At 38.4% G+C, this 142,770-nt stretch overlaps 8 protein-coding genes across 18 annotated transcripts; 6 read left to right on the forward strand and 2 right to left on the reverse strand.

The window, feature by feature from the left end:
• Positions 1–11,341: 11,341 nt before the first annotated feature.
• LOC133725588 (organic cation/carnitine transporter 7) lies at positions 11,342–15,617 on the forward strand. 2 transcript variants are annotated; one of them, XM_062152890.1, is made up of 6 exons: positions 11,342–11,712; positions 12,349–12,644; positions 13,288–13,525; positions 14,084–14,609; positions 14,722–14,924; positions 15,153–15,617. In XM_062152890.1, the coding sequence occupies exons 2-6, from the start codon at positions 12,376–12,378 to the stop codon at positions 15,402–15,404; spliced, it is 1,488 nt and encodes a 495-aa protein (XP_062008874.1). In that variant the 5' UTR covers positions 11,342–11,712; positions 12,349–12,375; the 3' UTR covers positions 15,405–15,617. The 2 variants fall into 2 exon arrangements, with proteins under 2 accessions (XP_062008874.1, XP_062008875.1); XM_062152891.1 differs by having other exon boundaries at positions 12,353–12,644.
• A 1,044-nt stretch (positions 15,618–16,661) lies between these two features.
• LOC133725591 (YTH domain-containing protein ECT4) lies at positions 16,662–22,693 on the forward strand. 4 transcript variants are annotated; one of them, XM_062152892.1, is made up of 8 exons: positions 16,662–16,869; positions 17,955–18,031; positions 18,143–18,320; positions 18,708–18,784; positions 18,882–19,400; positions 20,294–20,827; positions 20,970–21,182; positions 21,791–22,693. In XM_062152892.1, the coding sequence occupies exons 1-8, from the start codon at positions 16,830–16,832 to the stop codon at positions 22,142–22,144; spliced, it is 1,992 nt and encodes a 663-aa protein (XP_062008876.1). In that variant the 5' UTR covers positions 16,662–16,829; the 3' UTR covers positions 22,145–22,693. The 4 variants fall into 4 exon arrangements, with proteins under 4 accessions (XP_062008876.1, XP_062008878.1, XP_062008877.1 ...); XM_062152894.1 differs by having other exon boundaries at positions 16,663–16,869; positions 18,191–18,320; XM_062152893.1 differs by having other exon boundaries at positions 16,665–16,869; positions 17,994–18,031.
• Positions 22,694–23,587: 894 nt separating this feature from the next.
• On the forward strand, positions 23,588–27,014 carry LOC133725593 (uncharacterized). The gene is made up of 6 exons (XM_062152901.1): positions 23,588–24,025; positions 24,343–24,487; positions 24,776–25,036; positions 25,215–25,296; positions 25,553–25,749; positions 26,264–27,014. The coding sequence occupies exons 1-6, from the start codon at positions 23,784–23,786 to the stop codon at positions 26,531–26,533; spliced, it is 1,197 nt and encodes a 398-aa protein (XP_062008885.1). The 5' UTR covers positions 23,588–23,783; the 3' UTR covers positions 26,534–27,014.
• Positions 26,983–32,728, forward strand: LOC133725592 (protein STRUBBELIG-RECEPTOR FAMILY 5-like). 5 transcript variants are annotated; one of them, XM_062152897.1, is made up of 17 exons: positions 26,989–27,124; positions 28,146–28,234; positions 28,667–28,799; positions 28,893–28,964; positions 29,065–29,130; positions 29,239–29,310; positions 29,391–29,462; positions 29,569–29,640; positions 29,723–29,788; positions 30,036–30,098; positions 30,179–30,483; positions 30,710–30,951; positions 31,201–31,472; positions 31,563–31,683; positions 31,784–31,920; positions 32,017–32,173; positions 32,453–32,728. In XM_062152897.1, the coding sequence occupies exons 2-17, from the start codon at positions 28,150–28,152 to the stop codon at positions 32,615–32,617; spliced, it is 2,100 nt and encodes a 699-aa protein (XP_062008881.1). In that variant the 5' UTR covers positions 26,989–27,124; positions 28,146–28,149; the 3' UTR covers positions 32,618–32,728. The 5 variants fall into 5 exon arrangements, with proteins under 5 accessions (XP_062008882.1, XP_062008881.1, XP_062008880.1 ...); XM_062152898.1 differs by lacking the exon at positions 28,146–28,234 and having other exon boundaries at positions 26,983–27,124; XM_062152896.1 differs by lacking the exon at positions 26,989–27,124 and having other exon boundaries at positions 27,919–28,234.
• Positions 32,729–59,657: 26,929 nt separating this feature from the next.
• Positions 59,658–64,521, forward strand: LOC133742255 (beta-amyrin synthase-like). 2 transcript variants are annotated; one of them, XM_062169928.1, is made up of 16 exons: positions 59,658–59,895; positions 60,080–60,265; positions 60,747–60,836; positions 60,957–61,157; positions 61,395–61,479; positions 61,595–61,761; positions 61,854–62,045; positions 62,153–62,266; positions 62,351–62,470; positions 62,584–62,706; positions 62,907–63,005; positions 63,196–63,252; positions 63,350–63,540; positions 63,677–63,854; positions 63,941–64,105; positions 64,235–64,521. In XM_062169928.1, exons 1-16 carry the CDS (start codon positions 59,689–59,691, stop codon positions 64,373–64,375), a joined length of 2,316 nt encoding a protein of 771 aa, XP_062025912.1. In that variant the 5' UTR covers positions 59,658–59,688; the 3' UTR covers positions 64,376–64,521. The 2 variants fall into 2 exon arrangements, with proteins under 2 accessions (XP_062025912.1, XP_062025919.1); XM_062169935.1 differs by lacking the exons at positions 59,658–59,895; positions 60,080–60,265 and having other exon boundaries at positions 60,744–60,836; positions 60,991–61,157.
• Positions 64,522–80,763: 16,242 nt separating this feature from the next.
• LOC133725595 (beta-amyrin synthase) lies at positions 80,764–86,115 on the forward strand. 2 transcript variants are annotated; one of them, XM_062152903.1, is made up of 16 exons: positions 80,764–80,983; positions 81,864–82,049; positions 82,499–82,588; positions 82,683–82,883; positions 83,100–83,184; positions 83,331–83,497; positions 83,592–83,783; positions 83,898–84,011; positions 84,121–84,240; positions 84,317–84,439; positions 84,527–84,625; positions 84,844–84,900; positions 84,998–85,188; positions 85,292–85,469; positions 85,551–85,715; positions 85,830–86,115. In XM_062152903.1, the coding sequence occupies exons 1-16, from the start codon at positions 80,780–80,782 to the stop codon at positions 85,941–85,943; spliced, it is 2,286 nt and encodes a 761-aa protein (XP_062008887.1). In that variant the 5' UTR covers positions 80,764–80,779; the 3' UTR covers positions 85,944–86,115. The 2 variants fall into 2 exon arrangements, with proteins under 2 accessions (XP_062008887.1, XP_062008888.1); XM_062152904.1 differs by having other exon boundaries at positions 85,292–85,397.
• A 513-nt stretch (positions 86,116–86,628) lies between these two features.
• Positions 86,629–93,206, reverse strand: LOC133725594 (cycloartenol synthase). The gene is made up of 18 exons (XM_062152902.1): positions 92,757–93,206; positions 91,945–92,130; positions 91,742–91,831; positions 91,337–91,531; positions 91,163–91,247; positions 90,747–90,913; positions 90,436–90,624; positions 89,557–89,670; positions 89,264–89,386; positions 89,061–89,183; positions 88,891–88,989; positions 88,683–88,739; positions 88,492–88,538; positions 88,248–88,391; positions 87,905–88,082; positions 87,639–87,719; positions 87,164–87,247; positions 86,629–86,977 (listed from the first exon to the last, which is right to left on the reverse strand). The coding sequence occupies exons 1-18, from the start codon at positions 92,970–92,972 to the stop codon at positions 86,864–86,866; spliced, it is 2,292 nt and encodes a 763-aa protein (XP_062008886.1). The 5' UTR covers positions 92,973–93,206; the 3' UTR covers positions 86,629–86,863.
• An 8,584-nt stretch (positions 93,207–101,790) lies between these two features.
• LOC133731059 (uncharacterized) lies at positions 101,791–103,576 on the reverse strand. The gene is made up of 3 exons (XM_062158528.1): positions 103,345–103,576; positions 102,286–103,281; positions 101,791–102,137 (listed from the first exon to the last, which is right to left on the reverse strand). The coding sequence occupies exons 1-3, from the start codon at positions 103,574–103,576 to the stop codon at positions 101,791–101,793; spliced, it is 1,575 nt and encodes a 524-aa protein (XP_062014512.1).
• Between the last annotated feature and the right edge of the window lie 39,194 nt (positions 103,577–142,770).

Below are 142,770 nucleotides of genomic sequence, written 5' to 3' on the forward strand. Positions count from 1 at the left end.
AAGTACATCAACGTACAAATTTATTAATAAAATCCTCTACTCTGTATGGTTTGAATCAGAGTCGAAATGGTGGTGTATCAGCTTGGAAGCCAACAGGTATGGAAATATGGAAAATCTTATATTTGTAGAGAGTTATATATAACTATGAATTATATATGTGTAAAGTTTTATCATATTCAAAACATCCATCATGTTCCCCTGGTCAGCAGCTGACCAGGGATTTTATGGTCAATCACCGTCCGATTTCAATCGGACGGTTGACAACTCTCTAACTTTTTAAAAGATGAAAGCTGTCAACCGTCCGATTTCAATCGGACGGTGATTGACCATGAAATCCCTGGTCAGCAGCTGACGAGGGGAACATGACTCTTCAAAACATTCAGTTAATTGTTTTCAATGATTCATGGCATTGACATATGTTCGGTATCCCTGTTTAATTAAGTGGCTCAATCCGGTAGAATTTCTTGAGGGCATTGATGCATTGTCATTGAATACGAGTAATTAAAGTTCTCAATTCCAATTAAGCATTTATTTTATTCATGGTAGTTTTTTATGCTGTAGATTTGCTACATTAATTCCTAGCCGCCATAAGGACTAAAGTACGAGTCATGCATGCAGTGATGCAGGTACATCGAGATCACGTCCTCCTCAATCCAGGCATTGGCTTTGTTTACAAAGTTATACCCTGGCTATAGAAAGGAACAGTACAAATAGATAATTTCATCACTAGTGCTGCAGATTACCTTGAACATACGTACATAGAGGCCTGATGGCTCGTGGTTTGTCCATGCATATATGTATATATATTTGGCTTGGCAATTAAACAAGCATTTTCACAGGTATGCATACTGGGGATTCTGCTTCATCTATGGAATATGGTCTGCATTTGAAGGGTTAGATGCTGGGGTGGCAAGACTTACTACAATTCCGAGGAGACTCCAACCGGACAAGCCACAGCGACAAACCTTTTTTTTTGGGTTTTTTACTTCGTCAACAGTGTCTGAATTCTTCGAAAACTTTTGAAATGATACCTGAACTTTCAGAGTTATCAATGTGATACCTGGACTCATTTTTTCGTATCAACGTCGTACCTACGGTCGATTTCCATCACAAAACCGTTAACTATGACCACGTGCCCAGCACGTGAGGCACAAAATAAGGGTAAAAATGACATTTCCCACTTCCTTTAGTTCTTCACGGGGTTTTTTACTTCAACAGTGTTTGAACTCTTCGAAGACTTTTGAAATGATACCTGAACTTTCAAAGTTATCAATGTGATACCTGGACTCATTTTTTCGTATCAACGTCGTACCTGCGGTCGATTTCCTTCACAGAACCGTTAACTATGACCACGTGCCCAGCAAGTGAGGCACTTAATGAGGTTAAAAGACTAATTTACCCTCAAAAGTATTGTTTTTTATTTTTTTTGCTTTCTTTCTTTCTTGTTTTTCTTTTTCGACGTCTTCTTCCCTCTGATTGGAAGCCATGGCTGCAAATCAGATCTCACCTTCTCTCTCAACCACCCAACCCTTTCCAAGCACTACCTGACAACAACCACATAGAACACAGCTAGATCGATATGACTACCTTGCAAAAATTCAAGCTCCTCGCCACTCAATGCCCCGTCGTCGCCTGAAGCCCCACGCGCAGCCCATCCGCCAGCCCCGTAATCCACCTCTGCCGCTGTAAAACCCTCAGATTGTTCCTCACCGGCCCCGACCGCCACCAATTGCCTCGCCGGAGTACCTCGTCCGAGGCTCCCACTAAGTACTGATATTACAGCCGCGAATAACCAAAGGCCGATTCTTTTTTGGACAAATTGATTAGAAGCTGGAATCAGTGAAATGATCATTGCCCCATTGTTCGATAAATCATATACATCTGATATAGTTATACACAGACACGCAGTCGCGGAAAAATCATTTTTGGGTGTTCTCCCATCATCACCATCCTTCGTCTTTTCGCCGCTGTTGAGAGAGAGAAAGAGAGTTGCAGAGAGAGACTCTCAGTCTCCTTCACTTTTGCAGATTTTGATTCAATTACAAAGACACGGACTATTTTTGAATTTCATGAACTTATGCTGTGATGTTAGTTGCGGTGAGGAAGCCGAGTGCCACGACGGCGTGGCCCGCCTCCGTCATATCTCCGGCAAGCTGCACAAGAAGGTCTGGATTGCCGCCAGCCATATTCTCTCTCTCTCTCTCTCTCTGATCCCTCTGTCTGAAATCTCAGGTAAATTCCAAGTCTCAGATCTGGAGGCCAAGAGTCGTGAAACCGTCTACACCGCTCCGGCCTGCAATAAATTCAGAGAAGCAAAGTCGTCGAGCAAGTTGTGCTTGGAGAACTCCGACGAGATGGAGTCCCCGGCGGTGTCCGTCCATCAGAGAATTGGATTCAAGTTTTGCTTTGGGTTTTGCATTTTGCTAGGAAATGTCATCATCCCATCTGATTGCATTTTGCATATGAAAAAGGAAATAGAAATGGAGAAGAAGAACTGAAGGTACGACGGGACACGTGAAGAACTAAAGGAAGTGGGAAAGATCATTTTTACCCTTATTTTGTGCCTCACGTGCTGGGCACGTGGTCATAGTTAACGGTTCTGTGACGGAAATCGACCGCAGGTATGACGTTGATACGAAAAAATGAGTTTAGGGGTATCACATTGATAACTTTTTGAAAGTTCAGGTATCATTTCAAAATTCCTCGAAGAGTTCAGACACTGTTGAAGTATATACTTTTGAGGGTAAATTAGTCTTTTAACCTCATTAAGTGCCTCACGTGCTGGGCACGTGGTCATAGTTAACGGTTCTGTGACTGAAATCGACCGCAGGTATGACGTTGATACGAAAAAATGAGTTCAGGTATCACATTGATAACTTTGAAAGTTCAGGTATCATTTCAAAAGTCCTCGAAGAGTTCAGACACTGTTGAAGTAAAAAACCCTTTTTTTTTCCAAACCTAGGTTTTCCTCTGAGATTGTATATTTTCTTCATTTAAGCAGTTCTATCTTTAATTTTGAAAATGACAATAGGCATCTTTGTTAGAGGTCCTTGACCAATTGCTCAACACAAACACAAAATATTTTAATACAAATCTATATTCTCAATACAATTACCAGTCTTAATCAACCTTATTTAATCGCTTTCATTACCGGTATTCATCTATTTTTACTTGCAATATTTTACGTTCTCTATTTTTATTTTCTTGCAATTTATAACGGTATTTTTTACATTCCTCACTTATTTCTTTGTTGCTCTTATTTATTTTCCATGCACTTTACTTTATAGTTCTTCACATATCTGCACTTTCTTTATTTGCATCTTTTTTTTTTTTTTTTTTTCCCTTAATTGGAGCTAAGGTATCAAGCCATATCAGTTACGTTAGCGAGTTAGTGACACACCCACCAAATCAGTATTTGGACCGAGGTCTACAAGGGTATCCCATGCATTAAAGCTAGACTATTTCCCGCCACAAGTGCACACCACCTCGGTTACATTAGCGAGTTAGTAATGTTACCATTGAAGCTGCACCCTCAAGTATAAGGGCCAAGTTATAGTGTAGTGGAGGTTTAGAGTCTTGGATATCGTACCCAAGGGATTGGTAAATCCCACTCTAGCTAGGGAAGACCTAGAGGAAAACTAGAAAAAAATATGCAAATGTACAATCACAAACAAAGGCTCACAAGTGAACCAAAGCACTAGGCCAATAACCTTAACACACGACACTTTTTACACAACGAAAAAAAAAAATTTGTTGTGTGATGAAGGAAAGTGAATCATACAACACGTTTAAAAAACTTACGTCGTATAAGGCTATTAAAATTCAGAAGTTTTTAGCTAGAAGGTCATTACACAACGCTTATAAGAATAGTTTGTTGTGTGAATAAAAAAAATGAGCGGGAGATTTCCCTCCTACCTCGACTCAAATGTGGCTCCAAATTTATACTATGTTGTACAATAGTATAGTTATATATATATTTTTTTTTTTGAAAAGATAGTATAGTTATATATGTTGTGTGAGTGTAGCTTTGCAAAATGTCTTACAACAGTTTTTATTTTTGTGTTGTATGATTAAGGAATATATATTGGGAGGTTTGGATGTCCCTCCAAATGCCCTCAAAACCTACAAATTTTGATTAACATATATGTGCTGATTTTAAGCTCCAACAACATAAACTACTTATTTGTGTTGTCTCAATGAGAAATTTCTATCCTAGCGCCAAAACTGAAAGTTTGATTGCACAAAGCGGGAACTTCCCCTCCTTATAGTCTCAGCTCAAATTTAATGTGTGTAGAATCAGACAACGTAGCTTTATTTATGTGTTGTCTGATTCATGAATACAAAATAAAAAGACTCAAATGCCAAAGCGTTTGACAACTTAACTAGGTTACGGCTAGCAACTTTTGTCTCCCACTTCATTTATTTCCAATACTCGGACAAAACACCAGGAAAACACAATTACTTCATCAGTCGTATTCTCTCCCCGAAACACAAGTCATCACCCAAAAGCCATCCCTTCTCGACTTGAGATTAGTGTCCTACTATCTCGACTCAGCCATCACTCAATTCCATTTGTGAAGGAGGATTCTGCAAATTGGGAAGAAGGATGAGGTTCTTCAATCTGTTTAAGATTAAGGTTTACAACGTCGATTTGGGGATTTGTGGGCTACTCGATTTAAGGGTTTCAGAGCCACTCGATTTGGGGTTTCACGGCCACTCGATTTGGAGATTTGTGGGCTACTTGATTTAAGGGTTTCACGGCTGCTCGGTTTGGGGGTTTTGCTAAGTTTTCTCTCCTTCTCTGCGCTTTGATTCGACGCAACCTAGAAGAAGAAGCAAGCATTGTTCATGTTCATACTTGCTCATCCGAGTATGGGTTTTGGGATCAACAACCTAGAAGGAGAAGCAACTGTGAACCCTTTCGATCTGTTAGGCGATGACGACAACGACGACTTAAGTCAACTTGCTGCTATGGTGGTGGTTCCTACTGCCGCCCAGCCCAAGGTGTTTTCAGCGTGATATGTCTGCCAAGTTCCCCTCCAAGCCTCTCCCTCCTGCTCAAGCTGGTAATTATTCATTCATTTCTTGGCTTTTCTTGTTATGGAATACACTTTTGACTATTAGATAGCTTTGGTAACTCCATTAGAATGCTTAGAACTGAAATAGATTAAGGTTCAAATACTGCACACCATGTGTTTGATAGTATGCCTCAAAGACAACCACCAAGCTGAACCAATGGGCTATTCTGTTGTTTTTGAAAAAGCTATACTTCTTCTTTTAATCTCAGTTTTTGATACCTTAAAATATATTCTTCAATGATAGCTTTAAACTTGGTTTCATGCAAAATGAAGTTGAAATGAGATACTTATGCTATTTTGAAGTTAGCAGAGTGTTTCAGGATTTCTGCAGAAATCAGCATTTTCTATCAATTTGGATCTCTGTTTGACCATTCATTTGAACTCCGAATAACTTGAAATTTTGCGAAATTGCAGCTTTATATGTCTAGTTGAAATCTGGAGAGTCGTGATTGAAATCACTAAAAGGATGATTGTTGGTGAATTTTTCTTTCTTGCTACCAGCTTTCTGAAAATTTCTGAAACTTGCAGCAATCTTGTTACAAAACAAATGATTTTAGAAACTTTTAAAATTTTGTCAATTCTTAGTCTTTAGCATGTTAAATTATACATGTAAAGCATGCTTTTAAAGTTAATCTTTAATCCAAGAAGCTTACTCAACCTTATTGAAAAGTGACAGCAAACTGTTTTTCTTGCAATCTTTGCATTGTGTGCAGCATTTGATAAGTGTTTTCTTTTGAATTAAGCCCACACATGGTGAAGCTCTAGCTACTGCTTACATGAATTTGAGGACTTTTTATATCTATAATAATAGGTAAAATTAATGATTTTGATGTTTTCCGATACTATGTTTAGTTGGTTATCGAATTTAACCTGATTTGCAAGGCGCGTCACCTTTAGCCATATTATGATGTTCTAACTTGGTTTTTTCAATGCAGGTTGTTTACCAACTTTGGCCACAATACCAGTCTGGATAGGTCTACACCAAGCTCTTTCGAATGTGGTAAATGAGGTAACTAATGAGTCTCATATTAAATTCTGTACTCAATATTGGTGATATACTGATGCTTACTTGCCTTTGACAGATGGGAGACTCAGTGCAAGAGTGAAGTATGACTTGAGTGACAATTTCAATTTGAAGGCTAATGCTCAGGTAAAGTTTTGTTGGTTTCATTTTTAGACTACTCTTCCTTTTTGTGTGTGTGTGTATTTTTAGAAATGTGTAAGTAATGACCTAACTGACATTCTTTTCCCTTTCCAGCTTACAAATGAGCAACATATGCTCATGGCATTGTCAATGTTGATTACAAGGCCAGATCACCCATAGCATACTTATATATTATGTGTGTTTGTATTCTGGCATTATAGTTTTTTTCTGATCCTTATATAAACTAAAGAATTGCAAGTGCCTACGTCTATTTTAAATAGATTCCAACCGTGGAATGTATCCAAATGAATTAGGAGTGGTAATGATACTTGCATATCTGCATGTTCTCTAGGAATACTTCCATTGACTATATCAGTACCATAAAAACTAGTACTAAAATTGGCACCTTTTCATTGGCATGTACACTAATTTGTGGCAACTGTGATTCTGGAATTTGGCTAGTCCATGTGTTTATGTGTGGGGTATTTTGCTGCTGAATTATGTTATGTTGTCGTTATTCAGGGTCTTCTTCAAGTGAAAAAGACTTTGCAGAAAGATTTGGGGAGAGAACCAAATAAGGGTGAACTAGCTGAGGCAACAAGTATGAGTGTGGTTCAAGTGAAAAAACACTTGGAGGTCGGTCGAGCTGCAATAAACAAAGTCGTCAAGGTATGTATTTACTTACATATTAGTTTTACTAATTTGGCTTCAAATGTGAAGAAGAGAAACTAACCGGTGATTGTTATTTTCACCTATTGCAGCATACGTTCCATGACACTATCAAGCTTTACTCGTGTCGCCTTTGGCATTGAGTCGGTAAGCTTTCTTGCCCCCAAGACCCTAAGCTAGGTTACTGACATTTTTGTTCATTGTAGAATAATGGTTAATATGAGTCCCTTGATAGTAATTGTAATGAGAAATATGTAGTAACATGCTTGGAACATCATCTTTAGATCAATGGAGTTCTATAATTGCTTAGTTGATCATTTGTAGTTTCATGTCCTATTTCCTAAGGGTCATATTTTGTTACAAGGGCCAGGAACTTAGTAGCGTGCATATTTGGGGCCTAAAGCTCACTGCATTGAACTATTAGATTGTTTGCATGAAAATGAAATTCTGGACATATGCATATTAAGAGTTCATTTATTTAGGTTGCAAGTTACAAGGGCCAAGGAAGGATTGCAAGTTACAAGGGCCAAGAAAGCTAAGATGCTAAAGAATTTGTTCAAGAAATTTGCTAACCATCAATGAAGACTTCATAAGAGGCATGTTTTGGAACAATGTGTATCAACTTTTGAGTTCCCAAGTTCGTAGGGCATGTACACTAGAATTCTTTTCTTGTTATAATGTTGGCTTGGATCATTGGGAAATGCTCCCTTTAAACATTTGAGGTTTATAGTATGGGTTTGATTACTCATTTGAAGTTTTCTTTACAATTAATCACTGTTCAACAGGTCAAATGGAGCATTATTATTAATGCACAAAATTCAGGAAATGAAAATGATCATACAACCGATTTTAATAAATGGCAATCCAACGTTGTCTCAATACACATAATTTGGGTATCTACATAACGCATTTTTATATATCACACAATGGTTATACAAAAACCATGTATTCTCATTTACAATCACACAACTGTAAAAATTGAACTATGTTGTCCAAAACTAAGTCACACAACGATCATACTCTACAACTGAAGTGTGAGTAGAAATCAGACGACAGTGAAATTAAAAAAAATGTTGTCTGACTAAGCTTTCCAACAACAGTTTGGAAACAAGTTTTGTTGTATGAATGATGCACCTGCCATGCGCAGCATGGTTGCACGACAGCTGTGCCTGGCATCCGCCGAGTGAAGGCACAACGCTGATAACAAAAAAATGTTGAGTGTTTGTAAGTCATACAACGGTGCATAACCGTTGTGCCATTTTTCATCACACATCGCGCCGATACACAACGGACATTGTCCATATCCCACAACGAAAAATGTCCGTCATCTGTTTCGTTTTTTGGCCTAGTGAAGTTCATGGTGAGTATATATATGCAAGATGATGTGTAAAGATTTGATTTTGATTTTAAAAATGGTTTCGATTCAAATTGAAACAACGAAAGCAAATAGTGTAAACTAAGCTAAGCTAAACAAGTTGTTATCAAATGGATGAGAGTTAGGGCATCGGGTTTCACCTTTTGCCTCCCTCGCAAGCATTAAAGCAATTGAATATGAATTGCAAAGCTAATTGTCCAACTACTCTCTTAGCATCTAGATAGGACTATTAAGGTTTAAACCCCTTTCATTTTATTAACTCTAACCGGATAAGTCTAGAGCTAACTACCTAGAGATAAATTCAATTATCGAATAGGTCTCAATCCTTTGCCCCTAAATGCAAAAAGTTTAGAGTTTAGGTAACCAAGCAAGCAAACCAATCCTATCTCTAAGTGATTTTAGCTCACTACTCTCACATGCACACATAGTACGCTTTCATGCTCCTTTTTGACCAGAGGTAATCAATCTCTAAGCAAAACTTCATGTCATGGCAAGCTTATAACTCAAATTGATTAGGTCTAATTAATGCATTCAACTATTGAATTAGCATGTGAGAATGACAACATGAATTTGCATCAATTTATAAACAAAAGCATCAATACAAGCAAGTTTGGCTAGGGTTTTTAACCTTAGCTCTAACTAGTTCACTACTCATACATAGCTAGATACACAAGCTTCAACATTCTATTAAACATCAAATACATAAACAGATAGGGAGTAAAGGGTGACTATTGATGATGCCGGAAGAGGTGGTGGGGATGGGTCTCCAAGAACATGATGTGGTGGTAGTCACCTCATTCTCCTTGCTCCAAGCTCTTGATATTTGTGAGAATGGTGAAATTTGGAATCTCTAAGGTGAGTAGTGGTGGAAATGGGGGTTGTAGTGGTGGAAATGGTGGTGTGTTCTCTACAGAGAAAAGTGGGTCTTGGCTAGGATGAAGATGATGGAATGGAGTCAAGAATGATGAAGATTAGGTCTTTGGCATCTTTTGATCAGCTATGTCCCTTTGGTCCCAATATGTGTAAAAGATGCTCTTATACTATTGTCCCCAAATGGTCCCAAATTTGCAAGGTGACAAAATGACATGGTGTGGGAGATGTTTAAATTTCAAATGGTGGGAGATTCTCACAACCATAGTACGTCCTCCTTAGCCAGAGAAAGGATCCTCCATGAGTGGCGGCTCGCCGGAAAAGTCGATTTGCAATTTTCTTCCAATCTCCATGTCTTCTTTTGCTATCTTCAAATCTCCGCATTTCAAGCCTCAAATGGTCATTTTATTCTCAATGCATGGTTTCCTACAAATAAAAGGAAATAGATTAAAAAGGGTAAAATAACATGGAAGACAAATCAATTTTCATAGTTATGGAGCACAATTGCATAAGTAATTTGTGACTCAACAAGTGACACACCCACCAAGTCAGTATTTGGACCGAGGTCTACAAGGATATCCCATTAAAGCTAGACTAATTTCTCACCACAGGCGCACGAGCCTGAAGACTCTAAAATCTATTGGTCACGATCGAACTCGTGAGAGTTGGGACTCGAACGCTAGACTTGGAGGTTCCATGTTAGGGCGTTCGACCAACCTGCATCAAATTTTATGTTATTTATTTTATGTCATTTACTTTCTACAATATAAGAAAATCATAAAAAGTAATTGTCATCACCTGCACTTTCACATTCACTCATTGAATTACACAACACGAAGTATGGCCAACTCGAGTAAAATCCTTGCATCCAAGGCTGAGATATCGCAGCGTTCGAGATCGATCATTTCTCGGCCTACAGTCAATTAATTTAAAGTCAGATTAGATCAACGCTAAATCAATAACTCAGAACGAAACCTCACTTAGTGTCTCGACTGCTAGTTGCCACACTATGGCGCACATCACGAAGTCAGAAAGACATGTGTAAGCCAAGAAGCTTTTAGTTACATGACATGTAGCAAGATGATTTTTGAGCAAACAACATGTCACGCTATATCATATAGAACCCTCTTGAAACTTTTACACCCGATTATGTTAGAAAGAAAAAAAATTATTGACTTTGCTTTGCTTAACTACGAAACTACACCCTCTATTATTATTATAATTTTTTATTTTTCGTAGCTAATTTTCTCATTGATAAAATGAACCATTCATTCCCTTAAACAAAAATGAATCATTTATTCCATCTTTCTCATTAAAATGAGTTAATTATGCAAAGCCTAAAAAGAAAGTCCTCATGGACTCTTTTTTAAAATGATGAGTCATTTCAAATCAGCGGTTGGATAAGTATCTTCAACCTACAAATTATCTAACAAGTGATTTAAAATGACAAGAAACTGAAATTCTTAGGTAGGGCAGGCGTGCCATGTGTCTAATACGCCCGGCCAATCATGTTTCTCAGTCTTTTAATTATATTTCAAAACTATTCATGTTTTATAAAAGAAAATACCCAAAACACCCCCGCTACTCCCTTGCATGAACACTGATTGGCTGAGTGTACTGGTCACGTGACACGCCTACCCTACCTAAGACTCTCTCTAAAATGATTCTTAACTAAAAAGGTTAGTGACACTGTGCTATTTCCAACTTTCACTTTTTTTTGTTTGGAGAAGTTTCTAACTTTTACCTTAAAATAAAATAAAAGGGAGAATATCACAAATGATCACTTAACTTTTACATATTCGACACTTTGGTCACTCACCTTATAAATAGATCACTTTGGTCACTCAACTTTAACTCTGTTATTCACTTTAGTCACTTCGTTAATTTTTTTCATTAAAAAAAAATTATTTGCCACAATATTAATGATATTTTCATCCAATTAATTGTGAAAAATTGAGAAATCTGTATTAGAATGATTGGGAGAAGTGATTAAAGTGAGATAAAATGCCCATTGAGTGACTAAAATGATTGATAGAATAATAGTTAAGTGACCAAAATGATATATTTGAAAATTGAGTGACTAAAGTATTGAATGAGTCATATAGTTGAGTGATTATTAGTGAAATTCTCTCTAAAATAAAATAGAATGAAGGCTCAACCTAGGATGGTAAAAAACCGAGTGTGTAGTGAAGAAAAGTCAAAAGACCGATCAAGAGAGAGTTGGGTTAACAAGGAAGCGGGAAGCCGAAGAAGCCGTCAAACCCCACAACAGAAGACAATTCATCACCTAACATGCTTCAGTCTTTGATCGATTGATTAAAAGATTCAATCTTTTTTGATTTTGTAAGCCAACCTGCCTAATTCTTTGATTAAAAGATTCATCTTTTTTGATTTGGTACGCAAACCACTCCTTACTCTGAATCAGACAAAAAAAAAATCAAATCCATCTTCAATTATTTAGCTCATTCAGAACAGGAGCCACTCCCCCTCAAGATTTTGACTTTCATTACTTTCTCATTTCCAAATCTTCTTCCCAACAACAAGGAGAAGAAGATCTTTCTTATTCTGAACTGCAGGTTAGTTTTTCATTTCAATGGCGATTTGTCCATCTGGTTTTGTTCAATGTTTGTTCCAGCAATTTGGGATTGATCGGTTCTGTTTATATGATCGTTTGGTGTATTGGGATTTCATTTATTGTCTTTTGGATTTACTTGTTAATATACCCACATTGCAAATAATCATTCTTTTTCAAATTTTTTCATATGAAGGAAATATAAACTATCAACTGTGGGAAGCTGCAATTGAAATTCAGAAACCTGTTTAGGAAAAAATCAGAGTGATTGCCTTATATTTCGATTCACAAACTTTGATATTGAGGAATGAATAGGGTGTCTTTTTCCAAAGTTATGGCAATATGATCAAATAGGCAATTTAGCTCAAAACCTTATTATTGGTATCAGAAATACTAATTCTCAGTATCTAGTTAGTATATAGTTATCTTTTTAGTTGTTTTGTCCATGCGGATACTATCTAGTTGTTTTGTCACTACTATCAGGGTTTGGATGTTTGTAGTGGCTATAAGCCTACAAGTTCACATGGCCCTTGAATAAGTGACTAAGAAGACGTAATGTAAATTTCTTGTTAGTGTTTCATGAGAAAATATCATTTATGATATGATTATATGGCACTAAGAATTTTCTGTGTGATTCTAGTTAGGTGAAATAGTCTTGTTGTCGTAGATGGGAGATGGAACCCAGGAATACACTGTCGATGACGCTCTTGTCTCCATGGGGTTTGGAAAGTTCCAACTTCTTGTGCTTGTTTATGCCGGCATGGGTTGGATCTCAGAAGCAATGGAGATGATGCTACTCTCGTTTGTAGGACCAGCGGTTCAGTCTGCTTGGGGTCTTTCTTCTAAACAAGAAAGTTTCATAACCAGTGTGGTGTTTTCTGGAATGCTGGTTGGAGCATACACATGGGGCATCGTCTCAGATAACTACGGACGCAGGTGTGCACTTTTATTTTTTTCATACATGTTTTCTGTTTTGTTTGCTCAAACAGTGTTGAATAATTTTTGGATCCCTTTGTGATGTGTCGCGGGGGGGGGGGGGGGGGGGAAGAGTTGCCTTTACAATACCTAATATGATTCTATAAACAAGTTTCAATTGACTATATGTCCTTGTGCAACATGGTTCCAACTATAGTTTGAACGCCTTGCATGTTTCTCTTTACCACCAAGTTTTGATTACATAAAAGTACAAATCTAGATTAATCATGAATAATGATAAAAGGGCTTTCTTTGGAGGTTGGTGGGTGTGGTATATTTTTTTGTTATGGTTCTTCACTTAAAGTTGTAGAATTTTTTTGAAAAATCTAAAATAAAATTTAAAGTTTGATGCTTAATTACATGCTGAGATCTTCAGTAATACAACTATAAATCTCTTAAAAATTTCTCAGAACTGTTGATATTTTGCAAGTACTGATCAATTCTCCTAACCTTTGATATATGTAGTGTTTCCGTGGCACTTCTGCTTTTCCAGTGTTGCTGTCCTGCATCTGAACTCTTTCCATTTTATAGAGTTTACTGTGATTTTGAATGCACCGAGTTTTCTACTTAACAAATCCTCTGGTTCTTTTGTCTGTTCCTTCAGGAAAGGATTCCTTATTACAGCCATGATTACTTCCGGTGCTGGTTTTCTGAGTGCTTTTTCCCCTAATTATACATCCTTGCTTATTTTCCGTTGTTTGGTCGGTGTTGGCTTGGGAGGTGGTCCGGTACTGTCATCCTGGTTTCTGGAGTTCATTCCTGCTCCTAGCAGAGGCACCTGGATGGTTATCTTTTCAGCTTTTTGGACTGTTGGAACAATTCTTGAGGCTTCACTTGCATGGGTATGCTTTTGACTACGTTATTTGATAGTTGATTGCATTTACACCAATTCTACTACATTCTGTTCTAAAGTCTTATTAATTTAGAATCTGATAATTTCTTGCGCAAGGGATCCAATCATAAAAACTTTTGGAATCTGTCTCTCTTAGGACAATATTTTGCTTTTCCTAATTAATCATTATATAGCCAGCAGAAAGTTGTTACTCTATATGAATATTTTGGCATGAAAAAGAAAATTTCATTTGAATGTGTCAAAATCGTCACTGCAAGAAAAGGAATGATGAGAAAAAACATTGGAAGAAGTTATAATATAAATGTAAGTAGTTGTGCATTCTGTGGTCATTCCACAAACTTTGGATAGCTTTCATCGGGTAGTATGTTCATTTTTCTTTTTGGTGAATAGCTTTTTGAGTAAAAAGTTGTTAAGTAGATCCTTTCCTTAGATTCAGATAAATAGTTAGAATGCAGATAATTCTAGTGTTCTTTTTTCGGTTGTAATGCTGGCATGTGTGACAAGAATATAACATTGATTTCTTCACATCTTGTTCTGTTCTTTGCAGTTTGTCATGCCAACACTGGGTTGGAGGTGGCTACTTGCACTCTCTGCACTCCCTTCTTCACTTCTTCTTATATTCTATTGGGTAGCACCTGAATCACCAAGGTATTTATGCTTAAAAGGTAGAACAACTGAGGCAATCACTATTTTGGAGAAAGTAGCAAGACTGAATGGAACAAAACTCCCTTCTGGAATTCTTGTTTCAGATTCAACAGTAGAGTTATCTGAAAAGAGTACTCCTTCGGAAGATACAAGTTTGATCTCACCAAAGACAGATGAAGATGCGACTCCCAAGGAGATGGATTCTAATATGGGGGGCATCTCTTCACTGTTAACGCTCCTCTCCCCAAATTTAATCAGGTCTACCTTGCTTTTATGGGTAGTATTCTTTGGGAATGCCTTTTCATATTATGGCCTGGTGCTTCTGACGTCTGAGTTGAATGGACATAGCCAATGTGGGCCAACTAAAGTACAGTCAGTCGCGTCTCAGGATATCAACTACAAAAATATTTTCATCGCTAGTTTTGCAGGTAAATCTATCTATTAATTTTAGTATTGAAAATTATTTGATTATGCAAAGAGAAATGGTTTCTCACTGCTAAAAGATGGTTGAGTGACATTTAAATATGGGTTGGAATGAAGAGTTACCTGGGCTCATCATATCTGCTGCCACGGTGGATAGACTGGGTCGTAAGCTTTCGATGTCAGGGATGTTCTTCCTGTGCTGCATCTTTCTACTACCATTGGTAGTCCATCAGCCTGAGGGCTTGACCACTGCCCTTCTGTTTGGAGCTCGTATATGCATCACGGCAACCTTCACCATAGTCTATATATATGCTCCCGAGGTAAATTGTGAATGCATTTGTCATCTTTTTATTTTTTTAATTTATTTTTTTATGAGGCAATGAACACACAAATGTTAAAAAGCATCTGAAAAAACCCTGCATCCAAGAAAATGGGTTTGTGAAGAACCTTGTTTGAAGCATGGAGTTGTGTGCTTATCCATGAAAATGGTTTAGCATTGCTACCAACTACCAAGTATTTAATCACCATATCTTTTGTTTGAACTGTAGATATACCCAACGTCAGTACGAACAACTGGTGTTGGAGTTGCAAGCGCAATGGGAAGAATCGGTGGAATGGTATGTCCTCTTGTGGCTATAGCTTTGGTACATGGGTGTCATCAAACAGCATCCATTCTGCTGTTCGAGGCTGTAATTTTTCTTTCAGGAATATGTGTAGTGCTTTTCCCATTTGAAACCAAGGGACGAGAATTGAGCGATAGTGTATCATCTAGCTCAAAGCCGATGGATGCTTTTGTATGATACACATAATACAGGACACCATTCATTTGCTAAACTTGAAAGGCAGAAACAATTAGGCAGGGAGTCCTGTTTCCATTGTAAAAAGCATTGCACGGTACAGATTTCCCTGACATACAATAGAACATTGAACATATCTGTTCAGAACTGTTACTGTATCCACTGGACTGCAGAAAAGTTGTTTCAGATTTTCTATAAACCTTCCCTATTAGTGCATGTGTATGGTAGAAGTAGTTTTGCTCAATGATGATTTTGATAGAAGCGGTTTTGTGTGAAGTACATAGAAATTTACATTATAAAAGCTTGGGAGAGTTTTCGAAGGCCAATTTGTCAAGAAACTGTGAAGCGCAGACCTATGGGGCTTTGGCTCAAACCTAGTATTGGGTCTTGGCAATTATGTGCCTATGCCAAGAAGAAAGGTTTTGGTCCCCCCTCAAGGTCCGGCAATTTTGGTGCTTAATGTTAAACAGCTGGAATTGGTTTCTGGCTTATTAAGGTTAGGAGAGGTTGTTAATGGGTTGTTGACTTGGGTGCCATGGTTTTTAATGTAGATCAATGCCTGCTTTTTGGGCTCCTTTGGTTTACACGGAGGCGGCATTGTTCATAGACTTGGAGTAGGGTCTTTCTTCCGGTTTCACTTCACTTATTGAGGCGAACCATGATGTTAATGTTCGAAACAATTGTGACATTTCCTGCACTATAAATTAAACGTTAAAGCTCTATGATGTGCTAATGCATCGGTACATATATTAGTTCTCCTTAGTTCTATGTGTATTTAGTGATACACCAAGTTTCATTTTTTTTTTTTTTTCCTCTCTCCTTAGTTGACCAGTTTGATCTGTGGATCTTGATCTGAAAAACTGAACTCTGAAGTCTGAACCAAAAAAAAAGTCCTTGATCCACACGTGCACACTGCAGCAGCAGGTACTGAAAGTAGTGTTGCAGACCCAAAAAGTAACCCAGAAGACCCAAAACAAATTTACTATTGTCAATTTGTAACACGACCAAACCACCCCCAAAGAGGTAGATGTCACTCTCAGTAGTCAAGTAACATGTGCATATTTCTCTTTCTGGGTACCTCCTGCTCTCTTGGCGTTCACTGCAATTTTTACCATTTTAGTGGCTCCCCTGCCCAATCTTCGGAAAATCAAGTACCAAATAGAAAACCAAAATGTAATAAAAAAAAAAAAATATAGAAAACCAAAATTTGCTTTTATCATTGTTTTACAGGTTACAAAAGGCAGAGCAAAACAAATTAAGAAACTTCTGGTATTATTTATTTATAAATATTGTTATAAAAGAGTGAGATATATATATATAAATATAAGCTTAGGCAAAAATACATATATAGGTAGATACTGTGTGTGTGCTTGCTTAGATTCTTGTGTGGGTGCCTCTTTGAAAATTGAAGATCTTTACTTCAGATTCATGGCGGCAAACCAACCGCAGGGTCCAGATCGTACATCTGGTACGTCAATACCCACAAACCCCCCATATCATACATCATCACCATGTTTATTTTTTTTTCTCATTCTGTCTTTGCTTTTTTTGGCCTTTTGGGTGCCTTGAATTTTTACCCATAAGGGTTTTGTTTTTGTTCTGATGTGATTTGTTGGTCAAGTCGGTGAATTGGATTCGATAAAGTTTTGGGTTTTGTTGTGTGATGAGAATAGATGACCAAGTTTGTATCTTTATTGGAGAATTGGGCTTTGTGACTTTATCTTGATCTGGGTTGCTGGTGGAGTGAGGTGACTGTAATATATTGGAGATCTAGAATCTGGGTATTGTTGCAAGCTTATATATTTTTTTATGTTTTCTATGTATGTGTTTATGAGGAAGACTTAAGTTTCAATGGTTATGTGTGACTATAGTTTCGATGGTTATGTGTGATTGTAGGAATCATTTCAGTAGTCTAGACTGGACTGATAGATTCTAGAGTATGGAATTGTTGGAAATGCCGTGTGTTCGTTACTTGCAGATTCTGGTTGTGCATTTTAAGTTGCGCTTATTAGATATTGCACCCACTAAGTGTCAAATTTTGTGAATGCAAATTATAGGGTGATAGAGCATAAGGCTTTTGCTAAGCATATTGCATCCGTTGATTTCTCATTGTTGCGAACTTTGCAATTAAGGGTTATAGCTAGAAGCTTTCTACCTGATTTGTAGAAATGGACAGCATAGTCCATTGTGTATCCAGGAATTGTTCTCGTTCTGATGACTGTCATTGTTCATAGTTTGAGAGGTCAACGTTATATCAGTGGCAGGTTCGCCAAGTTGAGATCTTTATGTCTATCAGGCCCTTTTGGAAACAAATCTTATTGCTAATTAGTAGCTAGCTAACAGTTTCTGTGTGCCTTCAAAAGTGTTTTTTAAAATCTGTTTAGTAACCAATTGTTGTAGACATGACTATAAATATATTCATGTACTTCTATTTATCATGGGTGCATAGGTGTGCATGCGTGGATATGTGCGCACATATTCATAGCTTCAAGTTTTCCTATCCCCGAATTTTGCTTTGGTTGGTCAATAATTTGTACTCCCTGTGTTTCTAAGACTCTTCTAAGTCACTGAATGTACTGATCATGGATGCAGAAGAGAAACCTGCTGAACCTGATAGCATGAAGGAGCAGGTAGTTCTGACGCCACTAAAATGCTCTTCTGATCCATTGCAGTAAATTTTAAAGTCTTGTTTCTTTTCTCCTCTTTTGCATGACAACTTTTCTCAATTTATATGTTATCAGACTCTTGTAGCAAAAAATGAGAGGTCAATTTCTCCTAATCCTTCTCAGGATGGTGGCTCAATAGGTCATCCAAGGGAAGCAGCAGCTCAACCGGGTTCTTTTGGCGTAGGTGGAGATCACACCGTTTTCCCTCCTAATGTGTATTCCCCTCAGGCGCAGCAGACCTTCTACTATAGAGGTCAGTCTTATATCTCTCTGGGTCCTGACTGAAGTCATTAAAGTAAACCATTCACAGCTGGATCAATTCTAAATTTGTAGGTCTTAACATACAGTGACTCAGCTCCGTCAGGGAGGATCTATTTTCCTTAGTGTTTAATGTAGTCCAATCAGAATCTGATTTGTATTTCATTTGGGAGGTTGGAATATAAATTTCAGATTTGAAAATTTGTAGCAAACCTGGTATTGTTTAGTGGCTATGTTAACTAAAGTTGTTGAAAGAGGCAGTGATAATTTATGACATGGGTCTTATAAGATGATAAATTCTTATTGCAGTCCTTTTTAGTTGTTGTTATTGTCACTTATAGAAAGTGACTATACATACGTTGTTCTCTCATGTGTGATATAGGTTATGAAAATGGAACTGGTGAGTGGGACGAGTATCCTCCATACCTGAATTCTGAAGGATTGGAGATTGCGTCTCCTGTGAGTGCATTTACATTCTGGATTCCCTTTCACATTTTAAATGTTTTGATTTCTTTGGTTTACTTGGTAATGTTCTTCAATACTTGATCTGGATTAGGGTGTCTACAATGAGAATCATCCATCTCTTGTCTATCATTCTGGTTATAGCTACAATCCGCAAATGCCATATGGGCCCTACTCTCCGGTCACAACACCTATGCCTTCTGGAGGGGGAGATGGACAGTTATATTCCCCCCAGCAATTTCCATTTTCAGGGCCACCTTATTATCAGCAGCTAGGACCTCCTAGCATGCCATACATTACTTCACCGACTCCAGTTTCACAGCCAGACCTCACCACCTTAGTTAGTATTGATCAACAAGGTGACAGCATGCTTTTTGGGCCAAGGCCTGGTTATTCTCCTGTGGGATCTTATGGTAGGGGCAGTTTTCCTGGAAATCCAGGTAGTTTTGGTTATCATGATATGCAGCAAGGATTTGATGGGTTGAGATCTGGAGGACTCTGGTCAGACTGGTCAAAACCCTCGGACAGGCAGAGGTCTTATACTCCCTTGTCGCCAGCAGTATCTCCACAGCCAATTGGCCCACTTGGCTCATTTGGGCAGAATGTTGGAATGGTTTGTTCTCATACTTGTGCATATCATCTAATGACTTAGTTTAAAATCTCATTGGTCTGTTCTTCTTGTTTGCTAAAGTACTCTTGGAATGTAGAACTTGTATAGCACAAATTGATACCATAGGTACTTTTATCAAAAAACTTACATGGATTTTAACATTTACATAACTTTTGGGGTTTCATATGAGATTATGGAAGTTGAATGTATCCTTATACTTAATCACCAAAAGCAAACCGGCATGTTGGATAAAGTGTGTATAGAATTAGGAAACTCTGGTAACATAAATTAACTTATGGTGCCATTATTTTCAAGGTATCATGACTAGAATTTTCCATTTTTGGGTAGTTCTATTTTGTTTGCGTAGTCTGGTTTCTGTTTTCTTATTGATGTGCCCAGATTTTAGATATGCATCTACTCATTGTGATATTATTCTGAAGGCACCATAATCTGAGACTTTGATTTGTGGTGTTTCTATCTCAAGGGAACTTTTTACAATAGCAATATTACACTATTTACTAGTAAAATATTATGCCATGACTTAAAAGCCAGTTATGGGAGAAATTTTTTTTTCTTCCTTTCTTGGTCCTAATGACATCCTAATCAGGACCTGAAATATGTATAATTTGTATTGAAGACCTGTGTATAACTGTTGATCGAGCCAAAACTCAGTAGCAAGTGAATTGCTGGAGTAGAATAACTATGGGTATTACCAATGTTAGAGGTCAGGTGTATGGTTCCTTTAGGTCACTGTCATCTTCCATGCAAGTATTCAACTTTGGCTTATCTTTTATTATTGCACTACCCAACGATTGTAATTGAAGTCATATCTGAAACTTGCTGAAATTAATTACTCATGGACTTTAGTATTAATGCTGATCATTTAATCATCTCAGGGTTCTCAACACCAAAGGTCTTTGTATGGATATGGATCTGGTTCAAACTCTTATAACAGAGGCTACATTCCCAGTGGTTTTAATCAGGGCTCCAGCCTTGGAAGTGCATCCTTTTCCAGTTTTGGAGCTAACAACAGAGGCTTTCTATCATTAGAAAATAGCAAGAGGCATGTGAGAGGCACCGGTCCAATATGCAGTTGCAATGCTCCCCTTGATATTCTTTGTGAGCAGAACCGAGGACCAAGGGCGTCAAAGCCAAAGGCACAACTCATTGCTGATAGCGCTGTGGAGAACACTAAACTTAATACACCTACAACCAAGGTTCATGACGAAACATACAACCGGCCAGATTTTGTGACAGAGTACAAAGATGCTAAGTTCTTTATCATCAAATCTTACAGTGAAGATAATGTTCACAAGAGTATCAAATACGGTGTCTGGGCAAGCACACCAAATGGCAACAGAAAGTTAGATGCTGCATATCATGAAGCTACGGAGAAGCATGATAGCTGCCCAATTTTTCTCTTGTTTTCGGTAAATTTATGATCTTTTCAAGAATATATGTTCGTTCACAAGATAATTTATCCTATATTATTTCTTATTTTCCTCATTTCTTTTTCCTCTTAATTTTTTACCTTCATTGCCCACTTTGGCCTTATATGATTATAATTCTCAGGTGAATGCTAGTGCTCAGTTCTGTGGGGTGGCTGAAATGGTTGGACCTGTTGATTTTGACAAGAGTGTGGATTACTGGCAGCAAGACAAATGGAGCGGGCAGTTCCCTGTCAAGTGGCATGTTATTAAGGATGTCCCAAATAGTCAGTTTCGTCATATTGTTCTTGAAAATAATGATAACAAGCCAGTAACTAACAGTCGAGATACTCAAGAGGTGACAATTTGTGAAAAATCCCGTTTTTATGAATTGAATTGGTATCTTAATTATTTTGCTTGTAGTTTTATTTTTCAACAATAGCCATAACCCAGTTAAAATTTAGATACATTGTTTGTTTACTGAACACTTGGAGTGCTTCACTGAGCTGCCTATTGAACCAATTGAAATGTTGCTAAATTGCGGATCTTTGTGTCGTTGGTCATTTATGGCTACTAAGTTTAGTCAATTCGGTAGATGTCTGTACACGTCTATCAAAAGGCAAATCACCCTGAAATTCTTACTTAGATGTATTGGAGATGCTTTTCATTAAGTGTCTAAGGTTCTGGAAGCTGAATTTTCATTTTGTTTGTTACATTTCTTCTTTATTCTTATAGATTCTCCAGTTTTCTGAACCCTAAACCTGTGCTTTTGATTAGCCTTTGTCCTTTTTTTTTTTCCCCTGGTTCTCCTCTGCCCAAGGAGGTATATTACCATGTGATCCATTTTAATCATTATGAATTTGATGAAAAGTTGCTTAAAGTTCTATATTAGAAATCTTTAAGCAGAGTATTTTGTTGGCATGTCAAGCTTTGCTTACAACCCTGATTTTGCTCCTATATGTGCAGGTAAAACTAGAGCAGGGAATTGAGATGTTGATTATTTTCAAGAATTATGAAACGGATATGTCGATTCTAGATGATTTTGATTTTTATGAAGATCGTCAGAAGGCAATGCAAGAGCGGAAGGCCAGACAGCAAACCAGCCTGATTGCTGTAGGTGTAGTCGGAGAAAATGAGCACAGAAGTCCTGTTCAAATTCCCACTGATTTCATCAAGCACATGTCGAAGAGTTTTGCTCAAGTGGTCCGCTTGGATGAGGGTACTAAAGAAGCTACTGCTGCTTCTGATGGCCCCATTGGCACTAGGGTGAAACTTGAAGATGCAATTCCGGTGTCCGTCTCTTCTGCTCAGATCAGTTAGGAAGATGAGAATGCTCGGAATGTATGTGACACAAACTTCAATACTATCAGTTTTTGATTAACTTATTATTAGGTTGCTGATGTCTCTGTATTCATAAAAAGTGCATCAGTATCTGAAAGAAGGGCTTTTACCAGTTTCACGAAGCTGATGATGGGCTTCATGTATCATATGCGTCCTGGGTGCTTTCGCTTTCAACTGTAGTCAGTAGCTTCATAAGATTTGCATTTTGAGTGGAAGTAGTTTTCTTGGAAGATATTGGCTCATGGTTTGGCTATGTAAAGCTTTACCATCTTTGCAGGCAGTTTAATAATATGCAGCAAAAAGACCTTATAAAGGAAAAAAAGACCTCCAAATGTTATGGTTTGTTCTTGATGCTTAATCAATTCTATGCTGACTTCTCATTGGGAGGAGAACAGTTCTTCCCTATATTATTGCACTTGTGTATTAGTAGAGAAGGGACGATGTTCTTCTGTCATAACTGAAGATACATTTCTCCGACCTATTTTTGGTCTATGTAGTGAACCTATCAGCTTATTCTCTTGTCTCAAATTACATTGCATTATACATATGTGGTTGGAAGTGGACCAGGCGTGAGGTTTAATGTGGCAGTGTCTCGGTCTGTGCTGTTGGGTCCATAAGAAATTTGTTCATGCTTATCTTCCTATCTTATCCATGACATTTTGCGGTTTCTCTAGAGAGCTGACAATTTGGGTTGTCACATCAAGGCTTGAGGTCTTTCTGTGCACATGGATTGATCTTGAGAACTAGTCAGCTTCATGTATAGACATGTATATGTAAGCCAAGGGTTGGGGTTGGCCAAGTGTGCTTGGACTACAGCCTCATCTCTCTATCATTTTGTGTGTCACATAACATAATGAGATTAGAACAACGTTTATGTCCCTCTTATGCTGTTGGTATCATCGTAAACCTTGAATTTGGAGTCTCCGTTTCTGAAGGGGGGGGGGGGGGGGCGTCAAGATCGGCGTGAGTAGCTAAACCCCGAAATTAATCTTGAGTAATACAATTCATCATGAACCAGAACACTATCGCTGGTTATTTGATGAGCTACTTTATTTACATCTGAACGTCACCACACACATCAAAGCTTAGGCTTAGCTACTTTTATAAAATGATTTGACCATAAATTACAAGGAAGAAGGGTAGATGATTACCTTTCTGACTTTCAGTTCATCACTTTGCAGTATACCCCAATTGAACGACGCCACGTATCAGACCAGATTGTGAAGTGTGAACCCATTTCACCAAAAAAATTCAAATTATAATGTTCGTCTACTCAATCATCATATTGGATGTAAATTTAACGATGGAAAACAAAATCGCTCAATTTAAAAATAATTATTTACATCATTAAATTTATTTCCTACCATGATTGAGCCTAATTTTCTTGATCGGTGAACACTACTAAAGATTCAAAAAGACCGTATTATCCGAAAACCTCTTGCTTCCCCACAGTAACAGAAACCTATGGGCGATCGCAGAGGATGTTTCCTCCCCCATCGGTGACTTTCGATACCTTGAGCTGTTCGCAAAGCACAAACCAAAAGCGGAGCCAGCCTCAGAGAGGGCTTGTGAATAACAGAGAATCAGGGTCGACTACTTCAGAAAACCAAAAACAGAGATGGTGAAAATGGCGGACTTGGGCCGATTCCACGCCCTATTTCAAGGCTCGTCGGAGGAGTTTTGGCGGGAAAACGTTTATGGGGGATGGGCTACTCTTGTGGCTGTGCTTATTATCTTGGCTTGGCAGTGTTTCAAGGGTTTTTTGTATAAGAAAACGTCTTCTTCCTCTGCTTCTTCATCTACAGTTGGTGTCTCTGATTCAAATCCCATTGCTTCTGGCTCTGGGGGTTCACAGACTAGGTAAAGTTTTGTTCGTTTTCAATTGGGTTTGTTTTCTTCTTGTCAAGTTTCGTGCTTTATGGGGTTTGAATCTGGGATTGAAATTGGGTTTCCATTGTTTTTCCCAAAACATGGTATCTGGGTTCAATGAAGTTTTGGATATTTGATAATTGAGAGTTGGTTAGATTCATTGTGTTCTTGTTGATTTCTGCAAAAAGTTGGGATTTTGGGCTTGATTGGTAATTGGGTATTTGGAACTAAGTTTTGTTAAAGTTGAATATGGAGGGATTAACTGTGATCTTGTATTGATTGAGTGATGGCTGTTTCTGCTTCTGCAGAGTCTCGGAAATGGTAACAGATGCAGATTTGAAGTTTCTGATTGAAAATTTGGACGAGAAGATCGGTCAGAATAAGAAATGGGACAATGTCATAGAGAAAGGAAATGATCTTCTATACTACAGTGCTAAGTGCTGCAAGCCTAAGGTCATTCATCCTGTGCTTGATTTATTTGGGTTTTAGATTCTTTGAGTTCATTCTCTGCTTGCTTTTAAATTGTAAACAATTTGACTTTGTTAGATGCTTGTCATAGCTGTGTAAAGTTAAATCCGATTCTCGTGTATTGTTGTTGCCCGAGTTCATTATCCCAAATTTGCCCCAAGGCATCTAATCTTGGATTGAACCCATTGGTCAGACAAATGACTAGTTTTGCTTAATTACTCCACTGGTTTTAGCAAATGAAGGTTATCTAACTGAGTTAATACTTGCTTTCAGGTTGGTCCTGTGAAGTACTTGAGTGTGACAATATTTGAGGACTGCACACCTGAGATGCTTAGAGACTTCTACATGGACAATGAATACAGAAAGCAATGGGATAAAATGCTGATTGAGCATGAACAGTTACATGTGGACAAAAACAATGGGGTTGAAGTTGGCCGGACAATAAAGAAGTTTCCACTGTTGACACCTAGAGAGTATGTATTAGCTTGGAGACTGTGGGAGGGAAAAGATAAAACATTCTACTGTTTTGTCAAGGTAATTGATGTTAAAATATTCTTTCTTTTAGATTTCTATGAAAACAGTCCTGGGCAGATTTTATTTTGCATGTGGTGGTACTCCATGCTTGCCTTTTGATTCTCTTGATCATATTAGGACTTACCTACCTCTGAAACCAATTACCTCATATTTTCTTTTTCAATTTTTGTGATGACAGGAATGTGAACATTCTTTGGCACCACGGCAGAAGAAGTATGTGCGTGTTAGTACTTTCAGATCTGGTTGGCGAATCAGAAAAGGTAAGTTCCTGACATGCATCTTCATCATTTTTCTTTGTCTTTACTAACGCAGTTTTTCGATATGAGACTGTAAGCAAGGCACTATAGTTGTGCTTCATGTACTGGTGGTGGATATAGGAATGATTTCCTTAACACACTTAAAGGCTTGTTTGGTTGACATGTTGGCAGTCTGCATTACACTCTGAAACATGGGTTTTTATGTCTTAGTTTAAAGCAAAATGTGTGTATAGTTTTGTGATTTAATTATCTTCTACAGTACCTGGTAGAAATGCCTGCGAGATCAAAATGTATCACCAAGAAGATGCTGGTTTAAACGTGGAGATGGCAAAACTGGCCTTCGCGAAGGGCATATGGAGTTACGTATGTAAGATGGATAGTGCACTACGTAAATATTCTACAATCAGCAATGATCAATCAAGTTCTGCTGCCACTGCAGTCACTTTGATAAAAAAGGTCAGGACCGTTATGTACATATTAATATTGTTAAATACTTGTATACCTTGGTATCATCTGAAGCACTTCCTGGTAGAGCTTGATCCAACTTACTACAGTACTTGGCTATGTATATAACCATGCATTAACTTTACCAGAGAGATCATTGTGGTATTGGATTATTTTATTATTATTATTAATTCTTTTGGGTAGTGAACATGTTCCATGTCAGTTTTAGTTGTCTTGGCAAATCTCTGTGAGCAGCATGGCTTCTAAATCTTGCCAGTATTGTCCTATTGTAAGGATGTCATATTTTTAGACGTAATGACCTAACTGATTTTTTGAGTGCTGAACAAACATGGATTTTGGTTGAATCATTTGATACTTTAAAGGAAACATCTGAATCTATAGTTAAGTAGTATTCATCGGCGGTTTCCTTTACTTCATATAACAACAAATGCAATCTTATACAAATTTCACATCACAATGTTATTAAGCCTATTTGTGTCATTGATTGGTATTCTTCTCCACATAGGTCCCCCCTGGATTACAGGCCATGGATAGCAATGGAGCAAACTCTGCAGAACCTATTGTTCACAGACCAGTTACTGGTGGGGAGAGGAAATTGTCAAGAAGACCATCAAAAAAATTGCTAGCCAATGGCTTGCTGCTTGTCGGTGGTCTGGTCTGCCTATCTCGTGGTCGCTCAAGCCTGGGTGCAAAGGTTGCCATGGCATATATCTTGACCAAACTGAACAAGCGTGGTGTTTCATCAAGTCAAAATGGGGATATTGCAGGCATATGACGTTGGCATCACAACTAATTTTGGAGGGCCGAGTAAAGGTTGTATAAATTATCGACAGGGTCATCAACTACTCGAAAACTAAACCCAGGACGGCACATGTCAAAGGCAATCAGCTCAAAATGCGTTGGACCTCAGAAGTGTTGTTCTTACCTCACCAATCCTTAATAAGTTGAATAATACTTGCACCCTGTTCAACTGTGCCTGTTTGCTGGCAGCACATTTGGTGTCCTACCATGAGAATGATCTAGCAGCCTGAATGTGAAGTTGTGAACAAAGCAACAGATGTCTCTTCTGGTTAAACTTTCTTTTTCCTGTTAAAAGCTCTCATGGCATTGAAAAAGAGAAGGAATGTACATATTATTTATTTATTTTTATTTGGAGAGTATTAGAAAATTTTTACTTTCTCTAACTTTTGTAAAATTTCACATTCTGTAGTTACGCTGGAAAATTAATGATGAAAGTATATTTCCTTGTCATACAACGAACGCCACATAATGTACTGTCCTCAAGCTTATCGCGAGTGAAGTAGAGAACTAATTGCAATTCGAGCTAGAAGTCTGCACCTCAAGCATGCTCTTTCAAACACCAATGGTAGGTGCAACTTTGCTTTTATCAAAAACTGAGAAACAGTCATGATATGCATGTACTGTGATAGCAGTTTCTGCATATGGATGTGGGTGAGAAAGTAATATTTTTATTTTAAAACCTAGTATTGGAATTATCCACGTGTGATTAAATTATTTTATATATAATATAAAAAACTGTCATTTTTATGTTTTACTGTGGTTGTTGGAGAATTATATGTAAGACAAACGACAGGACTGTGGGAGCTTATGTTCTAGTAGTTATAGAGCATGAATTCGTTTATGATATATTAATGTATTGATACATCAAGTAAACCAATCTTCTATAGATATTTAGAAGAGACTAGTTCCATGCACTGGTAAATTAGCTTAGCCTGATTGGTGTACGACTATATGGAGTTAGTCTATTGCATGCTCTAAGGAGCTGGTATTCATTTGATGTACGTAAATGATTATTCAAACGCTCATGAGTGAATAGCCTATTACAAGTTTACAACAGGTATATACCTAAAAACGATTGATCATGGGCTCCCATTTTTCTTCATTTTGCCAAATCCTAGGTGGCTATATTATTGTAATTACTGTCAAGTTTTAACAAACAGAGATATAATGGAATTCCAAAAGGGAAGTCCTGCGCGGCCTCGTTTAAAAAACTGTTGAAAGAGGCGGGTAATCTAAGCTGCTAAAAGGTTGGGGGTTTGGGAGGCTCTCATTTTGTCCTAACCTTTCGGCCTCAGACTGTTAAAATTGCTGTTTTTTATCTCTACATTTTTGTAATGCTTAGCTCTTCTTTCTTGCATCTAATTTTAACCAACTCAAATTTTCTGTCACAAATCAACGCAAGAAGCCCCCACTAACAACAACATTTCTCCAAAAAAGAATTCAATGAGACAAAATATAAAGTGTGCGATTCTTCTTCTGTTTCGTGGCTTAATAACGATTTCTTCATCACCAATCAAAACCCCATCTTAATTTCTTCTTCTTCTTCTCACTTTCTGGGTTTTGCTGATCTCTTTATTTTATGCCAGAAGGATGTTCCACAACCTTCTTGTGTTGTGGGGTGTTCTGTTTGGATTCTTCACCGTCTGCGTATATTCGAACACCAATTCCCAAGATGGTATGTTTGCATGTTCTAGCATTTCTAGTTTCTTGCATTTTTGAATGCAGGTTCCATTTTCTCCTGTACAATTAGTTGATCGTCTCTTTTAAAAGTATATGTAATTTTGTCTATGAGTATATATATAAGATTACCAATATTCCATGCAATGAGAATTTCCTTTTCAAATTAAAACCATTAAAATCTATTGAAGCCACAAGGTAATTCTGCTTTCATAGTAGACGATTGCAATTACAATGTTATGGGCAACAAGAGGCTTGAATTGAAATGGTTTGAAGCATTTTCATTGCAGAATGTTCACTTGAATGCTTGTTATTTGTCTCTATTACTGTGTCATCTATATCATTGGTGTTTTTACTTCCCTCCATGAAATAATTCAGGTAGGTATACATACTACATATTGATATGCTAATCTTTTTCTCTATCTTGCAGTTACTGCCCTTAATGTGATGTATAACAGCTTAACCTCTAAGTCAAAACTAAGTGGTTGGAAATCAAGTGGCGGTGACCCTTGTGGTGATTCTTGGAAAGGGATCAAATGCTCAGGCTCATCTGTAACTGAAATGTATTTCTCATTTCTTACATTCTTCTATTTAATACTAGAATTATCCAAATCTCTGATGAAATTTACAAGTTTCGCTTATTTAAACTTTTGCAGAAAGTTGTCTGACCTTGATCTCAGTGGATCAATGGGGTACCAGCTTGCAAGCTTAACATCCGTCACCTCCTTGTAAGGCCCAGTTCATTAGAGTAGGTATTTTTAATGTTCATTTTATTTTCTTCTCAAAGAACATAACCTGAATGCTGTGCATTTGTTCGTCATAGTACAGTGACGTAAGCAACAACAAATTCAGCGGTGATATACCATATCAACTGCCTCCTAACGCAAAGCAAATGTAAGATCTTGTACAAACATTTTGTAGAATATAACATATATGCTATCATCGGAGTTTCAATTTAATTCATGTCATTGTCAATACTAATTTCATGACCTGGATGTGCAGAGATCTTTCCAACAATGGCTTCACAAATACCGTACCATATTCAGTATCTCAGATGTCCAACCTTGAAACTCTGTAAGTAGAACCTGTTTCTGTGAAACCATAATCCTTTAAGAAGTCACTCCAATGTCTAATTTTATTTTTTCGGCATGCAGAAATCTTGGTCATAACAAGCTCAGTGGACAGTTGACTGATATGTTTAATAAACTTACTAAACTTAAGAAGCTGTAAGTTCTACCGACTTAGTTTTGAGTTTATTGAAAAAATGTACATTTCCGTTTAAACTAGCTTATGCCTATTGACTAAAGCATGATATCATGGAATGATGTATAGGGATCTATCTCACAACTCACTGACTGGCAACTTGCCTCAGAGTTTTGCAAAGCTCTCAGGCCTCAGGACATTGTAAGAAGCATGCAATTAGATATTTAAAGCTAAACTATATATTCAAGGTGCCTGTTGCTAAGTCCTCTGTGTCTCCATGCAGGTATCTGCAGAACAATCAATTTACCGGGACGATAAATGTCCTACTGTACACTCCCATTGATGATTTGTAAGTATATTTGGTGATAAGGCATATGATGGATCATATCTATGTTTTTTTGTTTTTTTTGTTTTTTTGTTAGACCAGTTTTCATGAACTTAAGTTTGTCAAGTTCTACAAGTTCCTGCTAGAGTTGAGTTGGTAATATGTTTTCACACAATGTATACAGGTTCTTGCTGGATTCTAATAATAATATAGGCCTATCATCTTTTTTTCTGTCATTAAGGTGGAGAACTGAACATTACTATGCTTGCAGGAATGTTGAAAACAACCACTTTACTGGCTGGATCCCTAATGATTTGAAGAGCATAAACATAAAGTGAGTATCCTTTTCAAAATTCAATCTGAGAATACAGTGGTTACAATTTACTCCTGACTTGTTTGATCATGCATGTAAAGGTCTGGAGGAAACAATTGGTCATCTGGGCCATCTCCACCTTCTCCCCCTGGTGTATACCGTAATAGGGGGTCAGGCAGCAGTAGCAGTGGTGGTGGGGAGAAGTCTTCAGTAGCCAAAGGATTGACAATAGCTGGGATAGCTTTCGCCGTGTTGTTTCTGCTTGGAATTCTAATTTTCTGCTGTTCAAGAAAGAAACGTTCTAAAAATCCCCATCTCCTTGAGGATGATAGGTTTGACAAGCGGAAATCCTTCTCTATGTTTTCATCTAGAGACTTGACTAAAGACATGCGTTCTGACTATGATGGTAATTTAATTTTTGCTTGTTTTTGGTCAAAACTATAGCAAAAATTGTATTCCGAATGTCTGTCTGTAATTTTCTGATTGACTTTGCTATGTTCTTATTTTGGTTTTTCTTTGCTAATTTATTTTTATTTGAAATAGTTCTAGTTGTCTAACTGCAATTATTTTCATAGTCTTATATACGAAATTTGCGACTGCTCTCGAGTAACTAGATGATATCCTTGTAACAGGCTTGAAGTCTACGGATTCTCCAGCCATTATTGACATAAAGCCTGTTCAAAAATCTCCATCAACTGGTTTTAAGTCCCTTTCTGGCCGGTTGCAATCCTTTGCCAGAAGAAGCACCTCTGTGAAAGCTGTATCTTACGCTTTAGCAGACTTGCAGGTTGCGACAGGTAATTTTGCACCAGCTCGCCTTCTTGGGCAGGGCTCAATTGGACGTGTTTATAAGGCCAAATTTGAAAGTGGGAAGGTATACATCTTTTCTTAACTACTGGATAATTGCTAGCTACTTTCCTGTTGCCACTTAAATCTTGTATATTGGTTCATGTTAAGTGAACTTTTAATGTGCTTTTCACTCTTGTGATTGGTTATCAGTAATTACTGATATTAGGATCTGTGTGTACTCCATTCTGATTAACCGGTGCTAAAGACAGTACTATCTTGTTAAAGGCCAGGTGTCTGAAATTTTACTGATAATTCAATGTAATATGCATGTCAGATTTTGGCTGTGAAAAAAATTGACTCCTCACTGTTCCAAGGAGCACCACCACAAGAATTTTCTGACATCGTTGTGAGCATTTCCAAGATTCGTCATGCCAACATTGCCGAACTTGTTGGTTACTGTGCAGAACTAGGGCACCACATGTTAATTTACGAGTATTTCAGGAATGGCTCACTTAATGAGTTCTTACACATGTCAGATGACTACAGCAATCCTCTAACTTGGAACACAAGAGTCAAGATTGCTTTGGGCACTGCGCGTGCTATTGAGTAAGTGAACTATATATCCTGCTCTTGAAATTGCTGATACATTATGACGGGCCAATAATTGTAAACAAATTTTTCATGAACTGTTTTCAGGTACCTCCATGAGGTTTGCTCTCCATCCGTAATTCACAAGAACATCAAATCATCTAATATTTTTCTCGACCTTGAACTCAATCCTCGTCTATCTGATTATGGCTTGGCAACCTTTCATCAGGTAAAGTACCGCCGCTTTGCATCAATGTGCTTGAGGATTGCCTGTTTACTCTTTTGCTTTAGAAGAACAAGAAATTATAAGTCTTTGTTCTATTTTTCAGCGCACTAGCCAAAACCTAGGGACGGGATACAATGCACCAGAATGCACGAAGCCATCAGCTTATACATTGAAGAGTGATGTTTACAGCTTTGGGGTAGTCATGTTGGAATTATTGACAGGTCGTAAGCCAGTTGACAGGTGCGTTACATTGGTTCTCACTCTTTCTTTTCTTCACTACTTAAGCTTGTCAATGTCTAGCAATTCTTAACTAGTTTTGTTCCTTCCTTTCTTTAGTTCAAAACCACGGTCAGAGGAGTGCCTTGTCCGATGGGCAACCCCACAGCTCCATGATCTTGACGCATTGTCAAAAATGGTCGACCCTGCCCTGCGAGGACTCTACGATCCCAAGTCAGTCTCCCGGTTTGCTGATATCATTGCCCTATGCGTTCAGGTGAGCAACTTTCCAATCTTAGACAATTATGACACCAAAAGCTAAGGCAGTTACGACCTCAATACCTCCTTTGCTAAGGGACACTAGCTACCCCAAACACACGCGATATATCATGAACATAGGGACTTAACATACTCTAACATGCTCTTTCAGAGCTTCCATATAGTGAATTTCTTATGTTTCTGTTAGGGCATTTATATTATAACCTGGAGTCCCAGGTTTAGGCTTGACTTGATTAAGGTTCTAATGTTACTAACGTATATCCTTTGTATCTATTAGCGAGAGTCCGAATTTCGGCCACCTATCTCAGAAGTTGTTCAGCAGTTGGTGCGGCTAGTTCAGCGCTCGACCGTGAACATGGATCTTGGTCTTTCTCGTCACTCTAGTAACTCGAGCAGCTATAGAGAAGATCTCCAATCTTCTCGTCGGCTGACCGACTTTTGAAGATGACTAATTTTCATTTTGAATATATGTAAAGTAATTAGCATGAAAGACAGATTGAGTAGTCATTTCCTTCATGTACCTTCCTTCCGATAAAATAGACTTCCTTCGATGTAGTCTTGTTCATTATACATAGGTCAAGCAGATTTGGGTGACAATGTTATTGAAAATCTCAGTTTCAGGACTGTCAATCTTCATATTACTTCGAGTATTAGTAGTCGCATTCTCTCTTTTTTCTTGCTCTTATCGACCTACCCAGAAGCCCTGGCCAATGCTTGCTTGATTCTTCTGTAATCCCAAAATAACAATATATGATGCCTGAGATATATATCATCCGTAACCATTAGACAATTTTGCATTGGTAGTACTTTAGTCATCGTCTCGTCACCGCCACCGTTTTCTTTCTTGCTTTGCACAGTCGACCACATGGTCAAGGTTCCTTTGTGTTGTTTTTGTGAAGCCAATTAACTTTCCTCTCGTGTTAATTTCAGGGAGTGGGCCTAGTTAGTAGGCTTTGGTTTTTATTCTGGCTATCACCCTAGGGGGAGGATGGAGTATACATAACTTATTTAGTTTGTACTCTTATCATTCTCATGAATATGATCAACACATTTCACTCGAATAATATGTATATATACGGAGCCGTTCAGAAGCAGACATCCGCAAAACAGAAAAGATGCAGACGTCCATCCTCACAGCTGCATCAGGCGCCGACGGCAGCGCTGCTCTTGCCGGACAGAGACCTTGGGCATCCCGGACGGCGTCACCATGAAGATGAATGCGATCGAGGTTGCAGGTCTGGGCGGTTAGCCCTCACACACCATCAAGGTCGACTGTGAACTCGTAGCAGACGAGTCCACCGACGTCAAGAAGGAGCTGAAGATCGAAGCCTGGTCTCCGTCCGGCAAGAGCATCGCCTCCGTCAGCGCCTCATCGAGGCTAGAGGATGGACGACGGATGGATGCCCGCACTTTTTCTGTTTTGCGGACTCCCACTTCTGATCGGGCCTGTATATATATATATATATATATATATATATATATATATATATATATATATATATTCCTTCTCAGGTAAAAATATCCTTACCTTAATTAAGGAACGGATTTCCATATTTTTAGCCAAATTGATGATCGTTACGGTATCGAATTCGATTAAATCAATGAACGAACTGAATCGTCCAACCGGAGCCGTTCGTGTTCCTATCTTAAATGGAGATAATTGATCTCTTAGTAACAGGTTTCACTGGAATGCTTCCATTCCTGGTGGGACAACCACCTCACTAATGATTAATCAGCGATCAAACATGCAGTCAAACATGATGAAGAAGGTTGTTCAGATAAACTATCTATATTCCATTCATAGAGTTTATCCGAGGAGAGAGAGAATAGCTAGGTGTGTGTGTGTGTATATAGATATACTGATAGTGTCAGCCGTAAGTCAAGCTGACGACCAATTAGTTGGTCTCCAATTGCAACCTTCACTTTGTTTCCCACGTACCTTAATTACTGCAATTAAGACAGAGCTATCGTAATCTATCCCTCTGTACTCGTGGTTGCCGTAAGATCAAGTAGGATAGCTAGTTATTACAAAACATTAAACGTGCATGCTTTTCACTGTCAAGGCAACGATCTTTCTCTTCTATAAACCAAAGCAAAGCCCATAGAGTTTAACGGTGGCTGGCCCTTTTATCCGGCACCAATCCTGGTCGTCAAGTGGAAAGCCACACAAAAATATCGCCACTAAATTTAAAATGTTTCTTGGCGACTTTTCTGATATTGAATCCAGTGACTCTTATTAAATGTATCTCCACTATTATAAAAGGGTTTGAGGCCTGAAGTTTTGTGTCAAATATTTCACCAAATTATGAGATGCTTAAATTAACATTAGGGTTCTTGACCCAAAGATTCTGGTGGAGCAAAAATTATCTTACTTACCCCAGCAACATATTTTTATTCCCACTTACCATGTTTAAAACAAAATGACAGTTTTGCCCTTGACTTAATTAATTAATTACAAGTAGTCCTCCCTCTATCTCTCTCTCCTCTCTCCCCGATCTGCAGCACTCTTTCTCTCTCCCCATTCTCCGATCTGCACACTCTCTCTCTCTCCGGTGACGAAGTGCTCCTCCTATTTTTTCTTTCTGGTAAATCCCTCTTCGCCTCGGGTCTGGTAGTACTTGTTTGGCTCCAGTTTTGCTGCAGCTGGTCAACAGTCTCTTTTCTGCGCGGGCGTGCCAGCACCGTTCGGGTGCGGTCGTCGGGGGTGTCCCTTGACCTGACTTCTATCAAGCAATTGTGGACGAGGAGAGCACCAACCTCGTCGTGGGATTCTTTGTGCCTCGTGGCGAGGACTTTTGCTGAGCTTCTTGAAAATCACAATCGATACTCGATGTTGTAGATCGAGCAGAGCGAGAACCACTGGGAAGTGAGGAGAACTTGCTAAAGCGTGACTTTAGCTTGGCTGGGTTGCTAGGGCGTTACCCTTGCTTGGCTGGTTCTGTAGCCGTTGTGGTCGCGGCACTACCGTCGGCTCCCGAGGAGACTAGGACCGAAGTACGTTGACAGAGGGTTTGGTGGCACTGAAAGTCGGCTTCTGAGAAGACTAGGACTAGGAGTGTGATCACCGCTAAAAGAAAGAGAATGAGAGGAGTTGCTCTTAGAGAGGTTTGCTCTAGAGAGAACTTAGATCATCTTAGAGATGTTGTTGTTGAATGTGAATGTGTGAATTGTGTTTCAATGTAACCTCTATTTATAGGCTACCATGCCAACTACTTTGGCATTAAACAAATGAAAGTGGAGCACTAATTGGAGATAGGGGAGGTGGAGGTGTAGGTGGAGCACTAATAGGAATGATGAATTTGGGAGATAAGGGAGGTGGAGATGGAGGTGGAGCACTAATAGGAATGATGAATTTGGGAGATAAGGAAGCACTTTCGGCTCCTTTATTCCTTCATGTATATCTCCATCAGAAATTCAGATTCTGGCCATGATGTCTTCATAAAAAATGTTCCACTATGAATCTAGATCATGCTGACCAAATTTCAGAGCTTTCTTCCATGTGGTTGGGCCGGAAATGCTGCTGGACCTCTTACAGGTCCAGTTTTCCAGTTTTGCTTCTGTAGAAAATTGGGCTGATTGTTTGAAGGCCTTCCACTCAAAAAAAGCTCTTGCACTCTTCATAAGAAATTATCCTTGGGCTGTCTAGAATGGATCTGGAAAGTTTCAGCACATTTCGATTTCATTTGGTTAGTCTGCCACCCCTCCTTCCTTGTCTAGCTCGGTTTTTCCTAGCCGAAGTAGGAAAATATGCTAAAGTTGACTTGTCATATTTCCATAGTAGGCTTTATTTAGCCTCTAAATATATATTTCGAGCTTGTCGACAATATATAGCTTGAGCCAATGACATTGGCTCAATTTCTCCAACACATGCCTTGTCAGGCCAAAATGTTCATTTTGGGTCCAAACATTGCCCCCCAGACCTCAAAGTCAAAGGTCTTCGTCTTGACTGAAGAGGTCTTGAATCAGCACTGCTCTTATAATGTTGTTGCTCCAAAGCCACTTGTATTGGCTTGACTGATAATACTTGACTGATTCCAGATAGGCCTCTAAATAGGCCATAAAGCTTGAATGCCACAATCTGGATTGCCTTTGTTATGAACTGATGCTTCCTTTGCCAACTTTATTGCCCCCCATGGATCTAGCGAAACTTGGGCAGGTTGTAGGCAATCAAAACTTTAGCGTGCCCCCCATGCGAAGGAGACTGCTTTTGATCGCGAATGAGGATCCTTCTCTTCCTTGGTGGTAGCTTCGCCATGTGTATAGCAACAAGTATCTGCCTTGTTTGCTGGCTCTCTGTTGATTTTTTCAAATGTAGGTGTTGGAGCCGCTTTCCTGGCTAGATCAAGGCCTATAGTACTTGGCGAAATAAGATGCAAAATAGCAAACTGTTTGCTTTCATTTAATCCTTCGCGAGTCTTATGCCAAAGAGGATGATTGGATCATGGCTATCGTCATCATGACGTGTGACCAATTGAAACCACCATATTTTGCTGCAACTTTAGCATCTAAAACCGCATCGGTTTTAATCATGTTTTAAAAAACATCAGGCCACTATGCTGGCCTTGCGGTGATAGGAAAAGGTGGAATATCTTCACTGTCGCCTTAGATGCGATTCTCAAGATGAAATAATGACTCATTAATTATCAACTAGGGCCACTCACTGGCCCAGCTAATAAATTAATCTCCAAACATATTTGAGCTATAAATCAAAGCGTATTGGAGAAGTATCTTCACTGTCGCCTTAGATGCGATTCTCAAGATGGAATAATGACTCATTAATTATCAACTAGGGCCACTCACTGGCCCAGCTAATAAATTAATCTCCAAACATATTTGAGCTATAAATCAAAGCGTATTGGAGAAGTATCTTCACTGTCGCCTTAGATGCGATTCTCAAGATGGAATAATGACTCATTAATTATCAACTAGGGCCACTCACTGGCCCAGCTAATAAATTAATCTCCAAACATATTTGAGCTATAAATCAAAGCGTATTGGAGAAGTATTCCTTGCGACCTAGAAATGGCATCCAAGAAACCATTCGTTATCGATCAGGCAGATGAAATCACTGAGAAAGCCGCATTCGCCTGGCGAACTAACATGAGTGTTCGATGTAGAAGTCAGAACGGAGAGGAGAGAAGTCGACTGATGGGCTTTGGTGGCGGTGATAGTCAAGAGAGTCTGGGTCCCACACCTCGCGATCGTTTGCCAGATGATGCTATGGCCTATTATGGGCTTCCCATCCGCCGTCCCATAGCGGCTCTTCGGCAGGTGCCTGGTGATTTTAGCAGTTGGGGACCAAGGAGGAAAGTGGGCTACTGGCCTACCGTCGCTCCCGAGGAAAATATTTGGTATCAGGAGAACCGAGCGAGAGATTTGGCCCGATGGGATGCGGTGGGTATCACCCAAACCATCGATCTATGCTTCTGTCTTCCCAATAATACTAGCCCTGCACCGCTAGCTGCCGCTCTTTGCTTCTGGAACACCTCCAGCAATACATTCGATTTCCGGTTTGGGCAGATGAGCATAACTCTGCTGGATGTTCTTACCATCACGGGGTTGCCCATTGACTTTGACCCCTATGTGCATGGTCAGTTTGATGGCACTCAATTTTCTTTGAGAATGGATATGGCTGGTCGAGGGCATCACAGCAGATCCTACCCATCCTGGCGCGAATATTACTGCACCCGGCGTGACCATACAGGAGGTATCGCATTCCTGGAATTCTGGCTTTGCAAATTTATCTTTTGCACTTCTTCCAACAAACCTACTGGACCTTGGAATTCTCTGGCCACTGCTCTCTACAATGGTATTTGCGTTGGCCTTGGGCAACCTGTATTGGGTGCGTTATATCGCTCCCTTTATAGAGCCGTAATGCGCCCATTTGATACCGAAATTAGTGGCCCCTTCTGGATCCTTGCCTTTTGGCTGCAGATTTATTTCCCTCTCTTCCGTCGCGGTGATATTCCAAAGGAACCTCCAGTTGATTCCCTTTTAGGGAACTGGCTTTGCCGCAACGTAAGGTATCGAGCTCCACCCTACTGAAGTGTTTTATTTACTTGTACTTGCTGGGAGAGATGTCGGACCCAAAAATAGTCCTTTCTAGGCGATTCCCTCCTCCCCTTGATGATGGCTTTCTGCCCAGTGGACGGGATCATAGCGAAAGAGCCTTCCTGGCCTTTCGTCGCGCCATCTCCTGCTTGGATATTCGTCTTGCCACTGAACGCGTAAGTTATGAGCTCTATGCCCCTAACCATTTGGCTCGCCAATTACTACACCTCTTGGCGGAGATTAGCCCCACCTGGGTCTGCCCACTTTCAGAGTCAGTTTACTTTGATAGTGATTCCCCCTTGGGTCAGAGCGCTGTACCCCCTCAACGATGTCGACGATGACTATGCTGATTGGTGGAAAGAAGTGTCCGTGAACTGTTGGGACCTGCCATATGACGAACTCTTCGTCCTGATCTTTCGTGGCATGAGTAGTCCTGGTCCGGAGGACCGCAAGATTCTTGAGCGCTTCTCCAACCTTGCAGCACAACCCCCGCGACCTATTCTACCTTCTCGCTCATTGCGTCCAGGGATACAAATCCACGAGCCTAGGGCAACAGTAAGTTTTTGTCTTTCTTCACCATTCTTTTTCCTTGTGTTGATTTTCCCGCTCTTATTCCTGAGTGTGTTTTGCAGCAAACTACCTGGAGCAGGATAGCCTCTGTTCAGGCGGGGAAACAAAAGGCAATAGCAGAGGAGACTTCTGAGGGAGAGTCTTCGCATGATGAAGATCCCGCTGAGGTAATTTAGTTAAGAATGATCCCAAACTTGTATATTTGGTGCTTCCCCCCTTTTTGAGTTATGACTCTTTTCTCGTACAGGCCACTGCTGTCTTTGCTTGCAAACGCGATCGAGCTCAATTCGTCGAAGAGAGTTTTGAAGATGACGAACCTCTGGGAATGCGATTGGTAAACTCCGACCCCGTCTTATCCTTTTTAAATTTTAGAATCTGGGCAGGATCTTCACTATGTATCTTTTGACAGGTCCGTCAAAGGACCACTAATCCCTCTCGCCTGAGCGAGGCTGGACCCTCAGCCACTGCAGAAAAGCCAACTCTCTCGCTAGTTCAAGCATCAACTAACCCCGTGGCGCCTCTTCCGTCTCCCACATCTACAGAGCATCTGCAAGGTCCTACCATTCTAATAACGATCTCCGATGACGACTCCTCGGAGCATGAAAGTGTGGAAAGCCACTCTGAGGATTCTGCCGCTTATGAGGAACTGATGACGACAGAGATTCTCGCGGCACTAAAGGTCCAAGAGGTGAATGAAGTGAGGCCTCTTCCTCTTGGTGACCACGTACCAGATATTGACCCGACAACTCGAGAGGTAAGCCACTGTTGGCCAATGCTTTCCATTTCCCTTTTGATCCAACCCCACTCTCTGACATTTCTGAATCTAACCAGGATTTTGTTTGTACCGAGGAGGTGGCTACAAACGCTGAGGGTCCTATCGGTCGGACAGTCGCCCAAGAGATGAAAAATGATACTGACGGTGGTGGTGCCCCCCAAGTCTTGCGAATAAATGAGACAACCGTCGAAACCGAGGGCCCTGTGCTTGAATCTGCTCCACTTGCCCATGGTGGGCTGCGAGTTGAGTTTCCAGATTCTCCCGCGGCTGAAGGGACAGACCAACCTATTGAAGATGAAGAAACTGAGGAAGTTGTCCACCCTTTTGCATTGGTGGTTCGTGATCCTGTGGCGCCTCCGCCGCCTCCTACCAGATTCGAGAGATTGATGAGGGTGTTAGAGGTAACTCCTCCTTCTGCTGTGGATGAGGCTAAGATGGTGCTTCACGAACATCTGGGTCCTCAGGTATTGGAGACTGACATCCTCTCGCGAGTCTTGGAAGCCCTAAGGTATCTTTGCCAGGAGAAGGCATTGACCCTGCAGCAATTTAGTGCCATTGACGATCTGCTGAATGAACTTGGTGAGGCCCGCCAACGTCAACCGGCCGCGAACGCCCAGGCTCACGACACTCGAGAGGCTTTGAATAGCCTCTCTCGAGAAATGGACATCTCTCGCGGTATTTTAAATGAGCGAACCAACCACCTGCGGGAACTACAAATCCAAAGGTCCGACTTCAAACTTCGGATCGAGGACCTCCATATAGGTTTAGCCTTTGTTGAAAACGCGATTGCTACAGAAGAAGCCCAACTCGATGAACCTCTGGCTGCTTCTGAAGAAATGGGCCGCAACCTGGCCCATCTCAGAGAACGGGCCACTCAGGCCGAAGCTAGTGCTATTGCGGCGAATCTCCGCGTGGAGGAACTTTGCTTGAAATTGAGCTTCATGGGCCAATCTCTGTAGGCCCCCTCGAAAAATTGTTCGGTCTCCTTACACGTCAATAATCCCTTCTTTTCCGAGATTTAAGGCATTAATCACTCGTTGAAAAACAACGGTCGTGAAAAAATAATCTTGTGAATAGAACAGTTACCTCCTCGAAAACCGCTCCTCACATGCTGCTAGTCCCTTTTTTCCCGAGATTTGGAATCACTAATCTCGATTTACTGACATCGGTTTTGAAATTGAGCTTCATCCAAGGGTGGGGATTTGCCTGAAGTCCTTATAAATAGTTGTATTTCGGGAAGGGAATACTCACAACAATTTTTCTGAAATATTCAAGAAATGGCCTTTCAGTCCTTGCTTCTTTTTCTCCTTCTTCACAAATCTTCCCCTCATGAAATGACCTTTAGCCTCTAAATTTTAGGCTTTATGGCGTAATCTTAAGCCTGGGTTAGGCCTCATGGCGTAATCTTAGGCAACCCCTTGTTTCGTCCTTCTGGAGTTCTGCAACAAAAATGCCAGGCTTCAGATTGGTTTAGAAACACGAGGGGGCTCCAAGTGTGGGATCTCCGGTCATGTAAGATCATTTTTTGAGAAAATCCCATACGCGGAGCGAAATGGGGAGAGGGAGGACGGCCACTCTGAGGTTCATCTTTCCTCCTCTGTTTCCTTTCTTCTGGACCTGGCCCGTGTTGTGCCCTCCAGATGGAAGGGGCTTTGGTTCTCACCTCCTTTTCCCCCTTTCTCTTCTTGATAGAATCTTGGAGGGATGAGAAGGGATGGACTCTTTGAAGGAATGGGTTCAAGCTACAGAATGCTGTTCCTGTACTTCACGTCCAGCTAATGGTGGTTACCAAGGCTAGAGGGGGTGCAGAGACTCAAGCTGATATTTGGTTCCTTCGCTTTCTGCCCCTCCAGGAGATAATGGCACGGCTCAACCCGGCGTTGGATTCCATAGCTGCTTCCAATTGAGGGGGCTTGGAGGCTCCATTTTCTTTTACTGGAGTCTCCCCTTCTCATGAATAATGGTGTTGGCCAAGCCTATGCTGTATTCCTCTACCGCTTCCATGTAAAGGGGCGCGGGGGCTCCGTTACTCCTCTTTTTCCTTCCCTGAAGTCTGCCCCTCCTTGAGATAATGGCGCGGCTCAACCCGACGTTGGATTCCATAGCTGCTTCCACTTGAGAAAAGATTTAGAAGATAATCCGAAGATTCTTGTTTTGTATTCTAGCCACTTTTGGCTTTGTAATGAATGTATTGCTTTTGGCCGCAAAGCCACTTTATGAATACAATAATATTTTCTTATCCTGATATCCAAATATCCGTGAGAAGCCAATAATTGTGTCTCGCAAGGCCCCAAATATAGGCCCCCATAGTTGTATATTGAAAATAATATGAACTTTTAAAATATGCTCCGCGTCAAAAAGAGCCTCGTGGCGAGGTTTTTGAGGACATATGTATCTTTTGGATCCACTTGCTGGCTCCCAACTCAAAACTCTTAGCGACAATAACTCCTTCTTTTCCGAGATTTAAGGCACTAATCACTCGTTGAAAAACAACAGTCATGAAAAATAATCTCGTGAAAAGAACAGTTACCTCCTCGGAAACCGTTCGGTTTCCCCACGCGCCAATAATCCATTCTTTTCCGAGATTTAAGGCAACTTTAATCACGCTTTACTGACACTTAGTTTGACTCTTCTCTTTGACCGTCCATCCAAGGGTGGATATTTGCATGCCTATATCTTCCTCCACATTATAAACCCAAATTTCCAATCCCAAAATCATATCATCAACTCGAATATTTCTAACAGCAATTACTCATCATCATCACTCTTCAATTCTCGCATTCTCTCAATCCATCACCAATGGAACCACAAACCCAGCAACCAACCGAGGATGGAGGAAGCAACAAAGCAGCCGGGAGTAGTGCTAACATGCTTTGTAGGCGGAGCAGGTGGACTCCCACTACAGATCATATAAGAATCCTCAATGAGCTTTTCTACAACAAGGGAGTTAGGTCCCCAACTATAGAGCAGGTTCAGAGGATCTGTCTCCAGCTGAAATGGTACGGCAAGATCGAGTTCAAGAACGTCTATTATTGGTTCGTGAACCAAAGGTCTCGAGAATTAAAGCAGAAGAAAAGGTCCACTTCAGATGTTCATGTGCCCATGCAAAGATCAGGCTTGTTGGTGATGACAAAGTTACCAATTGGAAACATGAGGATCAGTATATTAACTTTGGATCTTCTGCACCTGCTTCTTCTTCCGCTGGTGTGATGATTGCTTTTAACGGGCAGATGGGGAACTATGGCGATTATGGATCTATGAACATGGAGATTGAAACCCTTCCTCTGTTTCCCATGCATGGTGAGGACATCTTTGGCAACATGAAGACTACTTCCGATGGAGGTGGCGGTCACGGTGGTGGCTCTTACATTTCCCTTGAGCTCAGCCTTTCCTGCGAGGGCAAAGCTGGAAAAAGTTTCTGGAGCCGCTGACTCGGCTTAGTAGCTTTGCGAGTGTAGGAACACTTAGAATTGCCCCTTAAGAGTTTTTTTTAGGCTAAATGGGCTTAGTATTGTATAGTGTTGCCCCCTAGTGTTGCTAGGCATAGCGAAGAAATGATTATGGGCCTCAAAAACAGGCCTTCATGAATGGGCTTCGCGAGTGTAGGAACACTAGAATTTCCCACGAAGGCTTATGCGAAGAGACTGGCTAATAAATTAATCCCTCAGTGTTTTGACTCATCAGTAATTATGGATTGCACTAATTTTTTTTTAAATTTTATTTATTTATTTATTTATTTTTTTTTATAAGTAGTTGAATTCAATAAGACAATGTGAATCAAGGTTTAGACATGCGGCCCAAGTATAGTCGCCTAGACACAAATTTTCTTTCAAATCCTTTGGGCAACCTTACTGAAATGGCCAGGTGGGGGAGGGCGAACAAGAGAGGCAGAATCCATTTTGGCATGAGCTACTCCCACATAGTGGTTTAGGCCCATTTGCACGCACTTCTGGATTCAAGAACCTGTCATGAACGTTGTCCCCTTTCTAGACACCATTTCACATAGGCTATACTTACTAAGATGAGAAAGGTCATAAGTGTGAAGACAGTTCAACAAGTGTTAATAAAAGCCGCCCTTAACCTTAAGGGACCTGAACTAGGCACCAATAAGGAGTTTAGGCCAATATTAACAAAAGAGACTTCACCTATTCCGTTATGATTCACAACCCCTTTACCAAATTCAACTTCTTTTTCTTTTTCTTTTTTTCTTTTTTTTTTTAATGAAAAGAAAAATAGAAACAAAAAATTAACAAAAAATTAAAAGCAAAGAAAGAAAGAAGCTAGCAACACTATGTTTGGCTAACCTCTAGAAGACCACGGAGGAGGCCATCTATGCTTCATTCCAAGCTCCGATGTATCAAAATTTGTAGGGTAAAAATCCCTCCTGTGAGAGCTCATAGGAAAAGAACAAAGACACTTCTCGTTGAAGAATTTGGAGGAATTTGGCTCGTGAGAGGGGTAATCTTGCCCCCCAAGTATCTTTGTTGGTTGACGAAGCATGATCTTCAATTGCACTTTTGGAGATGAAGATGTTTCAAGATCGGCTTTGTCGCCAACTACCATGTCATAGAACATGGTGTCTTCAGGATTAGCCACAGATTGGCCATTATAGACGACCACTTGCTGGTCTGAATTCTCCATATCAAGAGCTTCACTTGCTGGATAATTGTAAACAAGAGTTAACTTGTATTGATGATACTCAAATTTACAATTGCGAAGGACAACTTGGCCACTAGAATAATTGTTCTGGCCATTCATGCAACGTGGGTTGTAGATGTGCCCTCCACATATATCAAAGTCACCGCTTGGCCTTGAAGAATATATGAAGAACTTCAAGTTGAATTGATTAATAAAGCCACAGATTGGCTTCTGTAGGCCACAACTTAATTGATAATTAAGTTGGTCCTGATTTTGATCACCTTCCCCATGACGTCCAGTAGCAGAGTCACAATTAAAATGATCATGAACTTGCTTCTTTTGATCAAAGGGATGATCATGGGCCATATCTTGCCCCCCATGCATCTGATCAGTGGCCACATATTTGGCTTGATCAGTGGAGAAATCAACTATATGTTCAGAGACAATTTCATTGTCAGAAAAACATTCTTGTGGACCGTCTTCTCCATGCACAACCTCTGTGTAAGGCTGTGACTCAATAGTGAGACCCTTACGTTGATTGCCACCTATAGGCAAGTTAGTCTCAGAAATGACCTATTCGCGAGCAGGTTCTGGAATCGTGAACTCATCGAGCCGTCGACGGTCCTCCGCGAGAGCTTTACTCAGATTCTCATGGTATGCGGTAGAATTCTTTTGAAGGATATCAAGCCGCTCTTCTATGCTCGCATTCTCTGGAATGGGAATGGGCACATAGCCTTCTATCGTCGCCATGACTTCAGGAATTTCTTTTGGTAAAGAATTTCCTCTGGCATCCCAACGATGGTGAACATAAAAAGACTCTGGTGTAGTCCCACTGGGCGTGCCAAAATGTTTGTTTTGAAGCCCGGTGGTTGAATGTCTTCAAGAAAAAAAAAATTCTAACCTTGTCCCACTGGGCGTGCCAAAATGTTTGTTTTGAAGCCCGGTGGTTGAATGTGCTTCAAGAGAAAAGACTCTGATGTTGTCCCACTGGGCGTGCCAAAATGTTTGGCTCCAGTTTTGCTGCAGCTGGTCAACAGTCTCTTTTCTGCGCGGGCGTGCCAGCACCGTTCGGGTGCGGTCGTCGGGGGTGTCCCTTGACCTGACTTCTATCAAGCAATTGTGGACGAGGAGAGCACCAACCTCGTCGTGGGATTCTTTGTGCCTCGTGGCGAGGACTTTTGCTGAGCTTCTTGAAAATCACAATCGATACTCGATGTTGTAGATCGAGCAGAGCGAGAACCACTGGGAAGTGAGGAGAACTTGCTAAAGCGTGACTTTAGCTTGGCTGGGTTGCTAGGGCGTTACCCTTGCTTGGCTGGTTCTGTAGCCGTTGTGGTCGCGGCACTACCGTTGGCTCCCGAGGAGACTAGGACCGAAGTACGTTGACAGAGGGTTTGGTGGCACTGAAAGTCGGCTTCTGAGAAGACTAGGACTAGGAGTGTGATCACCGCTAAAAGAAAGAGAATGAGAGGAGTTGCTCTTAGAGAGGTTTGCTCTAGAGAGAACTTAGATCATCTTAGAGATGTTGTTGTTGAATGTGAATGTGTGAATTGTGTTTCAATGTAACCTCTATTTATAGGCTACCATGCCAACTACTTTGGCATTAAACAAATGAAAGTGGAGCACTAATTGGAGATAAGGGAGGTGGAGGTGTAGGTGGAGCACTAATAGGAATGATGAATTTGGGAGATAAGGGAGGTGGAGATGGAGGTGGAGCACTAATAGGAATGATGAATTTGGGAGATAAGGAAGCACTTTCGGCTCCTTTATTCCTTCATGTATATCTCCATCAGAAATTCAGATTCTGGCCATGATGTCTTCATAAAAAATGTTCCACTATGAATCTAGATCATGCTGACCAAATTTCAGAGCTTTCTTCCATGTGGTTGGGCCGGAAATGCTGCTGGACCTCTTACAGGTCCAGTTTTCCAGTTTTGCTTCTGTAGAAAATTGGGCTGATTGTTTGAAGGCCTTCCACTCAAAAAAAGCTCTTGCACTCTTCATAAGAAATTATCCTTGGGCTGTCTAGCATGGATCTGGAAAGTTTCAGCACATTTCGATTTCATTTGGTTAGTCTGCCACCCCTCCTTCCTTGTCTAGCTCGGTTTTTCCTAGCCGAAGTAGGAAAATATGCTAAAGTTGACTTGTCATACTTCCATAGTAGGCTTTATTTAGCCTCTAAATATATATTTCGAGCTTGTCGACAATATATAGCTTGAGCCAATGACATTGGCTCAATTTCTCCAACACATGCCTTGTCAGGCCAAAATGTTCATTTTGGGTCCAAACAGTACTTATGTGTCGAAAGCCACCGAATTGTTGTCGGAATTCGCTACCGAGATCGCCGGGTTCTCTGGAGAGGTCGTCGTTTCAGCGATTAGCAAAGGAGGCGAAGATTTAGGGATTTTTAGAGCTTTTCTTATTGCTCTGTCGCACAATTTTCCTCCAATTTTTCCTATGGATGCCGAGAATCTAATTACGATGCTAATTGAGCAGTGTGCGGTGGTTTCCGGCAATCAAGAGGTCAAGTTACGGCGATCTTCGAGACAGAGCTCGTTGAGGTTTGTGCCTGGGAGGGTTTCTCAGAGTTTCGTTTAAGCTGATGGGCTCGATGGGTTTTGGAATACTAGATACACCGAGAGGTCAAGTTACGGCAATTTAGCAACGGAGGCGAAGATTTAGGCGAAGATTACACGGACTGCATCCATTTACTCCGCTCCAAATGACCGGCGGTGGAGGCAGGAGCAGCCCCGAAAGCATTCTGTGTCAAGAGAACGATGATTTGGTGCCCAGAGCTTTTTCTGGGTGCCCAAATCAGATTTTTTTTTTTTAAGTAATGGGACAGAAGAAAGAAAGAAAAAAGTTTTGAATGTCTACTGGGGGGCAATAGACGTCTATTGGAGGGTAATAGACGTTTTGAATTGATGTAATCTCCTTGTTTTTTTTTCTGTAATCAAAGTTTTAAATTTAGGAAGATTAGTTCTCATTCTGGCGACTGAAAGTCCTATTGGAGGGCAATAGACGTCTATTGGGGGCAATAGAGCTCTATTGCTCCTCTATTAGGGGGCAATAGATGTCTATTGGGGGCAAAAAAAACCTTTCCGGTGAGATTTTCAAAAAATTCCGGTGGGCGGTGGCCGGTGACCGGAATCCTGCGAAAGTTGGCCGGACTCCGGCGGCCGGTGACCGGGCTCCGGCGAAGTCTCCTATGGTTTCTCTCTCTTCCATTTTCTCTCTCTCTAAGTAACAAAGGGGTGAGGGTAAAATGGTATTAAAAAAATTAAAAAACAAAAAAAAAATGTTAATGGAGTATTAGGGAAGACCTCCTTAGAGTGTTTTGGGTAAGAGGGAATTAAAAAAACTTAATTGGGTAAGTGGGAAAAAAATCTCTAAAAATTGGGTAAATAGACAAAAACCCTTAACATTAAATAAATGAGAACTCATAATAAAAGCATCTAAAAATGCTATTATGGTTGAAAGAAAACATAAATATGAAAAAATTGAAGAAGTGAGCGCGGTAGAAGGAAACTTCCACATTTGTTCCTCCTTTCAACAATAACACATTCATTGCATTAATATGAGGCTAGTGTTATGAATAGTGTTGAAAGAATACAAGGCAAATTAATACATGTATGAATAGAAAAAACTATTTTAGTAGTTGCACCTAACTCCGAAGTGACTCTCCGTTATAATTTTTAGCTATCTCGCTCTCAAATATAGAGAGAGCATGATGAGGCTCTCTATAATTTAAAACATTCATTTTGAATAATTTTATGTAATTTATAAATAAATTTAAATTATTTATTCTTCATTTAAAAAATAATATAAATTCATAATTAGGTAAAATAGAGAGAACGATGCAGATGTATTTTAAAAGTGGCTAACCAAAATAACTTTTTAACTAGTTTGGCTAAACTTTAACTAAAAATGGCTAGTATTGCTAAAAATGTTCTAACCAATAATGTCATACGACATACGTATAAGGGTGGAAGTGTGGAACTACAAATTGAAAATAGTGATTAAATATTAATGCCCTTTTTTGTTTACAAATTTTTGCTTTCAAGGCTTTTAAAAGGGAAGACTTTTTATTCCTTACCTATTCTTCTCTGATCGTCTTGTTTGATTGATTTGGAGCAAGATATTCACAATCATTTATGATGTTAATGGGTAAACAAATAAATTCTTTTGGATTAAATACTTGTTACTCCTCAAACTTTTCCCTGAAAAACAGTTTAGTCCCTCGCCTTTCAAATTCAACTGGATAGTCCTTATTCTCTTTAATTCTCACACAACAGGTCCAAAACAGATCTAAAATGACTATTATACCCCTGAGATCCTTTTTTATTTATTTTTTTTTCTCTCTTTTTTTTTTTTTTTTTTTTTTCTGGTTCTCTCTTTCTCCCTCTCCAAGTTCATATATGACCTCGAGTTTATCCACTCGATCCACCTCCGTCGTCGTCCCCACTAAGATCAGCCACCTCTCCTCCTCCTCATCCTCCACCACTCCCACCAATAAGCCCTGCCAGAACTGCAGTTTCCCAACCGAAAACGGCGCTGTGACGCCACGCCATCGGCCGCCGGAGCTCGACCTGGAGCTTCTGTCCCTCAAAAGCTCGAGTCCTACACCTCACTCAAGGACCTCCTCCTCCCCTCCTCCTCCTCCTCCTCCTTCGTCGCGGTCCAGTCCCCGATGCCCAACTTAACCACCAACTCCGGCCACGAGATCTCCATCTGTAGCCGCCTCGTCAAGCGGGTCGCCTGGGCCTATCTCCAGTCCGTGTCCTACACTTACGGCCCACACTTGCTCCGCCGCCTCTGGCTCAAGTGCACCCCCTGCCTCTCCTTCATCACCCACTGCCATCATTTTGGAAATTTCATTTAGAGAGAGAAAGAAGGGCAGAGACAGTTCGCCGGAGCATTGCCACGGTTTTGAGCCATGGTTGATCGAGAATAGGATAGGTGGATTCCAAATACGCCCTCTCTCTCCTCGAGTTTTCTCTCTCTGCTGTGTCTTTCCTTGATATGAATTCGATGAACCCATGGAAATTTTTTGGGTCTGAGACAGATGTGAAAGGAGTGAGGGAGTACGAGTGGTGAAGTGTAATCAGGCAAGAGAAGAGTTGCAGCGATTGTATTGTTGGAGGTGATGAGTCTCCACGAAGAAGAAGGTTTGGGTGCCCAGAGAAAATTCTGGGTACCTGCGTGTTGGCGTGTGGACCATTTTCCGGTGTCGCTGGATGATGCGGAGGCAGGACCAGACTCGTCGGAGCCGGTGAGTACAGTAGTGGTGGAGGTGAGCTGCATGGTAGTGTGAGACCAGTCATGGAGGAGAGAGAAAATCTCAGTTCCACTTTCTCTCTCCTCAAAATTTTCAATCAAATTGAAACCCAGCAACTTAATTGCTTGATTTTCATGTGAAGGAGATAAAATCAAGAAAGAGACATGAAGAAGATGAGCTGCAGGAGTAGTCGGAGCATTTGTGGGTCTTGTCATGAAGGCCATGGCAGAGGATCCTGAATCCCAAAGAGAGATAGAGAGGAGAGAGAGAACCAGAAAAAAAAAAAAAAAAAAAAAAAAAAAAAAAAAAAAAAGAGAGAGAGAAATTTAAAAAAGAGAACAAAAATAAAAAAAAGGATCTCAGGGGTATAATAGTCATTTTAGACCTGTTGTGTGAGAATTAAAGAGAATAAGGACTATCCAGTTTAATTTGAAAGGCGAGGGACTAAACTGTTTTTCAGGGAAAAGTTTGAGTAGTAACAAGTTTTTAATCCAATTCTTTTTCTGGGCGAGAGTTCTCTTCTTCTAACTCTCCAGCCCTAGCGTCGCGAGAGAGAAAAAGCCAAAAGCACCAAATCTTTCCCTGTCCGGCGGCGGCCAGGGATGGCGTCAGCATCTCGGCGTTGTCACTATGCTCGCTGCCGGACAGGCACTTCAATGCCCTGGGCTAAGGTTATGAGAGAAGATGCTTGGCTTGTGGTTTGGCTGGAGGTTTTGATGTCGGGTTGGGGCGGCTTTTCTGGGCGTCTTGTGGTGGTTCTTGTGCAGGGATGGGGCGTTCCAGATCCAGCGGTGACGTGGATCTTGGAGCGTCTGGGCGGCTCATGGGGAGTGGGGAGTAGAGCTCGGGGCAGTGTTGGCATGTTGGAGCTCGACGGTGCGGCTCTTGGCAGAACTCTTGGGCGGCGTGGCTCATAGTGAGACTCTGTGGTGGAGCGGCTCGTGGCAGCGCGGCTTGTGAAGGGACTCGTGGGCGGTGTGGCTCGTGGAAGGACTTGTAGGCCGCACTGCACAGGCGACTGCAGGCGTGGTGGAAGGGTGGTCTAAACGTGGGTCAACCCCTGCTTGCTGGGCCTTGAGCTAGGCCTTTTCTCTTGGGACTGCCCTCTAGAGCGTAATTTGGGAGGGGGTTTTTGCCCTAAGCCCATACCTATGTTTTTAGTTTTGTCTAATTACAATAAATTCCTTGTATTTAGAAAGCTAAGCACCGTTGTGCACTCTATGCACCTCTAGCGCCTCTGGAGTAGTACCAAATGAGGGTATTCGATTCGCTATGTCTACATATTTGAATGTATAATGAGTAGGACTATATGTAAGTACCACATGTGAATACTACCACTAGCTTCTTGTCTGTCTATGACCTTAAATGACAGTGGAAGGGTATGTAACGGCCTATTATGGCTTGTAATGAATATACTATTTCTTTAACTCAAAAAAAAAAAAAAAAATTCTTTTTCCCCTTTTTGTTCTTGTTTTGTTTTTTTTTAGTTTGGTTTCTTTTGCTTTTGGATTTGAATTTGAATAATTTTATTTGGGCTTTGAGATGTAATATGAGGGATTCTTGGATCCTTCTAGCTTGATGGAAAGACGTCGTCCATTTGTAATGGAACCTGATTTCGTTCCCCTCCAAAAAAAAAAATTAAATCATAAGTATCACTACTAGAGAAAACCCATTCAGGGACAAAATCAGTTTGTCTCCAAAAGTGAGAATTCGTCCCCCGAAAAAATTAGAGACGGAACCGTTTTGTGGCTAAAGTCGTCTCCTAATGGTCGTCCCTAATTATTAAAGGCAACGGCTTATAAATTCCATCTCCTAATGCATTTGGAGAAGAAATTAATATTGTCCCCTATTCAATGAAATTTCATCCCTAATTTTCTGAGATTGGTGGGAAACTTAACTATAAATAGCGCCAATGAGAGGAATAGGGGACAAAACTCAATCCGTCTCTTTTTAATTTTATATTTTAAATTTAATCAAATTTAATTTTAATTTTCAATAAATTATTGAATGATAATAGGCAACAAATCTAGTTTGTCGCCTATTAAATAGAACTTTTATTTTTTGACTAAATTAAATGAGAAAATTTCGCAAACAGTATATCAAGTAAATGCCACTAATAATTCTTATACATAAAGTTCCAAACCAATCATTTCGGTACACGAAATCTGAAACTCGACCCACTATCAGTACACGACGTCATTGACGTCGTTAATTTGACACCAAAATGTCTATTATGCCCTCAGTTTATTTTTTTTCTCTTCTTTTTTTTTTCCTTCGTTTTTATCTTTCTTCTTCGTTCTTCCAGCTCCACGAAACCCACCTCTGTTCTTCATGTGAGAAGAAGCCCGAGCTCACCCACTTCGAAACCCACCTCTGTTCTTTAGTTTTCCTTTCTTTCTTTCTGATTTTTCTTCATCTATTCGATTCCTCCTTCCCTCTCTCTCTCTCTTTCTTGCTGTGGATCCGGAAGAAGGAAGAAGAAAGAGATAAAAACGAAGGAAAAAAAAAAAAAGAACAGAAAAAAAAATTTATTAAAAAAAAACTGAGGGCATAATAGACATTTTGGTGTCAAATTAACAGCGTCGTGTACTGATAGTGAGTCGAGTTTTAGATTTCATGTACCGAAATGATTGGTTTGAAACTTTATGTATAAGAATTATTAGTGGCCTTTACTTGGTGTACTGTTTGTGAAATTTTCCCAAATTAAATATAACTTTTTTTAACAAAAAAAAAAATCAATTATTATGGATAATCTAGTGATAAACAAAGGCGTAATATCAATTTTTTTTTTTCCCACTACACCAACTAACATAACAAACTAAATACTTTCATAAATATGCAAACACATATATGTTCAAATGTTTGCTGCTATATATCAGGTAATAACTAATATATCCTCTCCTTGTAAACAACTGATCACATAAAAACTCCCACTTTGCCATTTGTCTTTTACCCCACAGTGCGTCGTCATGTCAGAATGCGTGGCTGAGAGTCTAATTATGGCCGACTTGCCATTGATAACTTCTTCTTCCTGATAACATCCTACTATCCAACAATAAAAAACAAAAAATTAATGCACTAAGTATTAATAAGTGTCATAATATTAATATAAAAAAGAATATGCACAGTAGACATCAAGAATGAATATCAATACAAAAAATTGAGTAATGTACTATATCTATCTTCTTTTTTTTACAACTTAGGATGCACATAATTAAAAAGACCAACACATTCATGTATTCAAAGAGGGGTAAAGCTATGGTATGTTAACATTTCTCATACATCAACTATTTTTACCACTTTAAGGACTCATGTAAACTAAGAAAATTTACCACTTTAAGGACTAATATTACTATTTTGAGGACTCATATGGTAAACTAAGAAAATTTACCACTTTAAGGACTCATGTTACCACTTTGAGGACTAATATTACTATTTTGAGGACTCATTTTACCATTTTTAAGACAATTGTATGCATGTCATACGTTAACACATTGTAGAATTTTCCTTCAAAGAGATGCCATAAAACGTATTAAAAAGAACAATTATGCCATAAAAAAGTAAAACCTGTAAATGAGAACTCTACCTTTCCATTGTGCAATTGATGTGTTAGTACGTTGGACTTAAAGCAACACTAATTTGCTACCTGCAATGAAACAACCCATAAAAAAATAGATGTTTATTTTATTATTATGCTAGGTTTTAGAAGACAAATAGTTTCCATAATTCTGAAGAATAAAATAAATAGAGAAGAAGGAAGAAAAAAGTAAGTAGGAGATACTCATTATATAACTACTAGGAAACACGCATTATATTCACCTAAAACATTCTTACCTACGTTATCTCCAAGGTGTCTACAATCACAGCCAAGAAATAGGAGATACTCTGGGATACCAGATACTCTAACCTGCAAATACAGAAGGGCCACAAATAGGAAGTTAAGTTAAGCTTTTTCTCATGTCAAATGGCCATTAAAGAAAACAAATATTATAAGCAAATTCGTTTTGAAATCTAAATGACACAGCAAAAATAACCTGTATAGTACCAAACTGCAGTGTAAGATTTTCAAACCAGTACATTTAATTTCTAGTATATTTAATTTCTTCCTGGGACTGCGGAAGGAGGGATCAGTTACATCAATACATCATGCATAGGTTCCCAAAAAAAAAGAAAAAAAGAAGTAATAAGCCAAGCACTATTAGTATTAGCCTCGTGAACAGAACAATGTATATATCTAGGATGCCTAGTTATAACCCAAATATTAAACTTCTTATTCCACAACAAAAAGATTCCACCAGAGTTAGTTTCATGATCATCAGGGTTGGTAATCCAGAATATAGAATAGTTCTGTGGGCAAGCTTCCTTCAAACACCACTCAATGAGGTTAGTCAAGAATTGAAAACAGTAATAATTAATACCAGAACTAAAAAACAGCATTACAGTAGTCCACAAAGTCAATAGTTTTGCCAAAATCATTATGCAAAATAGTTGCTCACAAGCCCAACATCATGCAACACCATATTGAAGGAGAACCCATCATTAATCAAAGTAGCCAATGGAGAAAGATGAAATTAATCGATCAACTAAGATTAATTGATTATCGATTGAAAGCGTGAATTGCAACCAGATCGGAGTGTTTCGATTTGGTCTGATTTGATTCGAGCCGTCCAGTGGAGAGGGCTGGCTAGGGGCGGTGGTGATGCTTGCTGGCGTGTTGGGGAGGACGGAATGAGGGAGGGGCGACTTGATTCTGCTTGGTGCGGCGGGGTGGCCGTCGATGGTCGGACGTCGTGGCTCCGACTTGAGGGACGGGGGCGAGGTGGTTGCAGTCAGCTACTCTCTTTGATTGGGCTAAGTAGGTTTTGGGCCTGGACTGGGGATCTGGACCCAATTTCCCTTTATTTTATGTTTTATTGCTTTTTGTTACCATTAGTTAATTGTGGCTATATGCCAGAAATAAGTCCCTCCCATTTTTGGGTAGGGCGACGTGGGCGTTGTCCCAGTATGCACACTCTGTGTGCCTTGTCTGGCCTAGCGAGGCGGCGAGCTATTTGCTTGATCAAATGGACGCAACTTCCTAGTGGCAGAATGAAATTGAGTGCCGCCAGATTTATTTCTGTGCGGCAATATAGTGGGAAAGCTGTGCTATTTGTAATGATGCTTCTTCGTTATAGAGTTATCTTTCCGGTATGTCACCGCTTTGTCAAAGCAAATAGAGTAGCCATTCGTGCACTCTTTGCTAATTGGTGCTTGTTAGAATACATAGATTCTATGGAGAGTCCTGGTATTATTTCAGGATGTTCTCTTTATGCTTATTGTAATCTGGGGTTCAGGCTCTACGTCCCCCCATTGTATTCTCCAATTTCATTAATCAAGACTTGAGGGCGGCCGCACCAGCCCCATTTCAAACAAAAAAAAAAAAAGGCCCAGAGCGCATACCTAATTGACAATGACAAATCAAAGAGATTGACCAAGTTTGAATACATACCCACTCCGTTGTGATTCTGTTGACGTCCCACATATCTTCAACTAAAACTAGGAACCCACAACGACCAAAGAGAAGAGATAAGCAAACATTACCCAAAATTCTTGAGCCATATTCCACAAATGCTGGCCCAAAATTCTTCAGCCATATTCCACAAAGAGATTGACCAAGTTTGAATACATACCCACTCCGTTGTGATTCTGTTGACGTCCCACATATCTTCAACTAAAACTAGGAACCCACAACGACCAAAGAGAAGAGATAAGCGAACATTACCCAAAATTCTTGAGCCATATTCCACAAATGCTGGCCCAAAATTCTTCAGCCATATTCCACAAAGAGATTGACCAAGTTTGAATACATACCCACTCCGTTGTGATTCTGTTGACGTCCCACATATCTTCAACTAAAACTAGGAACCCACAATGACCAAAGAAAAGAGATAAGCAAACATTACCCAAAATTCTTGAGCCATATTCCACAAATGCTGGCCCAAAATTCTTCAGCCATATTCCACAAAGAGATTGATCAACTTTGAATACATACCCACTCCATTGTGATTCTGTTGACGTCCCACATATCTTCAACTAAAACTAGGAACCCACAATGACCAAAGAGAAGAGATAAGCAAACATTAACCAAAATTCTTGAGCCATATTCCACAAATGCTGGCCGGCCCAAAATTCTTCAGCCATATTCCACAAAGAGATTGATCAACTTTGAATACATACCCACTCCGTTGTGATTCTGTTGACGTCCCGCATATCTTCAACTAAAACTAAGAACTCACAACGACCAAAGAGAGGAGATAAGCGAACATTACCCAAAATTCTTGAACCATATTCCACAAATGCTGGCCCAAAATTCTTCAGCCACATTCCACAAAGAGATTGACCAAGTTTGAATACATAAACGAGATTGACCAAAATTTTACTTGTTCATCCTTTTTCATCAACGAGATTTTCATAGTATCTCTATAAGGGCCGGGGTATTTACGTAAAACAATTGTATTTTAGCTAACAATCTTTTTATTTAAATAAATAAATTAATTTAAAAAAAAAATCCTAATACGCTAAACTTTTTTCATATAGAAGATTATCTAGAATCCGGATTTTCAAAAAAGTTCTCTTAGATTCTTATTAGTAGCCAGCAATGCAATTGTCTTCTAGTCGTGCCTCGATCTAACCTCAACAAACAAAATTTAGCAGTATCAAACTTAAAAAAAGACTAAAATTTTGCAACATTAAAAACCTAATTCGAGATTTAGGTTACTAAATGAGGAGAAGAGAAACTAAGAGAGGCGAAATAGATGAGAGGGATTGTATGACAGAGACACCGCTACTGGGAGGTGTTTAGAGGTTCTTATGCAGAAGTTGCAGAGCAGTGGTTGTCATATATATAGTTCGAAGAATTGAGATAAGGGGAGAAGAAAAGTAAATGGAGAGACTGTTTATATGTGAGATCGAAACTACATCGTTTCAATCCCAATCAGTCGCTACACACTATTTATTTGTGCCAAACCCTGCCCAGATAAAAAGTTAAAAAGAAAAAAGGAAAATACTACAAAAAGAATTCGTCCCTAATTCTTTTCGTCCAACTAACCGCTTAAATTTTACCTATTATTTACAAAATCTAAAACGCATAGGAGATGAAATTAAATTTCGTCAGCAATTAAATGTTGGGATAGATACTTTTTGTTCCTAATTGAAAATTTATTTAAATAGTGTCGAATCGAGAGTTTTGAAAAACAAAATTTTTAGGGACAAAACAAAACTTTTTGTCTCCAATCATGTGTTTGGGAGACGAAAAATTGGTCTGTCCCGAAAAGTTTTGTCTCCAAATCGGTTTTCTCTAGTAGTGTATATTGAGTTGACTAATTAAATAAATTAATTAAAATTATAATAATTCAACCACGTTCCAAGATATTATATTAGATGCACTTACGTATTTACTATTATAATCCTTTGAGACATCTATTCTAGGATCTGTGCATTTACTATTCAGTGATTAGCAGGCAGCGCGATGTCTTGATTTTGCATTGAGTTGGCTTTGCAACTCTTTGATTGCCCATGCATGTAGTATTTCTTTCCATATAACAAGTCAACTTTCTCACTGCAGGAATAAGATCTTCCTGAATATATAATGTGTTCACTAATTTATACTGTATGGGAATGAAGCCACTTGATCTAATATATAGCTATATATTAAAGATCTCAAGTGGTTATCATAAAAAATATCCCGCGTTCATCTATATCTGCTCACAATATATATATATATATATATATATATACAGATCCTATCCAGAGCGGAGCTCCGCTTTGAAAATTAACGTGTGAAGTTCGAGTTTTCGGTCACTTTTCGGTCGCATATCCACATCTCGACCGTTCAGTTTTTAGGTACTAGTGTATAGATCGTTTCTGCAAATTTTCAGCCAAAATGATGATCGTTAAGGCATTGATAAGTGCCTTAAAGCTAGTACGGTTCAGGTTGACAGATTCAGTCCGTCCATTGGTTTAAACGAGTTAGATGCCTTAATGATCATCAATTTGGTTGAAAATTTGCAGAGATGATCTATACAGTGGTACCTAAAAATTGAACGGTCGAGATGTGGATATGCGACCAAAAAGTGACCGAAAACTCGAACTTCACACGTTAATTTCAAAGCGGAGCTCCACTCTGGATTGGATCTGTATATATATATATATATATATATATATATATATATATATATATATATATATACAGTCCGGCTACACTAAGGATGTCCTTAGTTTTTCTTAGGTACGAATTTCCGGTTTTCACCCACTTTCAGATCAAATTTTTACATCTTAACCGATCAGTTTTTAGGTCCTAATGTACAGATCACCTCTGCAAAATTTCAGCCAAATTGGTGATCATTAAGGCATCCAAAACTATAAATTACAACAATGTAAACGAACGGTTCCGGTTCGACAGATTCGGTTCGTTCGTGTAAATTGCAGTTTTGGACGCCTTAACGATCACCAAATTGGCTGAAATTTTGCAGAGGTGATCCATACATTAGGACCTAAAAACTGAACGGTTAAGATGTGAAAATGTGATCGGAAAGTGGGTGAAAACAGTAAATCCGTTCCATAAGAAAAACTAAGGACATCCTTACCTGAGAAAAATCATATATATATATATATATATATATATATATATATATATATATATATATATATTATAATTTTTTTAAAAAAACCCCACCCCATTCCCACCCTTGATGGGGCTCGAACTCCTGACCTCTTATATATGAGACCAAAGCCTTACCACCACACCAAACACACCCCATTCACAATATATATATTCGTGTTGGGCGTATTGCGTGGAAATTCATTAATCTATATTTTACTCTCTTATTTACAGAAGAGAACAAAGGAGGGTAAGAGTAAGACATTTGAATTTTTGGATGTACGTTAGATTTAAAAATGTGAATACCGCACCCTAACTTGGTAGGGATGGGGTCAAGAATGTGTGGTTGATCGGTGCGCAGCGAGATCATGTGTTATCTTTTGAATTAATAAATGAAGCTATTTGTTATTTGTTAAAAAAAAAAAAAAAAGTTAAATCCCGTATATTTTGTGTCATATTTTTCGGACAAAATTAACTAATTCCAATAATACACTACAACAAAAGAAAGTTATATCCAGTATGGCAGTATATATCATGATATTTTACGGATGAGCTTAACTAATTCCAATAATACATTACAACAACAAAAATATTGTATCTCGTATATGTCATATAATAACAATAATTTATTTGTTATGCATGTCATATTTTCCGGACGAAACTAACTAATTCAAAACAAAAAAGTCTTGTATATGTCATGCATGTCATATTTTCCGGACAAAATAAACTAATCACAATAATACACTACACGTAGTACACGCAGCCTCTACTCTGAAACCAAGGTAAACTAGCATACTTATTTCTCCCCACAATGGGTCAACCCTTCGTTAAGCTGACCTGCACAGATCGATCGATTATTCTACGTGTGTAGTGAGGTATTGAGGTAACGGCCATTATATATATGAATGCCATTTATATGATGAAAGAAGCTCTTTGTGGTCCTAACGGACTCCCAAGTCCGCAGTCGCTCTCTCACGATCAGCGGTCCTAACTTGCTGACTTTACAAGCAGGGAAGAGAATTAGGATCCAAAGTTTTGGGGGTCCAAATCATTTTTTTTTTTTTATCGTAAACGTATATACAAAATATTCAAAATAACTATGAATAGCTAATTAGCACTGGCGCTGGGATACCACTGCATGTGTGTGTGAGTTACTAACAACTAACCCGATCAAAAAAAAAAAAAAACTATGAACAACTAATTAGCAAAGAAATAATTAATGGTTTTATACTAGCATTTATGTTTGAAATATTAATTATTTATTTTGAGTTGTGGTTGGTTAATATATTAATTAAATTGAGGGAACTAATATGCTATATTTTAATAATTTATGGATAAAATATCTTCATAATTATAAGGAATGTATTAAAAAAAAATTCCGCCCCTGCTAACAAGGAAGACGATAAGGAAATGGGAACATTCTACTTCGTTCACACTACAAAGGCGTTTTTTCTACGACGTATCTAGCTAGCTAACTAGGCTAACTATATAAGGAAGGCCATTAAGCTAGCTATAGGTACGCCATTGAAGCTATAGCAATAATTTATAGCATCATTCCATACAATGTGGAAGCTTAAGGTTGCAGAAGGTGGGAAAGATTCCTCGGCTTACATTTACAGCACAAACAACTTCGTGGGAAGGCAGACATGGGAGTTTGATCCCGAAGCAGGAACTAGTGAAGAGCGAGCTGAGGTTGAAGCGGCTCGTCTTCATTTCTACAACAACCGCTATCAGGTTAAGCCCAGTGGCGACCTTCTTTGGCGGATGCAGGTACTTGATACAATGGGATGACCTTTCAACTACATGTCTTCTCCATGAAGAATCATTTGGTATCGGTTACTCTACGTAGAAATCTAGTAACTGAATTATTTACTAATTGAAGAACATTTTACGAAATGAGAACTAAATTTTCTTACTATATATTATTGATTCTGTTCACTGTTGGAAACTGCAGTTCCTGAGAGAGAAAAAGTTCATTCAAACAATTCCTCCGGTAAAAGTTGAAGATGGCGAGGTTATAACCTATGAAAAAACCACAGATGCACTGAGAAGGTCTGTCCACTTCTTCTCAGCATTGCAGGCAAGCGATGGCCATTGGCCTGCGGAAAATGCTGGCCCTTTGTTTTTCCTTCCTCCTTTGGTAAGTTCTTTGATTCTCTGCAACTATAAATTATAGTCATCAATACTATCGGTACCATGGTGAATATTGTGGATAGACAGAAACATATACGTGTGTATCAGTGTATGTGCATACAACCCCATCTTCTCCACCTTGCAAATCCAAAACAAGGTGGCAAATGGCGATCCAAGATTTATGAGGATCACGATTCGAAAAACCAAAATTCGGATCAGTACGTCCATGTTAAACAATCACAACGTACATCAGAAAAACATAATTAAATGGATGAGAAACGATTTATATAATTAATTAATTATATAACTTATATTTATTGATAGATGTTTTGCTACTGTCCTTGTGTGTGTGTGTGTGTGTCTGTGAAATGCTAAGCTTAATGTAAAGTACTATTTCATTTCTATTTTTTATTTATTTTTTATTTTTGATACAATATTATAAGTTTATGACTGCTACCTGAAGTTTAGTTTCTATTCTAAACATTCAGGTCATATGTATGTATATTACGGGACATCTTAACAGTGTATTCCCCGAGGAGCATCGGAAAGAAATTCTGCGTTACCTATACTATCATCAGGTGCATATAGTTTTTAACATTTGTTGGCACAATTAAGACCAAAATCTTTCCATTTCGATCTGCAACTGTATAATAAAGATTAGAGAATCTAATCTATAGTGTATATTTCGGCTACTTCAGAATGAAGATGGTGGCTGGGGACTACACATCGAAGGTCACAGCACCATGTTCAGCACAGCTCTCAGCTATATTTGTATGCGTATTCTCGGAGAAGGACCTGATGATGGGGGCCAAGACAATGCTTGTCCAAGAGCTAGAAGGTGGATTCTTGATCATGGTGGCGTCACGCACATGCCCTCTTGGGGAAAGACTTGGCTTTCGGTAAGGATACCAGTAATGCCAGGGCCCCCAAATCTTTTAATTTGTTCACCAAATGACGTTGATCAGTATTTTATTTCAAATAAATGATGCTAATTTAGACGAAATTGGACTATTTGGTGACTGCCAGTATTCATTACACATATAAGTTATTTTTTTGTCCCGAGGAGGAGACTAGTTGCAATAGGCTTAAAGCCTCAAATGCTGTGCTTATAATTGTACGAAAATAATTTCTTGTAGATACTTGGTTTGTTTGATTGGTCTGGAAGCAACCCTATGCCCCCAGAGTTTTGGATTCTTCCTTCATTTCTTCCTATGCATCCAGGTAATTAATTAGCACACTTGCCTGCTCTCCTTTAAGTCATTTCTGCACTCATTTATATGTATTGGTATCTTTAATTCTATACTTTCATTTTAATCACCTCATCATAAAAATGCAGCAAAAATGTGGTGCTATTGTAGGATGGTTTACATGCCAATGTCATACTTATATGGAAAAAGGTTTGTTGGCCCAATTACACCTCTCGTTCTTCAATTGAGGGAAGAACTTTTTATTCAACCTTACAATGAAATCAATTGGAAGAAAGTACGCCATCTATGTGCCAAAGTGAGTTGTTCAACTTGATTTACTTCAAATTTCAAGCCACAAATTAGTTTATAAATATTTGCAGGACCTGATTACAGTTATTTTAATTGCAGGAGGATATCTACTACCCTCATCCTTTGATACAGGATCTCCTTTGGGATAGCCTCTACATTTCCACAGAGCCTCTTCTTACTCGATGGCCCTTCAACAAGTTGATCAGAGAAAAGGCTCTTCAAGTGACGATGAAGCATATTCATTACGAAGATGAGAACAGCCGATACATTACCATAGGATGTGTGGAAAAGGTAATGTGTATGGTGAACTTCTTTTCCTTGTTATATTGGATATTATGATTTAACCTAATCCTAACTCATTTCCCATTCTACTGGTATTCGAACAACTCGATAAATAGGTTTTATGTATGCTTGCTTGTTGGGCTGAAGATCCAAATGGGGACTATTTCAAGAAGCATCTTGCAAGGATCCCGGATTATTTATGGGTTGCTGAAGATGGGATGAAGATGCAAGTTAGTACACAACGAGATACAATATATATGATTTTTTTATTCATCTTTTTCGGTTTTGAGTATTTACTATATATTGCGGTGCAGAGTTTTGGCAGTCAGCAGTGGGATACTGGTTTTTCCATTCAAGCTTTGCTTGCTAGTAATCTCACAGATGAAATTGGGCCAACACTCGCTAGAGGACATGACTTCATAAAAAAATCTCAGGTTTATTTCGAGCTCCAATCAAGTCACTGTCATGTGTTTTGTTCGTCGTTTGTTGGTCCAATTAGTTGTTCAGACTAGCTAATGATCGACTTTGCACCAAATTTTGAATTAAGGTCAAGGACAACCCATCTGGTGACTTCAAAAGCATGCACCGCCACATTTCTAAAGGATCATGGACTTTCTCTGATCAAGATCATGGATGGCAAGTTTCTGATTGCACTGCAGAAGGTTTAAAGGTAACAAACTTTGCTCCAATGCACAGTTGGAGCATTTCACATGCGCCGAAGGGGTTTATCTTGGGCCTAGGAAGCCTTTGAGTTCCCCTTGACAAAGTCAAAAAAAAAAACTTTGCTCCAATGCTTCACGTCAGTTTTTTCTAATCCAACATAGCTTGTTATTTATTACTCCACGTTTCTCACCATAATCACCTCCACAGTGTTGCCTTCTGTTGTCGATGATGCCACCGGAGATAGTTGGAGAAAAAATGGAACCTGAGCGCTTGTACAATTCTGTCAATGTTCTACTTTCCCTACAGGTGATATAACTTGCCTGAAGTAATCAAATCAAGAGAAAGTTATTAATGATTCGTTCACCTTATACAAGAGCTAGCTGCTTTACTTTCAAGATTTTAGTAACCTTTTAGCTGTTTTAACTACTCCATTCTAGCTCATTTGTATTTTATGTCTGTACTCATAAAAAATGCTTGACTTAACGTACCATTGCAGAGCAAGAATGGTGGTTTATCAGCCTGGGAACCAGCAGGGGCAGCAGAGTGGTTAGAAGTAAGAATTTTATCAAACCGATATCATGCGTACATGTTGATCATGTGAATCATCTGTCCAATGAGTTGGCATATTCTTACTCTTTTTATTTCCTCAGCTGTTAAATCCGACAGAATTCTTCGCGGACATTGTGATTGAGCATGAATACGTTGAGTGCACTTCATCTGCAATCCAGGCTTTAGTTCTGTATAAAAAGCTACACCCTGGCCACAGGAAGAAAGAGATCGAACATTCCATCACCAATGCTGTACACTACCTTGAAAATATACAAATGCCAGATGGTTCATGGTATGTTTCTATTCTAGGGAATCAATCTATGATTATGAAAATATGTTAGTTTCACCTAGCTAGTACAGAAAAAAAAAAGAAAAAAAAAAAAGGATGAACTTGACTAATAACTAAACTCTTATAAACATTTGGACAGGTATGGAAATTGGGGAGTTTGCTTCATATATGGTACCTGGTTTGCGCTAGGAGGATTGGCAGCTGCTGGCAAGACTTTCAGAACTAGTGAGGCCATGCGCAATGGGGTTAGTTTTCTACTTACGGCGAAGAGAGAGAACGGAGGTTGGGGAGAGAGCTATCTTTCATGTCCACAAAAGGTAACTAATTAATTAATTCAAGCTTCGAGTTCTTTATCCGTCTTAAATTAAGGAAACTCAATATCTCTCTCACTTGGTTGATACAGAAATACATTCCTCTAGAAGGAAACCGATCCAATTTAGTACATACTGCTTGGGCTATGATGGGTCTCATTCATGCGGGACAGGCAGAAAGAGACTTAACACCTCTTCATCGTGCAGCAAAGTTTATAATCAATTCTCAACTGGAAAATGGTGATTTTCCCCAGCAGGTATCTATCTTTACATAACAAAACTTGCATCCATGTGCAAATAGTATATTATCCTATGTTTTATGTTTGATGTAGTACTCTGGCTGTGTTTTCTAATTAACCATTACACACTGAATTAATATATGGCAGGAAATCACTGGAGTCTTCATGAAGAACTGCATGCTACATTATGCAGCTTATAGAAATATATACCCACTCTGGGCTCTTGCAGAATACCGCAAGCGGGTTCCATTGCCTTCCCAGGCCAGAATTGTTCACCCTATTATGTAGCTCGTTCAAAATAAAGGATCAAACATGAAACCTCAGTAGATGCAATATATTAGTCTGGGCATATATAGACGAAAAATGTCAATCTCTTTATCTAATAAAGATAGGGTTGTACATTTTTTTATTGTTGTTATGGAACTTTATTGCTCTTTCACTTTTTTATATCCGTTTTGTTTCTTTTTTACTTGGAAAGTTTTGGTTTAAAACCTCTGTTCTGTTATAAACTAGAGAATAAGAAAGAGATAGAAGAGAGAAACAGAATATAGGAGGAGGTAGAAGTGTGTGTTTCATTCTCATTAGACCCATTTATATAGGGGTAGAGTTTACATCATAAGGACGTAACTAATGAGTATTTACAGTGGACAGCCACATATATATAATATTTACAACACTCCCCCTTGGATGTCCACCACTAAATGATATGGTGTTGGACGCGCTTAATGTTGTCTCGTCAAAAACCTTGCTAGGTAATAAAAAAACTCAGTGGGATAAAAACAACCATGGTCGAAGGAGAAAAAGAGTACAACGCGCATATGTCTTTGGTAGCATAATTTTGAATGCTCCCCCTGATGAGAATCTCCCCCTGATTGTTGCAAGCTTCAATCATGTATGTAATAAAATACATGCACCATGTATATTGGATATGGTGTGTCGATCACGTAGGTGAGTAGACCATGTGTGCTTTGTATAAAGGGGACTCATCATGAATTTCAATTCCTGCGAAGGTTAGGGTAATACCAATAAAACCATGATAATAAATCTTACATCAAGTATAACCAATTTCATATGCTAAAATTATAGATAAAGATATTAGCAAAGAATAACAATATAAATGAACAACAATTGACACATTTACCTTTATACAATATTCCGAGCATTGAAATTTAAGTATGGCATACTTAGCCATAAATATCAATTTGTGTAATTGATAATTTTATATAGGCTCAATATGAGCTCTAGATAACTTCATAACTTCGTGGAAGTTAGAATATGTTGCAACATTGTGAGCACGATTCGAATTCGAATTCTTAGTCTTGTCATAGTACTCATTGAGGCAATAAGTCACTTTGACCGTAATGAGTATATATGAACTTTAGACTTTTTGATTCCATGAGCGAGTTTTATGATCTTTCATTCATTCATGGACTTGCCTTTGGCAATATGAATCCATTAAGGATTTGTTTAAACAATATGCTTATAATGACACATAGGATTTGGGAATTTGCTTTTAGCAATTTACCTTTAAGATCTTCATAATAACCATGACAACCTACTATAAGCCTCTCGTCAATATAACAGCTATATGTAACACTGTACTTATAGAAAATGTGTCCCTTAGATAAGAATGATAATCGTATTCCTCTATAAAGAGAGATTTGTGTCATAGTGATTCCAATTCACTGGAATGAACACCCTCTTGTATTTTAGAGGTTATAAAGTCCAAATATTTCATCACGTTTCCAATAATCAAATTCATTGGAATTGCCTCTTTCCAATTTGGCCAATATTATAATTTGTCGACACAGCGAAACGTGGTATAGTATACAACCCTTGATGATTTTTAGTAGCGGTACTATAGATGAGATATCATCAAATTTCGATCTCACACATTCATATATGCATGCATTAGCTATAATAAGCTTTGTTGGTATCAAGTACTCATTCCTCTTTTAGGAATGTATTGTCTCTCTAGGACAAATTAATTAGAGAATGTGGATCTTTGTATAACCCCATGAAGAGCATTATAGGGCTTGTATAATATTCCCTTATAGGGAGCTTGAGACATTGGACTTGGTGGATATATTCCACATAAATTCATGCCGTTACAATAGTGTTTCCTCACTCTAACGGTGGGAAGACTATCTAGTTTGACCATTCGCAAAATGTGTGATAAAAAATATTGGATCTATGATATCCATTGGGGGGTGGCGAGCCCAAACCAAATTTTAGGTAAAAAAGATAATGAATTGAGATTTTTCTCAAAATTAAAATGAGACATGGTGGGTAGATATCACACACCAATTCATATCGTTTTTCATAAACGATATTTCTCCCCCTAATGGAGGGAGAATTATCTTATTAAAGTGACAATTCGCAAATATGCGATAAATTATAACTTCCTTGTTAGGAAGGCTTGCAATTATTGTTGCATTATACAACATTGTAAAGTATGTATATGTGTCTAAATGACATAGTAGATAAAATAAAGGCACATTGGTCACGCCAAAATAATTTTTATTTGGCTCAATGAAAAATTTTAGTTCATGACAGTATACTTATGGTTGATTAATACAACATAAGTTAGGTGGAAATTTCATCACCAATATATGCAATGGTATTCCATATAAGTAACATTATATGAGCTCAGTTGGAGCCATCAATTAATCAAGATCTACAGCTCTTGAAATGATTGTTACCTTAGCTTTCTAAAGCATCAATTGTGAAAAATTATCAACAATTACAATGGATCATATCCATAATTGCATTATATGCAAGACAAATATGTTTGTCATTATGTTTATCATGAACATTCATAGTTCAAATTGAATTTATTGATGAACACGTGGTTCATTTTATTGTTTGACACTGAAAACAAATGTCAAAATTATATACTCAAATTTCGAGTCTGGGACAGTGGCCCATATGGGTATAAGTATATACTCCAATAATAATACAATGGGGGATCATAGCCTCATTAAATTTTATATTGTTCTCAAAGCATTGGGCTCGAGTCTTCACAATTAGAAACTTGTTCTAAAAGTGGAGTGAACAGAGGTTCACATGTACTCATAAAGAGAAAGGACAAAAATCCAGACATAATTGGAGATCAAGAAACAAGAGGTTTCGATCTATTTGATTGTATAACAATCACTGGAGGAATTTTAAGTCCACATGTAATTGGATCAAGAAACATGTAGTTTCAATCTCATTATAAATTGACAATTCTATATCAAACTATCAGATAAGATAATAAGAGGAGATCAAATTGAAGTCGTCAAACTCATGAAAATACATACCTCTAAGTTGATCCCATAGTGGATCATAATTGACAGAATTAGTTGACAGATCTTTTGGCCTTATTTAAATTTGGACTTTAACCCGTCTCAAATTTTTATCGAGCTGACTGTTTGGTTTGTTATTATAGGTTCATTTAGCACCTGGAATGAATTTTAATTTTCAAAATAATATCAAAAGATCATTAGAAGATGACTTTAAGGTGGTTGTGGGAATCAAGTATTATTGCCAACCTTTTCTTTCTTCATGTTTTCGTAAGTCTTTTAGCAAGTTTCTTTCTATCCATAAAGTAGTTATGTTATATTTCATGAAGAGGACTGTATGCTTTTTGCTAACTATTATGATGATACTGGCAGTCCACTATTATGGACTACGATGACACTGTATTTGCTTCTCAATGTTCATGGTGATTAACTCTTGTTTTGTTTCCTTTTTCCTATAACTGAGTCGGCCTTTTCTTTTATCATTATATTTGATGTTGTGTTATTTACTCGAGTTTTCTTTCATTTCAGGATGGGAGGCTATGTTTTTCTTGTTCATACTTCCTCTAATTGTAAGAAATTTACTAGAAAAATTCATGCTTATGTTCAATCTAATAATATTGTTCTAAAAGAGTACTGACAATTGTATTGGTTGAAGATAATCTTAGGTGTTGGAACAAAGCTGCAAGGAATTAATTATAACACAAATGGTACTTGAAATCCAAGAAAGACATGTTGTGGTGCAATGGATACCTCTGGTCCAAGTCCCTGATAAGCAACAGCTAGGTACCATTCTAGAGCAGCTTGTTGTGGGTTTCTACTAAGCATATCTCTCTATTGAGAAAGTCATGGTGCTTTAAAGCGATGAAGACTAGGCTCAAACATTGGTCAGAACTTTTAGACTTTTGTTATAGAACTCTTTAGTTAAGAAAGAGCAATGTGGTTATGGTGAGATGACTACTCTAGCTCTACCATGCAGGATTTTGTCTTAGCGCGTTAGGCTGGTATATGATTGAGATAAGATGGTGTTTTTTGGTTTTCTCAATCACAGTCAATGTTAGGTTTAGAATTTTGGAACTGATGGATTGTATTTTGAATGATATTGATGCAATGAAATATTTGGCTTCATTTTGATGGCTGATTTTAGTCCAATTTTATGACTTTGTTGATTGTTAAATGAATGATGATGAAATGGTTGAAAAACAACATATGCAGGTTTCACGATATGTTGTATCAACAAAATAGAAACAGCATAAACAAATAATGATCACTTGTTTCTACTTACTTCAAACGACATAAAAGTGGACTTGTAATCACTCTCAAACAACAGAATTAGATGGCTACTATATTTTTATTAACACTCATACAACAAAACTTAACTAAAACAATGGTTGAAAGTCCAAACAAACGACAGAAAAGTGTGACTAAATACTATTTCAGACAATAGAAATTAGAGCCCAAACTCTACTCCAAGTGAGATTCAAACAACATAAAAGAGCTAAAACTGTAGCTGGAAATCAAATCTAACCACAACAAACATAATTATCTGTAGTCCAAACAATCTCAAACAACATAACTCACAGTATAAATGTTGTTGTATACAAAATCAGTCAACATATAACTGTCATTGTGTTTTGAATCAGACAACAGAAACATCAACTAAGCTTCAATATTGGTTCAATAAAACGACAGAAACAAGTAAAACTCCGTCATGTAAGATTAACTACATCGACGGATATTTTGTTAAACCCGTCGATGAAGTTAATTTCCAACAACATTAATATGTAGTAGTAATATGTTTCAGATGACAGATGGTCCCTAATTCTTCAATATTGGGTACTTTAGACGACAGTACCTTAAACTGAATCTGTTGTCTGAGTGTATTATCAACGACGGAGAATCTCTGTCATCTGAGTGGCTTAGAGACGGCAGCCACCTAGACAACAGATTTTGACTTCATCAGACGACAGATCATATCTATCGTCTGAAGGCTTTTTTGGCATAGTGATGTATCAAAGCTCATTTAGTGTTGATATTTTCATTTGTACATCAATCACCTTCATGTTCTCTAAACGTGTCAAAGCTCATTTAGTGTTGGCACCAACTTTTGTTAGAAAGTCCTCATAAAAAAAAAAAGACTTTTGATAGGAAGTAAGAAATTTTTGATAGGAAGCGACCCTCATGCAGCCACGCCTGTTTCAGCTGTCTCGAGAGGGGTTCAATCCAGCTGAACACGGGATGTATCGGTCTGTTACTATCGCTATCAGTCTCACTTATCTGCAAAACAGACGAAGGTCAGAGGGAAGACCGGGTGTGCCGGCCTTCAACGCTCCGATGCCTAAGTCAGTATCGTATAAGATAATGATAATGGAAAGTGATAGTAAACAGTTACCTCTTTGGGTTGTTGGAGATGACCTTAATGTAGCAGATTTGTGAGAGCTTGGTTCCGTTTCTTTCGGTGTGGGTCGCTCGGGGTTCCCGATATCTCCCCGAGGGGTATCGAGACCCTCGGCTGGGAGCTTACCTTGCTTGTGTATTGGCGATACGAGTCTTGTGCCTATAGCTAGGAGGTATGTGCATACCAACAACACCTATATGTCATTAGTGGAAGTCTGAAGCGGGACATCGCAATCAATAAGGGGCACCAACTTTTGTTAGGAAGTCCTCATAAAAAAAAATTAAAAAAAAAAAAACTTTTGATCGGAAGCGGCCTTCATGCGGCCACGCCTATCTATACTATTATTAAGAGAAGAGATTTTGTTAGCCAAAATCAAAAATTTTGACATATTTAACCCTAAAAGATTAAAAAACTTTGAGAATAAATTAAATCACAAGGGTAAATATGACAATTACAAAATAGATTTTTATTTAAAAAATGATCCCACAACCCCCATTTTTCTCTCACTATTTTCTCTCTGCAATAACTGTTTTATTTCATTTATTTTTTTATTTTCTTAAAATAAAATTTAAAAATTAAAAAAAAACTATTACACATGCAGAGCATGTATGAAAAATGCTAGTATGTTATTAGTGGAAGTTTAAAGGGGGACATGGTATCGAAACTACTCCAACAAGTAGAGAAAATAATACTCTACAATATTCATACTCTTGGAGCCAACACGAGTTCTTCCTCGAGCCAGAATAACAGGCTATAATCACGAACATCAAATTTAGCTAATTAAGTTTCATTTTGAGCAACAACAAGTCTTTATATGGGGCGCAGACTCCTCTTGATTAACAAACTGATTACTGTCAGTTAGGTAGCCTAACTAATACTGTGGAGGTCATGGGTTCAAATCTCACTGCCATTAGGGGTGAGGTGGGGAGTTATATTGTCGTCCAGAATAAAAAATAAAATAAAGTAAAAAACTGATTACTTCGAAGTTTTAATCAATCCAACTTAATAACATGAGGACAGAAGAGTACGGTAGTTGAACTTATCGAGAGTTAAAAATCAATGTGTCATTTTATTTGCCAAAAGCAAGGAGGATATTAAGAAAAACTAACACTAGATGCCATTTCAAAATGGCACAGAAAGTCCAGTACCATTTAGGCTAGTGACATTAGTGCTTACTTTGTAAATGGAACATTCTATATTCGACTCACAAATTAATTAGTTGTTGTACATTCTTAGTGTTAATACTATTAGTTGTTTATTGATGTTTCTACTAAAAAAACAAATCAATGGTCAAAAAAGAATAAAAACTCATCTCTACCAATGTACCCTTATATATTTGCAAATGGCTCTTTTAATTGGTAACCAACTTTGCTACCTTATTGTTTTTAAATGTTTTCGACGCTTTTAACGTGTGAAACGTACATCAGTACAACAATTGATGAAAGTGTTAAATTCCTCAAGTGTTTGTGACTTATTTATAGCAAGCATTACGGATCCCTTATGGTGTATTGTGAATACATTATGAACTGTTGAAAACTTTTCAAAATTTGACAATTCACTAAAAGGTAATGTAATTTTTACCAATAATTTTTTTTTTTTTTTACATAACAACTAAGAATGTACAACAACTAGACAACTAGTGTGTGAGTCAAATTCATGACCTCACACATACAAAGGGAAGACTAATTACATTAGACCAAATAATACTGGGCATAAACTTTACAATTTATGATACGTCCCGTACCTTAACTTACTGTTTACTGGTCATTTGGACGATAAACAATAATTTGATTCACTTTTAACATCATTTTGATACTTGTAGGGGCTCTAAAAGTTGACTTTAATTTTGTTCGGCTCAATTTTTTAGGAAAATTCCTTCTAGAAAGTTATAGATGACGTTATACCGAGTTCGTAAATATATATGCGACACATTAAAATTGGAGTTCGTATGAAGAAGTTACGGTCAGAAAAGTCGAAGTTACTATCCAACTTAGTTTTAAAACCTGGCGAGTTCTGTCGCCATCTAGCCACCCCAGACTGCCTGACCGGTCGGCCTTGGTGCTTCTCTCCACGGCGAGCTAGTCTCCGACCACCACCAACTCCGGTTTGCACCGGAGGAGGAGGAGTTTCGAAGAAACAACCCAACTCAGCCGACCCGTTTTGCAATTCCTGCCAATCTCGGTTTTTCGGCCACTCAGGCCGTGCACCACCCACATCTTGAAGCTCTCTCCTCCTTGGTTCGAGCCCACCCAGTCACCAGCTCCAATTCGCTTGGAGAAAGAAGAATCGACGTTCGAAATGAAATCTAAGGGTTTCGGGTTTTCGAGAAAAATTCTGACTTGTAGGCTTGAAATTGATCAATGTTGTAGCAGAGAAAGTTATTGGGGATGTTGTAAGGAACGTTTTGATGTAGGTTTAGTGACCTAATTAGGGGTCGGAGTCGGCGGCGCGTGGGCTTCTGGTGGCGCGTGTGGCCATTTTCGGCCATATACTTTTGCTTGTTGGGTTGAGTTTAGCGTGTGAAAATTTTGGGTATGATTTCGGAGAAGTTTGGGTATCAATTGGAGATTTTTCGGAGCTTGAAATTTCGGGTATTTATTTATGGAAATCCGACTGTTAGATTTCCTTCATTTCTGCTCTAGAATGCTAGAATTGATGAAACGATGTTGGTGGTGAAGTTTGGTTTGTTTCCGAAGAGTTTTGGGAACTTTTAGGTTTTGAAGGGTCGACGATTTTGAGTTTTTGGTTTGTTCGTCGTAATTTTAGTTTGGGCCTTCCATTCGTTTATTTAATAATTTTGTGTACAGGACGATGTATCGAGCTACTGCTGGATGAGGGAATCCTTACGTGTAACCGCCTAAGCTGTACTGTGAGTGGACTTTTATTTTAAATAAATAAATGCATGCAATAATATTTCGTAAATCGTCGTTTGATTTATTTGAGAAATTATGATTTGGTTTTGGAAATGGATTCACTTTACGTTTAAAAATGATTGATATTGAGAATTCCGAAAAGTACGATTTGGCTTTTCAACGAATTATTTTTTGAGGTGATTTCCGGAATTGATTATATTTGTATTCATGGATTTTGAGATTTCTGAAAGATTTTCAAAAATGAGATTTTCGATGGAATATTATTTATCTACATTCGGTTTTGGCATTGGGAATACTTTAGCGATGATTTCGGATTTGGATATTGTTATGATATGTGATTTATAATTTAATATCGCATATTTGTGATTGATTCGAGAATATTTTTGCGTGTGGGACACGCCATTGAATTTTATTTGATTTCTCATGAGATTTTTCCGAGTATGGTTGAGAATCGTACTCGTGCTTTTATTTGCGAGATTTTGGAGAAGTTTTGTGGATTTTACGGTTTTTGAATGTTTTTCTTCACCATACTTAGGTTGAATTATTTAGTTCTTCTCCTCACATGAGTGGTAGTCGAGCGATTTGTTTAGTACTTCTCCTCACTTACCTTGTGTTTGTGGGTCGCAGTCGAGCATAGAGCCTGAGAGGCTCCGGCCCGAGCCTGGAAGGCTCTTTTATTGTATGGTGACATATATCTTCCCCATGTTATATGCTTTTACTTAACCAATGGGGCTGGTCTGTATTAGGTCCATAATTACCTAGTAATTATTCTCCTAATCTTGCACTTTTACTTAACCTTTGTTTTTATTTATATATATTTATTATGTTTTCCTTATCATGCTAAGAAATTATGGAGATGCTTGTAAATGCCCTAAAAACTCAACTTTAGCACATTTTCCTACTCCGGCTAGGAGAAATCGAGCTAGGTAAGGAAGGAGGAGTGGCAGACTAAATAATGAACTCCAAATGAGCTGAAATTTCTCAAAGACATTCTAGACATCCAAATGATCATTTCGTATGAAGAGTCCAAGAGCTATTTTGGAGTGGAAAGCCTTCAAAAGATCGGTACAAATTTCTGCACTAGAAGACAAAAAACTGTAAAACCGGACCTGTACGGATTCCGGCAGCATTTCCAACTAATCCAAGGTGAGCTAAGTCCTGAAATTTTACCAAGATGATCTACTCTCATGGAGAAATATTTAGTATGAGAAAGTCAAAGGACAATTCCGAAGTCTTGGTAGAGATTCAATTGAAGGAATAAAGGAGAAGAAAGTGCACAAACACACAAAAAATGGGTCAACGAAAGTCAACGCGGATTCCGACCATTTCCACCCAAGTTGGCCGTCCAAAAACATGTGTGAAGGATAAGGAAAAACTGTTGATTAGGGTTAGAGACTTTAGGTGTAGGTTATTTTTAAATTCAAAATTTGAAAAATGACAAGTGGTCTCCCTCTTAAATCTTACAAATTTGTCTCCCATTTATTGCATTGTTCATTTGTTCCCTTGTGCAATAACCCTTCTACCCTTATTTTATTTCTTCCACCAAAATATCTATGGGCTTTCTAAGTCATTTCTATGTGGAGTCAAAGACTAGATCCACATTTTGTGATTACACATTTGTCAATTACATCTCACCATTGATTCATTTTGATCTTCATCCTTGATTTGAATTGCCTTGACCTTTAAATAGCCCACTCTCTGTTGCAAAACCGTGCATCCCCTTGGCTCTCCCATTTTGGAACATCAAAAACTCTCTTTTCTCTAGTTTTAGGTTAGTTTTTCATACCTTGTACATAGTTCTTTGAGTTTTGTGTAAGAGAAAGGTGTGTAGCCACTTGAGTTTCACCAAAATTGAAGTTTCTACACACTTTGATCAATCACTTCTCTTATTTCTCACGCATTTAAGCCTTGTTCTTACTTTATTCTTGAGATTTTGTGGATTTGTATAGTGATTTGGGTTCTAGAAACTGTAATCCCTGAACTTTGAAGCATTTCTCTTCTCATATAGCATCTAGGAGGCAATGGAGACATCTTGTGCTTTTGGTTTGACTCCAAAAATAGTCAAACCCTTGGGCATATCACTTGTTCTCCACTCTTTGGTCTCTTTTATTTGTTATTTATGATGTTTATGGCTTGTAGTTGTGTAAATATGAGTTGTGAGCAGTTGAATTTGGGGCTAGGGCTAGCCAAACTTGTGCACAAAACGATGTAAATTCCTATGTTCTTTTATGTTTATGCATGTTTTGAATCTTTTGGTTACTATACTTTCATGTATCCTAAGTGTGTTTATAGATTTATCACCTAGAAGTATGCTTTAGGAAATTAATGAATCGGAAACATGAACTTGATAAACTCTTGATTTCGTGAGCATGTGTAGCTAAATAGGTGGTGGCTTAGCTTATATATACAGAAAAAACAAAGTTGCTTGAATTTCTTACCTAGAAATTAAAACATGATGTTGTGAGTTTAGGTTTCGAAAGAATTTGGGCTCACGGCACCATAGGTCATTTAGGATATCATACACAAATTTGCACATATCTTTCTCCTCAATGATGTCTCCAACAGACTGTTTTTACGAGATTTCTGATTTTAAGAAAAATGTTTTATAAACGTTGCATGCATCAAGATTTTATAAGTTTAACTACGTAGGAAAGTATAAATTTATCTTTTATTTCAATTATTACAAGTATTTATTTTTGTCCACTCACGCTAATGTTTTTACATGCTTTCCTCTAGGCCCTTTGTTTTCAAATGCCCAGTTTGCAAATTAGGCTAGTTGAGGTCGAGCGTACATGGAATTGAGGCATAATTGTCATTGCTTCCGCATTGTAGGATTTATCTATCCTCTCCTTTTATTTTGTCTATTTTGTGGAACGGTTAAATTGCTCTGATTATCAATCGTTTGTGTATTTGTGAATTTTGAGAAGTGTTGAAATGTCTCCACAGGTTTTTGGTAGTCCATTTTAGGAGTGACTCTGTCGAATTTTTTCGGTAGAGTTATTCCTGAAGTGGGCCCTGCAGGGCTAGTTCGGATATCAGGGTGAAATCCGGGCCGGTGCTGTCAATTTAAAAGTGATATTTTTATAAAATTCTGAAGGAAAAAAAAATCTTTATAAAAAAAGATAATAAAATAAAATAAAAAATAAACAACTTGATGCATCGCTTAATTATTGTGCTGAATCAATGGATCCCATATAATATCTCTTTATAATCCCATCATCCTAGTATTCCTCTTCCTGAAAACCCTATGCCTCTATCTCGAGATTTTTTTCGCTGGCCTTCTTCCGTCGGTGGCGGCGATGCATCTTCGATAAAAAAGGAAGGGCTCACCCTTCTCTATGATCCAAAATCTTGGTGGTGACAGCGGGCTCCTCCGGCGCTCCATGCTTTCCGGCTTTAGCTTTGCTGTTCCCCTTGCAGAGTTGGTCGATCTTGGCGGCGGTGAGAGTGATATGATCGCCATCGGTAGCGGCGAGGGTGCTTTGGCCGCCGATAGTGGTGGTTTAGGTGATCTGGGATGCACGGATCTGGTTTTGTGGAACCGAAGAGGTGTCTGTTTTTGGTGGCGGCGTGACTTTGGGATGGGCGTCCATGACAGCTAAGGCTTGGGACAAGGAGTTTTCCTTCTGTTTTCCAGTAGTTTCGCAGAGGCTGTGGTGATTTCTACGGGGGATAAACGGGAGTGGGAGGCCGATGCTTTTGCTGGTGAAGTTACTCGAGTCGTCGGAGTATGCGGTGACGGTGGCTTGCGGATAGGTGGCGGTGGTGACCTGAAAAGGGGCGGGGTGCCCTTAGCAATATTTATTTGGGCCATTTGGGCTCCGTTCTGGGCTGTGGACTGGACTATTGGGTGGCCTGGACTCTGACGCTTGGGCTCTGGGCCTCTTCTGTTAGGGGAGTGGAGGATGATTTGTCATCCTCTAACCCAAATTTTGCTTAATTTCATTTGGGTCGCAAAATCTAGTTTGCTCGGTTGTTACATTTATTTAACTTGCTTCTGAGCTTTTAGGTTTTGTTAAAATAAAGGTGCGTAAGTTTCCTTAAAAGGTGGGTGTACTCGGGAATGCGAGGTTTTGTTTTGTTAGAATAGGTTCTTTGTATGTCCTAAAAGACGGTTTTTTCTGTCGGCCCCTCAGGGGTGTGTCGTTTCTGGTACTGCTTGCTGAATTATAAAATTGGCTGACCTCCTTCAATTCAAAAAAATCTCTTTATAATCCCTGCATTTTAATTTATATATCCATGTTTTCCCTACTTTTTTTTTTTTTTTTTCGATTGAGTTTTCCCTACATCACGCCCATCACTTTAAAGTGATATATACAATATGATACATAATTATTGTGGTAGTCTAATTACACATATTTCTATACGTGTAATTGCATTCTAAACACTAGAATTATGTTAATCTCTAAACCAATTATTATGTAATTTATTTAATTTTATTTATTTTATAGAAAATAAGTGAAATTGCGAAAACGAGATAAAATAGTGCAAAAATAGGACAAATTAGAGTTTCTGACAAAAAGACAAAATAATTGATGCCGGTCAACCATAGTCAATGTTAGTGAAAGAGCCGAACCAAAAACTATAACATTGTGTGTGGTAGTGAAAAGTGAAGGAAATGCAGCTTAATTAAGATAATTGATCAAGCAAGCACCTTAATTAAACATTAATCAATATTTAATTAAGAATGGCTAGTAAGCAACCACATGCACGTGATGTGCGGCTAACTTTAATTGAGAAATAAAATTCATTAAACTTTGCAATTCAAATTCAGTTGGATGAACGTAATTACTTTTTTTTTTTTTTTAACCAAGTAATCATTCATTCATCTCAAGCCAGAATGACACGGATACATACCTTCCCTTGCCAACTCTAGGGCAAGTTTAGGACGTGGTATGCTAGCACCACCCATTAGACAACCAGTGCTCACTTATTATCAGCAAGCCTATAACTATGACAAAACTAGGACACAGTACATAGGCATAGATCAATAAAAAACTTAATTCTCTCCTTGCCATCCAAACTAAGGCTAGGAGATTTGGCCGGGTCCATCCTCCTGGATCCCAAATACGAAACCCCATAGAATTAGATCCCAACAGTTCTGTCCACATAATGGCCCAAATCCAAAAAGTATTCTTATTTGTTTTGGGCACCCAAAGCCCAATCAACTTGAGCCATACAAGTGATATGGGCACCCAACCACAATTGAGTCCTCCTTCTCCTTCACCCATTACCGCCGCCACTGCCGCACGCTTAGGACGTCGTTCATCACATCTCTGCCTCTGCAGGCGGAGGGACTCCCTTGCAAGTTGGAATCTTCGAAAAGCTCCGGCCATCCCTTCGTGGAGGACGAAACTTCGTATAGCAGTCGCAAATTCCTTCACTGCCGCCCACTCTTTCCCTGCCGTGATTGGACCACTGGTAGATCGTTCGCCGTCGCCCAATTAGAATTTGTCCACCCCAGCAATTCCAGATCCTCACCCGCCTTGAGTCCTACTCTGCTTGGTCGTATTCGACCCAGATCCTGGACGGATATTTCCCCTGTTACTTTGTAAGCATATTCCTTATCTAATAATATAGGTCATTCCACTTAATGACCGTATTATTTTTCCTTCATTTATATGTAAAAGAAAATTTATTTATTGTATAATGATGTTTGATTCATGATTGACTTGCCAAATAAAAAAAAGAAACATAATTACAAGGTAGGTTAGTTAGGGTAATTTGTGAAAAAGAACTGAATTAAAGTAATAGAAAAATAGAGGGGGTGTGTGAATAGCACTACCCAATATTAATAGATTTTTTTTTTTTTTTGAGTAAATGAAGATTTCATTGATAATCTCAGGTCAAAACGGCACTTACAAATTTCTCAGAAGACGAGAATCATGCACCATTCACTTTAGACATTGAAGCTCACTTAAAACAATGAGCCTAACAAACTACAACATCACCCTACAAAGAGATAATTTTGTGTGAAAAACTTCATTTGCCAATGCGCTCAATTGCGGTGCTCCAGAAGCTTTCATTATCAAGATGTAAAGGAAACATCATAATCTGCAGGCTAAAAACCACATAAGCATAATTATTTGGAATAATTCTCCAGGATCCCAAATGCGGAACCCGAAGTGTGTGGGCCCCACATTAGCCAAACTGCCAATATCTTCACCCTTAGTCAGCCCACTAGAGCTCGAGACCAGATCTTTCCAAGACCAGCTAGGGTACCAAACCGAGTTGGGCCCTCGAATTGATGTGGACACCCTTGCATGAGAGGGCCGCTCGGCACCGTCAACCACCAAGCCCACAGCCGCTGCTTGCTGGCCGCCCGCTGCGACCGCTCCTGCCTTGGAGACCATAGACCTGAGTACTTGTTTAGCACTCACGTTGTCGATATCCTGACTCAAGGCCATTGCCACGCCCGTCGCATAGTCCTCAGGACAGAATCTGATCCGCCTCTGCCATGATGGATCCTTCAGCACCTCCATTATAACCAAGTCGTTTAGGAGCCCCCTACCCCATGGTTTTGACTCCCAGATCCAGTTGATAGCAGCCTTGACGCGAGCCCTTGGTGGACGAAATTGAGCCAATCCTCTCACCCATCTAGCATTGGGTTTCCATAGATCTGACCACCGATCAATTTCCTTATCATCCATCAGTTGACTCCAGTGAGGAACAGACCGGGTTGTGAAAGTTTTGGGGCAAGACACTTTGCCCGATCGAGTGGTCGCCGTACAGGAGTGGCGCCTTGGGACCCTTTGCATGTGGCTTAGGAGGGAGACCATTACCGGCCGCCATAGCTGGAATACCGAGCTCTGGTATTTAGGGTTTGGGGAGAGTCGAAACGCCATACCCAATATTAATAGATAAAATATTATAGTCAGTAGATAGTTTAGTCTATGTAGAACTTTAATTTAAAAATATCATTTTATAAATGCAATTAACGTTATTTCTTTATTTTTAACCGAAATTTTCACCGAAATCGAAATTTAAATTCTTGCGGCGTAAGTTGCATTTTAACACTAAATCACACTCTCAAATTAAATATATGTGATTTGAGACCTCTACTCTTAGCTTCTTAATTGAGTGAATCGCAGGCAGCTCGATAGCCTTGACTTCCCATTTTGAGTGGACCTTGCATGCATGCCCATATATTGTGTTGTAAATGTGGAAATCATGCATGCAACCAAAAAGAAAGTCATGCAATCATCCATCTCTGCTCACGATATCCTCGTGTTGGGTGTATTCGTATTTGTGTGGAAACTCATTCATTTATATTTACATCTTATTTTAGCAGAGGAGAATGAAAGAGGGATTCGAATTTGAACTCGGGCTTTAGATGCAAGTAAAAATACTCATCTCAAAAATATTAATTAGAGACCTTGTGTCAAGATGCGGCACTTTTTAGCAAAATTTCGTATATATCATAAATTAATATATGGTAAAATTTCCGAACAAATTTACCTAATACTTCCAGCAATACAATACAATTAATACATATATGTACAACGTGCACGCAAGTCTCTCCCCTGAAACCTAGCTACTAGCTAGCATACTTATTTCTTCACAGAATAAGAAAACTCTTCGATAGTTTCAAAGCAAATTATGTATGTGCGACACTGCGACTTGTGAGGGACTCAGGTACGTACGTATTGTCCACTTAATAAATGCGTCCTATGAGGAATGGAGCTCTTAGTTGTCCTAACTAGGAAGAAAGCTGTGGCCTATCTCAGAGGTCCTCGCTAGCTAGCTGACCCTACAAGGAAGATAGTTTCAAAGCAAATCATGTATGTGTGACTTGTGAGGTCCTAGCTAGCTAACCCTACAAGGAAGACCATAAGAAATGATTTACATTGTTCACACTTTAGGGGGTTTTATCAACGAGAGAAATTCTTGCATAGGGGCTGCCGCACCACGTAGCGGTGTGGCCCTCCAATAAAAAACTAGAAATTTTTTTCTCTTTTCTGAAATTGTTCCTGTTTTTAAAAGTAAAATATCAAAAACACCCTCCCTTGCTGGACAGTGATTGGTCATCCGCACCACGTGGCGTTGCGGCTGCCCCACGCAAGAACGATCGTATCTAGCTAGCTTGGCTAACTATATATGAAGGAAGGCGATTAAACTAACTAGCTACGTACTCCAGAAAATGTGGAAGCTTAAGGTTGCAGAAGGTGGGGATTCCTCGGCTTACATTTACAGCACAAACAACTTTGTCGGAAGGCAGACATGGGAGTTTGATCCGGATTCAGGAACTCCTGAAGAGCGAGCTGAGGTTGAAGAGGCCCGTCTTCATTTCTACAACAACCGCTATCAGGTCAAGCCCAGTGGTGACCTTCTTTGGCGTATGCAGGTATATATCTAGCTACTTAATTGATTCTTACTTTTACGGGCAGAACTAGAATTTGAAATATAAGGGTCTAAATTACTATGTTAAATGTAGTATTCTAATTTCTAAATAAATTTTTAAAAGTTTTTTTTTTCCTTTTAAAATTAAATCTTATTAATTATGGAAGACATTTTCATTTTCAAATTAATGAATTTGAATCACAAATCCAGAAATGTTAATGATATCATAAATAATAAATTCAATCTGTAAAATATGATACTTTCCCCTAACAATATTGTAGTTTTAGGGGCTTACAAAAATGATGCACGTGGTTTTTAGTACATGCAAAATTTTTGAAGAAAAATTTCAGCAGAGGATCTGAACTGAATTATATTACATGCATTCATGTACCACAAAATTATTTAACATTGAATCTTTTTGCATCAAAATGTTCTTTCTAGCTAGTCACTAATTAAATTCACCTTCAATGTCTGATTTAATGGCAAGTGATCATGAACGTTTTAGTCACCAAATTTCAATGGAAAGATCTGGATATGCCGAAGTGTCGTACACGTACGTGCATGTGTATATCACAAGTTTTCACAACGTCCTCATGAGCCACGACTCCCCCAAATCTCACTCTAACCACCCAACAATATCAATTAATAATTTTTTTTCTTGAACAAAAAAAAAAGATTTTTTTTTTTTTTTTTAACTAAGGACTTGTAAAACGTGGAGAAATCATCCTGTTTGATCCTTTTTTAAGTACTTAAAAAGAGGTACTGATATACTTGCCTAGTTTTCAAAATTCGAAGCGGAATCAAACATATATATAATGAAATGATGTTTAATTTCGTCCTTGGTATATCCAATTCTTAATTCCGTTAACTATTGTAAACTGCAGTTCCTAAGGGAGAAGAAGTTCAAACAGACAATTCCTCCAGTAAAAATTGAAGATGACGAGGTTATCACACATGAAAAAACCACAGATGCACTGAGAAGGTCTGTCCACTTCTTCTCAGCGTTGCAGGCAAGCGATGGCCATTGGCCTGCGGAAAATGCCGGCCCTTTGTTTTTCCTTCCTCCCTTGGTCAGTACATGTCTTCTCTATCGCTATAATTTAAAGTCATCAATACTAGAGGTATCATTGTGAACTTTTGTGAATAGAGAGAGACATATACGTGTGTATGTGCATACAAACCCATCCTCACCACCTTTCAAACCCAGAACAAAGTGGGAAATGGCGACCTGCAAATTATAAGGATCCTGAAAAACCAAGGTTCTTACCAGTACCACGTTAAACAATCACTACATCTGAAAAATATTAAATGGTTGAGGATCGATTTATATAAAACTTATATTAATTGATAGATTTTTTGCTAATTTCTTTACACACACACGTATAGACGTGTGTGTGTGTAACAAATTGGAGGTTTCGTGCTAAATGTAAAGTACTATTTCAGTTTTTACTCTATTTTTATTACTATATATTATTTTATAACTACTAATTGAAGTTGAATTTCTACGCTAAACTTTCAGGTCATATGTATGTACATTACTGGCCATCTTAACAGTGTATTCCCTGAAGAGCATCGCAAAGAAATTCTGCGTTACATATACTATCATCAGGTCCATATAGTCTTTGGCATTTGTTGGCACAAATAAGAACAAAAGTTTTCCACTTCGATCTTCTAATTTTTAATGTGTATTTGGGGTACTTCAGAATGAAGATGGTGGTTGGGGACTACACGTCGAAGGTCACAGCACCATGTTCAGCACAGCTCTCAGCTACATTTGTATGCGTATTCTCGGAGAAGGACCTGATGATGGTGGCCAAGACAATGCTTGTCCAAGAGCAAGAAAGTGGATTCTTGATCATGGTGGTGTCACACATATACCCTCTTGGGGAAAGACTTGGCTTTCGGTAAGGACCAGTAATGCTAGGGCCGCCAAATCTGTACCCATCAAAAGCTGTAATTTAGACCAAATTGGACTATTTTGTGACTGCCAGTATCTTTAAATTTATAAGTTATATTTCTGTACTGAGGAGGAGTGTAGTACGTTGCAATAGGCTCAAATGCTGTGCTTATAATGAGATCCACAAAAATGATTTTAATTTTATGAAAACAATTTTCTGTAGATACTTGGTCTGTTTGATTGGTCTGGAAGCAACCCTATGCCCCCAGAGTTTTGGATTCTTCCTTCGTTTCTTCCTATGCATCCAGGTAATTTGCACAGTTGCCTGCTCTCTTTAAGTCATTAATTTCTTTCCGTTTTCCATTTTGAAATGCTAGAACTACTCATTTATATATATGTATTGGTGCTTTTAGTTTTATACTTTGATTTTAATCACTTTATCATACAAATGCAGCAAAAATGTGGTGCTATTGTAGGATGGTTTACATGCCAATGTCATACCTATATGGAAAAAGGTTTGTTGGCCCAATTACACCTCTCATTCTTCAATTGAGGGAAGAACTTTTTATTCAACCTTACAATGAAATCAATTGGAAGAAAGTACGCCATCTATGTGCCAAAGTGAGTTTTTCAATTTGATTTACTTCAAATTTCAAGCCATAAATTAGTTTATGTGTCGGTCCTGAATCATTTGATTACACTAATTTAATTGTAGGAGGACATCTACTATCCTCATCCTTGGATACAGGATCTCCTTTGGGATAGCCTCTACATTTCCACAGAGCCTATTCTTACTCGTTGGCCCTTCAACAAATTGATCAGAGAAAAGGCTCTTCAAGTGACGATGAAGCATATTCATTACGAAGATGAGAACAGTCGATACATTACCATTGGGTGTGTGGAAAAGGTAATGTCAACGGAGAACATCTTCCTCGGTATAGTAGATAGGATCGAACTCATGATCTATCCTGGTCCTAACTCATTTTTTATTCTGATGATTTTTGTACAACTAAATGAATAGGTGTTATGTATGCTTGCCTGTTGGATTGAAGATCCAAATGGGGACTATTTCAAGAAGCATCTGGCAAGGGTCCCGGATTATTTATGGGTTGCTGAAGATGGAATGAAGATGCAAGTTAGTACAGAACAATACATTTTATTGATACATTAGCAGTAAAACGAGCTATGAGATTTTTCTTTTCGTCTTTTTCTACTTTGAAAATATATGATATGTTGTGGTGCAGAGTTTTGGCAGTCAGGAGTGGGATACTGGTTTTGCCATTCAAGCTTTGCTTGCTACTAATCTAACGGACGAAATTGGACCAACGCTCGCTAGAGGACATGACTTCATAAAGAAATCTCAGGTTCACCTAGTTCTAATGAAGTCACTCGTCATGTTTTTAGTTAGTCTAGCTAATGACTCTGCACTCCATTTTGAAGGTCAAAGACAACCCATCTGGTGACTTCAAAAGCATGCACCGCCACATTTCCAAAGGATCGTGGACTTTCTCCGATCAAGATCATGGATGGCAAGTTTCTGATTGCACTGCAGAAGGTTTAAAGGTTAGTAACTTTGCTCAAATGCTTCACGTCAGTTTTTCTTATCCACCTGTTATTACTCCATGTTTCTCACCATAGTCACCTCCACAGTGTTGCCTTCTATTGTCGATGATGCCATCGGAGATAGTTGGTGAAAAAATGGAACCTGAGCGCTTATATGATTCTGTCAATGTTCTACTTTCCCTACAGGTGATATAACTAAACTTGTCTGAACTGATCAAATCTGGAAAAAGTTACTAATGATTCTTTCACCCTACAAGAGCTGCTTTACGTTCAACATTTTAATCAACTTTCAGCAGTTTTAACTACTACATTCTAGAAGGAAAAAAAAAACTACTCCATTCTGGTTCATTGGTTTTTATGTCTCTGTAATCATAAAAAATGCTCGACTTTACTTATCACTGCAGAGCAAGAATGGTGGTTTATCAGCCTGGGAACCAGCAGGGGCAGCAGAGTGGTTAGAAGTAAGAACTTTAACAAATTAATATCATGCGTACATGTTGATCATGTGGAAAAGCAGTCAAGTGAGTTAGCATATTCTTACTTGTTTTATTTCCTCAGCTGTTAAATCCGACAGAGTTCTTCGCAGACATAGTAATTGAGCATGAATATGTTGAGTGCACTTCATCTGCAATCCAGGCTTTAGTACTGTTTAAGAAGCTACACCCTGGACACAGGAAGAAAGAGATTGAACATTTCATCACCAATGCTATACACTACCTTGAAAATATACAAATGCTGGATGGTTCATGGTATGTAATATGTATCTATTCTAGCAAATCAATCTATGATTTGAAAACGTGTTAGTTTCACATATACAGAAAAAAAGAAATTGATAAGTAAGCATTTGAACAGGTATGGAAACTGGGGAGTTTGCTTCACATATGGTACCTGGTTTGCAGTAGGAGGATTGGCAGCAGCTGGCAAGACTTTTAGCACTTGTGCAGCCATGCGCAAAGCGGTTAGTTTTCTCCTCACAACGCAGAGAGAGAATGGTGGTTGGGGAGAGAGCTATCTTTCATGTCCGCAAAAGGTTACTAAATAACTGAAGTTCCGAGTTTCTTAATCTGTCTTGAATTTAGAAAACTCAATATCTCTCACTTGGGTGATACAGACATACATTCCTCTCGAAGGAAATCGATCCAATTTAGTACATACTGCTTGGGCTATGATGGGTCTCATTCATGCGGGACAGGCAGAAAGAGACCCAACACCTCTTCATCGTGCAGCAAAGTTTATAATTAATTCTCAACTGGAAAATGGTGATTTTCCCCAGCAGGTATCTTTCTTAGCTCCTCAGAAGTTGCATTATGTACAAGATAACATTTTATGTTTTGTTTTACGTAGTACTTGCAGCGTTTTGTAACCATTAAACACTAAATTAATATGGCAGGAAATCACTGGAGTCTTCATGAAGAACTGCATGCTACATTATGCAGCTTATAGAAATATATACCCACTCTGGGCTCTTGCAGAATACCGCAAGCAGGTTCCATTGCCTTCCTAGGCCAGAATTGTTCACCCTATTATGTAGCTCGTTCAAAATAAAGGATCAAACATGAAACCTCAGTAGATGAAATTCCTTGGCCTGGGCATATATATGAATGTCACATTACGAATCTAAGATAAACAATAACTTACAGTTTGGTTAACATACAATACGCCTCTTTTCATCTTAACGTTGTTCTTTTCATTTGCACGTACGTTGATCACATTCATGTACTTCACTACTTTTCATTTGCACGTTGATCACATCAATGTGATCTTCACTACTTTGAACAACTGGTTCAAATACTGTTCCATCAACAGGATGAACACATGCTACATTATGCAGCTTACCGAATATCTACTACACACTACGGGCTGTTGCAGAATAAAACAGTGGTTGTCGAAATTCTGCTTCTCACGTTAATGGTATACCACACACTTATGTTTTCAAATAGTCTAAAATCCCAAACAGAATGTCTGGGTGAGCATTCGTCTTAAATATGAATGTCAATCTGTGTATGTAAGCAATAGATTACATCATCATCTTACACTGGGTTGATAATAAGGAATGTTTTCACATGATGTTGGTCTTTTTTTTTATTCATTTCACATTCATCTCATTTCTGTTTCATTAAACCGGTAACAATCATATTCGGATGCTTGTTGCCAATAAGGAGCAGCATAAAGGTGAATATGGCAGCAAGTAAATACAACATATATTGTAGTATTATTACTTCTTTAGGAACTCATTTCAAAGAGTCAAAACTAATGCATCAGGAAAGTCCAATTGTTCTCATCTTGAGGAGATGAGACATTTACGAACCCAGATTTTTGAGCACATAGTAATTAGATTGATTTGAGCGAGTTTGAGAAAAGATCTCATACAGATCAGATAACAATTCATTATCTCGAGTGATAAAAGCTGAACAAAGACATATTTCAGAGGGCCTCCAATACCTGACAACGATATTCTCCAAGGGCCCAAACGGGGAAAATGTTTCGGTATGCTGAATAGCTAATCATACAGTTCTTGTTAAAAACTCCCATGATCTCCTGCATGGGGAATGCCCAAAAAGTATTAAGTTCATGTAGAACTGACAATCACAGATACAGAAATAATTGAAGTTTATGAAATAACTAAGTTTGAAATTGTAGTTTCTTGGACATAATATTTTAATCACAGTTGAGAAAATATAACTCTTTTGGTGAAGAACTGTGGGAAAAATTGGCCAGATTTACCTTCTGGGGAAAATCTCCATTTGCCATTTGAGAATTTATTAGTACCCTAGCTGCATGGTGCAATGGAGTTGGGTCTCTCTTTGCCTTGGAAAAAAAGAAAAATACAGGTATTAGAAGTCAGCACCAGAAATGTGGAAGTCCCTATAGTTAATCCATCAAAGCACCTAAAAAAAGTGTTAAAAAGGAAATTGAACATCATATAATATTCCAACATCATTTGGATCCCTATAATGGATTACATTTTGTTAAGGATGACAGAAAATTGGATTGATTGATTTGATATATCACATGGGAAAGAGAAAAGAAGACAAGAATGCAAATTATGCACCATCTTCTTAGAAATGGAGGAGGTGGAGGAAGAAAAGAATAAAGATATAAATATATTTTTCTCAAGGAAAAAAGAAGAAGCAATATAGGAGGTAGATGGTTATAGAATTGATGTCAACTAATGAAACAAGTTAGTATCCAAATGTACCTGCCCAGCACCAAGCAGGGCCAACATAGCCCATGCAGTATTGACTATATGTGGCCTATTATCCTGAAGATTTGAATACACCTGTTGGGAAAGACATAAAAAAATCAGCAAAAAGTTGCACCTATTAATCATAGATCACATATCTTGTCAGATTTGTACAAAAGTGAGACAGCATGAAAGTAGATAATTATATATGATTAAATATAATAAGTTTCAAGCCTAGAAAAGACAAGGAAAGGATATATCAAATTTGATACACCATTTACCTTGTTCTGACATGATAGATAACTTTCTCCCCATCCACCAGAAGCAAGCTCTTTGGATAACAAAAAATCACATGCTTTACGGATGCTAGAGCAGTCTTCATAAGTCCTTCCAGCAGCAACCAAACCCTTTATTCCAAACCAGCCAGCATAGGTGAAGCAGACTCCCCAAGAACCATACCTAGTATGAAATCTCCACAATTTAGGTAGTGCAACTAATTTCATAATACTACAAATAAAATGTGAAAGCCTAGTTATTGGTAATTTGCCTAGGTAACTATGAAGCAGTGATATAACATGAAAGTTTCAATGTATATATATTAAAAACTGAATTTTGAAAACAAACCAAGAGCCATCTGTTGCTTGTTTCTTTTCAATGAACTTTGCAGCATTAGCAATACAGTTTTCTATTTCTTCCCTCCTATGTCCAGGATATAACTTCTTAAATAGAGTGAGTGCTTGAATTGCTGCTGATGTACACTCAACATATCTGCATCATCATTTCAGTCAGGATGACATCTGCTGTTTTCCATGATATATATATAGGATTAAATGTATAACAATCAACATAAAGTGTGTAGAAATCTTACGGATAATCTATTACAATGTCACCAAAAGTTTCTGCAGGGTTGATTAGCTGAGAATAGGATAGTTCCAAAGCACATATACAAACATTTAATTCACTATCATCAATATGAATAACAGTATAGAATGAAGAGAAAATTAGGTACATATTTATAGTCGGAGATGTTAAAGTAAGAGGAGCATAACTGATACTCACCTCCAACCACTTATATGATCTAGTCAATTCATAAGTTGCAAATCCACCATCATTATTCTGTGGTGCTTCCGGAAACAAGATTAGCGAATTAGTTTGGCCTCAAAAATTAAAGAGAATTGATAAAAAAATTCCAACCAAAATGGAGAAATATGTATTCTGCCAAAAAAAGAGATACTGAATCATGGAATGAAATATAGCAAATGATCACCTGTAAGGAAAGGGTAACATTAACGGCATCATATAATTTCTTCATATCCAATGATTCCCCAACTGTTTCTGTTGGAAGTGTTGATAGTAATAAGGCAGCCTGCACAAAAAAATATATGTTAGTAAACTATCGAGTGTTTCTGTATGTGAAATTTTGAGTGACCAAGTTACCTTCAGTCCTTCCGCCGTGCAGTCAGAGATAGGCCATCCATGATCTGCAGTTGAGAATGGCCAAGCACCTTTTGAAATGTGTCGATACCAAAAGTTTAGATCACCAGGACAATCTTCTAAGACCTACCGAGCAAAGTATAAGTCAAGCGAGGATAATTAGAAGAATCGTTACAAGACAAAGTGATTTTCTGCCCCAAACAAACCTGAGAATCTTTTATGTATTCATGTGCTTTTCTTAAAGTAGGTCCATATTCTTTAGCAAGGTTAGTAGATATTATTGCTTGCACAGCAAAAGAAGTATCCCATGCCTGGCTCCCATTGTAGCCCTGCAGCAGAAAAGCAAAAACAACAGAATAATTTAGCAACATATTGAAGGTAAGTTTATAAGCAACTCTAACAATTTGGGACCAAACGGAGATTGCAGAAGGTGAGAGAGAGAGTGGGAGATGGGAGAATCTTAAAATCAGCCTGAGACAGTTTAATGCTATTTACTAACCTGCATTTTCATGCCATCTTCAGCGATCCACAAATAATCATATAGTCTTGGAAGATGCAACTTGAATGCCTCTGAGTTTGGATCCTCCGCCCAACAACAGAGCATATTTAACACCTGCATCATTAACAAATTGACAATTCGACTCAGTGCATCTGAATGAATCTGTAAACTCAAGCACTGTTGATAGATGCTTGAGATCCATTAGCAGATGAGTGTTGTACGTTTGGAATACTCAATTACTGATGCAACTTGAAATAGACATTACTTTATACAATCATACGCAATAGATGTTTGAGATCTGTTGACAAATGATCGATGTTTGGAAGAGTAAATTACTAATGTGACAATGTCACTTGTGATAGTCATATGTGTGATATGTGTGAAATCTGTTGGAAGCCACGTAATAATGACAGTCTAATAAGCATTTAAATGGAATGGTACTAGCAGTGCATAAAATAAAAATAGGATAATAGCACCCAAAAAAATCTTCATGAGAAGGACTTGTGTTATAGGATGAAATGGTACAGGTTACTGACCTAATCAATGTTTATCATGTAGTCTTTTTGCATCCAAGATTATTGAAATATATTGCTCTATTCCTCAAAAGGGTTGTATTCTTGATACAAGTTGTAATGAGTTGTTCATCCATAAGTCATGAACCCAAAAGATAGTAGTAAGTTAATAACAATTGTCAGTGGTCAAAAATCTCATACAAATTAGTTTTACACCCATATGAGAATTAACATGGACAAACATTGTTTTCCTGAAACACTTATCCGACTTGCTGTTTCAGAGTTTACTATCTACATCTACGAATAAATATAGGCCATAAAGCAAATTATCAGAATTGATGATATGCATCATCAAAATGTCCAATACCTTATTAACAGGGCCAATGCAGATATATCGAGTATTTTCATCTTCATAGTGAATGTGCTGCATAACAGTGTCCAAAGCCTTCTCCCTCAATCTTTTTGCCGGCCAACGCATAAAGACTGGTTCAAGTACATAGTGAAGAGAAGCCCACAGAATATCCTGAACCATTGGGTGTGGATAGTATAGATCTTCCTAACAATTGTGTAAAGCATCCCATGTAAGCATCAACAGAACATTGGTATGAATAGGATACCTGTACAATATGTCTAGAACCTCAACAAGAGAAATGTACAAAAAAGGAAGATATCACCAACCTTTGCACATAGATTACGAGCTTCATTCCAATCAACTTCATGGTATGGGACTGTATATAGCTCCTTTCTCAATGACTGGATTGTAGGTGTAATTGGTCCAACGAATCTCTTCCCATACAGATAAGACATAGGCAAATACACCATTCGACAATGACACCACATCCTCCCTATAAGTGGAAAATTTGATGATTCATAATCAAAGAGAAAAAATAGACATATATGTCACATGCTCACATGTCATAAGAATAAGAAGATACCAAGACCCTAACAATGTAATGGCGCTTAATTCGTAGGATCAGAATGGAAACTAAAATGGATCTATTTTCTTGATCAAGGTTTATTAATGAATGGAGATTGAATTTGTTTCTATCCTACCCCAAATGAACCAATAGCATCAACCAAAATGAATAAGTAACCTGGATGAACTGGGAGAGAGTAAGGACATAGCCATACTTCTGGCGGTAGTGGATTATTTCCAGACCATTCATATGCCCCAAGTACCTATAACCATCAAAGACACGATGTCAACTGATATTTCTAAAAGATTAGATAGTTGGCACAATCAGAAAAGATAAATGTCGAGTTCATACTGAAAGCCACATCTTCCCCCATGAAGTGATTGTAGTCGCACCACCATGGTCTAATATCCATTTTCGTGCTATTTCCATTGCCCCTTGTCCATCATCAGCACCTTCTCCAAGCAACCTCAAACTAACATAATTTAGTGCAGTACCAAACATGGTACTTGGGCCCTCAATATGTAGACCCCATCCCCCATCTTTATTCTGCAGAAAGATTTGTCATTCCATCTATTTGTTAATGCCTTATTATCCAATATACATGGCACAAGGATGCAATGGCATCAGCTGTATGAAAGCGTTGTAGATGTAATTCACTAATGTGTTAATTGGCTAGTACGAAGATATCAGTAAGTCTGTCTGCAAAGAATTTTATTCTTATTTTTAAAGCATTAGTTACATGAGTAATATTCTTGCCTGATGATTATAGAGATATCTACACATCTCCCGTTGATGCTCTATGGATAACACAGCATTTAGAGCTCCTGTAATTGAAAGTGTAATAACCTGTTTCAATCGGCAAGTGTTACATTCAGCAACATCAACTATTTAACAAATCTTGGTACGCTTGTGAATAAAAACTGATAGAGACAAATAATGTTTACAAGTTTCTCCCTTACCAAACCAGGAAGTAGAAACATGGGACCCCCATAATCCCCAGGCCAATGACCATCATGTGCCTGGATTGTTGAATAAAAATTAATGGCCCTGCGTAATGTGGTTGCCACGACCTCTTCTGTCACCTCTTCTGCATCTCTAACTTTGAGTTGTGGTAGATTAGTCACACATGGGTTCTCCTTTGCAAACTACAATTCAGGCATGATGCAGGAAACTAATGTTAAGTATCATTACTAGATCTATGCAGCCTATGTTTAACGAATTATCACCGATATTCATAAACCACCCATATGAAAGGAGAGAAATACCAGAAACAGAAAAGGAAGTAATCTCTGTGAGTCTGAGACCATTGTATGAAAAATATTGGATGACATATGAATCAGCATATGAATGCATCGAGTTGATAACATGACAATCCAATACAAATCATCCGGGAAGTCAAAAAGATTCAAACTTTACAATGCCTATGAATCCACATAGAAGCTTAAAATGCATTGTGAACATAACTTGACCACATTGTGCAATTGCATTCTCAAACTCACCAGTACCATACACACATACAATTCCAAGATCCACACGACCTTATTAAAAGCTGATTCAATTTCTATACATAACCAAATACAAAGATCAAAGCTTGATTATTTCTTCAACAGCATTATGAACAGCTTTCTATTTCCATGTTCACCAGTCACAAGACAGATCAAATAAACAAATACCCTTTCCCATTCTTGACAAAAAGTCTTAACCAGGTGCCAGGAATAAAAAAAACAAACAGAAACCCAGATGAAAGCTCAAAAAATCCAGAATCGGGTACCTGAATTCTCATGAGGAGATCAGAGCTGTGCTTGGTCTCAAATCGATTGTCCCAGAAACCTTTTCGAGCATCTTCGATTTGTTGAAGCTCTTCAGGGGTCCCAAGCTCTGGATGGTACTCCCAAACTTGGCGTCCCAAGTGGTTGTTCACACTCCTCAGCCATTGATGATCACCACCGTCTCTTACTGTGTCTGCCCCAATTTTCAGCTTCCACATTTTGACTTGGAATGGGTTTCTTGAAAACCAATGGGAGGTTTAGATTTTGGGTCCTTCTTTTTTGTTGTGTGGGTTTGTTGTTTCAACTGTTGAAAACTGAAAATTGATCACTCAAGTTTCAGTAAGAAAGAAGAAAAAGAGAGTTCATATTTTTCAACTTCGATTTTCAGTAGCTGCCAGTTGGAATAACTGAAAAATGTACAGAGAGCTCGGTTTTTCCCTCCTTTGGACCCTCCAATTTGCTCACCACACACCCTCTATTAATTTATTCTTCAAAGAAAATATTTAATCATTAATAAAGATTAACAAGGCAAGTCTTGAACACCGAAAATCCTATAGTACTTTAAAGTATTAAAACTTGAGAGTCGGGTCTCATTAAACTATTTGTGCATTGTGTCTGAGTTAATGGATTTTAACACAAAATGTTGCGATACAACCAGAAGAATTTTAACTGCATTCGTTTCAAGTAAATTTCAATTGTCTGAATACATCAGAATCTCTCGTGAGATTTCAATTCTTCAAACCATGTGAACACAAGAAGTTTGAAACTTATAGCCATGTGACCACATCACCTAGTTTGTACTATATACAAAAGGTAATCTACTAATAATTATTTGAGAAGATAAATACTACTTTAAGACTTAATTCATTGTCATTTGGTACGCTCAATTGAAAATTGTGATTGATTTGATGTATACATATCTAATTTCTTACAACTAGCAGTATGGAATGTGATATATTCTTATTCAAGCCAATGACAATACACCATCACCAATAATAGCATTTTACAGGCAACAAGCTACATGAGTCACTACATGCACTAGTATTGGTTGTCACTGATTGATCACTAAGACCGATCATGCTTGATTTTCAGTTTATTTCATGCTACTCTTTAACTAGTACCAACAAGATATTATTATTATTATTATTATTATTTTATCGAAAGATGTCAGTCTATTCATTAGATTCAGCAAGCAGTACAAAAACAAAATATTCATATAGGGTCAACGAAAAGAATCGTTCCTTAGAGCATCCTAACCTCCTATCCTAAAAAAGCATAGGAACCCAGCATACCCCCAGTACACCCAATTTTTAGAAAATCCATGCACCATTATTCTAACAAAAACCTAAAAACCTCGAAGCAGACATAAAATGGTTTCAACTAAGGCTCTGGTTTTTGCAACCCAAACAAAAATTAAACAGTACTATGGCGCCATAGAGACCCAATCCATCCAACCCCATAGCAAAAGGGTAATCCAGTCCACTTGAAACCCTAGACCAGTGAGCCCAAAGCTGAGGCCCACAGACCAATTCAATGCCCAAGAGGCCCAGCCACTCCAAATGCAGGCCCAAAGAGTACGGAAAACCAAATCTCTAGCCCATTGAGCCCACCAGTAACTTTCCAGCCAAAAGCTACCAGTCGCGCCGCCACCGATACTCGCCGTCAGGGCCACTGCTCCATCACCTTCGCCCTTCAAAGCACGAAGTCGAACGAACATTGTCGTGTCCGCAACAGCTCCTCGATTAGAGACCAAACCAGATCCAATATCATGGCCGACCCACAAACCGCTGCCGCAAAAAATACCTTCGCCACCTCAAAGAACTCTACTGGCAAGGACGCTGGCACCGCTATCCAAGTCCACAACTCGAGCAGCCGTACCAAAGCCCAAAACCGCTGCCCATCGTCGCGCCGCAATCGAATTAAAATCGTCTTCATCGCCACCATTAGCCATCACATCAAGAAGAAGAACTAGCCTGAGATCCACAAATCTCCGACAAGCACCATCCTCACCGTCCAACAAAATATCCAGAAATCTCGACCCCATCATCTTCTCTGCAGCAAATCAGGTTGTATCGCCTGTCTCACTCGCTGGACAAGTTTGAACCAGATCCAAGCCCAGGTCAGTCCCATCTCTACCGAGGCTGAGCACAACAAGTATCAGAAAAAGAAAAGGCAGAGCACAACGCCCCATCAAGAAGCGAAGGTCATCCTGCCTCGCAGCACCTCCAACGCACCCTACTCCGGCACGAGACACAGTGGAGAGGGCGAAAGCAACAGTAAAGTCATCTATGGCGTTAGCCATAAGTTTGAGAAGTTTATCAAAGGTGGGATGCCGACAAGCAAACCCTAACAGAGCGGCTAGATCAGTTTTCCAACTAGATATTATTGGTTAATAATGACATAAAGAAAAGCCAAAATGACTTTTTAGCTATTTTAGCTAAAATTTGACTCAAAAATAGCTAGCATTGCTAAATATGCTCTAATAATAGTCGGAGCAGAAGTGAACCACTCTGTCTGAATAGAGGATTCAAAACCAAGGCTAGCCAACCTATGAGCAACAGAGTTTGCTTGCCTATTTACATGAAGCAATTCAATGAAATGAAAGGACTTACATAAATCCTTGATGTCATCTACTAGGTTACTTAGTAGAGAATGGTCACCAACCTGATCAGTAACAGATTGTACAACAACAAGACAATCACTTTCAATTTCTACTTTTGTCGCTCCCAACATGCTTGATAGCTAGTAACTCAACATGAAGGGGTGACGTAATGAATTGCACTTTACCTGAAAAAGCAGCCAAAAAGTTACCGTGCTCATCACGCAATACACCACCAACACCTCCATGGCAAATGCCATTAAGGAAGGCGCCATCCGTGTTCATTTTGATGACACCGGAAGGCAGTGGGCACCAAAACTGATTCCTTGAACACTTCATGCTCAAAGAGGCAGGCTTCCCAGTAACACAAACTTGATTAAACTCCTCCAACCAACTCATGGCAGAAGCCACTAGCACAGGACCTATTATGTGGTGACTATTCCACAATTGGTCATTGCGGTTTCGCCATAAGCTCCACATGAGAACTAGCAGCTTATCAAAATTAGAAGGAGACAGAGTGCTCGCCTTGTCCAATAACCAGTCCTTTACATTCAAAGGATTAGAAGTATCAATATTAAACAAGAAAGGAGGAGCAGTCCAAATAGATTGAGATAGAGGGCATTGACATAAAACATGTCCCAAGTCTTCCCAAGGAAAAGAGCACAGTAAACATCTCATCTCCCCTTCATATCCTTTCAAAGCCAAAGACGCCCTAGTAGGCAGTAGATTGTGGGCAACCCTCCACCCAAAAACTGCGACTTTACTCGGTACTTTGGCCTTCCACAAGGCCCTCCACAATGTAGCATAAGGATCCCCTCCAGAACCAGAGGCCAAAACATTACCCAAAGAGAAATACCTAGCCACCCTATAAGCTGATTTGACTGAAAAGAAACCCTTCTTGTTGAACTTCCAGGTAATAACGTCTTGCCCCCTTCTTCTGCTGAAAGGAATGCTCAACACTTTTAGAACAATTTCAGGAGGAAAACATGCATGCAAAGCCGGCTCCATCCAAGTATTGGATACCGAATCTATCAGATCAGAAACAAATTCAAAAGTTGTGCCTTGAGGTTTCTGTAAAGAGTATGACGGGCAAGATGGAATCCAATCCTCATGCCAAATGTTAACCTTGTGCCCATCCCCAATTTTCCAAAAAACTCCAGCTTGGATAATCGGTTTGGCCTCCATAATACTTCTCCAGGCATAAGAAGGTCTATCACCCATATCAGCACTTAGAAAATTACCATTAGGAAAATAAATAGACTTGAGAAGACGACTTACTAGAGAGTTAGGGTTGGACATCAAGTGCCATCCTTGCTTAACAAGCATTGCTAAATTGTGAGCATGTAGACATTTAAAACCCATACCACCCTCCTGCTTAGAAAGACACATCCTCTCCCAAGAGCGCCAATGAATTTTCTTTTTTTCCTCCGTAGAGCCCCAAAAGAATTGAGCACATAATTGCTGTAAATCATCACACAATGACTTTGGCAACAGATAACAGTTCATAACATATTGGGGAACGGCTTGAGCAACTGCCTTAATCAAGACTTCCTTCCCAGCGATACTAAGAGTTTTTTATCTCCAACTGACAAGCTTCTTAGTAAGTCTTTCCTTCAGATATGCAAACGCTGCAGTTTTGGACCTTCCCACATGCAAAGGGAGACCAAGGTACTGCCCATGATCTGTCGCACATTGCACCTCCAGAGTGGAAGTCAAATGCGATTGGGTCTCCATACTCACATTAGAGCTAAACATCACACTACTTTTCACTACAACAAAAGTCCTCATTTCCGACGAAAATTTCCGACAGCACATAATTGCCCTCGCAAAAAACCTCTTTTTTCGACCACAAAAAATGGTCGTCGGAAATGTTCTGTCAAAATATATTTTATTTTCGAGGGACAATATGTGGTAGGAAAAGAGTTCCAATTTCGTCGGAAAAACAAAAAAATTGGCGGGACCTTTTGGCGCCAGTATTATTTTCGACAATATTTTGTGTCGTCGGTAATGGTAAACCTATTTCCGAGAGGCAGTTGACTTTGTCGGAAATGATTTCTTAATTTCGAGGGCAACAAAGTACCCTCGGTAATGAACAAAGTATTTCCGATGGCTAGTGACCCTTGAAAATATTTCTCTAAATTGTATTATTTTTATAAAAATATTATGTCAAAAGAGGAGAATTGAGCATAGGATCTCTAACTTTTCAAAATTAATTTTACCATTTTTCCACAGGTTACTTGATGACATATTATTAGTTTATTAGAATGGACGCATTATATGTTAAAGAAAAAATAATTTTATTATATATTGGTTATAAGGTAAGATCGAATAAATCTCATAATACACACACACACACACACCCATATATATATATATATATATTATAAGTCTCATAGTTATATATACATAATACATATGTGTTTTGGATTTATATATGACTTGATCGATCGATCATGCTAATTGGCAGGTTCCGCCCTAACCCAATATATTATTAGTTGCGGAAGTAGCTAAGAGATCATCTATGGTAAATCACGATTATGCTAATTGGGAGATTCCACGCTAACTAGGAGATTCCACTCTATTTAGATAAGAGATCGATCATGCTAACCAGGAGATTCCGCCCTAAAACCCTAAACCTTAATAGTAAATCATGATTATGACTACATTAACAATCATCAATTGTGCTGGAAACTTGTATAAGTGATCTACTTATGAAGACCTAAAATTGAATAGTGGAGATGTCGAGATATGTAATCGAAAATTGGGTCTCACAAGAGATCTCTTAAAATGGCCAAAAAATATATCCGTTAGTGAAAGACTCCTACACACACACACACAATTCATTGTCGATCGATCATGTGTGCTTGTCCACACACACACTATACTGTTACATAGTACTATTCATTATTGATCACATACATACTACATATATAGTACGACTGTCCATCCACACATATATGCATTCGTATACAGTAGACATTGATTGATCATAAATATACAATTATATAGAATAGCTAGACGAGAAAAAATAGAATACTAGCGAGCGAGTACATTTTTTTTTTTTTTGAAAAGGCTAGCAAGTACATATTTATTTATCAAGAATGTTATGAAATATTTTTCATTGGTCGATCTTATATTAGAATAAAGATGTTTATCTACATAGTCTGACAGAAACGTCACAAAAATGAACTCTATGATTAATTCAATAAAACTCAAGTCAAGATTATCTAGTTTCTAGGCCAAAGTAATATGTGGAAAAGATTTTTTTTTTTTTTGTAAGAAAACAATGACGACTATGATTTTATTAAACAAAACTAATTAACCACTTTAAATTTGAATTTCCACTCAAACAAAGTTTATACAGGAAAGGCCTGCTTAGGAAACTTATATCTGAGTATCCAACACATATGCATTTATATATAAGTTCCAAGAAAATTGATTAAAAAAAAAAAACAATTGAGTTCCCTCCTCCTTTCTCTCTCCTATGCATTTATACATACCCTAATAAGGAGTCTTAATTATCTCACCAAAGAAGGAAAAAAATCCTTATTTATGCTTATGTTTAGTTCGTCTAAATAATTAAAAAGAATAAAACTTCCTTTGCTATGCACTTGTTTCTCAAACCCTAAAAGCACATCTTTCTTCCTCCTCTCTCACTACGGCAATGAAGAATTGAACAGTTGAGAAGCTTCTTGATTGATTGGGTGACGATTAAAGGTTTGTCCATCTCTCCTTTCTCTCTATTAGTTTTCATAGTGAACCATAGAAACCAACTGATATGTCTAAATTGTTCTTGAGGGCAGCAACGCATCTTGTTCTTGATTGCAATTATGTAATTGTGATGCTTATTGTTAATCTGCCATCCAATGATATATGAATAAGCATTCTAGAGATTTCAAAAAGCTTGATTTTCTCATATACATGTGCTGGTGTAGAATAATGAATTGGATTGATTCAATGGTCAAGGTATATCTAAATACAAACATACACACTACACACATATGAGCTTATTCTGACTTTTGTAATGTTTTAAATTTCCTAATTTCCTCCGAAGCACCAGGTTTTTGTAATGCTAGCTTGTATGTTTTCTCAGACTATTTCTTACACATTTTTTTTTTTTTGGATATGTACAGGGTGAAGTGAAGTCGGATTCGTTGTTGATTTGTTCTTTTGGTGCGGTGCAGCAAGCAAAAGCAAAATTAGGTACATATACAACTCTCTCCGTTTTGTTTCTCATTTTGTTTCTAGTTTAATTTTTTTTTCCTGGTACATTGATATGAGAGTGTCTTCTTTAATTTAAATTAGGTATGTTCATACTTACAGCAGTTTTCTGATTTGTTGACCTAGGTAGACATTCTCTTACAACTGTACCAATCCATTAATAATTTGGAAATAGTTCCTTCTAGACAATTTAAATAGACAACTTGATGATTAATACAGAACTGGAATCACTCAAAAACAATATTTCTACATTTAGGTATGAATTTCTGAACTTAAGTGTTAGTAAATTTTCGTATTTTTAACCTAGGTACATGTTTACTTAAAACTGTACCAATCCATTAATGAACTTGAAATAGTTCCTTCTAGACAATTTAAGTAGACAACTTGATAAATCATATTGAACTGGAATCACTTCTAAATAATATTTCTACATTTAGTTATGAATTTCTGAACTTAAGTAAGTGTTAGTACTTTTTTAGGTACCCGTTTACTTAAAACTGTACCAATCCTTGAAATAGTTCCTCCTAAACAAATTAAATAGACAACTTAATGAATCATATGGAATAGGAATCACTTCAAAAAAATATTTCTACATTTAGTTATGAATTTAATTCTCTTCATTTGGTGTTGATGAAAATGCTTGTTTTATCATTACCATAGATTTATCGGCAGCATAAATTGAGAGGAGATGTTGATTGATAAATCTTGGATGCAGTTAAGTAGATCAGACCCAAAGTATGATCAAGGAGTTACATAGTTTCTTGATTATGCATATAGCCATGATAAGTGGGCAGAGGATGACATGATAATATGTCCATGCAAAGTATGTGGTTTAATTCTCAAATTCTGTGGTACTATTTATATCTTTCAAATATTTTTATATATTGCTATTTACTGCATGTTTTAGCTCTTATTTTGCATTCTAACTTCTTTGTTTTTCTTTTACAATAGGACAATATTGCAACAGATTCAAGTGCACACCATGATGAAGATGTTGCTGATGAGTATGATGCAAACTCTAATGAGGACTTTTATGAGATATATTGTTAGCTTCCTTGCTTAAGAATGATTATATTATAAAGACCAAATATTGAATATTTATCTTTATCTGAACATGTATGAATGATTAACTATGTTTCATCTAATGCGATTTTTTTTTATGAAGATTTAATTGTCTCCTTGTGTTTAATAAAAAAATTATCTTGATTCATCTACCTCTTCTGATCAGGTTAATTGACAATTAAATTGAGTGGGAGGAAAAAAAAATTCCTGACAAATTTCAACAAATAAATCTCGTGAAAAACATTTCCGACCACTTTTTCCGACTACAATATCATTCTCAGAAATATTAGATTATATTTTTCCGACAGAAAATATCAATTTCCCTAGGAAAATATGACCCTCGAAACTTATTCATTTTCGATGCCAACTAGTCATCGGAATTAAATATTCTTATCGGAAATAGTTTTTTCCGACCACTCCTATTCGTCAGAAATAAGTCCTTGGAAAAAAATGGATTGTCTAGCAACCAATTTTTTCCTACAAGCAAGGAATTATTTCCAACAAACATCTTTTGTCGGAAATACTATTTGTCGTTGTTGAGGATTAACAATTTCCGACCGCCGAAAAATTATTTATGACCACATCTGGCTGTCGGAAATATATCTTTTTCCGAGGGTTGGTCGGAAAAAGACTATTTCCGATGATATTTTTTCCGAGGACCACCGAGGGCCCCTAGCTGTCGGAAATAGCTTTTTCCGACGGGGAAAGTGCCTTTTTCGACCAAACTCCACCCTTGGAAATGACTATCATTGTTGTAGTGTTTCTACAAATTAATTTGTTGTCCTGATGCTCTGGCTTAAATATCAAAAATTGATTTAACACGAGTACAATCAGCTTCAGTAGCTTCCCCAAACAAGAAGCTATCATCTGCAAATAGCAGATGGTGTATAATCTGAGCAGATGGACTCATCTTGAGGCCTTTGAGGGAACCTTTCTCAACAGACTTTGAAATTAGAAGAAAGACATTCAGCACACAAGATAAATAGATAAGGAGAAACAGGGTCTCCTTGCCTGATGCCCCTAGTTGGGGTTATGAAACCAGTGGGTTCCCCATTAATAATCAAGGAGTAGCTAACAGATTTCACTGAGCAAAGAACAATATCAATCCATTTATTACAGAACCCAAGTTTCCGCAAAATAGCTTCTAGGAAGTCTCATTCAAGTTTGTCGTAAGCTTTGCTTATATCCAGCTTTAACGAAAAAAACTCATCCAACTGATCACGCAGCTCTTTCATAAAATGATTAATCTCAGAGACCACAAGTGTCTTGTCTGAGATGAGTCTACCCGAAACAAAAGCACTCTGCAAAGGTGATATAATATGAGGCAAAATCACTTTCAATCTGTTAGCTAGAACTTTAGAAGCAATTTTATATACCACATTACATAAAGCAATAGGCCGTAGATCAGAAGCAACTTTCGGTTCCTTCACTTTATGGATCAGAACCAAGTGAGTATAGTTGGATTCCATAGGGAGATGTCCAGTTTCTAACACTGTACGAACTGCCAGACAAACATCATTATGCACAATAGACCAATACCTTTGGAAGAAATGAGGAGACATACCGTCTGGGCTAGGAGATTTGGACGGATGCATCTGGAACAAAGCTTTTTTTAATCTCATCATCAGAATAAGGAGCAACTAAATCACTATTCATCTCAACAGTTACACGAGTTTGAACAGTATTAAGAACAATATCTGCTGCAAAAGGGTCATAATGCTCATGTCGAAAAATGTTCTCATAGTAATTGGTCAAAGTAGTAGCTATGGCAGAAGGAGAAGTCTGCCAAGTACCTTCTAGATCAAATAAACCAGTAATACAGTTTCTACTCTTTCGATTAGAAGCTCTTCGATGAAAAAATGCTGTGTTTCGGTCCCCATCTTTTAGCCAAAGAACTCTTGAACGTTGACGCCAATATGTTTCATCCAAAGACAACAACTCATTAAAACGATGTTGCAATGCTTTCTGCTCATCCCATTGGCACGACTCATAGGGCAACCTCATTAACTGGTCAAGTTTAGCTTGTAACAATTTCATCTCCATATGACGTTGCCGAAAAACTCCCTCCTCCCAAGAGGAAAGCAACCAGCCAGTGCTATGAATTTTCAAGCCAACTTGGAGCATAGGGTTACCTGTTGAAGGGGTCATCCATTCTTTCTCAATAACAGATCCACAGTCTTTGTGTTGTGACCACATTTCCTCAAATCTGAACCGTTTAGGTGCTCTATGGTACAGAGCCCTAGAAGTCTTGATCACAACGAGAAGGGGATTATGGTCAGACTTACTTAATGGCAAAGTAACCACCCTTGAATTCGGAAATCTATCTCTCCATGAGGAAGTGTGACAAGCACGATCCAGACGCTCCTTAGTAAAGCGGTTGGCCCAGGTGAACTGTGGTCCTGAAAACTTCATATCAACCAAGGCACAGTCAACTAGAGCTTGTCTAAAACGAACCATAGGAGCAGCTGCCCTCTTAGGGCTACCAGACTTATCGGCATTTGAAAAGATCTCGTTAAAATCCCATGCGACCAGCCATGGAAGAGACGATTGTGCAGCCAATGATCTCAACAGATTCCATGTCCGAAACCTATCTCGTGGATGAGTGAAACCGTAAATACCAGTAAAACGGAATTCTTTTCTTGATCCTGGCACACCAATCTAAACATCGATATGGTTATGAAAATGATCGCGTTGTCTCACCTCCATACCATGGTGCCACATGAATGCCAGACCCCTCGACTCCTCCGAAAAGGGCTGACAAATGCAGCCTTCGAACCCTAACTTGGCACACACAGAAGTCACAAGGCTGGGAGCTGCTAGCGTCTCAGATAGAAATATGAAGTTAGGGTTGCGCTGGCGAACAATTTGTACCAAAGCATCTTGAGTTTCAATGTTATTAAGACCTCGAAAATTCCAGACTAGAATCTTGGCATCAAACATGGTGAAGCAAGTCGACGTTAAGCAAACTTAAGATCGACGGGAACAAAGGCAGAAGAGGAGACGCGTCCTCTTAGGGGAAACAGACGCGAACTGGAGAAACTGGGAGCTCGAGCAGTCTAATGAATACCGCATATGAACGCTACCAAATGGTGCTTTTTATTCTACATTAATAAATCACCAATCTAATCTTAGAGAAGGAATATTTATTGAATGTAAGAAAACAAAACTACTTTTCTCCTTTTTTTTTGGTCTTCTTGGTCATTTTACATATATTGATAAAGTCAATTACTGGTTGAAAAAACAGAGAGATCCAGATACCAATTTTAGATGTATGAATAGAAGTATCATTTCTTTATTTCAAGAAAAAATTAGATATATAAACCCAATTTTCTAAGGAGATATTGGGAAAAACCCACACATATTTTTCTATCAATCTACACCCAATTCCACGTAGGCAACTTTCCTTGTAGAGTGTTGATGTATAATCAATGTTTTTTTTGTATTTTTTTATATGCCTGATTTACCCTTGGACAATTTTTTTTTTTTTTGAGAGGTTGGGCAACCTTCCTTGTAGAGTGTTGATGTATAATTATAGCATATGACATTATGGTTTAAATCATGCATGTTTGATTTCAAATTTTCATTGATGATATATATACACCATGATTTCAAGCAATACAAATACTAGTTCAGTTCTATAGATCATAAGAAAGAAGTTCAAATTTGTTATTGTGAACTTGTGTATCACCTATCACCTATGCATTCGTGACCATATTATCTTTCTAATCTTTGGCTTTAGAAAGTATGGTATCTACTCATAAGGTATGTTATTCATGAGATTTAGTTTTCAAATCTTTTCATTTGTCATCATTGTGCCCTAAATTTTCTTATGGTAAAGTATCTTGTTCTAGGTATATTGTCATACCTAGAACAAGATACTTTTTTTTTTCTTTGAACTTTTCCTTTTGCATATTGTCATATTAATTTGATGATTATTCATTCTCAATTGTTACCTAATAGATAGGAATATGCATATAGGGATAAGTTAGATATTTTCAACCTAAGAAATATGGTCAACTCGCAATGATAGAATACCTAAGAAAGAGGTTGATGTGAAAAATGATTCGAATAAGTAGGTTGAAATGAAAATTCCTAGAAGTGAGGTTAACTAAATACACGTGTCTAATCTTTAGGTTGTAATAAAAAAAACCTATTAGTTAGGTTAAAAACTTAAACCTCTACCTTTAAGTCAGGTTGCAAGTAAATAGATGGAAGACAGAAATAGAAAACACAAAATCTCAAAATCTATTAGCTAGGTTAAAAAAAAAAAAAAAAAAAAAACCTATTAGAGCATCTTTAGCAATGCTAGCCATTTTTGAGTCAAATTTTAGCTAAAGTAGCTAAAAAGTCATTTTAGCTAGCCACTTTAGAATTACGTCTGCATCAATGCTCTCTATTTTAACTAGTTTTGAATTTAATGAATATTAAATAGTTTAAATGTATTTATAAATTACATAAAATAACTTAAAAGGAATGTTTTAAATTATAGAGAGCCTCATCCCGCTCTCTATATTTAGGAGCGAGATAGCTAAAAGTTATAATAGATAGCCACTTAGAAGTCTAGTGCAGCTGCTAAAATAGATAAAAAGTTAAACATGCTCTCCAAAATAGCTAAGGAGCCACAATAGAGAGTCTGCTAAAGATGTTCTCAGCTAACTAAGTTAAAAACTTAAACATCTACCTTTAAGTCAAGTTGCAAGTAAATAGATGGAAAACATAATTAGAAAACACAAAATCTGCCTTTAAAATAGAAAGTTTAAATTCCACATTCATTTAAATCTATAAAATCTTTGAATTCAAAAAACATAAATATGTAGATAAAGACCTATTGAAAATTAGTTAAAAAAATAGGTGAGAGAAACCCTAAGAGAAGAGAAGAGAGAAACCAGAGTGTGTTCCCTCCGGCGGCTCGCCCTCGTGGCGGCGTCGTCGGACGGGATTGGAAGGGGCCTGGTGCCCGGTGGTGGTTGTCCATGTAATAAATCCCGTCGGAGAGGAGGCTGCGTGGTGGTTTCGCTGCCCAAACCGCGTGGTGGCTGTGCTTGCGGGCTCGGTGGCTTGAGTGTGGGGCTGGGCTCGATCTCCCCACGACCGGAAGGCGGTCTGCAAGTGGTGGCGTCGTCCAAGGGAGTGAAGGCTGGATCTGAGGATCTCAGATCAGATCGGAATCCGATCTGGGGAGGTGGTCGAGGCTGGGTTCTGTCTGGGTTGGATCTGATCAGAATTTTTCGATCGGGTTCAGTTCGTGTGGATCCAATCTGGAGAGGGGAAGGCTTGGGAGAGGCGGCTCATCTCTTTGGTGTGCTGGGAATGAGGAAGGGCTGGTGGGGCGACCTGCGTTCGCATGCTGCAAGGGAGGTGCCGGCGGAGGCACTGCCGGTGATGGAACGACGGAGGAGTTGCAGACGGGGTGGTGGGGAGATGCTTGCAGATCGGTGGCGAGATGCTTGCAGGCAGCTGTTCTCTTCGATTGGGCTAAGTGGGGTTTGGGCCTGGGCTTGGGCTATGGGCCCAATTTCCTTTTATTTTATGTTTTATTGTCTTTGGTTTTTATTAGTTAATTGTGGCTTTATGCCGGTAATAAGTCCCTACCGAGTAGTGGTAGGGCGACGTGGGCTCTGTCCCGGACTGCACCTTTTGTGTGCCTGGTCTGCCCTAGCTTGGTGGCGAGTTCCCAAATGGTCGCAACCTCCTAGTGGCAGGATGAAACTTAGTGTCACCGAAATTGTTTTTCGGTGGCAACATAGTGGGAAAGCTGATAGTCATAGTAACTTATGGCTCCGCGTGAGCAAAATCTTTCCGGTATGTCACCACCTTTGTAAAGCGAATAGAGTAGCCAATGATGCACTCTTCGCTAATTGGTGCTTGTTAGAATACATAGATTTTGTGGAGAATCCCGGTTTTAATCTAGGATGTTCTCTCTATGCTTATTGTATTTTGGGGTTTAGGTATCATGTCCCCCCCATGTATTCTGAGGTTTCATTAATGGTCAAGGCTTGAGGGCAGCCGTACTAACCCTATTTCAAAAAAAAAAAAAAAAACATAAATATGTAAGAAAAGATCCATAATTCTAGCAATAATGATGAGTAGAAGGAAAATTGCTAGAATAATGGGACCAATAAAAAATCTATAATTAAGGTATTTAAAGAGGACGTTAATTTTGCTAATTGACTAATATTTATCAGATTAAATAGTGGCAATATGTGTAATTTTTAGGAAAAAGAAAGATAATATTTTATCCTATTTGGCAATAATTGAGTGTAGATTAAAAAAAAAAAGGATTAATTTTAGTTTACCTACTTGAACTTTAGGTCAATATTCATGTTAGTCCGTATTCTTTTAATTTCATCAAGATTATCCCTGCACTCTCAATTTTAATCAGCCGTGTCCAATTCTCAAAACTCCATCCAAATCTTCAGTCAAATGATGACATGGCAGGAGACAAACTTATTAAATTCCTATAGTACCCCTCTTCAAACCTAAATGAAAAAAAAAAAAAAAAAACTAATCTTTTTCTTAAATTTTCTCAGTTCTTCACCCACCATTTCTCAGTTCTTCTACGACTCCACTCTCTCACTGGCCATGGGTTTTCGAAGGGTCTCTCAGAGTCAATCCTAAAAGTGGTAGATTACATCCCACTAAGGCTTATATAATCGCACCGCTGATTGATTCCCTCTCCATAACACCAACATCTTCATTTGTGTTCTTGCCGATTCCTCGTCCCTTGCGAGCAGAGCCGCACCAAATCCCTCCACCAGATTCTCATCAAACTCCTCCATCCCCCTAATCTCTGGTAACACCTTCAAATCCTATTTCAATCATCGCCTCCTCAAATTTGGGTCTCTGTCAGAGATTGAGGCCGTACAGAATCACGAAATCAGAGCCGTCAATAGAAAGCGACTCGGCCACAAATTGAGGGAGAGAGATGTTGGGTAGTGGAGGGAGGGGTGGGGATGAGATTTGAAACAACTGGCAGGGAGGTTGAGGGGATGGAATTGGTGGGTTTGAGGCAGAATTTGATGGGTTTTGGCTGATTATAATGTCTAGGGTGGCTGATGTTGATGCTTCAATGCTATTGGGATTTGTGGGTTGCAAGGGTTTTTGGAATCGAGATGAACCACTCTCAGCCATGGTTTCTGAATTTATGAGGAATTGGGTTTCTGGGTGTTGTTGGTTTTCTGGATGTGTGTAGATGCTAATGGTGGTTCCACCACCTCTAACTGAGTCAACCCGTCGAAAGACGATTTCGATAAGGGCCCACATTGTGAGTTGACTTCAGATTTTGGGAGAAATCGAGCCTTCTCAAGTTGTATAAATTAAGAACTCAGAGAGTTTGGGAGAAATATCCTATTAAGGAAGTTTGAGAAATGTGTAAGGATCCAAAGACTTGAGCTTAGTGATGGATGGAGTGAGTGAGCAGGAGAACAAGTTGGATTGCAAAGTCAAGATTTGGAGGTAAGAAAGGGAGGAAATGGAGGATGGGCTGAAGGAGTTTTAATAGATGTCAAGAGTGGAGAGATGGGTGAGCTGAGAAAATTGAAGAAACAGATTAATTTTTTTTTTTCATTTAGGTTTGACAAGGGGTATTATAGGAATTTAGCAATTCTATATGCTGCCACGTCATTAATTGACGGAAGATTTGGATGGAGGTTCGAGAATTGGACACGACTGATTAAAATTGAGAGTGCAGGGGTAATCTTGATGAAATTAGAAGAATAGGGACTAATTAACATGAATATTGACCTAAAGTTCAAGTAGGTAAACTGAAATTAATCCAAAAAATAATAGGTGGGTTTCTTCCATTAACTTTTCTAGAAATTGGGTTTATAATGAATTTCCCCTTATTTCAATGGGGAATTTGATTCTACACCCAAATTCACACACCCCTTTTAGAATAAACTCATCCTTAAGAGTGTTTTAATATACACCCAAACCAATTAATTATGTTTATTCAAAATAAAAAAACCTATTAAATAGGATAAATATTAAAACTCAATGTTGTTAAGAATTACTGAAGCTGCCACTATCAAATTCCCCATTCACCTATTAAATAGGATTAATAGTCAAAATCATCTAGCAAATATTATGGAGTTTGATTGACGTTATTGTTGGTATTACCTTCACTTTAGGTTTTTATCAGTGCTTAATTTTAGGTGTTTACATTAATCTCATTATTATCCTATAATGATGAATTTTTGGTACGTTTCTTCCTATTAGAACGGATAAACAAAATAACATACCTTAATGAGAGGATGTTTAATCATGTCGAGAAAGAGAAATATTTATATAATAGGAATATAACAGAATCTGATCATGTCGAGAAAGATAAATATTTATATAATAGGAATATAACAGAATCTGATGATACACAAACATATTTATTAAAAAATAGCAAATATATGGATCACATCAGAAAGGAAGAAATATAGGATAATTAAGGCAATTAATCGTTTTAAATAAGAGAAAAATCAAGGATCAAATTGATTGTATTAAATTCTAAATATTTAAATTCAAAAAATAGTCAACAGCTATATTTGATGGAATATTTTATTTATTCAATCAGAATGGCAAAAAAGTCAAACTAAAAAACGTGAAAAATCTTAATTATAGATTTAAAACCTAGGGTTATTATCACAAATGGTACCTGAACTATACCTCAATCTTATCGATGGTACCTGAACTTCAATTTTGATCACAACCAGTACCCGAACTTTTCGATTTCATTTTAAATGGTACCTAGAGCCACCTCCGGTAACTATTCCGACTAAAAACGGCATGGGAGGCAATCATAGTGATGATTTTTCATGATTTCAAGGGTTGCAATCATATATAGTGATGATTTTTTGGTAATATACTTGCCTTGTGATAATAACCCTAAAACCTATAAGGAAGGTTCAATTATGTGAATTGGGTGTAGATTAAAAGAAAATATAGGGATGGGTTTTTCTTAATAGGAGCTTTATTTTTTGGGTTTTTATCTAATTTTCTCTATTTCAATTGGTTATCCACTTTTGATCAGAACAAAAATTATTATTATTGCGTCTAATTTTATCTTCTATATATAAGTTTTATCTTTATTTTAAGGAAATAAACATATTTTATCTTTAACAAAGGAGAGAGGATACGAAAATTGGAGTTTTTATATTGGCTCTTGAGCAACTATTACTTCAACTTATCTAAACGTAATTTAGTCAAAACTCGTGGACACGAACAAATTTGTTCGTATCATGCATAATCTTTTCCCGGGATTTTGCAACTTTGATTAATGTCTAAAGAGCATCGATCATATGTACTTATGTTATGCTATGCATGCACAACAAAACATTATGTAGCTCCTTTTTATTGTATTGTACGTGCATGTTTTTGCAAATCAAATCTCTGATCGATCATTTAGGGCCCGTTCGGTAAAGTTTTTCAAAATCATTTTTCAGAAACTGTTTTATAAAATGAAAATGAATAATTAAATTTTTCATTTTTAGGATTTGAATATTCGTTTCGTAGCGTAACTTTGAATGAGTTTTACAAAAGCTAAAAAAGTAAAAACATGTTTAATAGTATATTAAAACTAAAAATAATGGTCTTTTGTAAGATTATTCCTATCAAACACCATCGACAGATTTTTGGTGAAGTTTATCTCTATCACCTGACAATCTTCTATTAAATTGGTTGATTCTCATAAACTATTGTTTACTGCAGCTATTTGACAAATCATTTATATATTGTTTGCATCAAATTTCCACCTTCTGTTTGCATTTGTTTTTCTCATCATTTTCAACTTCTTGAAGACTCGATTCTCTCAGCTGAAGCATCATGAACGGTGAAATTGGAGTCTCCCCAGTCCCTATATTCATCGACAAAAGGGAAACACCGAGATAAATTGTGAACTGAATCGAAGCGGCATCCAAATCATCTGGGTATGAAGATTTTTGAGGGAATCCTTTCAAATTGGGTCACCATATATCCTAAAGCTACAATCTAACATCTAGGTATGAACAAATTTCTCCAATTTTTAACAGAAAAGTGAATTTCATGGTTGATCTCAATTGATCGCCAAAGTTGAAATTGATGGCACATCAATGAATACAGAGAGGAGTTGTGTTGTGTTGCGATGAGAGCCACGGGAATATTTCTCTGTGTTTCCACTTTCCAATGTTATATCCCGAATTCTTCAAAATCGATGAAAACGTCGTATAGATGTTTTCCAAACTTACTCATGAATTCAGAGTTGTATTTGGCGTATCCTATTATGAGTTTCTGGAATACGCTCGTCGAACGCGTTTTTCATGCTTTTTTGATTTTGCAAAACAGAAAACAGTTTTATAAAACAATACCGAACACGGCCTAAATATACCATGAGAGCTAAAAGAATAAAGAATGATGAGATCCAAATCTCAATAATATATACTTGGCTATAGCTCGTTTCAAGTGTACCAACAGCTTATTATTTCTGTGTACCAATCATTAGATTTGCCGAATGTTAAGCGGCAACCCTAAACCACAGAGATATCTAACCTAGCGCTCTGCTAGGGTTTACTCGGCAGTCTTCCATTGTCGACAAAACTCCCAAAATTCCCAAAACTCGATGGCCATGGTCATCATCAGCCTTGCGGCTCTCTGTTTCTTGCTGCTTGCTGTGTTTGATTGCTTATATGGGAAGCCGCCTTGGCCTGGGGCTTCTCTTTCTCCTTTTGTCGTCAATCAAGTGTTCCGATTGGAGGATGATGTAGTGGTGGATATCTTGGTGGCTGAAATATCTGGTGACCGTCCGCTCTGGTTGGGAGCTAGGGCCCGAAAACTGGATCTGAGTTCGGGTCGAAGCTTCACAGGGGATCCGATGGTGGATTGTTCTGTTGGGTTTCCGTGAGATGCTTTTGTTGGACTTCGAAGGGGGCCGGTCAAGGATAACGACGCTTATGGTGGAAGGGCTGCCGGTGGTTGTGTAGGTTCGGGACCGGCCTCGCGTCGAGGAACTGCTGCATACACGGCGAAGTCTGTATCCCTGGTGTCGGCCTAGGATTGGGATCGTTTCTTGAGCACTGGATCGGGATCGGCTCCGGTTGTTGGTTTCGGGTCCGGGAGTGGCTTATGTCTCTGCCGGCTGGTGGTGGAAGTGTGCCCATAGCAGATGCCAATCATAGGGCTCTTTGGGCCTTGATTTGGGTTATGAGTTGTTGGACCAGATTTTGGGCTCCAGAGTTGTTGGACCTGAGATGGGCTTTTGCTCATGGTTGGGACTGTTGGGCCCGAGTTTGGATGTTGGACTCCTTGTGGGCTGGATACTGGGCTACAAGGGTCTCTTGCTGGGCTAAGGTTGATTGGAATTTTTCAATTGGGGAGACTCTGATGAATGAAGACTGAGTGGATGGTGATACTTCATCCTCTACTCCAAATGTTTTTGAATTTTTGATCTCGGTCGCAAAGACCAGTAGCTCTGAGGGTTTTTGATTCTGCTTCGGAGTTTCTAGGTTTTTGTTTGAAATAATAGTGCGTGGACTTTCCTAAAAGGTGAGTATACTGGGGGTATATTGGGTTCTTGTTCTTGTTTAGAATAGGAGTCTCAAGATGCTCTCAGAAACGATTCTTTCTGTCGACTCCATAGGGGTGTTTCGTTTTTGTACTGCTTGCTGAATTTATATAATGGGCTGACCTCTTTTGATAAAAAAAAAAAAAAAAAATTAAATTATGTTTAGTCCCAGTACTATGACCATTTTTTCGTTTCAGTCCCTAACATTCTCAATTAATCTGAAAAGTCTCTAACGTCAAAATTTCCGTCTGATTGGTCCCTCCCACGTTAAATTAGGAGTTGGCCTTAGGTGAAATGTCCAATATACCCCTCTATTATTTTTTTTTCTTGTTCCTTTTTAATTTTTTTCCTTTTTTTTTTCTTTTTTTCCTTTTTAATTTCTTTTTTGCTTTTTCTTCTTTTTTTCTTGTTCCTTTTTAATTTTTTTTTTTTTTTCCTTTTCGTTTTGCCTACTTTCTCCTTCCTCAACCCACCAATTCCATTCCGATCAAACTCCACAATCCATTTGTTTCTCTCCCCAAATTGAAACCAAACCCAGCAAAGACCTAGCTTGGCGGTGCAGAGATGGACATCGAGCAAAACCAAGAGGCTAGGAGCTGATCGATCACTTCTTCACCTTCTCTGAAGTCATCTCCCTCTGTTAGGATCCGCCCCCGCCTCCATCGTCGCCGACGCCATCTCCCAAACACAAGCAGATCCCAATCAACTCGGAAATTCGCCGGTAAACCACTCCCCTCTTGTTTTCACAACCTACTTCTCTCTCTCTCCCACTCAAATCTCACTTTCTCTCTCCACATCAAGCCTCAATTTGGAAACTTTTCACTGAAAACTACCATTTTTTCAGACCCTGAGGTTTTTAGGTCTTGCTCAAAATGGTGATTTGGATTTTGGGTCTGGTTGAAATGATAGTTTTTGATGGCCAAGTTGACCAAAATCATAAGTGAAGAAGAAGAATAGTGATGGAAAAGAAAAATGGCCGCCGGCGTGGAGAACAATAATTGGGGTTTCTGGTCGATCTGGATTGGTTCACCGACGTGGGGCTACTGATGCAGCAGGATACGATGGTCATTAAAAAGGAAAAAAGAAAAAGGAAAAAGAAAAAAGAAAAGAAAAAGGAAAAAAGAAATTAAAAAGGAAAAAAGAAAAATAAAAAAAGGAAAAGGAAAAAAGAAATTAAAAAGGAAAAAGGAAAAAGAAAAAAGAAAAAAAAAGAGGGCCGCCGGCGTGGAGAATAAGAATTGGGGTTTCGGGTCGATCTGGATTGGTTCGCCGACGTGGCGCTACCGATGCAGCAGGATACGATGGTCATTAAAAAGGAAAAAGAAAAAAGAAAAAATGAAAAATGAAAAATAAAAAAGCAAAAAAGAAATTAAAAAGAAAAAAGAAAAAAAGGAGAAAAAGAAATTTAAAAGGAAAAAGAAATAACATAGGGGTATATTGGACATTTCACTTAAAGTCAACTCCTAATTTGACGCGGGAAGAACCAATCAGACGAAAATTTTGACGTTAGGGACTTTCCAGATTAATTAAAAATGTCAGGGACTGAATGAAAAAAGGGTCATAGTACAGGGACTAAACATAATTTAATAAAAAAAAAAAACAGCTTATTATTTCTCAACATGTGAAAGTGATCGACTTTGTTAAAGATGTTGTAGTTTTTAATTTGGACTGCATCCATGAAACAAACGAGTGATTCCTGCAAATAAAACAATGCCAGGAACAACAAAGAATAGAAAAAGCAATTAACATTGGAAAGTTGAGACGGCCAAACATTTTATAAGTACTAATCAATGACCAATAATCTTGGCCGACTGAAACCTCTTTTGGATTGGTTTTAGCGTTTGGAAAATTTAGGTTTTTGTACCCTCCCTCTTGCCAAGATGCATGGCTCTATCTAGTTTAATACATGGCAAGGTTTTGGTTGGAGTAAACAAGTTGACATATATTAATTTATGGTATGGGAGTTTTTAAGATTAAGAACGTAGTGGGCTTAATCAATCTATAGGATTTAATCCCTTTCATTTGGGATTAAGAGACACATAACAATGTGATTTGGGCCATAGAAGACATAATGTAATGAGGTTGCAGTCTTGCAGAGGTTTAGTCAGCTTTGTGCCATCTCTCTCAATCTGTACGTGCTTTGGAGATTTTGTGTGGCTCCTTCTTTTGCTATGCATGACAGCATGAGTAATGAGAAAGGTATTAGTGCCATTTATAAGAGAAAAGTGGTTATGTCAGATTGGGTATATATGAGTATATGACAAGTTAGATGTGACGTGTGATAAGGGCTCATGTATCGTTAAATGATAGATTGAGCATTTCGCATCTACTAGCTCTAGCAGGGAAGAGTTGGTAGGGTTAACAACTCTACCAACTCGAGGGTGGGTCTTAACAGATGGGTCGACCGGCAGCCACCTTCTTTGTCTCTTGTCCTCAGGAACGACGGCCTCCTGTGCCTGCAGGTGCTGGAGATTGTCGTTTATTTCTTTTCTTGTTTTAGGATGGGAGGTTCTAGTTGGACATCCAAATTTGCTATTTGGACCTCCCCTACTTAGTACACCTCTAATTTGCTTTTTAGAATACTTGAAATGCTAAGTAGACCTCTATAATATTACCAAAACACCCTTACTCTGGAGATACAACAATTTATCGCTCTCCTCCACTAAAATTATTCACAATGATTTGTCTGTCGCTCTTCTCCACCAAAATTACTCAAAGGGTTGGTTATTGATCCTTGATATGTTGCTAGAATCCCTTTGGATTCGCTAAAAGAATGATTTCAAGGGTTTTGGGTTGGAAGATCGAGGGCTGCGAGGCGGCCCTTAAGGAGAGACCATGTGGTGAAGACGACGAGGCTATGATTTTGGATTAATGAGTTAGTGTGATGCTTGATTTCATTCTAGGTTATGGCCGCTAATAACACTTAGGGTTGGAGCGGCGACTCCATTGATCGCTTCAAGGATTAATACAGGTTTCCATCTATCTCTCAGTTTTGAATTTTGAATTTGAACTTCAAATTTTGGCCAACAATTTCAATTAAATTTGGATTCTTTTGGATTGTAATTTCTGTAATCTTTGAGTAGTTTTTTTTTTTTTTGACTTTGTCAAGGGGAACCCAAAGGCTTCCTAGGCGCAAGATAAACCCCTTCGGGGCATGTGAAATGCTCCAACTGTGCATTACAGCACAGTGCCTGGCCACTTTGACAGCTTCGGGTTCGAACCTAGGTTGGGGAGCACACACAACTAGACAAGAACCACTAGGCCACTTGCAATGGTTATCTTTGAGTAGTTCAATAGTGCTTGTTTTATATATGTCTGCTTATTTGAGCGTGTTGGTGAAAACCTCCTTAGTTGATAAACAATTCGTTATTGTCTTCATCTCTTGCTTTACTTGAAGAACGAAGCAACTTTCGTGCTCAAAAGCTATCAACTTGGTATTTTCTTGCTTCTTTTTGTTTTGGGTACATCTACCCTGATTTGGTTAGATTTCAATGGTTTCATACTTTCCATTATAGTGCATGGTTAAATACATCAGTAGTTAAGTTTATGTTTTGGTCAACAGCTTTATGGATTTCATTATAAGCTAATAATAATTCATCTTCTTATGGGTTTAGGTTTCAGTTGTTAATCATACAATTCATTGGCTCAGTGTGTACGATGGTAGCTTGACAATGTTGAGCTCTGCTCCAAAGCTTTGTTTATAGGTCTTATTTTTATTTTTATTTTTTCACAAGGTATGGATGGTTAGTTTCACGCATGCTTCTTTTGCTTACATTCAATTTCAATATGTCTTACTGGTTCATTTTCTGTATCCAGAACCTGGCCTCTGTTATCTTTGTTATATTGTCTCATTGCCTTGGAATCGATCAGTTAAGTGATGTTGTTGTACTGATGAAAAATCTTCATCTGATAAGTTGTAGGAATGATCAGGCAAAGGTTCATCTAGTTTGTCATTCTGAAATAAGAAATATGATCATGATCGAATACAACTTTATGTAGAGATTTCAATGCCAAAAAAATATAGTTTTACACAAATTCTTTATTTCTTTATCTAATTTTTTGGACATGGAGTGATGATCAATATGATTTTCTGACAAGTATTCTTTATATTTTTAAGATGGAGTGATGATCAAGGAGAGATTGAGCTTCAAGGAGGAAGCTAACCAGTTGATATGTGATAAGTTTAGCTTGATCAGAGGATTATTCGTTTATTTTATTATCTTTAGTTTTGTGTCACCATCTGAACTCTGAAGGCTGCTGATTAATGAAGTTTGTAATATATAAATTGTAAGCTTTCTTTTGTAAAGCTCTATGAGATATTTATGTACTTTTGTGTGCCTGTGTTCTTCAATAACAATTTATTTAAATGTTATATTGATGGAGGAATTTAATAACGTTGAACAATATTCAATCATCGAGTATAAAAGTCTCCGAAACTACGGTAATAGGACAACACTCTAAAGAAAAACTGAAGAGATTTGTCGTGGAGGTAGAATAGTTTTTTTTTTTTTTTTGTTCTCTATCTCTTTGTCCTTGATTGTCTTTTCATAGGAGTTGACAAAGTCAAAGAACTGGAAAAAAAAAATGGAGGCTCAAATAGCAGATTTGGAGATCCAACTAGAATCTCCCTTTTAAGATTTCTTTCTCTTTGTTTTTCTATTTCTCTCTGATTTAGTCGAAAGAGATCTTTTCCTTTTCTGGATGTATTCTGGGCCTCAGTGGTATTACTGGTCTTTTGCCATTTTAATGAATTCTTCATTAGTCCAAAAAAAAAAAAAAAACAAATATAATTGAAAGAGATCCGTGAATGATAACAAGAAAAAGAAACAAAGATTTGTCATCTATGAATATATTGAACACTGAAGGAAACGCACCCACCCACAAAATATTGGAGATAACTCAGATAAAGTTTATGAACTATGACTCTTATAAAAACTTTTTTTCTCAAATTCAAAGTCTTATACGTTCAATGTGAGATTGTGAGGTGATTTTACTTCCCATTATTACACACCCTTCATGTGTGGTGAGACTCGAACCAATTAAACACGTGAACATTTATATAATATTTTTATAGGAGTCAACTTTCAACTAGGCCCATTTCCGACACAAAAACGATTGAGGATTGAGGCAGCCGTCTCTTCCGACTCAGCTTAGGTCTGACCCTGGATATAAGGTTTATATGAATTATGACTCTTATAAAAAGTTTTACTTCTCAAATCTGAAGTCTTATTCGTCCAACGTGGGATAATACTACTTCACATTGTCACGCAGTCACACACCTCTACATGTGTAGTGGGACTCAAACCAATAGAACACATGCACAACTGATGACACCGAGATTTTCTTCCACATGGATTATCTTCCTCCTTGAGTTTTGCTCTTCAATTTTCTATCACTGGGTCAGGACTATAATCCACAGCTTACTATGTGAGCCATTGATCAGTCACCAGAAAGAAAAAAGGAAAATGGATATCAAAAAGAAACTTATTACCAAATGAAGTAGACATATATAGCATTCACTCAATTAGCATTAGGGAGTAAGGGACCATGATCGATATTTGAAATTGGCCGGCCGGCGAGCTAGCTACTGGCAGATGGTGCTTGCCACACACACACACACCCACACATGTTATACTGAATGAGCAAAATATAATCCAAGGATCAAATCACGAAACATAAACACACACATGAATCAACATGAATATGAACTAGTGCTACATGGTTTGAGCATAATACATGATTCTTGAATTGAACACATCTTGAGTTGTTTCTTGAATAATCACGTGTAGTTACTCAGTTGAAGGTCTTCTGCTCTTCTCTAATCTCAATTAAGCTCCTTCAATGGGGCAGGACTTATGCTTATTGTTGTAGAGAGAACAGGGACCCCAAGCACTTAATTTATACTAGATGATTAATCCTAAGAATCCTCCCATAGATATTTCTTAAGAATCAAGTCATCCCAATAAGTGTTCTAATGTATCACTGATTTGCAGATTTCCTTGTAATCTAAGTAATGAATCCCTTACCAACAAAGCTTGATATATTTAGCTTATTTGGTCTCTAGGTATAGTACTCTTCTTACATCTCCTATTAATTAGAATATCGTTTTATCTAGGACAGTTTACTTAATCATAGATAATGATGAGTTCACTTCAAGTTCTAACAATCTCCCACTTGAACCATCATAGTCTATGCACTGTACTGAACCAAAACTTATTCCAACAATAGCTAAAGTGTGCACTGAGATACAAGCGTACTTAGATTCATTCAATTCAGTCAAAACACAACATCCAATACTGAATCCAGGAATAAGCAAGTTCAAAAGAGCAAGCTTGTTCAAGACCACAAGTAAAAGCTACTGCATTTCACATGAACTATTTTAACTTCCTGATATGATACAATCAAGCAACAAAATATATCATTCTACAGACATTGCTTGACAACAGTCCAAACTTAATCATTTTGACTATCAAAACATAATGCAAACATATTTAACCAAACACCAGTGGATTGCAGTTTGCTTCCAGACTGAATATATGCATATACCAATCCACCTGATCAAAGAACTGGTAAAATAACAGCAACCTCAATATTCAAAATAAAAGAATGAATAAATAAGCTGTAAATATCACTTGAATAATACCTCAATTTTATTAATTCCAAAATACAGTACAATCAATTTCTGTAACATAACTAAACACAGAAATTTAAAACTGAGCCAAATAAAAACTAACTTAAAACAATTTTTCTTAAAACATTTTGCTCCCACTGAACTCAAGCATCACTCAGACTCGACAAAATCCCCATGTTCTTAGAATGTTCCTTAAAAACTGCAACTGATAAGGCTTTTGTAAATGGATCTGCTAGCTGATCTTCAGTCTTGATTCCAGAAATCTCAACTTCTCCATCTTTCACTCTCTTCCTGATGCTATAAAACTTTAAGTCTATATGCTTGGAATTATTTGACCTCGATCTTGCTATTCTTACTGAAAAATACTGCAGCTTCATTATCACATAATACCTTCAATTTCCCATCAACAAGTTCACTTAACACTTTAGTCTCTAAAATGAAATTTCTGATCCATAGTCCTTCACATACACCTTCATATATAGCAATCATCTCTGCCTGCATTGTGGAAGTAGCTATTAAAGATTGTTTCATTGTCTTCCAAGCTACTGCTCCACCTGCAAGCATGTACACATAGCCACAAGTGGACTTAATAGATGCAGGATAGTTTCCAACAAAATCAGAATCTGTAAAGCCAACCAGTTCTAGTCTATTCACACGTTTATACACCAGCATATGATTTTTGGTTCTTTGCAGATACCTCAAAACTTTCTTGCCAGCTGTCCAATGTTCATGTCCAGGATTTGACTGAAATCTGGACAACATTCCAACTGAAAATGACAGGTCTGGCCTTGTACAGACTTGTGCATACATTAGACTCCCCACTAGCCTAGCATATGGTATCGACTCCATTTCAGTTTTCTCAATATCAGTTTTAGGACACTGTTTCTTTGTTAACTTATCTCCCTTAGACATTGGAACTTCACCATTAGCACAGGTTTCCATTCCAAATCTTTTAAGAATTTTTGAAATGTAATTTTGTTGAGACAATCCCAACAGTCCCTGCTTCCTATCTCTCTTAATCTCAATTCCTAGTACATATGATGCTTCTCCTAGATCTTTCATGTCAAAGTTCTTTGATAGGAAAGCTTTAGTGTCTTTTAGCAATTTAACATTGCTGCTAGCAAGGAGAATATCATCTACATACAGGATAAGAAAGATAAAATTATTTCCAACTACTCTGAGATAAACACATTCATCAACAAGATTTTCTGTAAAACCAAAAGATGAAATTACTGAGTCAAATTTCTTATACCACTGCCTACTAGCTTGTTTGAGTCCATAAATAGATTTCTTAAGTCTACAGACCATGCTTTCTTTTCCTGGTTCAATAAAACCTTTAGGCTGTGCCATGAAGATCTCCTCCTCCAGCTCCCCATTTAAGAAAGCCGTTTTTACATCCATTTGATGTAATTCCAGATCATAATGAGCTACTAGAGCCATTATGATTCTAAAGGAATCTTTAGTTGAAACAGGTGAGAAGGTTTCTGTAAAATCTATTCCTTCCTTTTGTGTAAAACCCTTAGCAACTAGTCTAGCTTTATGTCTCTTTATGTTACCTCCTGCATCTCTTTTGGTTTTAAAAACCCACTTGCAACCAATAGGTTTATGATTTTCCTTTGACCTCACGATTTCCCACACTCCATTCTTGTACATGGAATCAAGCTCTACAATCATAGCTTGAGTCCATGCATCAGAGTCTTCACTTCCAATTGCTTGTTTGAAAGAGGTGGGGTCATTGTCATCTGACAATGTGGCTTCTACTTCATTCAAATAAACTTCATAAATGTCACCTTCACCACCATACTTTGGTTTTCTGGTTCTTTGGGATCTTCTAGGTTCCTGAACTGGATTTTGAGCTGGCTCTTGCTCAGGTTGTGGTTCAGGTTCAGGTGCAGGTTCAGGTTCAACTGCCGGTTCAAATCCAATTTCAGGTCCAGCCATTTCCAAATCTAAGTTTCCTGGTTCTAAGATCACATTATCTACATTTGAGACTGAATTTTGATATAGGTTTTCTACTGTATCCAAGCTTAATGAACTTCCTTGACTGCTAGGCATAACTGTAACATTATCCACATTCTCTGCAATTTCTTCAAAATCAGAAGACAAATCTTCAAAAATTGTATTGCAGACACTTTCACTTAAGAATTTAACTTGGTGTGTCTCAAAAATTCTAGGTGAATGATGTGATGCATAGAGTCTATAACCCTTTGATTTTTCACAGTAACCTATAAAATGACAACTCACAGATTTTGGATCGAGTTTACTTAAATTTGGATTGTAAATTCTTGCCTTAGCTTTACAACCCCATACATGGCAGTGATGTAAACTAGGTTGCCTACCACACCACATTTCGAATGGTGTTTTATCCAAAGATTTGCTTGGGGACCTGTTTCAAAGATAGTTTGCAGTTTTCAAGGCTTCTCCCCAAAGCATTTTAGGCAATCCAGAAGTACACATCATACTTCTTACCATATTCAATAAAGTTCTATTTTTCCTCTCAGCTACACCATTTTGTTAGAGATTATATGGTGTTGTATACTGAGCCTTTATGCCTACTTCTTGTAGATATAAAGCAAATGGACCCTTTTGTTGTCCTTGCTCAGTATATTTGCCATAAAACTCTCCCCCCCTATCAGACCTCACAATTTTAATTTTCAAATCCAACTGGTGTTCAACCTCAGTTTTGAAAATTTTAAAAGCCTTAAGTGATTGTGATTTTTCTGATAACAGGTATATGTAACAATATCTGGAAAAATCATCTATGAATGTGATAAAATAAACGTTTCCACATATAGTTCTATGTCTGAATGGTCCACAAATATCTGTGTGTATCAATTCTAACAGTTTCTTGCTTCTGTTAGCATCTTTCTTTCTTAAGTTTGTCATTTTTCCTTTAAAGCACTCAATACAATTCTCAAGATCAGTAAAATTCAATTCTGGCAGTGTTTTATTCTTAACAAGTGTTTGCAATCTATCTTTTGAAATGTGGCCTAGTCTCTTGTGCCATAAATATGCTGATTTTTCATCATGCAAGATTCTTTTAACACCAGTAATGATGTTAATACTTGATGTGTTATTACTGTTTTCAACAAGTAAAGTTTCTTGTTGAGGCAATGAACAATTCAATTTCAAATAGTCATTTATCATAACACCAGAACCAAACACTGAATAATCATTAAGCAAAAAATCAAGAGAACTCTTGAAAATTTTTATTCCACTAGAACCAATGTAAAAGTTACATCCATTCTTGACCAAAAGACTAATAGAAAGCAAATTCCTCTTAATTGAGGGAATGTAATAAACACTATCTAAAACCAGAAAATTTCCTAATCCCAAATCTAATCTTAATGTCCCTACTGCCTTCACTGCAACCTTCATTCCATTGCCAACGCAGATGTTGACTTCATCACTTCTTGGCTTCCTCTTCTTTATGAATCCCTGCAATGAATTTGTAATATGTAAGGGACTGCCAGAGTCTAACCAATATGAATGAGGTTCTATGTTAACAAAATTAACTTCTAAAGAAAAAGTTTCTAAAAGATTAACAGAATTAATCTTACCCTTTTTCACAAGCCATACTTTAAATCCTGAACAATCCTTCTTCATGTGTCCTACTTTCTTACAAAAATAGCACTTGAACTTGAAAGGCTTATTGGCTTTTGCTGCAGCGTTTCCAGATGGCTTAGTAATGGTCTTAGTGGCTTTAAGCTTATTCTTCTTCCACTTTGGCTTTTCTACTAGATTTATTGCAGTTGCAGGTTCCTTTTCTTTCTTCATCCTCTCTTCCTCATCAACACAAATTGAGATCAGCTCATCTACGGTCCAGGTTCCCTTCTGAGAGTTATAACTGGTTCTAAGTCCACTGAAACTGCTAGGTAAGGAATGCAGTGCAACATGCACTACCTGGTCATCATTGACTCCCATAAGTAGCTCTCTAAGCCTAGCATTTATGTTGATAAGCTTCAATAGGTGTTCTCTAACTCCCCCAGTACCACTGTACCTAAGATTATGGAAAGACTTGGATAGTCTTGCAGCTTCTGCTTTCTCACTTTCCTTAAATTTTCTCTCTATGGCTTCCATATAATCAGTGGCTACCTCCGGTTCCTCAATACTACCTCTCATGGTGTCAGACATGGTATTCCTCATAACATTTTTGGCCATCCTATTAGCCCTATACCAAGCTCTAGCCTCATTTCTATCCTCTGCAATACTTTCTTCAGTTAAGGGTTCAGGTTGGTCATCAGTGAAACAAAGATCCATATTTTCATGCATCATCAAATAGTGTTCCAGAGAACTCTTCCAAGCTCTAAAATTAGTGCCATTCAGAATTAGAACATTGTTCAAATTCATGTAAAGATTTCCTAGGGAGCAAAACAAGAAAAATAATGTAAGTTTTAGTTTCAAAATAAAACTGAAAATCTTGACATAAACCATTCTGCACATTAAGTGTTATTTCTTAAGCAGTTCATAAAACACATAGCAGAACAATGTCAGAGATCAAAAGCAACTAAACACCCCAAAAATGAAGACAATATCAGGCAACACTTTTATAGCAGAAGACAAGATATTCTAAAGTTTCTTGATCATTGGACCACAATAAGTGAGTTCAAGTTATATTAAAGACAGTCATCATCTTAGTGACAGAAGAAAAGTCTTTAAAATCCATATATGAACTCAAAAACATGTACAATGCTGTTTTACAATTTAAATTTTATAATTCAAAACTTCTTTGGAAGACATAATTTATATGATTTAAAGAGTAAAACACAAACTGGTCATTCTTAACTTAATGAGTTCCTTGTAAATATTAACAGAAAATTGCTTTGCGCAACATGTATCTACTAATATTTACTGAAAAACACAGACTGGTCTTAAAGAACCCAGTGAGATTTCAAAACATATTTCAATCCAAAACAATTTTGGTCACTGGATTGATAACCTGCAATTTTCTTAAAGAACGCAGAACACACACATAGGGAGATCTTAATTCTAATCATACACGTAGGGCTGGGTGTGGGCCCCGGAAAATTTATCGAGCTTAAATTGAGATCATTCAACAAGTTATTTATTTACGATCTCGATAAATGTCAAGATGCTCGAGAAAATTTTCAGAAATTTTCATAAAGTGAAATCCTCAATTTAGGAGTTGGATAATAAGGTACACGTCACGACGAGTTCGTGGAAATTTTTGAGGAATTTTTCAGATACCGGAGGTAATTATTACAATTTTTCAAAGTTTTGACATTTTGGAAATCATTTAAGAAAATAGAAAATGTCGTGGACCAATCTGGGTCGTCTGTTGACTCCACCGCTTGATCTCCACCGTTGGATTTGAGTTGTTTGGACTATAAATCCCGTGGAAGGGACCAGATTGCATCAGAAACATCGAGAGAGATTGAGAGAGGTCGACCCATTCTTGAGACTCGGCGACCCGATCACGTGACCCGACCGGAGTGACGTCGTCCGGCCACCCCACGACGGCGCGCGGCCACCAGAAGCTTAATCTCGGTTTCGCCTACCTCCCTACATCCTCAGATCGTCCATGCACCGACGGTGAACGGAGCAACAACGGCAGGAAGCCTCGAGCTTTCTCCGGCCACCTCTGCAACTTCCGGCGACCGATTAAGCTTCATTTGGTATGGAAACTCACCTCCTCGTCATGCCCAACACCTTAGTATGATTAGTTTTTCGATTTAATCAAGTTTTGACGATTTTGCGTTTCTGGGTAGCCACGGCTTCACCGTGTTCTTCGATACCGGTGACATTTCGGGCACTTCTGGGCTTAGTTTCCATCTCGAGTTCACCTGTAGACGAGGAATTAAGAGGATTGCTGGGTTGTTGGCATCAAAACCTTCAACTCACCAACGTTCCAGTTCCGGTAAGAGGTTCTGTAAATTAACCCGAGCTTGATCAACGTAGAGTTTCGAAGGTATAATTTCATACCTTGAATTAGAAGGCTGTTCTTGTGACGAATACGAACTTGTGGGCTGAAGGGTTCTTGAATTATTTCCGTCTTGGTATTTTGGTTAACTATTGCCGGTTGGTTTTGGTTGAATTGTGTAGTTTTGGTGGTTTGACAATATGTTGGAACTGGGAGGACAGATTGGATGAGTTGTGGTGTTTTGAATTGAATGAATTGTTGTGCTGTGGTTGAGATTGAGATATCCTGGTTAGAAGTTTTGAATGCATAGGCAGAATGGGTTGTCGTGTATTTGATTTGAATGGACTTTGATGATCAAGTTTATGTTCTGTTGGCATTGCCTAGGCTGTTGGTTGAATGATGTTGTTGATGCATTTTTATTCACTAGTATTTGGGTTTAGTGTTGAAGTGAAATTATGGTGAAAGTGATGTATGGGTGTCCTTAGTAATTATGCGACACAATCGTTAAGTAAAGAAAATAAATCAATATATATTGGGTGGCCCTAGTAAATCGGGTGCACTTAATATATATTTGGTCGATATCGTAAACTTCAAGTGAATGTTCGGTATTTTGGGTTACTTATCGAACAAGTCTCGATTGGTCAAAGTTGGTCAACTCCTGGTCAAACTAGGAAAAGTTGGTTGTATGATTTGTTAATCGTCGAGATTTCATATAATTGTTCAATGGATTATTAACGGTCGAAATGTCGGAATCTAGGACTCCAGTTACCCGAGGAACAGAAGGTTCGCAACTCTCGGAGTACGTGAGAGAATGCATCGGAATCCAGTTAGGGATTCAGGACTCTCCTCGATTAGTGATTTTCTTATATTGTTATTAAATGATGCATGTTAGTTGGTATGGTTTGGTTATGTTCAAATGCAATGCATACTAACCAAACCATGTGAGAAATGTGATGGCTTGAGAGCGAAGGGTGGCTCTGACTTCCTTGGGTTCGATCCCCAAAACCTCCGGAGGGTTAGTTACACCGGTCGGACGGTGAGCGATCGCAATGACGACCCGATCCGTGTGTGTAGCTAGGTAGCGGACGCTCTCGCTACGCTTACCTGGTGATAAATTAAATTGAGGTAAGGTCGTGTAGTGGGTCTATGGGACCGGCCATCAGGTAAAACTTGGATTTGGCGCCGTAGTTGTTTAAGCATCATGCATCCGTTTTCAAGTTGAAAAACATTAAAGTTTGTCGTTTCTTTTAAACACTTGGTTTAAGCATGTTTTCATACTGAGGCCTCAATAATTTATTTATCGATTTTCAAATCTAGTCGAGATAGAGTTCCTGTTGAGCAGCGAGGACGAAAGCTCACCCCTACAACAGTGTGGATGCAGGTACTGAGCACTGGTGACAGGACAATAGCGAAAGGAGCTGGGTGTGTGGAAACAAGTTCGGTAAATCGTCGTTTGAACCTTATTCTAAATTCTATTTCTCGAACTTCGTATTCCGAGACTTGTTAATAGTTAGCCTTGTGTCAATGTTGGTTGAGTTCTCATTTCCTTGGAGTTCGTACCTCTTGTGTGAGAACTCATTTCAAGTTCTAGACGAATGAAATAAATTTTAGCAACTCAATTATTTTCACCTCAAAATTATTTGTAGCTTCCGCTGTATTTCTACGAAAAGTTTTCAAACAAAATGCCTAGCGGTTCTCTAGAATGTAAATCGAGTGTTCGGTTTATGTTTTAGAGGCTCGCGGCACTGTGACGTGCTTAAGCTGGTGAGGTGCAGCTTGGGGCGTTACACTGGGCACGGACCGGGACGGGCCGAAATTGTGATAATCCAGATCCCGGGCCCGGAATTATTAGTCGGGACGGGCCGGTACAGTTGAGGCCATTTTGAGAATTGATCCCGACAATCCCGAACCCGATTGGTATCGGGCCGGGACCGGGCCAGATCCGGGACAGGCCCGAAAAAAAAAAAAAAAAAAAAGAAAGGCAGGTTTCTAGTTTCCGAGTTTGCAAACTGATGAAATTTCCCAGTTTACATATCTACTTTCCCGTCACTTCAACACTGCATTCAAAAGATCATTTCAAAGAGAACAAGCAAGAGTGCAATTCTCTACAACACTTCATCATTCCATACAAACTGATCTTATTCAATAAATCAAGCAAAAGATGAACAACACTAAAAGCTAAAGTCTAAAACCATAAAACTGAAGGAAAAAAATATCAAATATGCATAATGCATAGTTCCACCACCTGCAAGATGGTGTTGAAATGAAATTGATGACTCGGAACTTGCTGAATTTGGGAATCGGTGATTTTGTTGACTTGAGGTGCTGAATTGATGAGCGGGGAATTGGGAATTTAGGGTTCTAAGCTTGGAATCGAGTGAGTGGTAACTCACTGAAAGGATGAGAATTGGGGATTAGGGCTGGGTTTGTGCATCTATGGTGATGAAAGTCCTCCTTAAACAGTAAAGAAATCGTTGATGAATTGGTGAAGGTGACTAGGGAATAGTAGTTGAATTGAGAATTACATAATCTGGGTTTATCAAAATGAGAAAGAGAGAGAGAAGAGACGAGACGAGAGAGAGAGAGAGAGAGACAGAGAGAGAGAGAGATATTGAGATTAAGTCTCCAGACTTGGGTCTGAGAGATATGAGAGATAGAGATTGAGTAGAATATGGTGTGGTAGAGTCTATAATAGAAGTATAGGCTTAACCAAATAACTAATCACATTGAGACATGTGTTAAAACCAAAAATATATATAAAATCTATTATTTCAGTACGGGCCGGGCCTAGCCCGAATTCTATAAACTGAAACCGAAGCCCGTCCCGTTTTCTCGGTACGGGCCGGGCTGGGACAAAACAGTAAAAAAATGGCTTTTCAAACCGACCCGTCCCGGCCGGGATCGGTACGGGATCGGTTGTTCGGTTTGTAGTGCCCAGCCCTACATACACGTCATATTTCAATTGCAGATATAGAATCCTCACAGCATATCAAAAACACAATCTTCAATACATGTTCACAGATATACGAGCATTCGATTCAAAAATCACTCAATCACATAACAACCATAGTATGTAAATTTCATCCGGTCACCATCTACTCTAGCCGAGGTGCACGCCGGGAATGCTTCTAGTGTTCTTGTGCTTCAACATAGATCAAAAAATACTTTGAATCGAAATAAAATTTCCAGAAAAGCCTAACCTTGAATCCTTACAATTTGCTGCATAATTGTTAGCGGAAGCATGAATCTTTTAATCAAAAACAGCAAGCGATCAATTCGGCTTCTTAATCCGCAGTGTTTGGAGTCACGAATTCCATAGAGGACATAAACATCCTCTGTGCTTTCAATCCCAGACCAAGAACCCTAATTCCCAAATCGTATACAACCGTTAGGGTATAACGGTCATCTGCATAGGGATTCTGAATGAAGTTTGGGTCCGGGTCAGCGCCTGCGGGTTTTGGGCCGAAAAGATTTCTTAAATTTTGGCCCACTCGTGGCCTGTTTCTTTAGCAAGGCTTAGGTTTGAAATATTGTAATTTTTCTGAAAATAAAACTTTGGTTCTTCTAAATTTTGATTAATCAGAACGATTTATGTTTGTGAAAACCTTTTGGCTCTGATACCAATTGTTATACTGAATGAGCAAAATATAATCCAAGGATCAAATCACGAAACATAATTAAACACACACATGAATCAATATGAATATGAACTAGTGCTACATGGTTTGAGCATAATACCTGATTCTTGAATTGAAGACATCTTGAGTTGTTTCTTGAATAATCACGTGTAGTTACTCAGGTCAAGGTCTTCTGCTCTTCTCTAATCTCAAGCTCCTTCAATGGGGCAGGACTTATGCTTATTGTTGTAGAGAGAACAGGGACCCCAAGCACTTAATTTATACTAGATGATTAATCCTAAGAATCCTCCCATAAAGATATTTCTTAAGAATCAAGTCATCCCAATAAGTGCCTAATGTATCACTGATTTGCAGATTTCCTTGTAATCTAAGTAATGAATCCCTAGCCAACAAAGCTTGATATATTTAGCTTATTTGGTCTCTAGGTATAGTACTCTTCTTACATCTCCTATTAATTAGAATATCGTTTTATCTAGGACAGTTTACTTAATCATAGATAATGATGAGTTCACTTCAAGTTCTAACAACACACACACAGATATATATATATATATATATATATATATATATATATATATATATATATATATATATATATATATATATATATATATATATATCAACTGTAGCTGGTTCAGTAACATTCACTTGACATGGGGACAGTAAAAGAAGACTCGATCACTTTGAAGACGAAGCTACCAATATCGATCGATAAACACTAAAGTAATTAATGGTTGCCAAAAGCTCAGCTTCTATATACACTGTACTTTGTGAATATCAGAGCCATGCAAGTTTGAAGAACAAACCTACGTACAATTGCCCCATACCTGTTGATCAAATCGTGTGCTTGTAAGCTTGTTGCTCCCTCTTATCTTTACCATGGCAAGACTTCTCGTCCTGTATGTAAATGAAAAAATCATGCCCGTGAGAGAAAGAAGCCTTCACAAGTACTAGCATATATATAGAGACCCTTCTGGCTAGATTCCTAACCCCACTCAAGAAAAAGATTATAGTGATTCATTTTTCGTTGTATTTTTTAGTGACCTAAATTTCATTGACAAAGAGGAGGTTGGCATCACGTCAAATTATTTTCCACGTTGAGGGGTAGTAAGAGTTGACTAGCTAGCTAGGATTGACGGTGAGCAATTGGTTAGCTTCTCTATAATATTCTGAAAATTACAATTAGGTACAGGAAAGTGTTGGATATCCTCATGAATAAAAGCCAATCGGCCAAAAACCGAACGATTCTCTGAGTCAGGTAGTTTTGAACCACAGCGAAACAATCAGATTCTGACCTAATTGGAGAAAGGCATCTGGCATTTGCAACCCGGAGATATCTCATCACCAACACATGCGTATTGTATATATGAAACTGCAAAACAAATGTAGAATAGTGGTGAACGATATATATATACATCGAGTACGTCCTGCAAGAATATTCATGAAATCTCAAAGAAAACAAATGTAGGAATCTTCAAGCATCAACGATAGCTCAAAATGATCAACATGTTTCTTTCGAGAAGGAGCATATATATATATATACAGATCATATCTAGAGCGAGGCCTTGCTCTAAAATTAAAGTGCTCTTTTAGAGTTTATGGTCACTTTTCGGTCGCATATCCACATCTCGACTATTCAGCTTTTAGGTATTAATGTATAGATCATCTCTGTAAAATTTCAGCCAAATTATGGTCGTTAGGGCATTGATAACTGCCTTAAAGCTAATACGGTTCAGGTTGGACAGATTCAGTTCATCCATTGGTTTAAGCGAGTTAGATACCTTAAAGATCATCAATTTGACTGAAATTTTGCAGAAATGATCTATACATTAGTACCTAGAAACTTAACGGTCAAGATGTGGATATGAGACCAAAAAGTGACTCTAAACTCTAACCTCGCACTTTAATTTCCGAGCGAGGGCCCCGCTCTGGATAAATATTATATATATATATATATATATATATATGGAGGCGTTCCAAAGAGGACGTCCGCACTTTCGTTAAAGTGCGGACGGTGCTGCTGCAGCTCGGCTCGGGGAGCGACGGAGCTGCGGAGGTTGCCGGAAGGACGCCAGGGGTCGGGCGGAGAGGTCTGCAGTCGGTGGAGTCGCCGGCGATGTCATTCCAGCGCCGCCCAGAAAACCTGCAGTTGCAGGTCGGGTTGCTGCCCAGAACCTGCAACTCGGACCTCCTCCGACCTCGAACGCTGCCCAGACCAGTCCACCAAGCCTTCGGCCTCCGTCCGCCAAGCCCCGAGCCGCCATCGCCTCCTGGAAAGCCGCTGCTGCGTCGCCGTCCGCACTTTAGCAAAGTGCGGACGTCCGCTTCAGACCCGGCCTGTGTATATATATATATATATATATATATATCAGTGTTCTAAAAATCGGCCGCCCAGGCGCTGGGCGGCAGCCTTCCGAGTCGACTAATATGTAATCGGTGGTTTTGGGCGGTAAGAATTTGGGCGGGCGCTTGGGCGGTAGGCGTTGGGCTTTTTCTAGACTGTGGCGCCATAGATCTCGACGAGCAGATGCAATATGTCGACTTCCAAGTTGGTGTTATAGCGAAGAGTGTAGACGGCGAAGAGTTTCAAGGTCTTTCTTGAAGAGTATGTGGACGGCGGTGAAGATTACGGTTATGGCGAAGAAGCTTCCGGTGGCGGCAAGAACGGCCTGAAGGATCTTGTTGATGGCCATGGTGGTCGAGATTGACGGAATCAAATCAAAGATGAAAGAAAGAGAATGAATGGGTCTTGGTCGTTCGTTTGAGAGCGAGAATGAGTCTGGTGGTGTAGTTGTGGGTGTGGTGAGTAAAAGAGGTCGGTGGTTTAGGTAAGAAGAAATTGAAAAAGGAGGGCAGTGATGAAGGGGGTGAGTTTCATGGAAGTGTGTTTCCTGTGTGAAGTGAGTTGATTTTGGGGAGAGGAGGAGATGACATAAAAGAGAAGAAAACAGAAGAAAAGGTGAGGAGAATAGGGAGGAAAAGATGAGGATGGCCGACAGAAAAGAGAAGAAAGAGAAGAGGAGAAAAAGACAGAAAAGATGAAGAGGGGATGACAGAAAAGAGAAGAAAAGTGCAGAAAAGGTGGGGAGGGGACGACAGAAAAGAGGAGAAAATGGAATGAAAATAAGAAAAAGAAAAGAAAGAAGAAGAAAGAGAGAAAGAGTGGAAGAAGAAGAGAGAAAAGAAAAAAGGAAGAAGAGAGAAAGAGTGGAAAAAAAAAAGAAAAAGAAAAAAAAACTGTGACCCAGCCCAAAGAAAAGAAAAAAAAGAGAGAAAGATGGGTGATGTCTGATCAGACGAAGAGAGTGTAAGGAAGAAGAAGATGAACAGTGAAGGGACTATAATACCCTTCAAAGTTTGCCAGGTGGCTAACACCGTAACGGCCAACAGTGTTTTAGGTACTAAAGTTGGGTCGGACTAAATAACCTGGGTACCAAAGTGATAGTTTTGAAAACTTGAGTACTGAAGTTATTAGTGGGCCATAAGTTGGGTACTGTTTGTATTTTTTTCCCATATAAATAAATAAATAAACAATTAAAAAACAAAAACCGTCTAGGCGCCTGGGCGCTAGTCTCCTAGCCACCGCCCGACTAGCGTCTAGCGATTTTTCGAACCTTTATATATATATATATATATCCTATAGTTAAGCTGTTAGCGAGTCCAGTCTATATATATATATAGATATAGATATAGATATATCTATATATAGATATATATAGACTGGACTTAATCGCTAACAGCTTAACTATAGGATATTTTAATTTCCAAATTAGTTGCTCTGTTTGATTGCGTATATGAGAGTGAGTGCAAATCTGAAAGGAGTAAACTAAGACATAAAAATATACTATTGCCTTCTATAAACAATACCATAAAAGAAAGTTATAAAACCCAGAACTCTAAACCACATTGCTGTCTGCCCATAACTCTCGAGCTATGGTCGGCTAGTCGCCGTATCTCCAAAGCACATCTCTAACTCCGTCTCTCTCTCTCTCTCAATGGTCGACGGTCGCCGTTTCTCTCTCCACTGTTCCGATCTCTCTTTTGTCTACTGCCTTATGAAGTTGATGATGAATTAATGAGTTGCTGATTCATGGATTAATGAATTGATGATTGTTGGATTAATAGATTGATGAATTGCTAATTGTTGGATAATTAGACAAAAATTGCTGGTTTGATTTTAGAACAGTACTTGGATTGATGGGTTGATGAATTGTTGAATAACCTGTAATTGATGATTGTTTAAAATTTATTCAATAACGGGGGCATGAATGAATTCAGCGTTCCTTCCTGCAATTCTTTTCTTTTCTTAATTGAGTACGTTAACTCTGATATACCTAATGCACTAATGCAATTGTTCATAATTTTCCAGTTTTATTTTTTTCGTTCTGTTTTTAGTATTTACAATATGCCTTGCTTCAGTAGTTGGTATGCTCTGCACTCGATGTTGCTCCAGTTTCAATGGAGTGCTGGATGCTGTAGATTCATTCTATGGGTGTCCAAAGTAATAGTCTGGGTGCCCAATTGCTCAATGATTTTTCCTTCAGCAGATATGAGTTGGTCGAATGGTTTTGCAGCAGCTTGCAGTTGTTTATTTCTAACTTGTAGGCTTACAAGTGTGTTTTTATTTTATTTCTAACTTCTTAGTACTCTATGTTCTAGTATGTTACATTATAAGGAAAATGATGGAAAATGTCACTTTAGAGAGTGAAATGATAATAAGGTCACCTAGTTTCCCACTTGATAAGAAGGTCAATTATAAATTGTTATTAATATTAGTTTAGTCCTTATGAATAATGAGGTCATGTTAAAAAAGGTCAGTTTTTAATTTTTATCATTCCGATTCTGCCGCTAAGGTAATAAACCTTTATGACCTTCCATTTCAAAATCGGGGAGCTCAAATTTTCTCTCTCCTTTGATCAGAAAGCTTCCGATTCGATTTGATCGGAGATCTCTTTCCGAGATTCTTTCTTCGCCGCCCTCTCCGTCGGAAGCTTCCGATTTCTCTTTGTGCCTCTGCGACGATCTGAAAGTGGTTCTGGAGCTTCCGAAACTCTTTTCTCTTTTTCTGGATCTCTGGCTTCGTCGGTGTTCGTCTTGATCACGTTATTGTGTTCTTCTTCTTCGTTGACTCAGTGCTTAGTTACAGTCTCTCTATTTCTTCCTCTCTCTGGTTTTCTCTGATTTGATCGGTAAGCCTTCTCTCTGTGAATTTGTTCGTTTTGGATTTTGCAGTGTATTTTTGTTGTTTGTGTTAAATTGTTGAATTGTTCGTTTTGGATTACTGTTTTCTTCTCCTTCGTCGACTCAGTGCTATGTGGAATTGTTGATGATGTTTTGTGCTATTGTTGTACTATATTTGTTCTATACTGTGATTTTTTTATCAGTGACATGGCCAGTTACATTTTTAATACTGCTGTTTTGTTCAGGAATTATCATTTATTTTGCGAGTATGATGTTGTTCTTCTGTTCAGGCATTACTAGTGACTTTGGCAGTGATAATTCTGTTGATTCCTTAGTAGTGACATGGTCAGTTACATTTATAATATTGTTATTCACTTATTCTGTTCAGGCATTAACAGTTACTTTGGCAGTGACTTGTTTGTGTTGATTTTGTTGATTTCCTTAGTAGTGACATGGATAGTGATTTGTTTTATTCTTGTGCAGTTGTTATGGATACTAGCTATACATGTTGTCAAGTTTATTTATTCTGGTGTAGCAGCGACAGTTCCATTGTTGCATAATTGGTCGTTTGTTGACCTATGCAATTCCATACGCTCTCGTTTTCCGGATTTGATTCAAGGCAATTTCATGTTGAGGTACATTATTCCTCCGGATTCTACTTCATGTTTTCTAGAGAGTGAAGTTGATATGAGAATGATTTTTAGGAATTTGGTTCGTTACAATTCTGATTTTGTTGAAGTGTTTGTGACTGATTTGCCTTCTATTAGTGAAAGTGTGGTGAGTAATACAGTGTGTGAGGATTCTAGTACCATGCTTGAGGAGAATGATTATTTGGGGTGTTATAGGGCAGAGGCACTGAAGAGTTATATGACGAAAGGTTGGGAAAGTTATATTCATTCTGAAGGCCAAAAGTTTGAGGGTGGGGTTGTTGAGTTTAGGGATAAGCTGCGTAAGTATGCCATAGAAATTGGCTTTTCATATGAGTTTGTTAGAAATGACAAGGTTCGTGTTATTGCTCAGTGTTCTAAGAAACATTCTCAAGGCTGCAATTGGCTTGTGAAGGCTCATTTATGCAGGGCTAATGGTTTCTTTATGATTAAAAGGTTGGTTAATGTTCACACTTGTCATGGTGTGATTCGTTTGCAGAAGAGTAAGATGATGGGATCCAAGGTTGTCAAGTCTATTGTGCTTGATAAGATTCGTGCCAATCCAAACAAAAAGCCAATTGATATAGCTGATGAGATCAAGAGTGATTATGGTTTGGATGTTGCTTATCGTACAGTTTGGTATGGTACGGAGTTGGCAAAAACAGCCCTACATGGTGATGAAGCTGAGTCTTATGCTCAGCTACTTTGGTTCAGTGAGTCTGTTATGAAGTCAAACCCCGACTCTAGGATAGTGGTTGAGTTTCATTGAGAAACACACAGGTTTCAGCGTATGTTTGTGACCTATGGTGCATGGATGAAGGGTTTTCAATCTTATAGACCTATTCTTTTCATTGATGCTACATTCATTACCAACAAGTACAAGGGGCAGATTATTGCTGCATCGGCAAAGGATGCCAATCAAGGTTGAATCTCCTTCATTATTTGTAGTTTTTTATTTTTCTTGTTTTCTATTTCCTGCCATGTTTTTTTTTTTTTTTTTTTTTGTAATGTAAGTGACATGGTTAGTTACATAGCTACTGACATGGTCACTTACATGTTCATTGACAGTTACTTGTCCAATGACCTAAATGTTCTGTGATTTGAATGACATGTCTCTGGCCATGTCACTGTCAAGTAATATGCAGTTATGTCAGCGACATGGTCAGTGACATTAACAGTTACATGACAGTGACATTATTTTGTTTTTCTGTTCAGGCTTGTATCCAGTTGCTTATGCTATTGTGGATTCTGAAAATGAGAGTAATTGGAGATTTTTTCTTGAGGTTTTGGCTGAAGAGTTTGCAAAACACCCTATGAGGAGGGTGACATTCATTTCTGATCGTCATGTTGGGCTTGTTAGTGCTTTCCCTAGAGTGTTTCCTAATAATCCACATGGATTCCTTACTTGTTTACTTGTCCAGTTACTTTCTCAGTTACATGGACAGTGACTTGGCTAGTGACTTCACATAGCCAGTGACTTCGCCATATACATGAACGATGGCCTGACCAGTTACTTTGATAGTTACATAAACAGTTACTTGGCCAGTAACAATAAGTTTAAAATAGAATTTTCATGTTGGCCAGTTATTTTGATAGTTACATAAACAGTTACTTGGCCAGTTACAATAAGTTTAAAATAGAATTTTAACTTAATTAAAGCATTACCCTGATGGTGCATTTTGCCAGTATTTCTGGACTCTCCTCTTGGTGTCCTAGTCCATGAAATTGTATACTTTGCTCTGCTCCCAGTCTACGACCTCAGGAGGTAGCTGTTTTCTCTTCTGGCTCTTTATTGATTTCTGCATTTTCTGCAGCGTCCATCTGTCTTATTGCTTCCAGAACATCCTCTGGAAAATCGTCCAACTTCTGTTGTGCTACCATTTGTTCTAGCCTTTCACGTTCAGCATCTGGCAGTGAGGCCTTCATCTCCTTTTCTTTTTCTTTCTTTTCAGCATCCTTCAATCTATCTTCAATCTCCTTTGCTTTCTTCCTTCGTTTTGCTTTCACATCCCCCCACCAGTAAATGTTGTCCTTTTTCTGTGTTCTTCTCCTATTCTTTAATCTCACAACGTAAGAGTAGAGACCCATTGATGATACAGTTTCACCAGAATGTTGCTCTGTAAGGCGCATTGTTAACTCGCCTTTTTTGTTCTCCTCTGGTGTCTTCTGCTCTTTCTCTGGGCTCAACGTACAAAGTGGAAAGCCACGCGCAGCTACAGGACTTTTCACTATCTAAAACATGTCAGGTTGTTTTTCCATTTCATCGACTGTGAGCATGCAGACTGTGGGGCTCTGGAACAGTGAGTCCTTTTGCGATGGAGGTGTCGATTGAGTTTCTTCTTGCACTGTGCAGTGAGGTGGAGATTGAGCTGCTGCTGCTGCAGATTCTTCGACTGTGCAGATCCCATGAGACTGAGCTTCCTCAACAGTCGATTGATCTTTATTTTCTGTGTTTTCAGCAGCCTTAGATGCAGCTCCATTTGATTCATTTTTTTCTTCTGCAGAGTTAGGTGGTGGGGAGCTGTGCTGCTGAGCTGCTGTTGAGGTGTGAGTCTTTGGGCTCAACATTTGCTCCAACTCCTTCAATTTTATCTCTAACTCCTTCACCGATGATGCAAGGCAGAAATTTTCGGTCACAAGTGTAGCATTTCGTTCCTCCAGATTCACCATGTCCTCCATGATTTTCCTTAGTTCCTGTTCCTTTTCGTTCAGTTTTTTCTTCAAATTATCTTTCTCCACAATCATATATCTTATCTCCTCCTCCTTTTTCTGAAGCTCTTTCTCCCAGTTGTTTTTTTTCTGAAGTTGTTTCCTGTTCAGCCACCTCAACTTGTAGGTTATCTTCTTTGTTTTCACAATTCTGATCATCAGTTCCTTTTTCCTCTCCTTCCGGAATTGTCTTTGCTTCATTTGATCTATTCTCCTCTTCCTCGGATTCTGATTCCTCTCTATCCTCCTTCAGGTTTTCAAAGATTTTCTGAAAGAAACATATTCAATATGTCAGTGACATGCTATGTGACATGAGCAATGACATATTTACAACAGTTATGAAGGCCAGTGACATGAAGTGTGAATTGGCCATTGACATGCATTGTGATAGTGACTTAATCGGTGACTTTTAACCAAGATAATTACTTGGCCAGTGACGTGTCCAGTGACAACTACTTTGCCAGAGAAGAAAATACCTCTAGTTTTTTCAAGCTGTTAAAACTTGTCCAATTATGTATCAGCTTCTGGATGTCCCATTTTCTCATCCCATGATCTTTGTTCTCCCTTCCAGATATTGGCTTGATTTTTCCAGTCTTTTGACAGAACCAATACTGCTTGCACAAAAAACAAAAAAAAAATTAGTCATAGTGACTTCACGAATGACATGCAGTTTGTCTTGATCAGTGACTTGACCAGTTACATTTCAGTCTGACAGTAACTTACCAGTATTATCAGAACGCAGCCCCCCGTATTACCATATGGGCTGCTTGACTCCTTTTTCTTTTTCAAAGCCTTTATAGACTTTTTTAAGAAGCTTCCAACTTCCCTTACCCAGTCATAAGATCCGATCTTATCCAAATTTTCGCAGGCTTTGACGTAGCCCCATGAAATTGTTCCTCCTGCGTTTGGGAACAGAAACTTGATGGACAAGTCCAGCAAGATTAATCTTGCCACATTTTTGTCCTTCTTCTCAATCCCTTCCTCTGTTGTTGGATTGTCTTTCAGCGCATCTTGCAGAGCTTTCTCCACGGCTCTCTTGTTAATTCTCGCTGTGTTTGAAAAAAACTGCTGGACAAAGTCGGACTGATATGCACCCTCAGAAGTCTTTGGGACCAAGTCACCTTTTTCTAGCATTCCTAGGATCTTTGAAATATCTCTTGTCGAGATCCTGAATTTCTTCTTTCCAAAGAAGAAGAGGTCATTTTCATGGTCGTAGGCCTGCAGGAGGAGTGTAATGAAATCATCAGATTTCTTGGCTGACTTCTCCTCTATGTAGCCACCATGGAATGTATCGACAATATTTCCAAATGGTGACTGCCTGAGCAAATCTAATGTTCTTGCACTGAGATTCTTCTTGTTATCTTTAATTGTGTTCAAGAAACTTATTAATGTGCACCTGTACTGCACATGTCCTGGTTTCACATTTCTCTTCCTCTTTGGTGCTGCTTCAGTTTTTTGAAATAGCACCAAAGAGGACCCCTTCTTTGGTGATTGTTCTACTTTTTCTTCTTCTTCTGTTTCTTCCTGTCTTTTTTTTTATTATTATTTCAAGCTCTTCTTGAGAATCTTCTTCAGTGATGGTTCTTCTTCTTCTTCTGTTTCTTCCTGTCTCCTTTTTTTTTATTTCTTCAAGCTCTTCTTCGAATTCTTCTTTCTGTGTATCGTTCGATCGTGTTCTTCATCTTCTGATTCCACCTCTTGGTAGTCTTCGTCATCATCGCTTGGTTCCCTTTCTTTTCTTTTTGTTCTTGCCATTTCTGATGTTTAAATTCTGTTGAAAAAATAAGAAGGTTAGCATTGAGTTTGCAGTTACATAATCAGTTACGTAGTCAGTTACTTGGCCAGATACATATATTGTAAGTTACATGATCAGTTACATGGTTAGTTATAGCTCATGTCAATGACAACGTCAGTTACATAATCAGTTACTTGGCCAGTTACATATGTTGTAAGTTACATGATCAGTTACATGTTCAGTTACATACATTTTAAGTTACATGGCCAATTACATGATCAGTTACATGATCAGTGACAGGAGTTTAACACACGTTGCCAATGAGTTGGTCTTTTCTAGTGACTTATTTGGCCTTTGACTTGTCTAGCGACCTCGCCAGTGACCTCACTGGCCAGTTTCATTATCTGAGCCTATAAAATATGTATTTGCACTAGCAGAATTTCCATTCAAGTAAAGCCTAAAGCCTAAACAGTGTGACACACAGTCATTATCTCCATATAAATGGTTATGTTACTGTCCATGTCTCTGTATCAAATCACACCAAAATGGAAATAGAGCCCCTCCAAAATCAAATGATACCCAGTCAGTAGCCTATGTCACTGGCTATGTTACAGCATCAAACTAAAATTTGAAGACAGTCATTGATCATCTCCACTCAAAAAAGCTTTAAATCTTCACTCAAACCAAAACTTGGAATCGAATTGTTTTGTTTCAGAATCAAATGCAGAAATACTATATCAATGACTTGAAAACTAAATACTATATCAAATGCAGAAATACTATATCAATGACTCGAAATTAAGTAAGAGAAGTTTCTGAGAATCGAGGCTGAAAGATTACCCGGTCGAGGTAGACGATTCGAGTTCTGCAATTCTTCGAATCCCTAAAATTTGGGGCTTTTTCTGTGAAGTACTTTTGCAGAGTCGGCGCTGCTTCACCGTTGAGCAAAATAGTCGTCGGAGAATGTATGTGTCTCAGAATGTGGCCGCCGGAGATGAAGATGAGACGGAGTAGGTTTGAGCGGTTTTGGAACTTTGAAATTCCGAATTATAATGTGGAGAAGATAAACAATTGTGAAATTTCCAGTTAACTGCGAAAGAAACTGACGGTGGCAGTTTTTGTAATTAAGTTGAACTCTAGTGTTAGGTTGTGAACAGGTGACCTTAATTATCATGGAGACATTTGTGGTGTTTAAATTATAATAAGGCACTTCAAAATGACCTTTTTTATCATTATCCCTACATTATATGTAGAACATTTTCTCTCAATTTTGAGTAATTTTGACTATTTCCAACCAATTTCAGTACTTTATATATTCTTATTTATATAATTATATGCTATAAAATAAATTTAAAATTTAAAAAATACAAACTGCCTAGTACCCTAGGCTAGACCCGTGGCCACCGCCGAGCAATTTTTAAAACCTTGTTTGAAACTATGAATAATCTCACACACTAGTAGTTTTTTTTTTTTTAGAAATAGATACTTCATTACTTATCCATGGCCAGAAGGCACGTACATCAAAAGTTGTCTCATACCAATAGTTCTAGATGACACAAGCCGCCAAACAAATGACAGGTAACCCTCATTGTAAACAAATACGCATAATTATTTTAGTGCCTAGCCAAATGAACACAAATCCACACTACCTAAATCCTTGCTAGAGCAACTCTAATTGCCTAGAGACCTCAATTGGTGTACAACTAGAGAAGCTAAACTTAAATAGCAAAAGACTATAGTCCAAATGCTAGGTACCAGGCCGGCCCACACCAAGCACAAATAAAGGTCCAGCCCAAGCCGAAGAGAGGAGGGAAAAGTGGGCTGAAACACAAAGCCCAACCCACTGCCCCAACACCCAGACCAACAAAAGCCGGAACCCTAGCGAGTTCTCCGAAGCCACCGCCTAGTCAGTCCGGTGGCCGCGCTACCCGAACAGTCATGGCATCCATACCACGCACCAACGTGCTGGTATTCCGCCGCTACAAACACGACCTAGTCCGAGTCAAGAAAGATCCGCTCGCCTCCTCCGGAAGACCGACGCAGCGCCTCCAATCGCAGCATTGCCGTCACAAGCCGATCAAAACTGCCTCTCCTCCGCAAGGTCTTCTGCGATTCCTCACCCACAAACCGATTGTGCGTAAAGCCCAAAACTGAGCTCGAGATCTACCGCCACTGCTTCGCTCATTGACTCTGAATACTTGACACCAAAGTATCCTTCTCACAGCCGGAGGATCCTCGGATCCTTGGTCCCTATCTCACACACTAGTAGTTGGCATCATTATCATGACAAAGAAATGTTGTGAAATCTAGTTACAATTAAATGTTGTCACATTGTGTATGTAAAGGAATTACTTTCGTGACAAACAACATTTTAGGTTGATAATCTCCATGTCCCATACTGATAGGGACCCATTATATCCTTACACTTATTGTTTACTTTAGGTAGTGTCCCAGGGTGGGACTCGAGTATTTTTCTCATTAGAAAGTATTCACCTTTTATTTTTTAGGTACGAAATCGTCAATGACGGATCCTTATTGGGGCCAGAGTGGGCCATAGCCTCACAACAGCTATTAAACTTCTTTAATATTAGGATGAGTAGTACATTAATTGGTAGAAAAGTCAACAAATTTACATGTGTGCCCCCTACATATATTTTTATTAATTTCAAGTTTACTTTGTTCATTCATTTATAGTACCCAAAATACATTTTTCTAATGTAGGATTTAACTCAAATTGTTAGCACAACATGAGAACGATTGAAGATGATAATTGCTAAGAAAGAAAATGTTAGGGCTTTTATTATTATTTTGTTTTGAAAGTGTTTGGACCCAAAATGAGCATTTTGGTTTGACAAAGCGTGTCTTGGAGAAATTGAGCCAATATCAGTGGCTCACATATATATTTTCGATAAGTTCAAAAATATATTATTAAGAGGCTAAATAAGGCCTACCAAACATGGAAATGAAAAATCAACTTTAGCACATTTTCCTACTTCGGTTAGGAGAAAGCGAGTTAGACAAGAAATGAGGGATGGCGGACTAACCATCCGAACTCCAAATGAGTTGAAACTTTCCAGATTAATTCTAGACATCCCATTGATCATTTCTTATGAAGAGTGCCAAAGCTCGTTCGGAGTGGAAAACCTTCAAACAAACAGTCCAATTTTCTGCAGAAGCAAAACTTGGAAACTGGACCTGTAAGAGGTCCAGCAGCATTTCCGGCCCAACCACATGGAAATAAATTCTGAAATTTTACCACAATAATCTAAATTCATGGTGGATCATTTCATATGAAGAAATCGAAGGTTGAATCTGAGTTCTTAGTGGAGATAAAAATTGAGGGATAAGGGAGCAGAAAATGACTTAAACCTAACAAATTCCATTAAGTGTTTAAGTATTCAAACCTAACATTCCATTAATGTTTAAGTGCTAAAACCTAACCCATTATGAGTTGTTTAAGGCCAAATAGTGTTGCTTGGTAGCCTATAAATAGAGGCTACAACATAGAACAATTCACCAATTCATACATCAAAACATCTCTAAGATGATCTAAGTTCTCTCTAGAGCAAACCTCTCTAAGAGCAACTCCTCTCCTTCTCTTTCTCTTATCGGTGATCACACTCCTAGTCCTACTCTTCTCGGAAGCCGACTTTCAGTGCCACCAAACCCTCTGTCAAAGTGCTTCGGTCCTAGTCTCCTCAGGAGCCGACTGTAGTACCGCGACCACAACGGTTACGGAACCAGCCAAGCAAGGGTAACGCCCTAGCAACCCAGCCAAGCTAAAGTCACGCTTTAGCAAGTTCTCTATACTTCCCGGTGATTTCTCTCTGCTCGACCTACAATGTTGAGTATCGACTTGGTAACACAAGATAAAGTCCTCACCACGAAGCAAAGAAGACCCCCACGACGAGGTTGGTGCTCTCCTCGTCTACAGTCGCTCAAAAGAAGTCAGGTCAAGGGACACCCCCAACGACCGCACCCGAACGGTGCTGGCACGCCCGCGCAGAAAAGAGACTAATGACCAGCTGCAACAAAAACTGGAGCCAAACAGAAAGGAAAAGTGTTAGGGTTGAACGATGAATAAAGAGATTAAGAATGAAGTTTAAATACATGTTTTGTAGGATGTAATATATGAGGAAAAAAAATTGTAATTTTTAACAAGATATGGTCTTTAATTGTAATTTTACA

Source organism: Rosa rugosa, chromosome 1, assembly GCF_958449725.1.
Source record: "Rosa rugosa chromosome 1, drRosRugo1.1, whole genome shotgun sequence".
Lineage (NCBI taxonomy): Eukaryota > Viridiplantae > Streptophyta > Magnoliopsida > Rosales > Rosaceae > Rosa > Rosa rugosa.

What these genes read in the sequence shown, in the direction of transcription:
- LOC133725594 (XM_062152902.1), bottom strand. Translation starts at nt 92,972, where the DNA reads ATGTGGAAGCTGAAAATTGGGGCAGACACAGTAAGAGACGGTGGTGAT. An exon ending in AAGATGGCATGAAAATGCAG is followed by an intron (nt 89,387 to 89,556) that starts GTTAGTAAATAG and finishes TTTCTGCTGCAG; the next exon opens with GGCTACAATGGGAGCCAGGC. An exon ending in GCACGGCGGAAGGACTGAAG is followed by an intron (nt 88,990 to 89,060) that starts GTAACTTGGTCA and finishes TTTTTTGTGCAG; the next exon opens with GCTGCCTTATTACTATCAAC.
- LOC133725591 (XM_062152892.1), top strand. Translation starts at nt 16,830, where the DNA reads ATGGCGGCAAACCAACCGCAGGGTCCAGATCGTACATCTG. An exon ending in CTGATAGCATGAAGGAGCAG is followed by an intron (nt 18,032 to 18,142) that starts GTAGTTCTGACG and finishes ATATGTTATCAG; the next exon opens with ACTCTTGTAGCAAAAAATGA. An exon ending in TTGGGCAGAATGTTGGAATG is followed by an intron (nt 19,401 to 20,293) that starts GTTTGTTCTCAT and finishes TAATCATCTCAG; the next exon opens with GGTTCTCAACACCAAAGGTC.
- LOC133742255 (XM_062169928.1), top strand. Translation starts at nt 59,689, where the DNA reads ATGTGGAAGCTTAAGGTTGCAGAAGGTGGGAAAGATTCCTCGGCTTAC. An exon ending in CCATAGGATGTGTGGAAAAG is followed by an intron (nt 62,046 to 62,152) that starts GTAATGTGTATG and finishes CTCGATAAATAG; the next exon opens with GTTTTATGTATGCTTGCTTG. An exon ending in GGGCAGCAGAGTGGTTAGAA is followed by an intron (nt 63,253 to 63,349) that starts GTAAGAATTTTA and finishes TTATTTCCTCAG; the next exon opens with CTGTTAAATCCGACAGAATT.
- LOC133731059 (XM_062158528.1), bottom strand. Translation starts at nt 103,576, where the DNA reads ATGTTTGATGCCAAGATTCTAGTCTGGAATTTTCGAGGTCTTAATAAC. An exon ending in GGCATTCATGTGGCACCATG is followed by an intron (nt 103,282 to 103,344) that starts GTATGGAGGTGA and finishes TTGGTGTGCCAG; the next exon opens with GATCAAGAAAAGAATTCCGT. An exon ending in TGTAACTGTTGAGATGAATA is followed by an intron (nt 102,138 to 102,285) that starts GTGATTTAGTTG and finishes TTTGTCTGGCAG; the next exon opens with TTCGTACAGTGTTAGAAACT.
- LOC133725588 (XM_062152890.1), top strand. Translation starts at nt 12,376, where the DNA reads ATGGGAGATGGAACCCAGGAATACACTGTCGATGACGCTCTTGTCTCC. An exon ending in TTTCATCGCTAGTTTTGCAG is followed by an intron (nt 14,610 to 14,721) that starts GTAAATCTATCT and finishes GTTGGAATGAAG; the next exon opens with AGTTACCTGGGCTCATCATA. An exon ending in TCTATATATATGCTCCCGAG is followed by an intron (nt 14,925 to 15,152) that starts GTAAATTGTGAA and finishes TTTGAACTGTAG; the next exon opens with ATATACCCAACGTCAGTACG.
- LOC133725592 (XM_062152897.1), top strand. Translation starts at nt 28,150, where the DNA reads ATGTTCCACAACCTTCTTGTGTTGTGGGGTGTTCTGTTTGGATTCTTC. An exon ending in CCAAATTTGAAAGTGGGAAG is followed by an intron (nt 30,952 to 31,200) that starts GTATACATCTTT and finishes TATGCATGTCAG; the next exon opens with ATTTTGGCTGTGAAAAAAAT. An exon ending in TCATTGCCCTATGCGTTCAG is followed by an intron (nt 32,174 to 32,452) that starts GTGAGCAACTTT and finishes TGTATCTATTAG; the next exon opens with CGAGAGTCCGAATTTCGGCC.
- LOC133725593 (XM_062152901.1), top strand. Translation starts at nt 23,784, where the DNA reads ATGGTGAAAATGGCGGACTTGGGCCGATTCCACGCCCTATTTCAAGGC. An exon ending in TCTGGGGGTTCACAGACTAG is followed by an intron (nt 24,026 to 24,342) that starts GTAAAGTTTTGT and finishes CTGCTTCTGCAG; the next exon opens with AGTCTCGGAAATGGTAACAG. An exon ending in TGGTTGGCGAATCAGAAAAG is followed by an intron (nt 25,297 to 25,552) that starts GTAAGTTCCTGA and finishes TATCTTCTACAG; the next exon opens with TACCTGGTAGAAATGCCTGC.
- LOC133725595 (XM_062152903.1), top strand. Translation starts at nt 80,780, where the DNA reads ATGTGGAAGCTTAAGGTTGCAGAAGGTGGGGATTCCTCGGCTTACATT. An exon ending in TGTTTTTCCTTCCTCCCTTG is followed by an intron (nt 82,050 to 82,498) that starts GTCAGTACATGT and finishes CTAAACTTTCAG; the next exon opens with GTCATATGTATGTACATTAC. An exon ending in CAAATGCTGGATGGTTCATG is followed by an intron (nt 85,189 to 85,291) that starts GTATGTAATATG and finishes GCATTTGAACAG; the next exon opens with GTATGGAAACTGGGGAGTTT.